Below are 144,179 nucleotides of genomic sequence, written 5' to 3'. Positions count from 1 at the left end.
AACAGTATATAAAATGCTGTGTTGTGACAGGTGTCAACTATCCATTAGATACTGAACCTACCTTTATATTTAAAATAAAATTTCTGTAGAAAGTATATGGAAGAATCTTGCTTTTATTATCAACCTTCCAATCATTGTCTTTTTATTAGGCCTACTTACATCATTTACAATTAATAAAGTTATTGATATGTTTGGATATAAATATATCATCTTCTAGTTGCTTTTCATTTTTTCTGCCTGATTTTGCACTAAATGTATACTTTTTATCCTTACTTTTTTAGTATAGTTGACAAAATGTTCACATTAGTTTTAGGTATATAACATAACAATTCAACAACTCTATCATTGGTTGGTCTCAGTTTTATAATATATATCTTCAATTTATCACAGAGGATCATTAAATGTCAGACATTTTTGTCTACATTATATGAACATTTGAGTAGTGTGGTTCCAATTTATTTTTCCATCTTTTGGGTTCTTTGTTATCATATATTTAAATTTACATCATATAAAATCCATAATTAATTCCTACTATTCTTGCTTTAGGCAATCAATACTCTTTATGAGTAGTTTAAAATAAAGATAAATGCCTTTATAGTTACTTTTCTTTTTATCCTTTCCAGAACTATTCATTTCTTTATGTAGATCCAAGCTGACCTCTGGTAAAAGTTTCTGTATTAATTCTTTACCATTCCTTGTAGTGCATGTTGGCAGATAATTCATTCTTCCAATTTTTGTCTGAAAGTCTTTATATTGTTTCTTATTGTGAAAGATATTTAAATTTAATATAAGATTGTAATTTTGTATAACTTTCTTCAGTATTTGAAAATCACTCCATTGTCTTCAGGTCTGTCAGTTTTCTGATGAAAAATCTGTCATTGTTATTTTATTTTTTTTGTACTTTATGTGTCTTTAATTGGCTGATTGCAAGATTTTTCTTTTATCTTGACTATGAGATATCTGAATATTATTTGTCTTGGCATGTTTGTGTTTATGGGTGTGTACAAGTGTGAGTGTGTGTGTGTGTGTGTGTGTGTGTGTGTGTGCTCGCCTTTGATATCGATCTTTGACTTTTCTTCACTTTTTGGATTCATTACTTGATTCTTTTATTAGATTTTTTCATTTCTTGGCAATTATCAATTTAAACACTTTTTCTCTTCTTTTTCTGGATTTCCAGTTTCATGTATGTTAAATTATATGACCACTTCATCATCTCTCCTTCCTGCCCCTCACCCTTTTTTTTCTTTAGGTTTCAGATTGGTAATCCATATTGACCTATCTTCAAATTCTCTAATTTTTTTTTCAGATCTGTTAAGTCTACAGAATGAGTGAGTCTATCAATGAATATCAATGTTATTACTACTTTTTTGTGGGTAGCATTTCATTTAAACACTGTCTTCTAGTTTCCAACTCTTTTCTGACATTCCCTATATGTTTATACATTTATTAGCCATTTCCCCTAGATTCTTCAATATTTTAATCATAGATATCTGAAGTCTTTGTTCAATGCCTGTGTCATTTCAGTCTTGTTCTCTAAATGACTTGTTATATATACATATACATCACATATATCATATCATATATATACCTATATATGTGTGTACATTACATACACATATATGGAAAAATAAATTGGAATCACACTGCTCAAATGCTCACATAATACATACACATACATATATAAAAGCAATATACATATGCATATATAGGTATATAACTTTTATAATACCTCAAGATTTTAACTAATGCTAGATAACTTGTATTAAACAATAGATACATATATTTATAGATGTTTATTGATGTTGAAAGAGATAGAGTGAGTGCCAAGCATGGAATGGGCAGGAGAGGAGGAGAGAGAATCCCAAGCAGGCTCCAGACTCAGCGTGGATCTGGAGGCAAGGTTCAATCTCATCAATGGTGAGATCATGACCTGAGCTAAAATCAAGAGTTGGATGTTTAATCAAATGAGCCATCCAGGTGCCTAATAACAATAAATATTGAGGTAAGTCTTATGCCTGGAAAAAGGTGATCTCTTTTCAGGCAGTTAACACAGGGGTTTTAGGTTACTTTCAATACTCCAAAGGTGGATTTTCCTCGGAATTAGTGTTCTCACATCAGGTTTCAGGTGCTTCTTCAAGACAGTACCTCATGCTCTTAACCCCTAGTGGTGAACCATTTCTTCTTGTTACTTGTTGCTTCCTAGGCCACTGGTTGGGGTATCTTCCTATACATAAGTGAGCTCTGCATGATTGCATCTCAGAGCTGGGGCTTTCTCAGCATTCCTATCCCTCTATCTAATGGTGAGTTATGTGATAGAGAAAGTTTTCCACCTTTCCTCAGTGATATGAGATCTGTAATAATAATAACTCATGAACCATGAGATCATGATCTGAGCCAAAATAAAAAGTTGGTTGCCTAACTGGCTGTGCCTTTCTTTGTTTCCAGGAAAGATAAATTCTTCTGTGCCTTCCCCAGATGGTTGAGGCTTTGAGAAACGTCTCTGAGAAGGACTGTAGAGTTTGTGCCTTTTCCACAGAAGACCTCCTGTCCTCTCGACACCTGTGCCAGGAAGAGAGGATCTCTGGTCTTCTGCAACTCCCACAAGCTTTTGTAGAAGTATCTGGTAGAAAGCCATGGTAGTCTATTATAAATAGCCAAACCCTCTACTATCTGTGTCTCTAAGGGCTGTATATATTATCACTCTAGCCCAAACTCTGCCTTTAGCAATTTGCTGAAATTTTAGTTAGTTTCTTCTCATCTGCTTGCATTGTGGTCCCAATTCCTTCCCATGCTCTGCAACAAGTAAGACAGTCTAACTAACCCATTAGAGAGGGTGCCATCCTTGGATTTTCCTACCTGTTACCTTCCAACTGCAGCTTTCTGTAGGGTTTAAGAAAATCGTGTTTCTTTAGTTACTTATCTATCTTTTTAAATTTTTAAATGGTTTTTATTTATTTTTGAGAGACAGAGAGAGACAGCATGAGCAGGGATGGTCAGAGAGAGAGGGAGATACAGAATCTGAAGCAGGCTCCAGGCTCTGAGCTAGCTGTCAGCACAGAGCCCGTCACGGGGCTTGAACCTACAAACCATGAGATCACGACCTGAGTTGAAGCCAGACGCTTAACCGACTGAGCCACCCAGGGGCCCCTTATCTGTCTTTTTCACCCTATCGTTGGAGAGAGTGAACTCTATTTTCATCTTTCTGCATTCCAGGAGGAAGTGGAATAGGATACATTTTTAGAAGTTAATTGTATATATTATATATACCCATATATGCACAACATGCATAAAATGCTTTGAGAAAGCTTACATTTCTCAATAGATACAAATAAAAGTACGTATTTTTCAAAAGAAAACTAAGTTTACTTATTTATTTTGAGAGGCAGAGAGAAGAAGTAGGGAGGAACAGAGAGAGATGGAGGGGAGAGAGGGTGGGCAGAGAGGGGACAGGAGAGAGAGACAGAGAGAGAGAATCCCAAATAGGCTCCATCCACACTATTAGCACAGAGACTGATGTGGGTCCCCAACTCATGAACCATGAGATCATGATCTGAGCCCAAAGAGTTCTCATTTCCTAACTGACTGAGCCATTCAGGTGCCCAAACATTATTCAAAGGTAACTTCTTTTTCTTTTTCTTTTTTTTCTTAATGTTTCATTATTTTTGAGAGAGCAAGAGCACGAGCTGGGGAGGGGCGGGGGGTGGGCAGATGATATGAAGCAGAAGCAGGCTCTGTGCTGACAGCAGGCAGTCCCATGCAGGGCTTGAACTCATGAAAACTTGAACTGTCAGATCATGACCTGAGGAAAGACAGACACCTAACTGATTAAGTTGCCCAAGCGCCCCTTGCAAAAATTATTTCAATATTTTTTTCCTACCATCACTAAAACCCATTTTTACATATTGTGCCTTTATTTTACTGATTTTACATTTCCAAACTTACCCCTCATTATTTGAACATGCAATGCTCTGGTAAATGACATTCTCTCTGCAGCTTTTTATAGAAATTCCTAATTTTAGAGTCCTTTCATTTGGATTCTCAAATATTTTTTTTAAAAAACCTGAGTCTTATGTTTGTGTAGCTTATATTTTGTGGTATTTGTTTTATCACAGAGTAATTTCTCATAAAGAACAAATTTCATCCACTAATAAAAATTTTAAAACATATTTACAAAAATATTCCCAAATAAATAACATTAAGTTACAATATCTAATAGAGACTATTCTTAAGAGACCCAACAGTTACAATGTGTTACATATTAGGCTGGTTTGCTAATAGTTTTGAAGATAAAATCCCAGTTTTGTAAGTGAAACACAGGCCCTTATTTTCTCAGAATCTCTTCTTGTCAGCTCCTCAGAAGACCTGACAGGATTCAGAGGTCAGTTATTCTTCAAAACCATTTTTTCAACCTACATTTCTATTAGTAACCTTTGGCCTCAAATACTCTTTTCAATTCAGGTCTGTCTCCAATTTGAGTTTCCACAATTCACTGTGATACTGTGAATCACATACTCTTCACTATCCCTCTGTCAACAGCTCAAGTTGGAGGCCCTCACATATTGACCAACTGTGTCCTATAAATTTCATAATCTGAAGTGAATCTGCATCTCTTCATACTATCGAGTTTACATGTAAATTATTACATTTTAATAAAAAATAAAATTGCAACACTTACAAATTATTATGACAACAATTGGTGTTTATCCGAATGATATATTGGTAAGAAATAGTTGCTTAACAAAAGGGAAAAATTCTCTTAGAACTTCTAGCATCTGTTTGATTTAGGAAAAAAACAAGTTGGAAAGTGTGGATAGTGAGGTGGGTACATTCAGGAGAGACTTAGTATAGTCTATCTTGGGACCTTGCTTTAGATGACCTAAACATTCACTATCACCATTCTCTCTTAACTCCTCATAGTTTGGAAATTCATTGTTTCTAAATGGTGAATTATTGATAAATGCCATAAATTTATTGACTTCTAAATTAAGTTTTAACATTATTTGTCACTACTCAGAAAAATAATGTCCAACATTGAAGTTCTATTAAGTTATGGTACAATTGTATGCGACATCTGTTTTGATTGACAATCTCTTTTCCCAAATATATCACTGAAGCACTAAAGTCTGCCAGGTATGACCATGGAAGACTGACTAGCAAAATTGTTACGGGCCTTTTAATTTGTTACCTCTTCTATTATTCTCTACATAGTGTTTGATAATATTAATAGTTGTATATCAGTTCTATAAAATCATTTTGAAAAAGGAAAATTGCTATCCTTTTTAAATATGCATTATTCAGCAGCTGGGTTTCTATTTTACTTGCATTCCTCTGTATTAAATGTATAAACTTCTGCAGCAAGGCAGATAAATGACTATTTCCAATTCTTTTGAAAAGTTTCAAAAACAGTATTACTTTATATTTGTGCTCTTTTATTCTGCACCTTTCTCACAACTGTTGCCTGTAAGTAATACTGACTTTCTTTCTTCTGTGTCTCTATTTTGCTTGCTTCCATTCTTTCTTTTTTATCCTTCCTTTCATACTTAGTCATTAATTAAAAAACAGATATATGTCAGGTTGTTGTTACTGTGCTTACTAAATTAAGGAATAAAACTCTGTTTCTGCCTTCAAAGATGTTAGAAGTTAGGTATGAATTACCTAATTTCATATCCTAGTTGATTACTTTTTTGGATATTCATATTTCCAATTCAGTTCATTACTATGGCCTGGAGACAGGGGCAAGAACTAAAAAAAATGGGCCTATTAACAGAAACTAATCTGAGAAAAAATAACATAGAAGTATGTCATTGTTGATATTGAAGATGAAGTACTCTTCAAATACCTGGATTCAAACCCTTGATATTACATGACTAGCTATGTGACCCTGGAGAATTCATTTGATTTCTCGGTTTCTTTTTACATCTGTAAAACAGGAACTATCTTTTTATTGTATTTATTTGTTTTGGTAGTTTCAAATTTTTATTAAATTCCAGTTAGTTAATATGTACCTTAATACTGGTTTCAGGAGCAGAATTTAGTAATTCGTCACTTACATACAACACCCAGAGCTCATCACGAGGGCGTGCCTTAATACCCATCACCTTTTTAACCCAACCCCAACCTACCTCCCTTTTAGCAAGGAATAATTCTTAATCCTTAACGTTAGTCTGCGGTTTGAATGTGCCAATCAATGGAATACATTTATAAAATATATTAGGCATTAAAACATGTGAACAGTTACCATAATCATGCTACACAATGAAAAACAAATATGGATATGGAAAGTTTGCTGGAGCCTAACAGGTGGCACTTACAGGTGTAGTTAGTAAACCTCTACTCTGAGTTTACATTTGTTTGGCCATTCACACAGACCGAAGTCAAATATCTATCAAGAATGTTGAAGGGTTTTAGATTTTATCTTATTTACAAGCTAGTAAGTTGTTGGACCACCTTTTCTTTGAAGATGGCCTAAGTCATGAGACTCTTGAGTCAGAGACATGATTACTTAGCACACAGTAAGCAGTTCTCATGCCTAAATATGTATGCATACATAATTTAATATTTATACTTATTTTCATGAGTTAATCATATGCATTTATATATTAATTCTATATATTTCAACAATACTATGTTTTATAAACCTCCTTATTTTATTAAATGTTTGCCTCCAAAACTTCACTCTTTACATAAAAAATGAAGGCACTTTTTAAAAGTCTTACTGTCAGTAGTTGAAAATTTTCATTCCTTTAGTCATAAAAATATTAAATAGAAAACTATTTTTTCCCTGTAATATATATGGAAAGTTTTATGCACACAGTTTACACTTGATATGGGTCTAGTCAAAGAATCAATTGCTAAAGGTCTGAACTGATATCATGAATTGACAAATTAAATAATGAAGCCAAAAATCATTTGTTGACAAAGAATATTTTAAGGAAAAATATGAATTCTAGCAACATTAATTTTATTCAATTTATGCATAAAAATAGGAAATACAAAATGTATCACAACTAGCTTCTATATCTGTGAGGAAGATAGAGAATCCTATGTGGAAACTTCCTTTGTTAATATCAGAAATTTCAAGAACAACTGTTTCTGTGGCATATATGGACAGGTTGCTGGTTAACAGCTATATTAGTTGTATGGTAGATACTAGGGAATCTGTACTAAAGTAAACTTATTTGGAATACTGTATGATTTTCACTGCCTACTCTCACTATCCCCAATTACCTTGGACTAATATCCTAGACAAGATCATGAACATTTAAATGAGAAGGTACAAGGGACACCTGGTGGTGCAGTTGGTTAAGCACAGCATTTCAGCTCAGATCATGATCTCACGGTTCATGAGTTTGAGCCCCATGTCCAGTTCTGTGCAGACAGTTGAGTCTGGAGCCTTCTTCAGATTGTGTCTCCCTCTTTCTCCCGCCTTCCCCCACTCTCTCCCAGACTCTCTCTCAAGAATAATAAACACTGAAAAACTTTAAAAAATAAGTGAAAAGGTACAAAAATTAGTTCAAATATGGGGAATTACCTGAGCATTATAAAATATATTAAGAAATATTATTTTTCACAGAACAGGATTGAGAGATGAAAATACCATCTTAACTTCTCCAAATCCATTTCCTCTGACGTATTATAGACATACAGTCATTGTATAAAAAATGAGGTGCTTGTTGGAAAAAGAAGAAATGTTGAACAAATGGTAAATTAACTGAGACAAGGTTGGGAATGTCCCTGAAGCTTTATAGGTAGTGAATCCTATCCCAGTCTCAAGGTGATAAATAAGTGAGGGAGAGCGCCATGTAGATATTTGAGAAACATCATACATATACAATTTGTAACATTATATATATAATATGTATTTATATTTTTATAGAATTTAACATGTAAAATATACACTGTAACTTAGGATTTTACTAAATCACAGGTATAAATGCTAATGTAAGAACGTTTGTTCAAAGATGACTTTGTTTCATTCAAACTTAATGGGGCAGGTGTTAGAATTCCTATAAGAAAAGTCATTATAAAGATAAGTAGCTTTAAATCCAATGTCATTATTTTCATCATTCATCAGTGCTGTTTGCACTTGCTTTAGTACACATTTGCTTTGTTGATTTATTTTGCTATTTTCTCCCAAGTGAGGGAATAAAACTGCTACAAATGATTCCCTTCAGCCATTTCAACATTATTATGTAACAGAATTTCAAACATAAAACAAGGGTATTGTTGTGCTAGAGTGCAATGCACCAGGGAAAATTAATAGCTGCCTGTGTGAATGGGTAGCCGAACTGGCAAAAACTGTTTCCTAGTTGTTAGGGGCATCTTGGTTTCTGAAGTTATAATGAGTAATTATCAAAAAAACAGTATTTCCTTACAAATGCAGGTATAATGAAGAATACATGAACATTTCTAATATACCGGAAAACTGCTAATGACACATGCTATGTGTGAGGTGATGTGGTTGGGAGAGGGACATTGTTCTTCTCTACTACCATCACGCCACTGGAGTTGTATAAACTGGTGTTTGTATACAAATATCAGGTAATACAGATTTTCAAGGGAACAAACCCCAAGACTTCAGAACTGAATGCAGGGTTAAAGAAGGTCATACATACTGTTAAAATATTTAATGTATGAGAAAGATAAAGTTACTAGAGCTAATTTCCTATTAAAAGATGGTTTCATGTTATATAGGAAAAAATGAACATTACAAAGAAAAAATTGAAAGTTCCACATTATTATGTTTTCCTTCTATCCATGCCCCAATGCCATGCTGCCATTTTGAACAAGATTTGGCATATTTATTAATGTAATCTTTATGTCTGTGGGTCAGTTGTCAGCTAATAGTCTTCCTCTTTAGTCTTCCTAGCTCTTCTGGTTCCTGTAGCAATTGTTTTCAGACTTCCTGCATATTGTAATTAACTGAAGCCTTTCCTTCCCACCGTCTTGGAGCCTGCGAAGGCTTACTGGGAACAGAATTCCCAAAAGGACAAAAATGTCCGGAAGATGTGGTCTGAGGCCATCTTTGCTGGCTGTCAGTGAGGTGTCTGGAACCAGAGGGTGCACACACCTCTTCTTAAAATTGAAGGTGCTTATGCTTTAGATGAAACTGAATTCTAAATAGGCAAGAGATGTGCTTAAGTGTATAAAGCAAAGAACAACACAGTGACTCCTGATGGCAAACTAAACAAAAGCAGAGTAATATGAGGAAAGATAACTCATGCTCCCAGAAACAGTGGTATGATTTATGCCAATTTTTGAAGCAATGTTCCTTCTAAAGCTAATGGCCATAAACTCCCTGCACCAGTACCTCAGGGATTTAAACTTACTGAAAAGTAAATAAAGTATAGATGTGTTCTCTCATAAAAAAATTGTCTGGGAGTATAAGAGAATAGAAATTCCTGAATCCAAATCAATAAGTATAGAAATTTGTTCATCTTTGTGTTATACAAGTTTTGGCTACTCATGATCTTTGCACATCCATGATCTACAGACCCCAATATGTATATAGAGGAGAAGGAAATAAAAGACAGCCAAATATAACATGAGTACAAAGACCAATAAGAGGAAATATTACTTACCGAATAGCTATTGTTGTACAGGCACTGTTAGGTTTTTCTATATGTTAACTTAAATTGTTAACAAATATAATAAAATACATTACTATTTTGATCATTTGCCAAATAATGAAAGCTTCCATGATCATATAAAATGTTCAGTGATAGAGCAGGATTTCCAAGTATAATATCTCTAATCGCTTCAGGAATAAACAAATATGTTCACAATAAAACATCGCAGAAAGTACAGAGAGAGAATTACATATGACAGGTTCATTTATGACACAGTAGAATGGCAAGCCAGTGAGGAAGAGGTATAAAGGTACATACAAAAAAGTAAAGGTACTCAAACAATGGCTTATATTAATTGGGAGAGGGATTATTTGCTAACTCACACCAGATAAAATTCCAAGTGGGTTGTATTCCTCAAACTTCAACATATCATTCTAGCAAAAATATTCTTAACAATACAAAAGCAAAAACCATGGAGACAGCATAAACAACATGATAAAAAAGCAAAAGGCGCATATTTACAACATTCATATATATATGATTGACAAACATACAGAATATATATGACAAAAGAGAAGTATGTAATGCATATGAAAAAAATTCATCTCACTGATAATAAAGGATCATGATTTGAAATCAAAGTGAGATATCACGTCACATGCATTAAAATGGCATTTTAAAAAGATGACAATTATTTCAATTTATTGTAATTTTAAATATTTGTTCTTATCGAAAGATACAAGAATACTCATAGTCTTCTAGTAGGAGTGTACACAAAAAATGCAATTAATGGAGCGCCTGGGTGGCTCAGTTGGTTAAGTGGCCAACGCTCAGTTTCATCTCACATCACGATCCTGTGGTTCCATGAGTTCAAGCCCCACCTCAGGCTGTGCACTGATGGTGCAGAGCCTGCTTGGGATTCTGTCCCTCCCTCTCCCTCTCCCTCTGCCCCTCCCCTTCTCATGCTATCTCTGCCTCTCTCAAAATAAATAAATAACCTTGAAAAAAAATTTAAAAAAGCAATTGAGTCACACCTATTTTGGTTGCAGATGTGTATTCTCCACTACCCAGTAACTGCATTTGCAGTTATACACTTTAGAGACAATCTCCTATGTTCAGTAAGCAAGCATACTGTCCATAGTACCACCATTAGCTATGGCCAAAACATTAAAAGTAATCCAAGGACCCATCAAAAGAAGAACAGAAAAATAAACTAAAATGTGATCATTACAATTATATCCCTTTAAAATGAATTAAAGAGAGCTGCATATATCCATGTGGAATCAAAACCATTCTTTTTTGCCAAAATTATTTGTCAAAAAATGAAGAATTAGAATATGTGCTGATTAATGTAATTTATATTATGCTCTAACGTATTCAAATCTATATATTCTACATTGGTTCTCTCTCTTTCTCAGTGTGTGTGGGTGTGTGTGTGTGTGTGTGTGTGTACACTGACATACAGATGGTTTTTAATATGTGATGTATTTTAGGAAATTTTTAGATATACATATAAATTATAAAGATAGAACAGAGAATTTACACAAATACCACACATGGTTTCATTTATTATTTAAATCTTAAAATAGTTTGGCACACTCAGTGAGAGAATATGATATATTATTAACTAAAATTCATACTTAATTCATATTGCCTTAATTTTACTTAAAGTTATTTTTCTTTTGCACAATCACATCCATATTACATTGAGTCATCATGTGTCCTTAGATTCCTTTTGACTGTTGAAGTTTCTCCCTGTTTTTGGTGACCTTGAATGTTTTGAGAAGTGTAGAATAGGTATTCTGTATGCCCTAGTTAATATTTTATGTTTTGTTTTTCTTATGATTAGAGTGATTATTGGTTTTGCAGAAGTGAAGTGCGGTTTCATCCTGTCAGATCAAGGGCACTTATCAGCATGACTTATCACTGTTGATCCTGACCTGATCACCCAACTGAGGGAGTTAGGTGAGTTGCTCCAGTGCAAAGTCACTCCATATCTCACTCATGCTGTACTCTTTGGAAGGAAGTTACAATGCACAGCTCATACTTCAGTGGAGAGTTCTGCTCCACCTTCTTGAGGGCAAGACATCTATAAAACTCATTTGGAATTCTCTTGCACTGGGGATCTGTCTCTTCTTCTCCTTTATTTATTTCTTCAATAACATATTTGGATATTTATACCCTGGGTTATTATAATAATCAAACTTTCCTTCTTTACCTGCCTCCCTCCTTCCCTTCTTCACCCTCTCTCATCTCTCTGTCCTTCCTTCCTATTTTCCTTCCTTCCTGCCTTCCTCCCTCCCTCCCTCCCTTCCTTGATTTTCTTTCAAATTACTCTAGCTTTGGCCACTGAGAGCTCTTTCAACAGAAATCTTTTGAGGGTCTTTTGACAGACCCTGTCACAGTTTCTTTTTTTCCTTTTTTCCTTCTTTTCTCTGGATTATCTGGTACCATAAGATACTCCGATTCATTCTTTATTTCTGTACTGTTTCTAGAATCAACCATTTCTTCAAGGAAGTGATATTTAGAACTGTGGGAGCTAGGTATGTTTGTTGCTACTGAGATTTTGTTGCTTCCTGCTTCTTTCAGCTGAAGCACAAGGTAACATATGCATGTATATGAACTTGCTTCTATACTCATCTTTAAATATTTCTATATTTAACCATCTATTTCTGTCTTTAAGTCATCATCATATGATGAATCCATATGTATATATCTAACTCTAATCTATTAATAAATGGGTACTTTTAGCCGCCTCCTCCTGTTTCTATTTAACCCACTATTCCAATCATAAAAGCATAGATCCTCCCAACTGTCATCTTTTATTTATTTGTTTATTTCATTATTTACATAAAATGGCTTCAAAATTATTAACCAGTTCCCCATGAGAAACAGTTTACCAACAAGAGTAATGTGCTATGTATGTACAGTTCCTTTTTCCTTTATTTTTGTAAAAAATGTTTGTTTATTTATTTAATTTTAGAGAGACAGAGCTAGCATGAGTTGGGAAGGCGCAGAGAGAGAGGACGACACAGAATGAGAAGCAGGCTCCAGACTCCCAGCTGTGAGCACAGAGCCTGATGTGGAGCCCAAACTCACAGACCATGAGATCATGACCTGAGCCGAAGTCAGAGGCTTAACCAACTGAGCCCCTCAGGGGCCCCCCTTTTTCCTTTATCATTAGTGTCCACTGATTTCCAAAGTCATCTACCCAAGCACATCTTCCCCCACCACATTCACTGAAATTATTCTATAAATTTGAAATACTGTTAGATTCTTTGTCACAGGCATGATTCCATTTTGGGGTCCCAACAGCCTATCAAATAATTTTATTATTTAATAAAGTAAGTTTTGCATACATTTATTCTTTATATCATAAAGTTCTACTGGTTTTGTCAAATGCATAGTGTTATATATCTACCATTATAGTGTCGTGTTAAAAAGTTTCACTGGCCTAAAAAAACCAAAAACCAAAAAACTCTGGGCTTCATTTAACTACCTCCTCAAATCTATGGCAAACATTGAGCTCTTTACTATCTTTATACTTGCACTGCTTCCAGAATGTCATATTAATGTAATCATATAGTGTGCAGCCTTTCAGATCAGCTTCTTTAATTTAGCAATATGAATTTATGATTTATTTATATCTTTTCATGGCTCATTACTATTTATCACTGAAGAACACAGGCATACCTTGCAGATACCCCAGGTTCAGCCACACCACCACAATAAAGCAAATATAATACACTGAGTCAAATGATTTTTTTTATTTCACAATGCATTTAAAAGTTATGTTTATGTCATCCTGTAGTCTAGTAAGTGTGCAGTAAAATTATGTCTAAAAATCAATGTACGTACCTTAATTTAAAAAATAGTTTGTTTTAAAATGCTATCCATCATATGAGGTTTCAGTGAATTGCAATAATAGATCACAGATCACCCTAACAAATATAATGAAAAAGTTTGAAATATTTGAGAATTACCAAAATATGACCTAGAGATATAAAGTGATTTCCATGAGAGAATTTCCAAATGCTGTTGGAAAATGGTGCTAGCATACTTGCTGGACATAGGGTTGCCTTCAACATGAAAATAAAAAATCTGTGATGCACAATAAAGGAAAAATCAATAAAATGAGGTATGTCTGTATTTTATTTTACAGATACACCACAGAAAATATCTGTGAAAGAAATAACCTATAAAAGATGAAAGATTCATCTTTCATTTTCTTAAGAATATATTGATACTTCCAGCTTTTGGAGATCATGAATGGAACTGCTACAAACATTCATATACAGGTATTTGTATGGACATAACTTTTTTTTCAATTAAAAATAATTTTTATTTATTTTTGAAGGGGGGGAGACAGAGAGAGAGAGGGAGAGGGAAGGGAGGGAGGGAGGCAGGCAGGCAGAGAATCAGAGAGAGTCAGAGAGAGACAGGGAGACACAGAATCTGAAGCAAGCTCCAGGCTCCTAGCTGTCAGCACAGAGCCCGATGCGGGGCTCGAACCCATGAATCATGAGATCATGACCTGGGCCAAAGTCAGACACTTAACCAACTGAGACACTCAGGTGCCCGTGGAAATGTTTTCAAATCAATTAAGTATATACTAGGAGCTTGGTTTTTGGATCATATGGTAAGACCATGATTAGCTTTGTAAAAAAACTGTCCAAGATCTTCCAAAGTGGCTATACCATGCACATTCCCACCAGACATTAAGGTGGGTTCTTGCTGCTCCATATTCTTGATATCAACTTGTATTTGAAGAGTTTTGAATTTTAGCCATCCTAATAGGTAACTGCTATTTTACTTTGTTTTGCCTAAAAATGATATTGAGTAATTTTTCATATGTTTATTTCCCACTTATACATTATCTTTAGTGAGATGTTTGTTCAGATCTTTAGTGTTTTAAGATTTGTTTAGATATTTTGGATACAAACACTGACCTGGTATAATGAGGGTACATTAACTTGCAATTTGTAAACTGAAGTTTCCATATGTGAAAAATGTATGGATAATGTGTCCTTATTTTTAGGGTTACTTTAAAACTAAATCAACTACAATAAATAGAAACATACCTATCATGATGCCTGGAATAGAAGATACATTGCATATTAGCTAATGTTTACTGAGTATTACATATACTCCTCTCTATACTTGCTATATAGTATTTTGATTAGTTTTGTAATAATGCAATAAAATAAATGTTATCATTAGAATTAGTATTTATTATCCTTATTCTTATTCTCATTGCACAAAGGCACTTATTGAGGAAAAGAGAGATAAAGCAACCAGCTAAAGTTCAAACAGGTAGGAAGGGGTAGATGCCTTCTGGCTTCAATACTTTTAACCATCATTTGGGTTATTTGGGTTTATTTTTCAAGATTTTAAAATATATTATTAGCCTTAAATATATTATAGCCCATTTTAAAATATATTATATAGCCTAAAATATATTGTAGCCCATGGGCTCTGGCTTGAAAACTCTTAAGATGCTTTTTTCTCTTATAACAAACGATATGGATTAGACAAAGTGAGACCCCCCAAAACCCCTGTGCCTGGGTATAGTTTTATAAAAGTTTCATAAAGAAAGCTCTTGCAGCTTTCCTATAGATCTTTCTTGCTTAAAGACAATAAATCTTTGTATTATCATAAGAATCTATATTCTATTAAAAAGAACTAGAAATGCTTCCAAGGAGATGTGAACAAAGAATTTGCCTTCATGGTCTCATTCTATGATTTGTATCTTCTTTCTTAGTGTTCTGGTACTGGGAGCCAGAAAGAGTCATGTGCCCTCTATGATCTGAAGAAAATCACTCTCCAAAGTAAGATTTAAGATACCTTCTCTCACAATGAGCTCTCATCTATCCATGGTCTAAAGAGAAAGGATTTTCTCCTAAGCTGCCATTTAATGTTTTCCTACCAATTACTCTGATTTTAAAAAGAAACACAGAATCTTCTAATTTAACACCTCCTAAAAATATACAGGGAAAAGCAAGCAGTCAAAACTTCTCTCCTACACCCCAGAACTCTGACAATTACCAGGACTGTTTTCTGTATTAATAAAAATATTACCCTTTGGAAATTGGCCTTGGGACCTCTTTTTGTTCTTGGTATTAAAATGTAGTAAAAAGGCAGGCACTAGCAATTAAATAAAAAATAACTTAACCAGAAAATCGCACATTACTAGGTATAGCCACTGTCATCTCCATCGCCATTTAAGATTGAAGGGGACGAAGCCTTCTATCCCAAACTCATGAGCTTCTGGACATAGTATACAGGTTTCATAAGCCTGGATATTCATATACTAACCATAAATTCCCAGGAAATAAAATTTCAGCCTCAATGGTATAACTCTGTTATTAGCAGAGTAATGGCTACTATTAGAGACTGGTAAAGTAAAAAAAATCTCAGGCAATAAATATAAATTTATATCCCAATTCTCCTCTTCTAGCAAACCCTTCTGAAAAAGAAATTATAAACTATGCTTCCTGAATGTGGACATGAACTCAGAATGTGCTACTAAGATCCAGGTTACAGTTCAGATATTTGTTTTTAGTAATCACTTTTTTTTCTCTAGCTTTACTGAGATATAATTTACATACAACACTGTATAAGTTGGAGATGTACATGATAATTTGATACACATATATATTGTGAAACGATTACCACAAAAAGTTAACACATCTTTTACCTAATATAATTACTTTCTCCTTTTGCAGTAAGAACATTTAAGATGCAGTCTTAGCAATTTCAGAGTAAATAACACAGCATTGTTAACTACAGTCATGATTCTGTGTATTTAGATGGCGCACAGAACGTCTTTGACTTGTAAGTAGAAGCTGACCAACAATTCCCTATTTTCCCCACCTTCCAGCTTCTGGCAACCACCATTCTACTATTTTATTTTATTTTATTTATTTTATTTATTGTATTTTATTATTTTATTGTATTTTATAATTTTTTAAATGGAGAGCATGAGTTGTAAGGGGAGAGGGAGAGGGAGAGAGAGAATCTTAAGCTGGATCCATTCTCAGTGTGAGCCTGACAGAGGGCTCTGTCTCACAATCACTGAGATCATGGCCTGAGCCAAAATCAAGAGCTGGACACTTAACCAACTGAGCCACCCAGGTGCCCCTACTCGCATTTCTATGAGCTTGGCTTTTTGGAATTTCCACATATAAATGAGATGACATAGTATTTGTCTTTATGTGACATCTCACTTAGTATAATATCCTAATGTTAATACATGTTGTCACAAATGACAGGATTTCCTTCTTTTTTATGGATGCATACTATCTCAGTGTGTGTGTGTGTGTGTGACATTTTCTTTATCCATTCATCCATTGTAGGACACAATTATTCTTGCTAATGAGTTATTTGACATGGCATAATACATTTCTTAGACAAATATAGAAGGCTTAACTCTCCCAGAACTTAAAAGTTCATAATAAAATTTAGATTCATGACATGAGTGCTATTGTAGAACTCAAACTACAATTCAAACTGGAATTATTTAACAAACAAAAGCCAGTTTAGGGGGCCTGGGTGGTTAGTTGGTTAAGAGCCTGACTTTGGCTCAGGTCCTGATCTCACGGTTCATGAATTTGAGCTCTGCTTTGGGCTCTTTGCTGTCAGTGCCTAGCCCACTTCAGATTCTCTGTCCCCTTCTCTCTTTGCCATTACCCCAACTTGCACTGTTTCAAACTAAATAAAAGTTTAAATAATAATAATAATAATAATAATAATAATAATAAATTTAAAAATATCTGCTTGTCTTTCAGATGTATAAACTTCAAAAATTATGGCAGGTTATCCTTCAGTGAATGCTACAGACTAGAAATTACAATTTGTGGCAGGCTACATATACGGTAATGCTCCACCTAAATCAAGGGATTAGTTATCCCATATCATTATTAAAAATTAATAGTTTAAGGAAATTGGGTTTCAGATCTAGACTTACGCAAAACAGATACCTGGGACTGCTTGATTCCCAACCTCTCCCCGCACTCTTCTCTCTAAAGTTGTCTCTTCTTACAGATTCAGGCCTAGTGCAACGCACAAGGCCAGCTTATCACCCGGTGCTGTTGTTACATTAAGATCACTGGATTTTGGGGTGTCTGGGTGGCTCAGTTGGTTGAGCGTCCGACTTTGGCTCGGGTCATGATCTCACCATTTGTGGGTTTGAGCCCCGCATCGGGCTCTGTGCTGACAGCTCAGAGCCTGGAGCCTGCTTCAGATTCTGTGTCTCCCTCTCTCTCTGCCCCTCCCCTACTCATGCTTTTCTGTCTCAAAAATAAATAAGCATAAAAATAATCACTAGATTTTTCACACAGCACAAAAAAGATAGTTAATTTTTATTCAGACAAACAGTAAAATTTAAGTAAAAATATGTCCCCAATATTGCAATTATTTAATATTAACAGATATTCAAGTTTTACATAGTGTCCTATTTTTTATCTTAAAACTCTAGATAAAATGGCTTTTTTTCCATTCTCTAAAGATTAGCACTAAATAGCTCTTCTTGTTGATTCCAACTGGTTCTTCTTTCCTAGAGTTTGTGTTTAAATTAGCTAATGTGCTTTACCTACACCTAGAGAACCTCCCAGGTATTTTTGGTTGTTTTACAACTAAATTTTGCCAATTTTCTTACTATCCTTCCAAGTAATCAAATTTTTTTTCTTTAAACCCACTGAGTTGACTTGAGGCCTGATATATACTGATATAATTCCTTGAAAGGACTGACTTTTTGCCAACCAGCTCTGCACAGTATCATCTGTTCCTGCGTTCTGTTTCACCACATTCCAAGGCCTTTTGATATATACAATTATTTCATTGAATCCACTGATGTTTACTGCCTGCCTAAACTTCACTTGTTACCTGAGGCCATCCTCTATGGTAAGGTGTTCTGGTTAATGATTTATAGTAGATGTTCCTATCCACGCAGCAACTGGCCCACAAAATGGGTGTGCTTTCTTCCTTCTCTCATACCCAGAATGGCTGAGTTTAGTCAATTTTGTGTCCATTTTTTTCTTTCACTCCTAAATTTGTCCTATGTATTGTATCACTTTTAAGTCCCTCTAAATGTGCACATGATGTACAGGATGACTTCTAGGCTCAGGGCTCTTCCTATTATGTTCCAATCCCTCCATGGGCAATACCAAAATCAGAAAGAATTATTTGACTGAAGAACAGAATGTCCATGTAATATTTCAGAAGTGTACAGAAAGAAAGGGTTATATGGAAAAGAGAGAGTCAAAGGAACATGAAGAAATAAAAGTAGAAGATGAAGATTCATCACTGTATTTCATAGTGTTCTTTGGAGTCAATTTTGTCTTACCCTCACATGCTTCTGAAAGCCTTCCAATTTTATTATTAGGCACATATTTCTCGACCTAATGTTGTTCACAGATCCCATAAGCTTCTCACTAGTATACACCAAATACATGGCATCAAAGGGCAGAAGGAAAACCTGGACAAAATATTTTTTTCTATTTCTCAAAGGTGCTTACTAGAAATATTTCTGATCACAATGAAAAGTAACTTTTGTAAAAATATAGGAAATTATTTTCACCTCTGTAAATGTTGTGTCTTCCAAACATTACTTAGAAATAAGCAGTGATCCACTGGAGCTAGCTCATACCAACTCACTGGAACCAATTACGCACCACTCTTCCCAACTCCATTTTCAGGCAATCTGCTAAGGTAGGAACATTCACTTAACATTAACATTAACATTGGAAGGAACATTAACACTTGTTAAAGTCTCCTCTCCTTTCCCCTCCCTTCCCCTCCTTACCTCTCCCCACCTCTCCCCTCCCCTCTCCTCTCCTTTCCCTTCCTTCCCCTTCTTTCCTTTCTTCCTTACCTTCCTACCTTTTTTCAATTTTTGACATCCAGTTAGCATTTATTGTTATGTCACTGAATATAATAGTCAACAGTTTAATGTCTATACTATCCTAGATGACACATACTCTTTAAATGCTTTTCACATAAAATATTGCTCTTTTATTTCTTTTATGTAAAAGTTATTTTTCTTTACAGTTTAGCTCTTAAAACAATGCTAATGGTAGCCTTCTTCAGCTGTTCCTAAGGTTCTTGGTCCTTCCGAGGAATCTAAGGCTGCATTGGGGTGAGGCCCTCACTTCATCCCACTGTGGATAGCACTGTGCCTGACAGTGCCCACTCAGCACTTGCTGGCACCATGACCTCCAACGTGGAGCTCACCTGCATCCACTCAGCCTTCATCCTCCAATATCAGATGAGGTGACAGTCATGGAGGGGAAGATAAACGTCCTCATTAGAGCAGTGTGGGTAAATGTTGAACCTTTCTGGCTGGGCTTGTTTGCAAAGGCCCTGGCCAATGTCAACATCGGGATCCTCATCTGCAATGTAGGGGCTGGGGGACCTGCCTCAGCAGCTGCTGCTGCCCCAGCAGGAGGTTCAGCTCCCCCCACCACTGCTGCCCCCCGCTGGGAAGAAGGAAGTGGAAGCAAAGAAAGAAGAATCAGAGGAGTCTGATGATGACAAGGACTTTGGTCTTTTAGACTAAATTCTTCCATAATCTGTTCAATAAAAAGCTGAACTAAAATAAATAATGCTAATACTAATGCAATATTAATAACCATTTAACATCTTTCCAAGATAATTATGTAAAATGATGATGCATTTTTCAAGATTTTTATTTGTACCACAGAAGAAAGTATGTTCTTATGAAAGCAAATGAGCAAAAGTTTTGATAATTAAAGTCACACAATAACTCAAAAGTAAAGATTTCGCTCAACTGTGAATTCTAAAATATAAAAACCAATGAATGAATATATAAAAAGTAGAATCACACTATAAATCCAGGGAACCAACTGATGGTTGCCAGACGGAAGCGAGGTGGAGGGATGGGCAAAACGGGTAAAAGGGAGAAGCAGACATAGGCTTCCAGGTACGGAGTGAATAAGTCATAAGAATACACGGCACAGCGTGGGAAGCACAGCCAATGATACTATAACATCATTGTATGGTGACAGATGGTCACTCCATTTGTTGTGAGCATAGCATAGTGTATACAGATGTGTTGAATCAGTATGTTGTACACCTGAAACTAATATAACAACATTGTAAACTACTCAAACAAAAAAAAGAGTAAACGAGTATAATTGCACATTTCTGGTGCTGTGGATTGCCACTGATAAATCAGGTATAGAATGCAGGTCTATGATTCAATGGGATGTTGGGGAACTTTAAATCAGGTGAACTATTTTTGAAAACACTGAAAGTGAAGCCATTTGAAAATTGAATCATTCACATTTATAAAATATTTAAGTAAATAACTTATTTATCAGGTACAAGTAGCCAAAAAGTTTGTTAACTTTTATCAGTTCATATGCTTCATAGAAACACAAAATATTTTGGAAAGAAAATGTGTACATTCTGCAGTTAATTTTTCAATCACAAAAATATAACCCAAATATTCAGCTACTAGTGGAATCTCTAATCATAAAATAGCGAAAATGCTTTTCTTCCTTCTATCTGACACACAGTATTATCTAATGTGGATTTTTTATTTTTATTTTTAAAATATCTAGGCTCTATGTTGGCATCCATGTGGGATGTCTAAGTCCTACCTCAAGAGATATCTTACTAGATGACCATTAGATCATTCTAGAAGCAATTACAAACAGTCAGCAAGGAGAACAAATACAACATAACACATCCTTCTTTATTTTGTTCTCAAAGAGTTCAAATTGTATGGGAACCATAAATGTTTTCCACAACTGAAAAATCTATACTTCTTCTTTATTAATGACGTAAGACATATATTTTCCTCCTTTGTGTGATTCCACCTGAGAGTTTTCAAAGACCTCAAATTCCCTAATGTCCTTTATAAGTTCCTATACGAAAGAAGTTCCGTATTTTTATATGCCCAATTTTTCAAAGACACTATTTTTGTTAATCCTAAACAATTTTTATTTCTATTGAGAAAAATCTGCTAGCCTCTCAGTAAAATTTTAATAAGAGTATTATTTTAATTCCTCCTTTAACATTTATTAGAGATTTTGCAAAATAGGTGTTGCTATGAGCTTATAACCCTGACAAGCTATGCAGAAGTATTTTTGGCTATTAGCTATTAGGTTGCTGCCATCCTAAATAAAGTTAAGGACTATGTTACATTATAGCAGAAAACTGGCCACGCCATATACTAATGTCTTTCTTAATTTTTTAACTTTATTCATACAATGAGGTTATTATATTTTGAAGATACTTTGTAAGGGTTCTTTAAACTAAAAATACATAATATTTTGAATACTACTTGAATATAAACAGAAAATATTTGTAAATCATCATGACTATTTTCCATCTTCAGACTTTTATTTCTTTTCTATGTATTTCTCCTTTTCTTTTTCTTCTTTTCTCCCTTTTCCTACCATTTTCTTTCTTTTTATTTGGTATTCTCCCAATAGGACCTCCTTTGCTTCCCAATAAAATGATGATCTTCTTTTATCACCTTTCTTCCTTGTTCATTCTATATTCCCCTGTCCATTTTTTTACTTCCTCTCATGTATTCTGTGTATCATCCCCCTCAGTCTTTCCTTTTTTTTTTTCTCCCATTGTTCCCTTGTCTTCCTACTTCTATACACTCTGATCCATCACTAGTCCTCTTTGTTTTCCACTTCTTTGGAATTGTCATGGAATAGAAAATGTAAAGACAGAAATAAATTCCTACTGCTTCTAGAACACCTTGACACACTGTACTCCAATTTCAGGTGCCATGAGTCCAACTAGGGGCTCTATGCCTTATGCACAGGTTCATACTAAGCTATATAAAATTTTCTATACTTCCCTAACAGTCAAAATCCAACACTACTCTACAACCATAAAGTAAAACTTATAATAATTTTGAACACAAATTTTCCATATTTATTTTCAGTTGCCTTGCCTTCTGCTCTTGTATTTATGGAGTTATTTTCATTTTTATAAACTTACAATATTTGGCCCAATAAAATATTTAAAGATATAGCTGTCTAAATTATAACTAAATTAGTTATAAAATCCATTCATAAATATATATGTATATTTACATAAAATGATTTGCCTATTAGTGTCATATAAGCAGGTCACACACACACAAAAGGAAATAAAAAACACATTTTTTCATATGCCTAATGAAGGGATGCGTGACCAAACTCTAGGAAAGAGGGAATTGAAAGAATAATCAGAGGACAGGTTTTATTCCCTCAGAGTTCTTCAGGAAGGGCTGACTTTATTATAAAGACACTTATTTTAGTTCTAAATTCATAAAACACACATTGCCTCTCAACATATGTCTTTTGGCAAGTTCAACATATTATTTGTTTGAATTCGATCTCTATTTTTCCAGCTTACAGATAATATAGGACAGTGAGTTTCACATATCAAACTCTGTTTCTGGTTGGAGAGGACTATGAAAAATCCACGACCCATTGTCAAGAATCTTTATTTTAAGGATACAAAAAACTTTTTCAGCCTTTAATTGTGTAGATAAGAGAAAAACATGAGGTGTTTGGGTTTAATATAACCAAATTTGTGTCACCTTTCACATTTACGTGTATTTTTGGTATTAATTAGTTGGAAGTTTTTCTCTCCAAAATTATAGCTTAGATTGTTTTCTAGGTATTCATGTTCAAAAAACACTTTATTATTGTATTATGCTACTATTATGAAGATAATGAGTTTCCATAGTCAATTTATTTTATTTTTTAACTAAATTGTCCTATACTCTGGTTATTTATTTTTAATTTAAAGTTTCTAAGAATGCCTAAAACAATGTACATTTCTGAAAGTATTAGTGCAGTTTTAGGCTTTATACAGCTTATTAATTTCTCCATTTATATCTTATGAATATTCATAAGCATCCAAAGAGAGTTTTTTTCCACTTCCAAATTGAACTAAGTAACTTTCTGCAACAAGCCTACTCTATCTCATTTATCTTATTTCTGTCATTTGCCACTCTTTTCCCATATTAACAATGTAAATTATAAACCAATTCCTGGACTCTTACAGTCTGAATTATGCATATGTTCCACAATGCATATATTGAAACTCTAACATTTGGTAACTTCAGAATATGGCTATTTTTATGGAACATCTTTAAAAAGGTAATTCAGTTAAAATAAGGTAATGGGGTTGAGGGAAAAAGAGGCCATCTGCAAACAAGAAGAGAAGTATCCCCAGGAACCAATCTGTTCAAACCTGATCTTAGACTTCCAATTTCCATAACTTTGAGAAAGCCAATTTCTATTGTCTGAGCCTCCCAGTCTATGGTACTTTGTTATAGTAGCTCTAGCAAACTAATACACTGACCAATCCTGACTCTGAAGTAGAATTTATATATATATATTTAATATATATATATAGTTTGTTTCAATGTTCTCTCCCTTCTTTAGGAATCACTCTTTACTCATGATGTGGTTTTCTTATGAATATTATATATCAAAATTATCAATTACTATCCAAGATGCTCTATGAGCTACAGTTATTAAGTTGCCTTAAATCTCAGTACAAATAATTAGCAGCAAGGGCTCTTCATTGACTCCATTTCCTAGTCATATTCACATGCATAATTCCCTTGTAATTCATGCTGGTTAAGTTCCACAATAGTCCATGTGCCAAACTTCATGCTAGATATCAAGCTCACAAGCAAAAATTACAAAGGCTTAAAAATTAGAAGATATCTTTGGCAAACAATATAATATAGACTAATCTACATTTCTAGCTCTAATCAACCTCATGCATTTTGTTTTTTTCTGGATGCAGGTAAACTAATAAACTTAAAAATTTAATATCAATCATATCCCCTCTACAACCTCTTGAATCTCATTTCTTATTCAGGGTATTATGCTCTCCTCCATCAATGAAATTAAGAGTCTTAATTCAGGGGTGCCTAGGTGGCTCAGTCAGTTGAACATGGGACTCTTGGTTTTGGTTCAGTTATGATCTTGTGGTTTGTGAGTTCAAGCCCTGCATCCAGCTCTGCACTGACAGTGTAGAGCCTATTTGGGGTTCTCTCTTCTCTCTCTCTCTCTCTGTCCCTTCCCTGCTCGTGTGCTCTTTTTCTTAAAAATAAAAAAGCTTGAAAAAAATCTTAACTTAAAAAGATATATGCACTCCTATGTTTATTGCAATGTTATTTACAATAGCTAAGATGTGGAATCAATCTTAGTGCCCATCAATAGATGAGTGGATAAGGAAAATGTGCTAATTATACACAATGGAATATGACATGGATATAAAAACGGATGAGAACATGTCATCTGAGACAAAATGGACAGACCTAGAGAGTATTACACTAAATGAAACAAGTCAAACTGAGAAAGACAAATGCCATATGGTTCCACTCACAAATGGAATCTAAAAAATGAATAAACAAGCAAAAAGCAGAATCTGAACTATAAATGCAGAGAACAAACTCATGGCTGCCAGAAGGGATGAGAGGGATTGAGCAAAATGGGTGAAGGGGAGAGGGAGGTACAGGCTGCCATTTGTGTAATGAGTAAGTCATGAAACTAAAAAGCACAGAATTGGGGCACCTGGGTGGCTCAGCAGTTGAGCGTCCAACTCTTGATTTTGGCTCTGGTCATTATCCCAGGGTCATGGGATCTAGCCCTGTGTCAGGTCTGCTTAGGAGCATAGGATTCTCTCTCTCTCTCTCTCTCTCTCTCTCTCTCTCTCTCTCCTCCTCTCTCTCTTCCTTTGCCCTCTCCCCTGATCCTGCTCTCTCTCTCTAAAATAAATGAAAATAACAATAATAATTTTAAAAAGCACAGGATAAGGAATATAGTCAGTGATATTATAATAGAAATGTAATGGGACAGCTGGTAGCCATACTTGTGGTGAACAGAATATAATGTATAAACTTTTCAAATCACTAAGTTGTATACCTGAAGCCAATATAGTGTCATCTATACTCAAGTTAAAAAAAAAAAAAGAATCTTTGAATAATCTCTGACTTGTCCAAGTTCCTTATATTCTCTCTCTTTTCAACATAAGACAGGGAACACAAATGAATCAATCCCCAGCCTTCACAAACATATACAATGCAATAGTAGGTAACATCTTTCATGTTAAGAGTTAATTTGAATTAACCTAAATCCCTTGCTTTTATCCCCTTACTCTTTTTTTTTAATTTTTTAATGTTTTATTTATTTTTGATACAGAGAGAGCCAGAGCATGAGAGGGGGAGGGGCAGAGAGAGAAGGAGACACAGAACCGGAAGCAGGCTCCAGGCTCTGACCTAGCTGTCAGCACAGAGCCTGACGCGGGGCTCGAACCCACAACCGTGAGATCTGACCTGAGCCAAAGCCGGAGGCTTAACCGGACTGAGCCACCCAGGCGTCCCTATCCCCTTACTCTTATAGTTGATCTTCCTACAACTTTTTCTCATCATTGGCAATTCATCATATATACGATGTCTAATACTTTGTCTGAAGCACAGATCTAATCATGTCAACTTCCTAAACTGAGTTTGGTTAATCTCCAGCTAAAGTACAGGGTGCACCACATTGGATTTTGGAAAGTTGTATGTGTACAAAGATGTGAATAGGCTTAGAATGGACACTAAGAAATGCAACACCGATTAACATTCATTTGTGTTTCGAAAAGATAACGGTGTCATACATTTTTTTTAAGGAGAGCTGCTTGCTTTTGAACCTATGGCATATCCTGTTCTAATAATTTTTCTCTGAAGTTGTCACATACTGTCATACGGATTGTCTGCCTTGGCTGGCCATATAGTAGAATAACTCAGGGAGAAATATTAATGCTTGTGGCCCTTTCTGAGAGATAGTGATTTAATCAGTCTGAATTGCAGCCTGGGCACTGAAATTTTTAAAAGGTCCCAAATGTGATTCCGCTGTGAATCTAAGGCTGAAAACCACTATATTCTCTTTTCTATCATTCTTGCATAACCATCTGAGTACAATGTGGAGCTGTGCTATCCAACACAAGATATCCAATATCAACTAACCTCATGTGCTATTGAGCACTTGAAATATGGCTAGCGTAATGCCATGATTTACTGTTTTATGTATGTAGTACATACAACCATATATTGACTATGTACTAAAAATTATTGCATATTTATTATATACTCCATCACATACTCAAATACTTTGCTTTATTTTTGTCATATATTATATATCATTATATAACTATCTTGTTCATGATTTTATAACCTGTCCCTTCCCATTAAAAAGTAACTCATGAGGGGCACCTGGGTGGCTCAGTTGGTTAAGCATTCAACTTTGGCTCAGGTCATGATCTCAACGTTATTGAGTTCCAGTCCCACATAGGGCTCTGTGCTGACAAGCTTGGACCCTGGAGCCTGCTTCAGATTCTGTGTCTCCCTCTTTCTGTGCCCTCCCTGACTCATACTCTATCTTCATCTTTCTCAAAAATAAACATTACATTTTTTTTTCAAAAAATTTGGAACCCGGAGCCTGCTACAGATGCTGTGTCTCCCTCTTTATGTGCCCTCCCCGACTCACACTCTGTCTCTGTCTCTGTCAAAAATAAACATTAAATTTTTTTCAAAAATAAAAGTAACTTCATGAGACTATTGCTTCATAGATGCTTAGTATATATTTGTTGAATGAGTAACAGCTAACAGTTATCTAAAGTTATCCTATTTTGATTACTTACTATGTCAGTATTCAGTATTTTCAAACTACTATTTTTGTCAGGTATTATGGAAGAGTTAAACTCTCTTTCAATTGATTTTGAGGGTTGTCATTATCATACAATTCAGGCCTAACCCAAAGGGGTGTTTTTACTTTCCTTCGTGGGGCTTCTGACATATTACATATTTCTATGTAATGTTGAACATCTAGACTACTGGAGGAAAATAAAACACCAACATCAATGTTAATGTAAATGCGTGCATATCAAAGCATTTGTTGGATTTAAGATGTATTCTGAAGTTCAAAACAGAGAGAATTTCAGTAGACTGAGGAGAAAAATGATGCATGAATTGACTAAGATAGCTTCCAAGTTTATGGAATGAAAAAATGGGTAAATAATGGGAGAAGTTTGGAGTGTTTTGTGATGCTAACGAGATAGAGACTGCTGCATATGTGTTAGGCCCTCAGTTCATAGTGAAAACAACATAGAATGGCACTCTTATTGGGAAGGGTCATCCTCACTAGGCCAGGAGAGGTCACCCAGATAGCATTCTGATTTACTGTCTTACTTGGCCTTTGTGCCTTATGCCTCTCTACCTAGGCTTAATGATCTCTTAACTCTAGAATCACTTACCTCAGAATAATGTTTGGTCTGAGCTTAATTCCTGGATAGAATATCATTCCCTGCTAACTAGCAAAAGGCATAGAAACTGTGTAAAACATATAACTCTTCAGGAAATTTGGCAGGGTCTATCAAAATTTAAATACACAGACATAGGAAACAATTCTATGTCTCAGAATATACTATTTCAGTAATCCTTCAAATGGAAACAGAAGTAGATTTTCAACGATATTCTTTGAATCATTTGTTCACTCACATATTCTATTATTGAGCACCTATATCAGGAACTATACTACATTTTGGTAATAAAATGATCAGCAAAATAGAGCCAATGCATGCCTTCATTGAGATTACAGATTAGTAAGAAAAGAATCAACTATTTATTCAGATGGTTAGACATAATCTGTGAAAGCATTATGAATATGAATACAGGATGTTATAAGAACATGGTGGCAGAGTATTTACACTAAGGTATAACAAGGTTGATTTAGTATTAATCACTAATTAGTATTAAGAGTATTAGTATTAAGTATTATATTAAGAATTGGTTATATTTAGCCTAACATTTCAAAGATAGTAGGAGTATGGCAAGAGTTAAGATTGAGAGGGGAAAACCCCGAAAAAAATGAGATCAAAGAAATATTCCCTAAGGATATGACATTTCATCTGAGACATGAAAAGCAAAAAGGAAAGCAGGGAAGAGAATTTTCCAGACCGAGGAAACTATATGTGTAAAGGCATGATTTCAAAAAGTAATATAAAGTAACTGTGTTGCTAAACATCTTAAACTATGAATGAAAACCCTTAAATATGACTAGCTAAGAAAGAGCTAATTTTGCTATACCTATAATATGCAACCCTATGAAAAAGTACAGATAGATGATAGATGATCAATTGTTAATTAAAAAAACAAGAATGTATCTTAAAACAATGCTTTTATTTAGGGATAGCAAATACATTTACATGTGTAGGTATGCATGTATGTGTGTAAGGTCAATGATCTTATACTCTTTCATATATAAAAACAATATTTTGGCTGTATTATTTATGGTAATGTTTTTATCATTATTATTTTTAATACATCCAATGTTCTATACCCTTATCTGATTCACAGGAAAGTTTTTTTCTGCCTGGCAGTTGTCTGGTAAGATGGAAATAAATTTCCGACCTCAAATATGATTCAAAGGTATATGATTTTGACATTTATTTCAGAATATGGGTGACTGAAACTGCATTGTTGATATTCACAAGATGTTGACCTATTTCCAGTGTCCTATCCTCATTCTGTGTTTTTATTCAAAATGATAAAATAAAAATTGTACCATGCATTATACAGCTCTGCAGCATTACAGTGGAAACATTTAACAAAGCAGATGACAGAGAAGCAGGTTTGAGGGAAAAATAATAAGGTCTATTACAGAGAAACTGATTTTCATTGTAGGCCTCTCTATATATAATACATATATGCATATAACATATATATAGTATATAAATATTATATATGTATCAATGAAATGAGGGAAGTTGGCTAGGAATAAATTAATCAATTAGTTTTGTTTTGGTTTTTATTTCTTTTTAAATCTGGAGTTGGATAGGTCATTGGGCCAAGGAAAATGAAAGGCTAGATTGCCAATAGAAAATGTTCCATGGAACATAATTTGAGATTCTTATCCAAGTTAATATGTGATACTGAAACCCAAAGAATAAGAGAAACTCTTGAAGAGATACTTAGTACCTCAGGGCCTGAATTGAAGTCTGAATTTTTGCTAAAAATGAGGAAAAGGAACAAAAATTTGTAACAAATTTGGGATGCATAATGAGGAATCCATATTCCAAAAATTAAATAAGAGCAAACACTTTGGGAATATACAGGTTATGGTAAAGATACCCATAGTATGAAACCAAGGTTATTTTTCAGTGTTTGTAAGATATGTTGCAATAGTTAAAATATGTAAGAAAAAGTGGAAAAGAGTCAATATCATGCAGAAGGTACCTCACATTACTAGATACAATAGGCAGGGAGAGCTCCACAGAAGAAAAAGTCTAGAATCTACCTTGATCATTAATTAATTATTTAACAATTAAACTATTACAACATAGAATTATTTCCCTATCAGTGATGCAGCAGTGAAAAATAGTGTCAAATTATTAACTTTAATGGAATTTAAATTCAAGTGGATTCTAGAATATCATATTAAGGACATATCTAATATAAGAGGCAACATAAGGCTGTGATGAGAGGAGAGAGAAAATGGAGAAAAAATGTGTTATCCTGGGGTGGGAAAGAAATAAAAATAGAAATATGGAGAAGAGAGAGAGACTGACTTCTGCCCTACTGATAACTGTATTTTCCATAAATATATGGACAGTCATACCCACACAACACAGAAGGTGGTATGTTGCCATATGAAAATAAATAGAGCACCAGGGTGGTTCAGCTGATTAAACCTTTGTTTGGCTCTTGATCTCAATGCAGGTATTAATCTCAGGGCCACGAGTTCAAGCCCTGTGTTGAGCTTTTCATTGGGGGTGAAGTCTACTGATGATAGACAGACAGAAAGATAGATAGATAGACTGAATAGGTTCAGAAGGAGGATAAGCATAAGTGTGAGAAAAGATGTTTACACTCCAGCTGCAGAAGAGACGTGGTTTATGAAGGTATATATGGCACAAGGCTAAAAGAGTCTAGATCCTTCCTAAGTGGTCTTTGTCATTTCTCAGACTCAGGTACATGCAGAGTTTTGCTGTCCCAAAATGATACAAAAACAGCTCTATGACCTGTAGGAGTTTCCAAAATCAGGTGAAGAGGTGTACTGTATATTTTATTGTATCCCTAACCATCGCTCAAAAGGTGTTTCGGGGCACCTGGGTGGCTCAGTCGGTTAAGCGTCTGACTTTGGCTCAGGTCATCATCTCATGGTCATGGGTTTGAGCCTTGTGTTGGGCTCTGTGCTGACAGCTCAGAGCTCAGAGTCTGGAGCCTGCTTTGGATTCTGTGTCTCCCTCACTCTTTGCCCCTCCCCCTCTATTGCTCTCTCTCTCTATCAAAAACAAATAAAACATTAAAAAATAAAAAAAAATACACTTGAAAAAGAAGTGTTTCTATTCTAAGGCAGTTATCAACAAACAAACCCCCAGCAAATGTGAATTTTTAGCATGACTCTTAAAGTACTGTGACATGTAGAATGTATAACATTCAAGCCAAACAGAATACACTAGATAGACCATTGATGCTGAACTGTCAATCTCAATGCATTTGCCCTTTCAAAACAATAAGATGCTTCTGAAGAACTATGTAGGAATTTCAGCACCACAGTGAATCTGAAAAGCTTTCTGATTAGTTTGTTCTTCATTTTTTTAAAAAAAAGTATCAGTTTGTATTGAAAAGTGTTAGCATTATCCCATAGCTAGTTTGACCCTGGAAGCAAAACACGATAGAGGGGCTGTTACCTCAGCAAACATGCATCTCAATGAGCCATTACTTTAGCAGTGATATCGTCTTTCATGTATTTATATCTGTTTCTGCATATGACACTTTGAATGTGTATTGCTAAGATTTATTTGATAGGGTATTGTCCCATTTTCATTGCCCCATTTAATTTTTTTCTTTTCTTTCCTACAGATAATATAAATCAAAATCTTAGTGCCATAAAACCTAATTGGACATCTTGCAATTCTGCATCATTATAAAAGAATGCTATATATGAACAATGCTTTATGTATTTTAGTGTTTTATTTGCCTCTTCTGTAAGATAATACAAATGACAATCAGCTTAAGAACCCACACATGGCAGATTTTCATGGTACTATTATATCAGTTTAGGTGCTGTATATGAAACCTGATGAGCCTAGTAATAACTTCAGAAAGTGAGGTTATCAAAGGAGTGCCGATTTCAGCAGGAACTAGAATCATCCACAACTGGCAATCTCTACAGACTGCCAAATTACCCAAAATTCTATTCTGCAAAGCAGTAATCTTTAATGTTCCAATAAAAAGTAACTCTTTTTGGGATAGCTATTGTGCTTGTAATTGCACACTCAGAAACTAATTTGCATAATATTGCAAAGGACCACAGGAAATGTACTGATAAAAAAGATAATTTAAGATGACTGGAAAGCCATTTGTGCTCATGTTATTCTGTCTACATTTATTCTTCCTTCAATTATCAAGTACCTACCCTGTGCCTGGCACAGACAAGTCACTGGGAAAAAAAATATCTAAAAAGAAACATTTCATGCCCAAAGGAGTCCATGTTTTCATGCTAAAAACAGTAACAGCAGTAAGAGCAGTGTTTGATATTTCTCACTACAGATGTATCTATCATCTATTTGGGGGGTTGGGTTTGGGGGCTTAGGAGTGATGAGTCAAGGAAGTTACATAGATGAGATGGCATTTGATAAGTTGGAAACAAAGATGGAGAACTGGAGAGAGAGACCATTCTACGTAGAGGGAGTGTCCTGTGAAAGTGCATAGAAAATGAAGATGCTGTCTGCATTTTGTACAGAATATACAATCTGTACTGAATATAGTTCAGGTTAAGTATGAGAAGAATGAGAAATAAAAAAGAACACAGATTGGAGAGTTAAATAGAGGACCAGCTAATAATTTGTGTGCCATGCTAAAGACTTTTGACTTAATGTTGAAGGCAGAATCACTGAAAAAGAGATGTTGGAACATGTTCTAGTCAGGTTTACACTTTAAAGAAATAACTACGGAATGCATTTTACCGAGAAGAAAGTACTAGGATCTACTAGGAGGCCCTTGCAGTAATCAAAATCAGTGATGATATAGGTTCAAGGAGTGGGATGGAGGGGAGGGAATGAATTGTGAAGTATCAAGAAAGTAGAATCAACACAAGCTGGTAGAAGATGAAAAGAAAGGGTACAGAGCCAAATGTTAATTTCTTCAGATAAACTGATGCGTCTTTAGTCAGAATTCAGATTCTATTTGATGTGTTACAATACTCATGTTTAACTTTATAAAGTATTAATGCAATGTACTTTTTTGACATATTTAAATAGTCTCAATATATTTTTTCACCATTCATTTTTAGTAGAGCATATTATATAATACTATATATTTCATAAGAGACTACTTTTTATAAATTTTGGGTCTGATTTTACACATTAATTCTGTTATAAGGATACCATAACTTAATATCTATAACTCACTAGTTCAGTGCCAGGAGCAGACTAGTTTTTAAAGGAACAAATGTAAATCAGAAAATAGCACATGGTCCACATGCATTTTATATGAGTGCATGTATGAATAAGCTAAATCAAATTTTATGAATTTTAATTCAATCCTTCCATTTAACTTACCAAAAAGTTAACTACCTTGAAAGTTAACTGGTATTTTTCTTGTTGGGGCTGCTTCAACATCTAACATCTATTAAATAACATTTAACATCTGTTAAATAAAAGCAATGAATTGTTGATTCATTATTTCCTGTACTTTTTAAGTTTCTGAATATTTTGGAACATGCGTTTTTTTGTGTGTGTTTCCAAACAAGACATTTCCTTTCATTTTTTCACCAATTTATTCTCTTAGTAAATACTAATAAAGATTTACTTTGCACCTGGCACAGAATAGCTGAGGAATCAGAAGTAAATAAAATAGAGAATATCTTTTCCTCAATGAAATGGAATTTGTATTTGTAAATTCATTTGTGTATCTGTGACATATATATCACAAAATTTCTGCAATATTCACACTTTCATATAGATTGAGATGCATGTGCAGAAAAATTTAACTCAGGAGACACTAATTAAGAACTTAACCTTTTCAACATTCATTTTTAAAGAAAAAATTAAAAAGGTTTATTTCGAGAGATCAAGAGTGAGAGAGCAAGAGTGGGGGGCAGATTCAGAGAAAGGGAGAGAAAGAATCCCCAGGGGGTTCTGCACTATCAGTGCAGAGTTCCAGGCAGGGCTCAATATCTCACAGAACAATGAGATTATGGCCTGAGCCAAAATCAAGAGTCAGAAACTCAACCAACTGAGCCCAGGTGCCCCAAGCTGCTTTTTGTGCAATCCATGTGGCATGAAGAAAGCTAGGTGTGCATATAAAATAAAACCACGAGATATATGTCATGTAAAAGCTCAGGAAAATTTATCACAAAAATCATAAGAAGGGAAACTCAGAAATATCCTTCTGATAAGACCTCAAACTGTTGTAATGTTAGGCTATTCTAGAATGTCTGCTGAGAGTGAAAATCAATGTCTGCAAAATTAGATTTGCAAGGCAGAGGAGTTATATTGAATTTAGGCTAAATAATGATCAAAATCAGAAAATGCATTTAGTGCTTCCATTTATGATAAAATTACTAAACTTACTTTTTTGTTTTATACTTTCATCTCTACCTTTTTGTTTTTTGGTTTGTTTTTAAACTACTCCTAAAATTTTCTATTACCCCTCACTTTCATTGTGATTTGTGAGTACTTCCTTCATGAAAAATATCTTACAAATCATCCATTCTGTATGTGAAATATGACCCAATTCTCTCTCGTTTCAATGCATAACTTGACTCTGAAGGTACTGTTTCCTTAGTAGTTTTCTGATTCTGTTTTTTTTTTTTAAGTTTATTTATTCTGAAAGAGAGGGAGAGGGAGGGAGAATCCCAAGCAGGCCCCACACTGTCAGCACAGCGCTCAATGTGGGGCACAAACTCGTGAACTGTGAGCCAAAACTAAGAGTCGGACGCTTAGCCAACTGAGCCACACAGGCACTCCATTGCATCTGTCTTACTTTGTTTTTTTAAATCATATATTCTGCTCCTTTGCCATTTCACCTTTATTTACTTATATTACCTACTATGAATTTAATGTTCATATGGAAAATACACTCAGAAAAATAATTCATTCTGACCTTTACCTCTGCAATACTTCAATAGTCCACTGTTTGTGGCAATATTATAAATCTTACTATAAATTGGAATCCATGCTTATCCTTACCTAAGCCAGATCCTGAATGTTATAAAAGCATTTCACATCTAATACAAACGAATTGGAAGTAATCATCTCTCCCTTCATCTGCAACAATAGTTTGGTCTCTATTTCACTCAAATTACTGTAGGTAGTTTTAAGAAATTTTCTAATCTCTCACTTTTACCTTTTGAGAAACCTCTTTATTGAAGTATAATTAATAAACCAATAGACTTTTTTTTGAATGAAGAAACTGAGGCTTATAACAAAGCTAGAAAATTGATGTATCAACTAACAATATCGAGAATAGATAACTATGAATTTTTATCTAATCCAGTTGGTATGATGCAGCCAAATCCATCTTCCAAGTCACTCCACTTCATTCTCTTCCAGTTGGCTTCTTCTCGATAGCTTTTTATCTTTATGGTTTTAATTTTAAATTGTACAAACATTGAGCTAGTTCTCTTTGCTTGCAAAGTTAATGACTGGAGAAGCAAAATCCTTTATATATGAAAAGTAAACCCTTTCTATAAACTTCAGGTATCAGATAGATAGATATTGGCTTTCTCATTGTACCTGCACCCTAATTTGGCAGCACCCCTGGATGATGCATATAGCAGTGCACTTGATGGGCCTCAGGTGGGTTTCTTAGTCTACTCTTCTTGAATAAACCTCAAATGTGTATTTTTCAAAACCTGCCAGCACCCTGATGGCCTCAGCATTCTCCAATGTATATGACGTATAAAATGTGATGCATTTGAAGATATGATAATATCTGTGAAACCATTACCACAATCAAGGCAGTAAATATATCACCTCCAAAATGTCTTTCTATTCCCCTTTTCTGAAGTAAGAACACTTAACATGAGCTCTTCTCCCAACAAAGTTTTACATACAATGCTGAACTGCTAACAGTAGATCTCTAGAACTTGTCCATCTTGCAAACTGAAAGTCTGTAGCTCCTGAGCAACAACTTCCCACTCTCCATCCCTCCCAACCCCTGGAAACCATCACTTTGCTCTCCGTTTTAGTAAGTTTGACTATTTTAGGTTTCTCATGTAAGTGGGATCATGAGGTATTTGCCCTTCTGTGATGGCTGTATTACATTTTCTTGGCTCTACCTTTGAGTTTATCCTCAATAGAATTATGGGATGACTTTCTGAAGTAAAAATTGATATTACTGATCTACCATTCAGTTGACTTCTGGTTAAAAGTGCTAGAGGAAAGATAATTTTACCTTATTACCTTATTTGAAACTCATCAAACATAACAAACATGCTGTAAGTAATAACAGATAATTTCTTTTAATTCAAATAATTCAATTTAACAACATATTCATTAAGGTTAAAACCACAATACCCAATTTTTTCTTTCCCATTTTATCTAATAACAGATGGCTTATGTAACTCAGACTGAAACACTTGTTCAAGTTACACTGCTCCTGGTTAAGTGAGGTTCAGTGAGTTACCTTCCACCTCCATCTTATTCTTTATCTGTAAAATGTTATTACTTTGAGCAAGATCTTTGAGGACTACTCATTGCTAATGCTTTGGCTCTATTTTTTCTGCATTGAGTATTATTAGAAGGGGTAATCATAAAGGGAGAAGAGTAGACAGGGGGAAAACATAAGACTTTTTCTGGAACTAGACAGAAATGGGCATGTAGACAAAATTGTACAGAATAATAAAATAACAAAACATAAATAACTTAGTAACAAAAATAATAGACAGCAGGGGCAAAGGATAGAAACAAATTATGTGACCTTTATCTATGTTTATATTATCTTTAAACATTTTTCATTTATTTAAACAGAATCTTTTCTTTAAATAGAAATAGGAAGGCCATGGTTGTTTTTCTGGGAATATGCAGTGGGAGCTGGAAGATGGACAAAAAGGGTAATTTTACCTATTAACTACATAAGGACTAACCGCACACAAGAAAAATTTTTCAGCATTTGTGAAATTTCATATTTAAAGCTCAACAAAACTCATCATTTTTCAAACCCTTTCAATAAAACTGTGATTGTCTCTCTACTTCCCTACCAACCGGCTCCTCTTTCTTTTTTCTGGCTGCCCCCCAAGAGCTCTCATTTGTTCTTCGGACATCTTTTCTATCCTTGCAAGCATTTCTCCCCACAGGAGAGACAAGGACACACATAATCTTTGAAGCATCCAGTTTGGGGTTATTTATTTTATTTTTCTATAAGTCCTATCTTCCTGCTGCTTGTCTCTGCTTTGCCAACACCAATCTTTCACATGTGTGAACACATAGAAATGAATAAGCAACATATTGACTTTTAAAGAATCTCGGAGAACAGAAAGACTTGGAAAGGCTTTTATACATCCTCTAGTTCAAATTCTTTCCTCTGACAGATGAATTGAGTCCGGATTGGAGGAAGAACTTGCTGAGGGTCAAACATATTGTATACATTGAGTCAGATATAGTATTTCAAATGGAATGACCCTACTGAATTTGTCATACCACAATGAAAGTCCCTGTTGGAGTTACTATGTAGTGTTAACATAATGTCCTATATGGGTTAGATTCTACACAATCTCACATTCCCAAATATATTCTGTTATTATGAAATGTTTAAGGACTCCCTAATTTGAAAAAAAAAAAAGAACAACTGAGCATATAAAATTTCTTTTGGTCTTCTGGATATTGTTCATGGTGTTTATTTTCTTATTTTGCAATGACTATGGAGTATAAACTCATATTCTTTGTGTCCCTTGTAACATTTTTGTATTTAATTTCTTATGCCTCATAGTGCATTCAGGTAAAAATCACACTAAATTAAATTTTCAGGGTTTTTTTTTTCTCAGTCTATGCACATAGTTTGAATTTTGGCAAATGACAGAAAAGCCATGCAAGATTTGACTTGTGGTTATCAATTATCACTTGTGATTTTATTTCCACTGAAGAAATGATCAAAATTCAGCAGGAACTTTCTTCCTTTTCTTTTTAGCATATTGAATTTCTCCTCCATTCACTCTTAAACAGTTTTAGGGGTTTATGTAGAGGTATATTCTTAAATGATCACTTTTGGTGAGTTCTAGTGCTCAAATCCTATTTTTCATATCTCTTAAAACTGTATAAACAGAACCTTAAGGTCTCCAGAATTTGGTAGGAAGTCTGAGATTGTAATCAAGCTTTGAAGTTCTCTTATTTCCCAAAGATTACACTTTCACCATACTTTTAGGTTTTGAGGATTCCTCAGCTTTGTGTCAGACATTTTTAAATATGTCTATTCAGAATATTCTTTGTTTATAGTTCTATTTGTATTTTGGTTTTAATTATTTAGTCCTTCCTACTAGTGAAAATAGGATCATCACTGTAATTTTCACTGGAGATAACATAAACTGCCAAAATAAATTAAACAGAAATAAATTAGTCAAGCAATCTATAACAGGATTGAATACTATGGCAAATTTAAGTAGACTGAATGTAAAATAAATTTGGATCAAGACATATATATGTATATATTTATTGTAAATATAAATATTTACAATAGTCATTTCACTGGAGGAGTGGGAAAAGAAATCAAAGATTGCACTGTTTGAATTCAGTGGTGATTCTGAGTTCTGACAATTATGGTGAGAGAGAGGAAAACAAAGTAGTTCATTTGAGGATCTTTTAGATTCATGGGAAATTAATCCATGATAACATGATTCGGGGCTATGTAGGACCTGTATGGTACCAAAGAAGTAGAAGAAAGGAATACATACAGTGTAAACACAAGTTAATTGGAAACAACTGTCTGAAGGGAAAGAAACAGGATTTGGAGGTCTACTATTCTTACATTCATTTCACTTGTTTTCTTTTTCATGGTAGTGCTAAATTTAAGCTTACAACTCAGTGCATTTTAGGGAAAACAACGATTTTGTTTTAAAATATCTAGGTCACATTTTCCTCTAAAATTTACAGAGAAGCAATGGTTCTACACTACTTTACTATTTTTCTATTATTAAATACAGTGTTCCTCTCTCACAAGGTTGATACTTTCAAAACTCACCAAGTACAATTTTCTGTAAATTCTTCTATCATGTAACTGCAGATTTGACTTTTTTTGATAAACACACATATATCTATACACTTTTTTAGATTCCTAACTTGAAATATCCCTCATATATTTCTATTTCCATTGTGAAACTGAAATTTACATTAGAAAGGATATCTCTTATTTTACTTACAGACAAAGCTTCTCTACAAATATATACCTTCCTGGACTCATCTTCAGATATTATAGGTCAGTGGATTCTTTGCACTGGATACCATTTAGTAATTAAATTATTTTACCAAATATTTTTTGAGCTTACACTATTAGTTTCATTCTTAGGATACTTAGTTACACCAGCAAGGTAACATCTGCAGTTTAACAGAATTTATGCTCTATTGCTGGAAGCAGATAAGTAAGTAATTGCAATAAAAGGGTGTATATGTTATGCTCTGGTAAATATAAGGTGAGCATAATATGACTGGAAAGATGTGCTATACAGAGAAACAATTTCCAAATCTATGAGAATGTTTCAAGCAGAATAAAGAGCATGTTATAAGTGCTAGTGATAGAAAAAGCATGATAAAGAATACATTTAGTAGAGTTTACTGAGTTATGAAAGACCAAAAAAAATGCTGTGGATAATATAAGCAGTGAATGACCCTAATCTTGCCCATAACTTACCAAGCATTTTCAATGGAAACAGAATTCTTAAATTGTTTCTGTTTTCTGTACATATTAGAAATAGTTGATTAAAGAAAAAAATTATTTCCTATGATTTGTACCTGAATCATGTACTTAGAAGAAAATCTTTTTGCTAACAGATGTGCTATATAAAGAATATCAGGGTGCACTGAAATCACTCATATCTTTCTTTTATGACATGATTGCTCAGTTAATTATATACATCTTAAACATGTAAAGAAAAGAGAACAGATGGTAAAGGCTTAAAGAGATAAGTCCATGAAAATAATCTTATTCAACATAACTTGAATTTCCTTTCTCAAATTATTTTGTTCAGTGGATCAGAACATGATGCTACCATTGAAGACAAAGAAAAATTCAAGAGCATAACTCTAATATCAAAGTCATCGATGGATCCCAGCATGTGTCACATTACTACTATGGCTAGTCTAGAACAAACAAAAAACAGTTATTTCTTAAAAGCCCATGGTGAACAAACTTTTGCTGGAAAGAAGATAGTGAACTTCTGATTTGAGAAGACCACTACTTGGAACCACAGAATTCTTCCTAATCCATATATTTTTGCAAGCAAAATTATAAATACAGTAAACCCTCTTTAATTCCTATTATACATAGGTCATGTGCCTCAAAGAGGGTTCCGCTCCTCTTGAAAAATAAACACACACACACATACACACACACACACAGTTTTCTTTGCCAGGCTTTTGTAATCCACTAAAGTATATCCATTCCTTTGCTCATTTAGAGACCTGGTGTCATTTTTATTACCTCTTTCTTACCACTAAGCCAATGAATTCAATTTTCAAATTACAACTTTTCCAAAAAGTGCCCTCAACCTGTCTCCATGGATCTATTCTTACAATTTATAATCCATTCTCTTCAAAGATTCTCAAAATATTCCAAAGGCTCCTCTTGAAATGTTAATACAAATCTGCATCTTCTATTAATGGCCTGGTATTCTCCATTAGAAAATAAAGAAACAAAAATATCAGGAATTCCTACATTTTTCAGCATCTGTCTAAGTCTATAGCTATGTCTGGTATTTTAGGGACAGCACATTAGTGGTATATAATGAAGATAACAGCAAAGGTTCTTAGAATCAAAGTTAAACACACTTAGCTCAGTTATTTCAGGTTTTCAATAGGACTATTAATAGTAATTATATATATACACATATATCTGTGTGTGTGTATGCACACACACACACAGTAGTTATAGGCATTCAACAAAAAACAAGTGTGCCTTTTTTCTGGTAAACATTCTTTTTTTTAAAAAGTTTGTTTATTTCTGAGAGAGAAAGTACATGAGCAGGGATGGGGCAGAGAGAGAGGAAACACAGAAATCCAAGCAGGCTCCTTTTTATCAGTGCAGTAATAGGGGCTCAAACTCATGACTCTGAGATCATGACCTGAGCTGAAATCAAGAGTCAACACTTAACCAACTGAGCCACCCAGGGGCCCTAACTAAGCATTCTCTTTTTAAAGATTTGTTTTATTAAGGCATGACTAATAAATTGCATAAAGTACACAGTTATTTAAAATGTACATGATGGTGATTTGATATATGTATACATTGTGAAAGGGTCCTCCCATCTAGTCAGTTAAAACAACTCTAGAACGTTCTTTTAAGTTTTTTTTAGTGTTTGTTTTTGAGAGAGAGAGAGAGAGAGAGAGAGAGAGAGAACAAGCAGGGGAGGGGAAGAGAGAGAGGGAGACACAGAATCTGAAGCAGGCTTAGACCCTGAGCTGTCAGTACAGACCCTGACACTGGGCTTGAATACACAAACCCAAACATGAGATCATGACCTGAGCCAAAGGTGGATGCTTAACTGACTGAGCCACCCAGGTGCCTCTGATAGAACATTCTTAGTATGCAATCTATACATTTGCTTTCTGTAATAATAATAGAGTGATATCTTTGTAAACAGGAGTTATATCAATTACATATATTTACCAGACTTTGAATCCAGGTCAGAAAACGAGTAGATTTCAGTTACCATTATTTTCAAATGCTTCACTCCCTGTCTGGCCCAACCTAATCAAAGTACTTGACTGAGTGACTGAATGTCAAGAAAAGAGAGATCATATAAATAAGTATTGGATATGGCCTAAATCTGTCCTTAAGTCAAAGTGTTCTCTTTTAGGAGAGGATATTAGTGTAATCAAGTGATGATGAAGGGGAAAAAATGATCACATTCCTCACATTCCACATGCCCAGTCAGATTCTCCAGTAGATTTAGTTTCCTGCTCTCCAGGAAATCCAACCTTTCATATTATCTTCTCTTAACAGTACCGCCTCCTTTAGCAGCTTGCTTCACCTGTGTGCTTGCCTTAGATAACACAAGGATGTTGCCAAGTTTATGCTGAGAAGAATAGTGGCAGAAAGCTATTTTCGTAAGTGGGTCTTAACTTTCTAGTAGCCCCAACTCTTGTGCTTCACATTTATGAGAGGTCCTAGCCCTGCTGTAAAATAGGAATATGATATGAAGGCTTCTGTCTTGTGTAATGTCCCTTTAAACATGAAACAGGAACTAAAATATATGAAAGGAACACACTAACCATGGAATCTGTTGTTCTGATACCATCTGTATCACATCTTTCAGATGACCTTCAAATTTTTCACTTGTTCATTGCATTATTTTACATTTGACACGCTTCTGTTAACCCAGGTGGGTGGAAAGGAGACACCATAGTCTCCCTGCCTATTCTACGACTACACACAATGAACTGGATTTGTTTTGTTCTCCACATCTGGATGTAGAGGAAGGGGACTCTACAGGACTCCAACAGAATTTTATTTAGGCTATGCTGAGAGGTGGGAAACAGTTCAGATCTCCGTAGCCTCCAGCAGGGTGACAAAGAGATCACAGTCACCATTGGCAGCTTTTTCTTCACTATGAAAGCAGGATCTAATCACCCCCAAAAGTCATTTTCAAATTTCATAAAATACAAAGCATTTGAATTTAATCCATTATACAAGGGGAAAGAGTATTTCTAGGATCAGGTTCCCCTGAGCTTCTGGAGCCCATTATGTCAGCTCTGCTTTCTTCAGTGTTTGGGATTAGGACAGTGCCTGTTACTGACTATGTGTAACGGGCCTTCCTTTCCTTGCTTTTTTTCAGGTGCTGAAGCCGCTGAAAGCAGCTGTGTGTGTGTGTGTGTGTGTGTGTGTGTGTGTGTTTCATTCTCCTTTTTGAAAAAGCCTGTGAGTTCCATGGCAAGACTGGCAGAGTCCTGTCTCACAGGGTCTTAGGTATTCATGGGTCTGGGAAGGCATCTTTTCCTCTGATTCCTGCAGCCCAACATTTCTTTCGCCCACTGACCTACTTTAGGGCACATAAGTATCTTCCCTCTCAGACATTTGGACTACCATCTTTTTCTGGCTCTTTCTTGCAGCCGAGTCTTGGCCTGGTCAGAGTCTCTATCCTATTGGCATCTGTGCCGACTCTGGGTATGCTCTTCCTACAATATATAAATGTCACTTTAATAAATATAATTAAATAACAGGATTGTATAATTTTATGCACTAAGATGGTGCATCTCTACTTCCTGCTAAATAGATATCACCATATTCTGTACTATTCTTGATAATATGTTTTTACCAAGTGGAAATATTTAGACATTCTTCATAAAGCAGAAATTGTGTGATTGTGTAATCAATTCAAGAAAATGTAAGCAGGAGTCAGCAGTCAGATATTTGTCAATCCTGCCTCAGTTTCCTATGTTTTTCTTTAACAGCATGCTTAAACCTCAGTTGGCTTAGCTCCTCATCCCCTAGTCCTGCCATTTCTAAAATTCAAACTAAGTAGGAAATGAGCCAAACATGAACAGATCCAGCCATCTCAATTCCCTTCCAAAAATGGATGGCTGTCAGGGCGCCTGGGGTGGCTCAGTTGGTTAGGCATCCTGCTTCAGCGCAGGTCATGATCTTATGGTTTGTGGGTTTGATCCCCATGTCGGGCTCTGTCTGAGCTGACAGCTCAGAGCCTGGAGCCTGCTTCAGATTCTGTGTCTCCCTCTCTCTCTGCCCCTCCCCTGCTCATGCTCTGTCTCTCTCAGTCTCTCAAAAATAAATAAACGTTAAAAAAATTTAAAAGTGGATAGCTGTTTAATCCTCACAGTCAAACTGAATCAATTCAACGCCAGGTACTGCGCTCCTATTATGTAACCCTCATTCCTTTGTTTGAGCCTTCATTCTAAATTTTTGGTAATAATGACTTATGAAGCAAATCCACCAACTAGACTCAGTTTAGCATTATAATCTTAATTTCTCTGAAAAATATGGGAGTTCTGCTCTTGAACTCAAGTCCACATCCTGCTCCATTAAAGTAAGTCTCCAGGTGTCACATGTTTTCTGGTTACAATATGATAAAATTAGACATTCAACTATGATTTCTTTTTAATTTAAATAGTTTATTACCAAGTTGGTTTCCATATAACACACAGTGCTCTTCCCCACAAGTGCCCCCCTCCATGACCATCACCCCCTTCCCATTTCCCCCCTCCCTCTTCAGCCCTCAGTTTGTTCTCAGCATTCAAAAGTCTCTCATGATTTGCCCCACTCCCTCTCCCCAACTCTTTGAATTTTAGAGACAGATAAGTGCCCCAAATATTCACTTTTTAAAATCTCTTCTATCCCATATAAATCTTCCAACACAGAAGCTATAATAGAAGCAAATATCATATGATTCAGTGATGACTGGGATATCAGCAAGATGTGCAACGTCAGGATGGGAATGAAAACAGTTTTTATTTTTAAATTACATATTTGCAAGAGTGGCACTTTCCTGGAAGACTGCTATTATTTCCAGTGTGTTACTGACATGAAATAGACCACATAATAAATACACTAGACTCCAATAAACATATAAAACCTCAGAATTCCTTTTCCTGTTAATTTTAGAACTTCCAATGGGCAAGATGACTCAAGTAAATGTCTGGTACCATAATATCAGTGCAAGTAAAGCTCACTAACTCCCATGTCTACACTGATTTAGAAAGCATCTTACAAATAGACCTTTATAAAGAGTTTTTCAGTTTCCATGCCATTTCTCTCATTGTGCTAAGTTCTTTTTATCTTGCACTGTGAGACAGATACTTCGCTGTACAACATACAACGGTCCCAACACTCACTGACCCATTGAAGGATCCATATATACATTTCTGTGTGTGTGTGTATAATATATCAGTATAGATATAATTATGTTATGCTGTATATTATATATAGTAATCATTATAACATATAGAAGTGAAATACCTTATTATTATTATTATAAAATTTACACACTATAATTTCTTCATCCAATTCATCCCTCAGTGGTGATGGACACCTAGGTTTACTTCCATTTGGGGCTATTATGATAATGCTGCTATGATCATGGGTGTACAAATATCTCTTCAATACCCTGCTTTCAATTCTTTAGGGTTTATACCCAGACATGAAATTACTAGACTATAAGTTAATTCTGTTTTTAATTTTTAATTTTTTGAGGTACCACCATAGTGTTTTCCATAGTGATTACACCATTTTTAATTCCCAGTAATAGTGTACAAGGGGTCCAAGTTCTTCATATGTAAGAAGATTTTTAAGATAAACTTTATTAATATAAATATTTTTCCATTAACTTCTGCTTTGTCACATTTTCAAGTTGGTTTGAAAACACCTAACTTGTTCAAAATTACTACTCTAGTGAAAAAGTATGGACTTGGAGATTATACTTAGTGTGATGTCTTCCCTGACCTGCTATTTACTATCTGTGTGGACTTGGGGGAGTTAATCTGTCTAACGCTCTTTCTCAATGGACTATGATGACTAGGTGGCAGAGCCCATGTAAAGCCCACACAGCATGTGTAAGCAGCTCAGTAAATTTTAGCTACCACCTCACGCTTCTATTGTCTTGCATTAAGTAGAGAAAGTATAACTCTTGTGAGAGTCTACCGATTTCCCCATTTCAATTCCTCCTTTCTTCTAGAGTAATAGAAACTGCGATTTTATCTGAGCATGTGGTTGCCTACAGTAAGACTATTCCCAAGCTTTCCTGAATGTGGTCTTGAAAAAAAACTATAAGTGTTCTATATAACAGGCAGTTTCATTCAAGCAAATGGCAATGCACTCCTGTATTACTCTCTACATTTACCCGCTGTTTTAAGTGTGGATATGTTAGCTGAAGCTAGAGCAGGGATGTCGAATCATAAGTTGTACTGTTCTTGATGAAAATCACAGAATAACGAGATAAAAGAAATGGGATTTCTGGACATTATTGGCTTTCATATCAACTCTGGTTCACTGGTCTGACTTTAAATTAAAGATCAACTTTTATCTTGATTAAGCTGTTAATATTTTTTTCCTCAATCAGAGCTGAAATTAGTCTTAATATACAAACATTAACCAAAAGAATACATACAAGAATAAATGTGATGGTAAACAGGTCAAAAATATGTTTTAAATTGTAGCTTAACTTTTGAATTAAATGACAGTAGGCTTAAGCATTATGTTCCTCAATATACTCATTTTATAGGAGAAATAATAGTAAAATTCATAAATGTTGTAAGAATTAAATGAAATAATTCCCATATGATACCTAGAGGAGGAGTCAATACATTAAAGCCTAGGCTTTTAAGCTTGGGTGGTACACTAGGGTTGGTGTCCGACTCTTGATCTCAGCTCCAGTCATGATCTCATGGTTTGTAAGTTTGAGCCCTACAACTGGGCTCTGCACTGCTGGTGCAGAGCCTGCTTGGGATTCTGTATTTTCTTCTCTCTGCCCCTCCCCAGCTTGTGCACGCACACATGCTCTCTCTCTCTCAAAATAAGTAAACTTTGGGGAGCCTGAGTGGCTCAGTCAGTTAAGCGTCCAGCTCTGGCTCAGGTCATGATCTCATGGTTCATGGGTTCGAGCCCTGCGTCAGGCTCTGTGCTGACAGCTAGCTCAGACCCTGGAGCCTGCTTCAGATTCTGTGTCTCCCTCTCTCTATGACCCTCCCCTGCTCATGCTGTCTCTCAAAAATAAATACAAAAACATAAAAATGTAAATAAACTTTTTTTCAATTTAATAAGCTCATATATGGCCTGTAGGTCATATCTTGCCCTCTATTTCTATAAATAAAGTCTGTAAGTAAATTTTTATTGGAACACATTCATGCCATTTGTGTATATATTGTCTTTAGCTACTTTCACGCTAGAATGATAGAGTTGCATAGTTGCAATAGACACCTTATGGTCTACAAAGCCTAAGATATTTATTATTTAGTGCTTTGCGGAAAGTTTGCAGATCCCTAATTGAGAACATAGAAACTGATCATTTGTGTATTTTCTATGCAATCATTGTAGGAAGGTGTTGTCTTGCTTGTAAAGTGATCACAGCACCAATCAATCCTTAATTATGCATATGTGTAGGAACAGTTTTTGAGTGATGAGTATGAGATTTTACCAATGCAACAGTGTTTATTGACCTAATTCCTTTGAGGCCTGTGGCATACATCTACTGAGGGCTAAAGTAGATTATAGCTTTAGTCTGTAGCCTCAGAGCAGAGAATGATAGGTCAATAACAGATGAAACCCATGATCCATTAATTACTATTATGGGTTAAAGACCCAGCCCATATGTACGCTCTCTCCTAAACAAAGTAAGAGTCTTCTCCTTACGGGATGCAATCCACTAACTTTCACTTATCAGAAAACTGCCAAGCATAATCAATCAATTTAAACACAACTGAACCAATCTACCTTAGGCACTAAAAATCAATGATTCAAAAAGAAAAGTAACCTGCAAAAATAACATGTGAAACTGTTAACAGATTCAGCTCCTTCATATGCGGCTAACACATCACTGAATTTGAAGGGTCCTGTTCACCCTATTAGAAACCATTCTAGTGTTTTCCATGTATCTTGCCCTAGATCACCAAACTTTCCAGGTGGATTAACTAAAATGAGTCTACCAGCCATTACAGAGTACTTATAAACCGAAGTCATCCTTTGTTCCCCAAGAGATATTGACAGGAAGTACAGCATTTCTCAGCAAACTATTTAAGCACTTAAGTTGAGAATTAGCTTTTTAATATTTATTTATTTTTGAGACAGAGACAGAGCCTGTGTTGGGGAGGGCAGAGAGAAAGGGAGACACAGAATTGAAAGCAGGCTCCAGGCTCTGGGCTGTCAGTACAGAGCCCAACGAGGGGCTTGAACCCATGAACCATGAGATTATGAGCTGAGCCAAAGTGGGATGCTTAACTGATTGAGCCATCCAAGCATCCCCAGGATTACCTTTTTAATGAATCTCTTGCCCCTCCTCAGTTGAAGGTACCTATTATATGTTTAAATCAATCACATTCACCTCTCTAAAGGATTCAAAATTATTAATGCCTAATCATAATAGGATTTTCAGTGTATCTTTTTTAAATAATTCACTTTTTATTCCTAATATTGAGCAGCTATTTAATTGATTCAATAAACACTTATTTCCCCACATATGGCAAAATATTCTAACACTTGGAGATAAATGTTTAAATTATTATTCCTCCTCTCAGATAAAAATGCAACGTTATTGATATGTATATACATAAAGATAGTAAAATATAGTGAAGAGCTTCAGGGTGGGAAAGACCTTAATCTGAGGTCAGTTTATCATACATAAAGTAACAGCTTTTACAATTGCTTGTACCATGATATTAAATAAGCCTTTTCTGAGACTCTGCTTTCTTATCTGTAAAAATAAAGGTTATCAAACTTACTTTTTTCAGTTAGGATTAAATAAGATGGCAAATGTTTGGCATTTGGTTGGCCCTTGGCTAATATTGCTTCACTTCTCTACTTTGAATCTACCTAGAAGCATGGAACAACGATTCTTAGAAATGAGATGTTAATACAAATACAAAAACAAAATTTTAAAATAATATGGTTTTATAGAAACAGGCCATTACTAGAAGCCAGACAATGCAGAAGCAAGGGTTTTGAAAATACAGGCCAATCTACTCATTCTGATCACAGTGTTTGTGGAATGCTGAATAAATAAAGGTGGCTAGTTTTGTGAAAAGGGACGTGGGAAGGGTTAATGGAAAAGAAAAAGTATGATAACATATCACATTATTGTTATATACTAATGGAACATAGTAGCATCTAAACAAATGCTTGTTAAAATTGATGTCAAATGACTTTTGACATAGTTATTTTCACCCCAGTTCTGTGTCTATTATTATTAATGAGACTACAGCAGGTTGCTATTACGTGCAAAATATCTATGAGTTAGTGTAATAAGATAGGCTACTTATTGAAAATGAGTCTAAATACCTTTTGAAAAAGTCTATAAAATGCTACATAGGTCACTCTGTTTCCCCTGAGTGGTGGATTTAATTTCAAATGTAAAACAGAAACTGGGTAATAAAAACACATACTAATACACACATACATGTGCACACAGGCACATACCATGTAGCATAGTTCTTTAAAGAGCAAACAATACAACAAAAAAACGTATCACACTGATACTATTATCTTCTTGTCCTTTTCCGCCACTATTTAAAATTTAAATCTTTAGCCCAAAATAAGTATATGCCTTCAAGTGTGGCAGTCATGCTAGAAGCAGAGAACACTTATTATTTTCTCCAACTGATTCCTGGAGTAACTAAGAGCATGGTGGAAGAAAGTAGGGGAGTGTATAAGAGTCCCAAAGTCAGAGCGAAAATAAAAGAGAGTACAAGTCAATGAAATCTCCAGTTTGGAAATCTCCAGCTACCATTCAAGAAATGACTTATCTCTAAATAAGCTGCTCTTTTTCTCGATTCTTATTTCCTTGTAGTGATGATCTAAAAAGCATTAAAATCTAACATAAAAAGTGAGCATATATGTTTGTTTTGATGGAACCAAAGCAGCTTAGAAGTTGCTTACCACGCTGTAGCCAGGTTTAAAAGGCAAAGAACCTTTAGGGCATGAAGTCTGATGGGAGGCAGCCTAAGCTGGTGTTATAAACTAAAAATACACGGAGCAGCTCTAGTGAGAAGGGGAACGGGCCTGAGCAGTCCACAGACACACCTACGGAATTCCCCATGCACCTACCTTTTAAAGCTAATTTTCAATTTCATCATAATATAGTAAAGACAGGTAGTGACCTCAGTGGAAGAAATGGCACATTAATATCAAGGAGATCTGCAGTTGGATCCAATTCTTTTCCTTTCTTCTAACTATGGGACTTAGGACAAGTCATTGAACATTTCTGGTAGCATTGAAGTAAATGATTTTTCAAGAGTTGTTCCTGCTCTAAAATACTCTTTGATGCTAGCAAATGGATTACTGAAATCCAGAGAGTAAACAACAACAACAACAACCACCCAAATTTCTTGATTAAGATGCAAACAAGATACAGCATTTTAAGATGCTGGAGTTTCAAAATAATTTCCATCCCTCTGGTAAGGAGACTAATGAGCAGTGAAATGACCAATTGTGAGCAACAGATGGAAAACAGGAAAAAAAATTCTGAGAGTCTATCACCTAGATAATCAGCCCCTAAATAATTCAGTGATGACTAAATTTCCTTTTCTCGTTGCCTAAACATTTAGTAAAACTCATTATTGTTACTCCTATGACTCTCCTGAGGTGACTTTTCTCAAAACAAATGCTCTACCATAATGGTCCAATTCTAAGTAAGAATAGAATAACAAAGGAGGCTTTTTCAACTTTATTATTCATTGCTGATTTTGCACCCAGTTAGGGTCTTCCAGGCCTCTTTCCTTTTGAAAGGTTCTATCTGGCCCATCCCCACTATCACAGTGCGTCTCTCCTATACTTTTTGCTGCAATGTCCCAATTCTTCACTCTGAGTCCAGTCTCCCTTGCCACTGAACATGCTAGCTATAAGATATGTCTTGTAAAATGCAAACCTCTTTTTTTAAATGCCCACTCTCTCTCTTTAGAGAAAGCAATATACTCCAAAATTTGTATTTTTGTTTTAGCAGTAACTCTAAACTCAACTACTTAGCATTTAAGCACATTTCTTCTCAATCCCACTGTTTGTATTCCAACAATAAGGAACTACTCTAGTCTGCTTATATTCAAAGTTTGTTTTATGTCTTTTATAGATAATGGGGATAAAAGAAACAGTGAGAGGACACTGTAGGGAAATATACTGATTTGTTGATTTTGTGCTCAGAGCACAGTGAATAAAAATAAATCTAAACCTGAATTCCAAATATTGAAATATCCAAATAGATTGCATTATATAAATTTGGATTTTAGCCTGAAAGAATGAAAGCTAAGAAATTGTGCACTGATTCTTTACGCAAGTATTTTTTAATCTTGAAAAAGTTGAGCCATATATATAAATAAGAAAATGAGGTTGAAGAATTTCAGATCTGATTCCACTATCCCCAGAACTTAAGATCTTGTTTGATTTTTCATATTCCTTGAGCTTACAAGGCAGTAAAGCACTGTTGAACCTTTGAGTTCCAGCAACTTAGGTGTTTACATATAATATTTCCTCTACTTAGCTGATACAGAATTGAGGGAAAAATATAGTTTCCTGCCAACTCAGGTTACTTTATTCTATTTGCTTTATTTTAGTTATAAATTTGAGTATCATCTTCTCTAATGAAAGAGAGAATATCAGTTTATTTCATTTACAGCTACAGATCTACACCCATGAGATATTACCTTAATTCTTCAATAGAGAAGGGTGTTAATGCTATGTAGAGGAAGCTGATCATATTTTAAAGTTCTGAAGTGTCATCAAAAGGTCAATAAATGTAAATATAACATAACAAAATGTAGTGAAATGTAAAAAGAAAAAAAACCTTTTTTTGCTACTCCATTGCTTAAACTCAGTTAATTAACAAATTGTATCTATCTATATTACTGTCATTCTCCAAGTTTACTGTACTTAGAAATTGATGGCTTAGGCCTGGGTTTTATAGAACGTCACATGCCCAGTGTACACATCAGTCCCTGGCAGGTAATAATTACTTTGTAATTGTTTATGTAATAAATTCTTTATTAGTTTCTAGGGTTTCCAAAACAAATTACCACAAATTTGGTGGCTTGCAATGACAAAAATGTATTCTTTGCCAATTCTGACAACCAGAAGTCTGAAATCAAGATGTCACAGGGTTGGTTCCTTTTGGAGGCTCTGAGGGAGAATCAGCTCTATGCTTTTCACCTGGCTCTACTGACGTCCCGGCATTTACTGGCTTTTCTTGTAGACACATCACTGCAAAGGCTGATACATCACTCCAGTCTCTGCCCTCATCTTCACATCATTTCCCTCCTTGTGTCTCTGTACGTCCTGTTCTCTCTCATAGAAGAACACCATCACTGGATTCAGGGCTCGTTCTAATTATGATCTCATGTTGAGTTTTACTTAGTCACATCTCCAAAGACACTATTTTCAAGTAAGTTCATGTTTTGAATTTCTGGGTGGGCATGAGTTTTTATTTTTTTAATTTAATTTAATTTTTTATTAATAACATTTTTAATGTTTACTTTTGAGAGAGAGAGAGAGAGAGAGAGAGAGAGAGAGGCAGAGCATGAGCAGGGGAGGGGCAGAGAGAGGGAGACACAGAATCTGAGGCAGGCTCCAGGCTCTGAGCTGTCAGCAAAGAGCCTGACCCAGGGGAGGCTGAAACCCATGAAGGGTGAGATCACAACTTGAGTCACCCAGGCACCCCAGGCATGAGGTTTTAAAGACTACTTACTGTTCTATCTACTACAAATTTCACAATGAGTTATTTTGCATAAGGCATTTCTAACCTGTAAGAATTTTTTCACAACTTATTTTTATGTTTTTTTTTTAATTTATTATTGAGACAGAGAGAAACAGAGCATGAGCAGGGGAGGGTCAGAGAGAGAGAGGGAGACACAGAATCTGAAACAAGCTCCAGGCTCTGAGCTAGCTGTCAGCACAGAGCCCGATGTGGGGCTCGAACCCACGAACCATGAGATCATGACCTGAGCCGAAGTCGGCTGCTTAACCAACTGAGACACCCAGGCGCCCAACACAACTTATTTCTAGGAAAGGAGACCAATTTAAAGTATCAAAATCTAAAATAAAAAACCAAACAAAGCAAAACCTCAAAACAAAGTATAAATTACACTGAATAATAAGGTAACAAAGAACTTTCTGATGCCTCAAGCAAGAGCAATTGCAGACAGTGTGAAACATATCAACTGACATACACTGAGGATATAAAATGGAACAAGAAATGATGTCTAGTAGTAAGAGAATTCTTTAAAGATGTTTGTCTTACCTAAAGGATGAAGGTAAGTATGATAATGTTCTAATAGAAGACTCCATGGGAAAAGGGAATCCATAAATAGATGTCAATCTATTAAATGATAATTATGTTATGTTTTAGAGACATATAAAACAGATATAGAGGTTATATAACACATATATTTATAAATTACTATATATATATACACACACACATATATATATAATACACACATATATTACTCTTAAATATACACATCCTATTAGTCTCTTTATCTGGAGAACTTTGAATGATATAAGTATTGAATGAGAAATAGAAAAGTGTATATAATGCTTTTAGAATTGAGAGATATTTTGTATAAACTGTTTAAAATCATTTTTTGTAGTGAATAGTTGGAAAGAAAATGCAAATTTCCATTAATACATCCCTATGAAATCTAATGTGCAATCATAATAACCACTAAGAGCTTTTTATAGGTTTACCACTGTACTAAGTGTTCTACATGAATTAAAACATTTAAGTCTCACATCAACCCTAAAATGTAGGTACCATTATCACATATTCCTATATTACAGATGAAGAAACGGAGACAGAATAGTTGCGTAACTTAGCCAAGGTTTTATAACTAGTAATTAATAGAGCCGGGCTCTGAATCCAGATCTTCTTGCACCAAACCCAAATCTTTAAACACTGGTATAGAGTCTCTCAACAGAAAGGCTGCACTCACCCTGACAGGAGGCACACAAGTGAGAGTCTTCTATTCCTGATTTGCAAAAATACTGCTTTATTTAATAGATGATAGGCATAATGTCTCTAGAGAAACAGAACCAGTTGGGTATACAGGGAGATTTAGAAAGGATTTCTTATGAGGCATTGTCCCAAGGATTATGGAGGTACAGCAGTCCCACGATCTGTGAGCCGGAGGTCCAGGAAAACCAGTGGTGAGTTCCAGTCCAAATCCAAAGGCCTGAGAACCAGGGGAGCTGTTGGTGTAAGTCCCAGTCCCCGTGTGGAGGCCTGAGCACCACAAGTGCTAATGTTTGAAGGCAGGCATAGACAGATGTTCCAGGTGAGGCAGAGAGAAAATTTGCCCTTACTCTAACTTTCTGCTCTATTCAGGGCCTTCATGGACTGAATGATCCCCATCCCACTGGTGAGGCAATTGTTACTCAGTCTGCGAATGCAAATACTAGTCTTCCAGAAACACCCTAACAGAAACCATAAATAATGTTTTACCAGCTATGTGGGTATCCCTTAGTCTAGTCAAGTTGACACATAAAACTAGAGAATGTAAAGAGTCTTCATAAGAGTACTATAGACAGCGGGGTCTTTATACATGGTTCTGGTGTTAACTGAAGTTTTAGAAGGAAGGCCTGAAGGCAGACACTCAGAGCAAAAGAGAATTATAAAATGGATCTCAAGCAGTTGTTACTAATTTAATCTCCTAGAAGGTGATTCTGCTATTATGACAATTTTTACGATAGATTAAACTTTGCTAGTTTCAATGTTTTTCTCACAAGAGACATTATGGGTTTTGAATACTCAGAACACTTTTCAAGAGAAATGATATTAGATATTACATAAATGCAACATTATGATGCAGTTAGATTGACTGTAGGTACTCTCAAATTTGAGAAAATTTGGTTCCTATTGCAAAGGACGAGATCATTGAAATATAGTACTGAACACGTAGAAGCTCATGAGACATCCATCAATCATTCTCTTTCTCATCTAGAGTAGTCGTAAAGGAAATTTTCTGGTGGCCATAAAAATACCTATGTGTAGCAGATTCATCAGTATCTAGTAGCCACTAACATTTAAGTTTCATTGTCAACTTTTAATGATTGCTTTCTTAGAGACTGATGAAAAACTAGTTACTTGGTATCAATTTATTGAATGCATAAATAAACTGCAATCTACAACTGATATCCCAGTGTCTTATGGTAAAAGAAAATCATACATGCTAAACTCACATCAAGGCAGTAAGATCGTTATTCTTACAAGTGTAGTAAAACACGAGGGCCTTAGTGCACTCTTCCAGGTGACTTCAGAATGAGATCAGATAGCAGTGACAACACTACGCCTGCCCTGTCTTTCAAGCTTTATTACCTTAATTTGGGCTTAATGAGGAATGAAGGCTTCTGGAGGGGAGACCTTGTTGACAGAAAGTCACATGGAAAGCAATATAGTATTGCATTTAGTTGTGCAGGATTTAGAATTAAATTTGATTTGATTTCTACCTCTGACTCTTACTGGAAGGTAGTTCAGACGACCTCTTGTGTAATATATGGATAAGAATGCCTCTCTCTAGAGGTATTCTACCTAGATTCTACCCACTGAGGATTCTATGGAAGAACTTCCTTTGAAGGTCTATGGCATAAAACCCAAGGGGTGTGCATTTCTCTTTCTGCAGAGCTCATAGTTGAAGCTAGGTCTGAACAATTTAATACTTCATGTAAAAATAAATTCCAAATGATGCTGCCGTGATATGGACATGATTCAATTCCTATCACTGCTCCCATCAAAGAGATATCTAAAATATAAAGTGCATGAACATTTTTATTTATATTATTTTGGAAACAGTAATCAGCACTAAAGTAAAAAAAAACTATAACAGAGAAAAACAGGCTTACCTTTGATATTGTGCATGATTTAATTTACATTTTGCAGCACATACTTTCCATACTTCAGACTGCATCAACATTGGAACAAATGGGCTTTTAAAAAAGTTATAGCACATGAAAGACAAAAGGAAGAGGCCAACCTGGACAGAAAAGGAAAAAAATGAAAGTGGGAAATATTTGCTTGGAATTCAACAAAACCTCATGAGGAGACCTGCCAGTGGACAGGAAAAGGAAAGAATAAAAGCTGATTTTCTTATAGTTGCAATGAAAATTGAAGCAAGATTGCTGAGCTAAGAAAGTAAATGCAACTTGAGGAAAGACGCACAGGTTAATGATAGAGAACTTCTAAGACTGTAACACCAGACAGAGCATTTTTCTAACCCAGAGATTATGTATCATGATTAGAAATCAGAGAAATATAAACTAGTCTTAAAGATACTTGGACAAAGATGACTTTTAGTAGGAAGGGCTGGGTGAGAGGTCCCAGTAACAACGGAAAAATCAAAGAAAATCTCAATGTTCCATGTGTAAGTTAAAATTAGTTATTAATTCCACATATTGAAGAGCAGACTTCACTCAACTTGAATAATTTCCTTGGAATTCTTAACACAGAGGTTTCCCTTAAAATATAGAGCAGATTTAATATTGAGATATTATATGTTGGAGTCATCATAGGCAAACAGCAGGGATAATTAAAGGATATATTGAAGTATGATAAAAATAAAGTTCTCTCATATGGTACGTCCTGAAAAACTCTGACCCTAATTTAATAAATCAATAAAATGGTATACTAAAATCAGATAAAGTTAATAAATATTATAAACAGATTTTGTTAACTGTACTCAGTGTTCTAGGATGCAATTTTATCTATTATCCTAAATCTGTTCTATGTAAACTGAAGGTAAGATGTAACTTACAAATTTGTAAAAATAAATATGTATAATTGTATCAGGAATAGGGAAAATATTAAATTTCAACATATTGTTTAATAATAATAGTAAACAAAGTTATAATTCATTGAAATAAATTTAAAAGTTACATTGACATAAATCTAATTCCTTTTTTTCTCCAAAACAACTGGAAATTCAGAAGTGAAGAGAGCATAAATTAAGGAGACAGGCAGATCTAGGATCAAATGTGTTAAATATCAAATAAAGTAACATATTAAACAGTAAAAATATCAGAGTATAAATACAGAATTTACTGTAGCATTTTCCATCTTTGTTGTGCAAAATATTTATGGTATTTCCTTATTTTTTTAAATGAAAGAATTAGTAGTATTATTCAATTATTAAGCATGAGAGAAAAAGAGATATAAGCCATAATCCTATTCACACTTAAAAAAATTTTTTATGGCTTTTATTTTAAGAGAGAGAAAGAGACAGAGACCGAACAAGGGAGGGGCAGACAGAGAGGGAGACACAGGATCTGAAGCAGGATCCAAGCTCTGAGCTGTCAAAACAGAGTCCTACGCGGGGCTCAAACCCACCAACCATGAGATCATGACCTGAGCCGAAGTCAGAAGCTTAACCGACTGAGCCACCCAGGCACCACCTGTTCACACTTTCTAAAAGGGAAAATGTAAATAAAAGAACACTACTAGGTATTTATCCAAAAGATATAGGAGTGCTGATTACAAGGGGCACATGCCTGCCAATGTTTATAGCAGCACTATTGACAATCCAAATTATGAAAAGAGCCCAAATGTCCTTTGACTGATGAACGGATAATGAAGATGTGGTACACATATACAATATAATATTACATGGTGGTCATAAAGAATGAAATCTTGCCGTTTGCAACAACATGGCAACATGGATGGAACTAGAATGTATTACACTAAGTGAAATAAGGCAGCAGTTAGAGAAAGACAAACATTATATGATTTCATTCATACGTGGAATTTAAGAAGCAAAACAGATGAACACGGGGGAAGGGAAGCAAAAATAAGATAAAAACAGGGAAGTAAACCATAAGAGACTCTTATATACAGAGAACAAACTGAGGGTTGCTGATGGGGTATTGGGGGGATGGGTTAAATGGGTGAGGGGTATCAAGTAGAACACTGTTTGGGATGAGCACTGGGTGTTATATGTAAGTGATGAATAACTAATGCCTATTGCTGAAATCATTATTACACAATATGTTAACTAACTGGGACTTTAAAAATCCATATAAAAAGAGTACATCAAAAAAGTATAAAAAAAGAATACTTTATAAGTAAAAATATGCAGCTATAGTTTATTTACTCCCCCTTGCCCTCCCCTCTCCCAGACAAATCTTACTAATACAAATAGTGTTGTCTCTAGCTTCATGAACATACATGCAAATGTTTCCAAAAGTGTATGCCTAGGAGGTAAATTGCTACCCCAAAGAACGTGTGCATCTTCCTTTATACTGAATATTGCCAAATTCTTATAAGAAATATTTTTACCAATTTACCTCATATAACATCTTCCTCAATGTATATTAGCAAATTATTAAAATTATTCTTCTTACAGCCTTTCTCAGTTGGAGTTTCTTATCTGAATCACAGAACACAATATGAAGTGAGTGACAATCTTCTCAATTCTCCCAAGGATGGAATATAACTAGTATCGTTCTAAATGAACTGGAGAGAAGTTAATTCATTACAAATGTTCAAGACCTTAAGGGATTATATCTTAACACTCTCCTGAACCCTGAGTGAAAAAGTTGTATCATGAGTGGTAAATGATATCCTATTGAAGAGCTAATTTGCATTTTGCTCATTAGAAATGAGTTCCACTCTTTCAATTCCTATATGCCAAGTTTTCAATTAGGCTTAAACACCACCTACCTTGTCTTAAGTACAAAATAATACTTGTTTCAGCTTCAATCCTACTCCACCCTAGCTTGTTCTACTTTTCTTATTTTTTTCATGACTCTCCTCCATATTTCAACTGTATTTTCTCCTCCTATTTCAAATGTATTTCAAAATGCATTTCCTTAATTCTACTAATCATTTTTTCATATTTCCATATTCTTGAATTAATGATGTCTCTGAAAATTAATTAATGATATAGAAATTTTGTTTTCAAAGGATAGATATAAATAAACAGACATTATGTCTCACAAATTAGAAAACTGAGGAAACATGGGACTATAAAACACATGAATACTTATTTTATATAAAGCAGTCATTTCAGTTAATTTAAATAACTACACTCATATGGTTGATAATTAATTTAAATAATATATGGTTGCTTGTGTATATATACTATCCATCTATATCTCTCTATATCTATCTATCTAGATCTATCTATCTAAAGACGGATCTCTAGTTTAAAAAATAAGAGTAAAAAGTTATTGAATTTTTGGAATAAGTCTGACTTTGTAATTTGCAGACTTTACATTTAAAGGAATAGACATGAACTTAAGAACTCCTAATGACAAAAAATCATTAAAATTAATAAAGATACAAGAAATAATTTCATACTACAGGATAAATGAAATGTTAATTCCTTTAACAGTTCTTATATTTAAAAAAAAAACAAGTAGAAAAAGGTGCATATGAAAATAAAGGTAGAAGGCATTCATCTACAAAGATAGTTCCTGCCAGAATTCAAATGTACTGGCACCTTCATCAGGAACCTCTTGCCTCCCAGAACCATGAAAAAAATCCTTGTCTGTCACTTAAGCCCCCTGTCTGTGGTATTTTGTTATGGCAGCCGAGCAGACTAACACATTTATAAACACTTTAAATGTATGGGACAAATCATCTTTAATCCTGATTTTTAAAAAAGATCAATGAATTTTTTTAAAAAATGGGATGTGTACTAGTCCTAATTAATAATAACAGTATAAAGATCAACATGAGGATGGTTGCCAGTAAAAATCATATGGTCATTGTTCTAAAAGTTATGTTCAAACAGTGAAAAAAAATCAATAAAAATAAAATGTATTCTACAGATGAACACCAATAATGTTTGCCATATGATCTTTACATTAAAAAGGTAAATATCTATAGTAAAACTAATAGAACAGTTTAGTAATGTGGTTACTTAAAAATTACATACTGAGAAACTTATACTGTTCTCTAAGTAAATCATAGAAGTATAAGGAAAAACATATGTAAGACATACAGATGGTTAACGAACTCATGAAAAGATGCTCAACATCACTAATCATCAGGTAAATACAAACCAAAATCATGACAAGATACCACCTCACACCTATCAGAATGGCTAAAATTAATACAAGAAAAAAACAAATGTTGGTGAGGATGTAGAGAAAGGGGAATCCTCTTACACTGCTGATGGAAATGAAAACTGGCGCAGCCACTGTGGAAAAACGGATGGAGGATCCTCAAAACATTAAAAATGGAACTACCCTCCAATCCAGCAAATGCACTATTAGGTATTTACATAAAGGATACAAAAATGCTGATTTCAAGGGGCACATCACACTGATGTTTATAAAAGGATTATCAACAATAGCCAAATTATTGAAAGAGCCCAAATGCCCATTGACTGATGACTAAATAAAGAAGATGCAGTACGTACACACACACACACACACACACACACACACACACACACACACATACATATACATACAGTGGAATATTAGTCATCAAAAAGAATGAAATCTTGCCATTTACAACGATGTAGATGGAGCTAGAGTTATTATGCAAAGTGAGATAAGTCAACCAGAGAAAGACAGATACTATATGATTTCACTCTTATGTGGAATTTAGGAAACAGAACAGGTAAATTTAGGAAGTGGGAGGTGAGAGGGAGGCAAACCATAAGAAACTGTTAACTATGGAGAACAAACTGAGGGTTACTGGAGAGACGGTGGGTCAGGGAATGGGCTAATGATGGGCTGAAGGACATTAAGGAGGGCACTTTTGTGATGAGCACTGGGTGTTATATGTAAGTGATCAGTCACCAAACTGTACTCCTGAAACCACTACTACATTATATGTTAACTAACTTGAATAGAAAGAAAATCTTAGGGGGAAAAAGTGGGGGAACCGTTGTGATGAGCACTGGGTGTTACCTGTAAGTGATGTATTCTAATCCTGAAACCAATGTTACACTATGTTAACTAACTAGAATTTAAATAAAAACTTAAAAAAAAGAAATGTAAAGGAAAACAGTTCATAGACAAAACCAAAAAAAATAAACAATTCAAAATAAATTTAACAAACCTACTGTGCATTTAGAAGGAGACCTCAAATTTTTAACAAAGTATCTAAAAGTACTTTGAATAAATGGAGAAAGCACAAAGGTTTCCTCCAGTTTTAATTTTTTTATTTCTCTACTTAAATTGTGTGTATGTGTGTGTGTGTGTGTGCACATGTGTGTGCATATGCAAATAACTCAAACTATTAAACCATTAACAGTGATTTAGATTCCTTGAAGATATTTTGGAAAATTTAAAAATAGTGTTCTACACTTTTTCCCAACTTTTAACATTCAAAATATATGAATGCTTAAAGGTACAATGTTGAATTAAATTCATCACTAACCCGTAACAATGTACAAAACACATGGCTACTCTACAAAGTACCAAGCTTGGATCGCATATTTTCCAATGATTCTGAACAACTTACTCCAGAAAATATCCATTTTTCCTGCTGTGAGTGTATACTTTCTCAAGGTAAAGAACAAATTTTAAAATGATTACATGTATGGTATGCTACATAACACATTGTATATATATTTATATATAAATAAACATACAGTTGGTTACACATTGAGTTAGGTTGACAACTGACAATTCTATGGGTCAGTTTGCAGAGAGCCCAAACATCACTTAGCAACCCAGTGCGTCCAGAGACTGTGAGAAACCATTTTTGTTTTTTCATTCCTTTTTCTAATGCAACTTCTGCCTCACTTTTTGACTCAGTCCACATAGTTTTATGCCAGTTCCTGATAGGAGTGACCATGTGACATCTTATGAATTGAAACGCTTTATGAAGTTATAACACTAATACTTTAAAAGGTCATCTTTTAAAATTGTGACTTAATGCCACCATTTCCTGCAATTGTAGATATTATTACTTGCAGTGTACTGAAAAAGATAATTTGAGAGGTAGCAATTACAGTACCATGATGGACATATTTTAATAAAGTGAAATGATATAAATCTGATATAAATAAATGTCTAATAGCAATTTGACCTTATTTTTAATTTATGTAAGTAAGCAACCTCACAACATGAGTCTGATATTGTCCTTATGCAAAAAACCACATAATTCTCTGGTATAATATTTATGTAACATTTCATATATCATGTTGTTCTGGGTAAGGTAATAACTTTTTGTTTGAATCTTTCCTCAGTGATAATACATTTTTTCTCTCTCTCTTCTTCCTCTTCTTCTTCTGTATACATAGATGAATGATCTCCCATTTACACCAATTTCCTTGACCCCAAATTTACTCCATGGTTTTAACTCCACTGTACAGCACAATATGCCAGGTTAGTATAAAGTAGCCAGTGAATATTTGTTGAATTTTACTGTACTTCATTTGTTTAGAATTGATGTTGTCAAGTGAGTTTCTGGAGCTTGAGATTAAGCTAAATTTATCATATCTGAAAGACTGATAAGACATAAATGATTAGTATTATTTTCTTCTGGCTCAATTCTTACAACTCACATATGAGCCTTAGAAATGGGAGAGGAGCCATGAGTAAAAACTGTAAGACTCTGAATGATATGAGTTCATTTTGCCATCCTCTCTAAATACGATTCAACAAAAATAGAACACATTATTCTATTCTACCTTGCAATGATTTTGACAACATTATAGGCCGTTGGTAAATGCTGTTGAAGGGATAATAAATTAAAAAAAACCCCTTCTTGATAATGTAAGTTTAGATTATTGAATAATTCGATTGCACATGTTAAGGAGTGATGCCACTGACATATGAAGCATTTTAGGAGGCAAGGCTTATAAGAAAAAAAGTATATTAGATTTGAAGTGGAGAAATCAACAAATACTAGCGAGCTGTATATCAAAAGGACAACCCCCATTTTACAATTATAGCATAGTACGTTAATTTTTTTACATTTATTTATTTTTGAGAGACAGAGACAGAGCACAAGTTGGAGTGGGGGTGGGGGAGCGGAGACAGAATGAGACACAGAATCCAAAGCAGGCTCCAGGCTCTGAGCTGTCAGCACAGATCCCGATGCAGGGCTTGAACTCACAAACTGTGAGATCATGACCTGAGCCGAAGTTGGACCCTTAACCGACTGAGCCACCCAGGCGCCCCTAAGACATAGTTCTTATACTCTCACCAGTGTAGCTGTTTCTATTAAGTCATTACATTTTATTATGGTATATTCTAAAGACATATGCTACATATTTTAAAACCTCTTTTTGGATTTTCATATTTTGATTTATAATTCTCATAGATATTATATCAAAGGGAAGGACTCTATGTATGCTTTATTATTGTGGTAAAAAACATAACAAAATTTACCACTTTAATCCTTTTTAAATGTGCAGTTCAGCCGTATTAGCCATATGCAAAATATTGTGCAGCCTGTGACATGTGTCCAGCTCACAAGATGGAAACTCTCTACCCACTGAGCAGCAACTTCTCCCTCACCCCTCTTCCCAGCCCTTGGCGACCATCATTCTACTTCTTGTTTCTAAGAGTTGGATGACTTGTGATATCTCAGATAAATGAAATCATGCAGTATTTTTTTTTTATTTTTTACTGTCCTATTTCACTTAGCATAATGACCTCCAGAGTCATTCATCTTGTAGCCTATGATAGGATGACCTCTTTTTTAAAGCTGAATAATCTCTCAAAAAATAATGAAAGTTTGAAAGAACTTGAGGGAGGAGTTAGGATGGCAGATCAGGAGGGGACCCTGAGCTTGTCCCGTCCTGAAACACAGCTAGACCAGCACCAAACCATTTTGAACACCTAGGAAACTGATCTGAGGATTGACACAACAATCTGCGTAAATTGAGCCACAGAACTTTCCAGGTATGTGTTGTGGAGAGATGAATTGCGGTAGAGATAAGCTGTAGAACTGCAGAGGGTAGGGAACAACTTTTGTAGAGAGACAACAGAGAGAGAAAGAGAAAGGAGGAGAGCACAGTGCATCAGGATTGCATTAAAAAAGGACTCCCCCTCCCAAAGTAGCTGGAGAGAAAGAGAGAACGTGAAAATGCTCACAGGGGACTATACAGGAAATCTGTTGCCCACAACCATTGACGGGGGAAAGGAGAGGATTCCAACACTGCCAGCTTCTATAAACGGTGGAGCACAGAGTCTGAAGGTTTGGAGCTCAGTGCCTGGCGGCGCTCTGATGAGGAGGAAGTAGGGTGAATCCCCAGGAGGAGGCAGTGCAGTCTGAGAGGTCCAAGTACCACAGCGAGAAGCTGTTCCCTTGCTTGGAGTGCCTTTGGCAGAGGCCACACGGCCTGCCTGCAGGGCCCCAGAGAGAAGACAGGATTGCTGGTATTGAGACAAAGATGCCAGGGTGTGGTGAAACTTGGCGCCAGCTGTGTGTTCTGATTTGCTATGATCTCTGAACCTCTGCTCTTGCATGATGGTGCAAATGTTTCCTGGGTCAAGGAAACCATTACTCAGCAAGATATTCCCCTAGAGTCAGGTGGGTCCAAGCTGTGGGGGTCTGTCTTTGAAGTGTGGGGTTTTATTTTTTAAATTATTTTTTGTATGTTTTTATTTATTTTGAGGGAGAGAGAGAGACAGACAGACAGAATACAAGCAGGGGAGGGGCCGAGAGAGAGGGAGACACAGAATCTGAAGCAGGCTCCAGGCTCTGAGCTGTCAACAGAGCCTGATGCGAGGCTTGAACTCTTGAACATTGAGATCATGACCTGAGACAAAGTTGGATGCTCAACTGACTGAGCCAACCGGGTGTCCCTCAAGTGTGGGGTTCTGAAATAACCCTATGTGAGGTAAAACTGTGGAAGGAGGTGCCACCTGGAAGGCAGACAACTTGGACAAGGACAGGAAGTGTAAGAGCCATGACACAAAAGAAGGTTGCTTGATCGCACGTTGGTGATCATGGAAGTTCCTGTAGCAAAGACGAGGGAGTTGGGCGAAGGCATTTTCACCTCCATCAATCACTTGCCCAGGCTCACCGATCCACCACAGTGAGCCAGCAGCGCCACCTAGTGGAAAACAGAGTCTTCTCACCAAGCCCTGCCCAGTTGTGTCCTCCAGGCACATTCCCTAAAAGAACAGCACAAATCTCTCCACTTGTTTATTAAATGGACTGTAGACTGCTTCAAAGTTTCAGCTCTATGGGAAGCTGGATAGAACTTCATGTTTCATTGTGTCTGCTGGTTCTTTATTTGTTCATATTCCTTGCCTCTAATTTTGCTTAAATTGTTTTCTTTTTTCTTTCTTTTCTTTTTCTTTCTTGGATACATAGAGAGCAAACACCTTTTTAAATTTCATTCTATTTTTTTATTTTATTCTACTTGATTATTTTGAATTTTTAAACTTTTTTTTAAACTTTAAAAAAATTTCCTTTCCTTTTTTCTCTATTCTATCAAGCTTCTTTCAACAAGGAGACCAAAACACACCTAGGATCAAGCTTCTTTTATTTGATTTTTAGGTTTGTTTTAAATTTAAAAAATTATTTTATTAATTTTTTTCTCCCAAATGAAATTCACCCCTAAAAGAGAAAAACAAGCATGAAGAAATGACAGCCAGGGATTTAATTAACACAGATATGAGTAAGATGTCTGAACTAAAATTTAATGTCATGATAATGAGATTATTTATTGGGATTGAATAATCCATAGAAGACACCAGTTAATCCCTTTCTTTGGATATAAAAGAACTAAAATCTAGTCAGGCAGAAATTTAAAATGCTATAACCGAGATGCATCTTGAATGGATGTTATGACAGCAAGGATGGAGAGGTAAAATAGCAAATAAGCAATATAGAAGATAAAATTATGGAGAATAATGAAGCAGAAGAAAAAAGAGGGGCAGAAAGGCAAAAGATCAGAATACGGGACTTAAAGAACTCAGTAACTTATTAAAGAAGAACAACATTTGTACAATAGGAGTCCCAGAGGATGAAAAGAAAGAAGAAGGGGCAGAAGGTTTATGTGAGCAAATTATAGCAAAACACTCTCCCTTCCTATCTGGGGAAGGCCACAGACATCAAAATCCAATAAGCACAGAGAACTCCTATTAGATTCAACAAAAACTGACCATCACCAAGGCATATCATAATCAGATTCACAAAATGCACAGACAAGGAAAGGATTATGAAAGCAGCAAGGGAAAAAGTCCTTAACCAATAAAGGAAGACAAATCAGGTTCACAGCAGATCTGTCCACAGAAACTTGGGAGGCAAGAAAGCAGTGATAGGATATATTCAGTGTGCAAAATTGGAAAAATGTGCAACCAAGAATTTTATCCAGCAAGACCATCATTCAGAATAAAAAGAGACATAAAAAATTTCCAGGTGGCCTACAGGCACATGAAACGATGCTCAACATCACTCATCGTCAGGGAAACACAAATCAAAACCACACTGAGATACCACCTCACACCAGTCAGAGTGGCTAAAATGCACAAATCAAGAGACTATAGACGCTGGCGAGGGTGTGGAGGGAGGGGCACCCTCCTACACTGTTGGTGGCAATGTAAACTGGTGCAGCCGCTCTGGAAAACAGTGTGGAGGTTCCTCAAAAAACTATCAATAGAACTCCCTTATGACCCAGCAATAGTATGGTTAGGGATTTACCCAAGGGATACAGAAGTGCTAATGCAGAGGGGCACATGTACCCCAATGTTCATAGCAGCAATGTCAACAATAGCCAAATAATGGAAAAAGCCTAAATGTCCATCACCTGATGAATGGATCAAGAATATGTGGTATATATATTCAATGGAGTATTACAAGGCATTGAGAAAGAATGAAATCTGGCCATTTGTAGGAAAGTGGATGGACCTCAAGGGTGTCATGCTAAGTGAAATAAGTCAGGCGGAGAAGGACAGATACCATATGTTTGCACTCATAGGTCTAACAGGAGAACAGGAGAAACCTAATGGAGGACCATGGGGAGGGGAAGAGGGAAAGAGAGTTGGGGAGACAGAGGGATGCAAAACCTAAGAGACTATTGAATACTGAAAATGAACTGAGGGTTGAAGGGGGAGGGGGAGGGGGGAAAAGAGGTGGTGGTGATGGAGGAGGGCACTTGCGGGGAAGAGCACTGGGTGTTGTATGGAAACCAATTTGACAATAAACTATTAGAAAGAAAAACAGCCCCCCCCCAAAAAAAGGAATTCCTAGACAAATGAAAACTTAAAGGAGCTCACTAAACCAGCCCTGCAAGAAATTTTAAGGGGTAATCTTTGAATCGAGAAAAGACAAAACAAAAACAAACAAACAAAAAAACAGACTGAAGCAACAAAGACTAGAAAGAACCAGTGAACATCACCAGACATATCTATATTATGCCTGTAGAGACACATTTGAGACCTAAAGGAACCTACAGATTGAAAGCAAGGGGATATAGAGCCATCTATCATGCTAATGGACATCAGAAGAAAGCTAGAATAGTCATACTTATATCAGACAAACTAGATTTTAAACCAAAAGCTGTAACAAGCAATGAAGAAGGGCATTATATGATAATAATGGGTGCTAAACATCAAGAACTACAATTGTAAATATTAATGCCCTCAACTTGAAAACCTCCATATGTATGAATCAATTAATCACAAACAAAAGAAACTCATTAATGATAATACCATAATACCAGGGGACTTCAACACAATCCCTATAAAAATGCAAAATAACTCCAGATTCTTTACAGAGCTAGAACAAATAATTCGAAACTATGTATGGAATCATAAAAGTATCTGAATAGCCAAAGTAATGCTGAAGAAGAAAACTAAAGCTTGAGACATCACAATTCTGGACTTTAAGATGTATTACAAAGTTGTAATCATCAAGACAGTATGGTACTAGCACAAAAACAGACATGCAGATCAATGGAACATAACAGAGAATCCAGAACTAGACCCACAGATATAGGCCAACCAATAATTGTCAAAGCAGGAAAGAATATCCACTGGAAAGAAAAAAGAGTCTCTTCGGCAAATGGTTTTGGGAAAACTGAACAGCAACATCCAGAAGAGTGAATATCAACCACTTTCTTCCACCATACACAAAAATAAACTCAAAACGAATGAAAGACCTCAATGTAAGATAGGAAATGATAAAAATTCTAGAGGAGAAAACAGGCAATAACATCTTTGACCTCAGCTGCAGCAATTGCTTACTTGACATGTCTCTGGAGGCAAGGGAGAAAAAAGCAAACATGAACCATTGGAACTCATCAAGATAAAGCCCTTCTGCACAGAGAAGGAAACAATCAGCAAAATTAAAAGGTAACTGATAGAATGGCAGAGGATATTTTCAAATGACATTTCAGATAAAGGTTAGTATATAAAATCTATAAAGAACTTGTCAAACTCTACACACAAAATTGGCAAAAGGCATTAAGAGATGCTTTTCCAAAGAATATATACAGATGCCTAATAGACACATGAAAAGATGCTCAACATCAGTCCTCATCAGGGAGATACAAATCAACACCACAATGAGACACCACTTCATACCTGTTAGAATGGCTAAAATTAACAACTCAGGAAACAACAGATGTTGGTGAGGATGTGGAGAAAGGGGAACACTTTTGTACTGCTGGTGGGAATGCGAACTGGCACAGTCACTCTGGAAAAAGAGTATAAAGATTTCTCAAAAAATTAAAAACAGAACTACCCCTATGGCCCAGTAATTATACTACTAATATTAATCCAAAGGATAATATTAATGCTGATTCAGAGGGGTACATGCACCCTATGTTTATAGCAGCACCAAAGACAATAGCCAAATTATAGAAAGAGCCCAAATGTCCATCAACTGACAAACGTATAAAGGAGATGGTTATACACACACACACACACACACACACACACACACACACACACACACAACGGAATACTACTCAGCAATGAAAAATAATGAAATCTTTCCATTTGCAACTAGATGGATGGAACTAGAGTATATTATGCTAAACAAACTAATTCAGTCAGAGAAAGACAATTATTTGATTTCACTCATAGGTGAAACTTAAGAAACAAAATATATGAACATAAGGGAAGGGAAGCAAAAATAAGATAAAAACAGAGAGGAAGACCTCAATAAGAGATTCTCAAATATGGAGAACAAACAGAGGGTTGCTGGCAGAGTGTTGGGTAGGGGATGGGGTAAATGGGTGATGGGCATTAAGGAGAACACTTGTGATGAACACTGGGTGTTGTATGGAAGTGATGCATCATTAAATTCTACTCCTGAAATTATCGTTACACTATATGTTAACCAACTTGGATTTTTTTTTGTTTTAAATGGGCACATGAAACAGGTAAGGTCAAATTAGAAAAAAATATGGGATGTCAAAAAGTTATTCTTGTGTGTGTGCTTCAGAATTGGTTAATAAATAAACTTTTAGATATTTTTTAAACAAAACTTGTTTAATTAAAAAAAGTTTTAAAAAAGTTGAATAATATTCCATTATAAATATATATCACATTTCCTTTATCAATTCATCCATTCTTCCACTTAAAGTTACTTTTACCTCGTGGCTATTGTGAATAATGCTGCAATGAACACAAGAGAACAGATATCTCTTAGAAAGAGTGATTTTGTTTCCTTCAAATATGGGGTTGGTGGATTATATGGTAATCGTATTATTAATTGTTTCAAGAATTTCTTCTTACACAATTTTTCACAAAGGCTGCAACACTTTATATTCCCATCAACATTCCCACCAACAATTTCTCAGCATTCTCTCCAACACTTGTTATTTTATGTTTTTGTTTGTTTGTGTGTTTTGATGGTGACCATGGTAAAAGAGGTGGTGGTGAGGGTGGAGGGCACGTATGGGGAAGAGCACTGGGTGTTGTATGGAAAACAATTGGACAATAAAATATTATGGGAAAAAAAAGGTGTAGGGAGAAATCTCACTGTGGTTTTGATTTGTATTTCCCTGATTAATGATGCAGAATATCTTTTCATACATATTTTTGTCATTTTTATATCTTCTTTGAAAAAATGCCTACTCAAATTCTGGGGCCAACTTTCTTTTAAATCAGACATTCACTTTGTTGTTGTTTTTGGATTGTAGGAAGTTTTGTTAATTTTAAATATTTACCCCTTACTTATGGTTTTCAAATATCTTCTACCGTTCTACAGGTTGCATTTTTACTCTTTTTATCATTTCCTTTGCTATGAAGAACTTTTATTTTTATATAGTCTCATGTGTTTATTTTTGCTTTTATTGCCTGTGATTTTGGAGTCATGCTCAAGAAATCATTGCTAAATCCAATGTCACAAAACACTTCCCGTATATTTTCTCTCTGGAATTTTATACTTTCAGATCTTACGATTAGGTCTTCAATTAATTTTGAGTTAATTTTTTATTTTGTATCCTTGTTAGGCACATTATTTGATAGATCTGTATTTTCCTTCTTCTTTTAAAATTTAGATATGCTTCATTCTAAAGCACTGTTAGATTTGCCATTATGTTTTATTCTTCTTCTTCTATTTTAGGAATTGGTAACCAAAGTTCTCAAGAGATAACCATTTCCTTGCACACCTATGATTATAGCTTTTTCAGGCTTTATGTAAGTATAAAGTTTAGATCCTTAAGAGACTGTCATCCACTGAAAGGGGTAATTTTAAGTTTTTAAATTTTATTTGTATAAGTAATAGAAATTCTCATCACTTTGGCTTAATCATTAGCCATTGAAGTTTTTATCTTTCCTTTCACTTCAAAGTCTCAAGAGTAAAGACTCTGCCTCTGATATAAGAATGGATACTCTAAAGACATACTTGTTCTTTAGTTCTAAGGTGATTCAATCCTCTTCTTACAGTAGAAGTGGCCAACATTGAAAATTACAGCTTTTCTTCTTAGAATTAAGTAAATTGTTGAGACTCTCTCTTTTCTCTGTCTCCCACTCTCATAGATGGACAGAGAGAATGTGTATTACAATGTGTGCATACAAACTGTATATACACATGTGTGCATTTATATGTATGTACTTGCAAAGTAATACAAAATGCAATACTTCTCAGGACAAAAATTAATATATTAAAAGAATACCACGCAGACACCTCATGCTTTCCATCCTTCTCTCTTGTAACTTATATATGCCACTGCATGGCATAGGACTTGTATACTGTGACTCTCAAAATCATCTCCTTTTGCAGGTGACTGAGGTCTTGCAGCAAAGATTTGTTCAGGTTTTCTAGCAATTTCTGCTTCATGTTTATCTAGTAATAGGAAGTCATCTGTTTTGATGATACTGATTCCATTTATGACAAGTCTAAACTCAGAAATAAATGTTTCTTACACAAAGCTAACTTTGTTTATACACAAACTGAAGGACTGCTAATCAACAAATGCACTGAATCACAAAAAATTCAAGTCTGACAAAAAGCAAGCAGAGATGAACATGTTATTGTGTGGCTGACTCATTACTGAAGTATTAAAGCCTTTTGTGAGTATGGTTACCAAGCCTCTGAGAAAAGTTTTATTTCTCAAAATATGCATACATCCTTAGTTGGTAGTTCATCATTCACCAGTCATCCTGGACTATCATTTATAAACCGAAAACTAAGTCATAAATACTACCCTATAATACACCAGTGACATTGTCCCTCTTTAAATCAATGTCAATGAGAAACAAATATTTCCTATGTATCTAAGGCCTAACTTATGCCTATGGTTTCCTAGTCTCTTCAGGTACAAAATCTATATTTTACACTACCTATGTGGAGTACAAAGTAGTAACTCATTCCCTTTTAGCATTCTTCCTAAACTCGAGTGTCTCATTTCAGTTAGTCAAACAATGACTTTCTGTCCTCCAGGGGAAAACACTTCCCTCTGATGAACTCATAGTGTCTGGCTAAACCCAAAATAGTAAACATTTGTCTCTTTCCACCTGGTGCTGGAGCAACTTAGACAATGAGGTACAGGTACGTTATAGTGACCTGTCAAGACTCATTCTTTGAAAATGCCAAACTGTATGGGTTGTTCTGAGGGTGACATGCAAAGTCTCTGACAAGAGCTTACCTTTATTTTGCCAACACTTTGTTAACTACTGATATCTAAATTGTGCCTAACATTACTCCATCTTTACAAGAGATAATATCTCCAAAAGAACTAGATATCTGGAATGCCTTCAAGAAAGGGAGAATGGCATCTCCTTCCTCAATTGGAAAATTCTAAATTACTGGCTATACGAGAAATATTCTAAAATCTGGAAGCAGGAGATGTGAAATAGTTTGTTTGAAGACAATGATGAGAACAAAACAAGGCTGTACTTACCTTTTCAGATCATTCAATAAACTTTTTTAAAACAAGTAGTAAATATATTGTCATTGTCTATTCTCTTATATATCACTCCCAACACTGCTAGACTGTAAGCTATGGAGGACAGGGATAGCATTTCATCCTGTCTTGAATCTGCAGACACTGGCAAGACAATAATACCTAAACTTTGATCATTAAATAATAGTGTAATATAACCATATTGATGTGATAAATTTATTTTCCTGTTCTCCTTTTCATACCACACTTAAATTTCTGTCAAGCACTTGTCCAGTCATCCTAGGAATGGTTCACTCTGTGTTTAAGTCTAAGAAGTTAAAATATAGATGATCATTTTTAGTTATTTTCTAAGGTGATCTTCTTTAGACAAAGTGATTTTCTTTGGACTTTTTCCCCGTTGTGTTCTTTTGGATGAGTATGATTATCTTTTTCTTAGAGTGTTGTAGTTCTTTGTTTGTTGACACTCAACACCAGACCTACACTCTTAATATATTTTTAAGTTCACAATAGGGTACTTCCAATTACAAGTACTGTATTGTATAGCTGATCGCTAGAACTTATTCCTTTAGCATAATAGAACCTTTATACCCATTGGGGAAAAAAAACAATTCTTATTTACCATGTTTAACACTTTACTTCCAACATCCTAACAAAATCATCCTAGAACATGTGTTATTTACCAAACACTAGCAAGGGACACTCTTTATATAAAATTGCATTTAATTCTCACAACATCCATAAGCAGTACTTATAATTAACAACTATTTAAAGTTATGATCACAGGTGTAAAAAAGTTATAAATTCTATAGCTATGCATAAATAACTCATATAAATACATTCTCATTATGAAACTAGTTATAAACATATTTCTGGCTTCATATACTTTCACACAAGGTAGAAAAAAGTAGATCTGTTGTAAACATCAGCACTTGGGTATATCATAAGTATGAATTTTATTCTCCCAAGAATTAAGAAACACTCAGAATAGCAGCTGTAGAAATCTTTATCCATATGTACTCTATAAAAGCCTGCATTTAATTGAAATTACTCATTTTGTATTGCTGAAGTTCTAAAAGAGGAGCATATCCATCCATTTTGCAGTCAATTATGTGACAAATTAATGACTAAGGCCTAATGATCATCCTTTTGGAAGAAATAAATAAGTGCATGCAAATACTTGTTCACATATATTTTTGGAAGTTGAACAGCTTATTTCTATCATTCAAAAATCTTGCAAGAAGGTTTGAATGATATTTGACACATGGGAATTATTAGATATAATACTTTTACATAAAGCCATTACTGAATAAATCTATATCCAGGTGCCCGTGTTACAATAACTATTCTGTAAAGCTGAGTATCATTCTCTTAAAAAGAAATTTAAGATCAGTTTTAACTAAGATTAGGAATTTGAGTGCCATCATTATTAATTAATCTAATTCAGTTGTCTGCCCTTCCTTATTTTTAGATGGGGACATTATGGTGGATCAGTGTTTTCTTAAATAAATATTTATTTGTTGATTTTGAGAGAAAGAGCAAGTGAGCATCAGTGAGGGAGGAGGAGAGGAGAGGGGAAGAGAGAGGGAGTGAGAGACAGAGAGAGACAGAGAGAGAGAGGGAGAGAGGGAGAGATGGGGAGAGAGAGGCAGAGAGGGGGAGGGAGAGAGGGAGGGGGGGGAGAGAGAGAGAGAGAGAGAGAGAGAGAGAGAGAGAGAAGGAATGAATCCCAAGCAGGCTTCATAGTCAGTGTGGAACCTGACATGGGGCTCAATTCTTGACTGTGAGATTGTGACCTGAGCTGAAATAAAGCGTCAGACTTGACTGAGCCACCCAGGGACCCCAGAGGGTCAGTGTCTTTAAGACTGCAATATATGATGTGCCTCTGTTTTACAGACTTTGTTTAATAATCTCTGACCAGTATTTTAAGTGATAAGCCAGAATGTACTAAAAACAATAGCAAAGAAAACAAAGACTAGAAAGTGAAAGATGGTTCATGCATAATGAGGATAATTTTTTATAATAAACTTGTTTGTATTCATATTCATATGAGTACACTGGTCAAGATAAACAAAAAGTATATTGTTGTGAGTCATGGTCAAAATTTTCCAAATCACTGGTTTTATGAAGACAAAGATTCTTTTGACAATCAGATGAAATTTATGCATATATATTTCCATACCAATTAATTATGATTTGCCAGAGGTCTTCCATGGATTAATCTCTTGTTGAACACAGAAATGTAGGTCAAATCACAATAGAATATATTCTAGCTTTAAATATTCTAATAATGGTATTTTTGAAGTCATTAAATAGCCTAAGTAGGAGGCAGGTATCAGATAATATATGTTAATTATAATGAAAATAAGAAAGGAAAAATCCTGGAATTTCAGCTGAAATGGGCGTTAGTTGACTTAATTAGAGTGGTGATAAAAAGGTAGATGAGTTGAAGAAATAATATAACCAGGAGATGTATACTGAAGAGGATATAAATTTGGGGTCAGTGTAGGTTAGTGAAAGACTAGTAACCATTATTTCAATACCCATATATTAGGCATACACTATATGGTAATAACATAAGAACTAGTAACTAGTGACACAACAATGAAGAAAAGATAAAAATTCTCCTTTGTGGAGCTTGTGTTCTAGTGGAACCTATGGAGAAAAGTTGCGTGTAAGATGATTTTGTAGTTGAGTGCTGACAAAGTAAGCATATAGATTGTAGAAAAATGGAAACAGTACTATGGATTTATGGAATTATGGAAACAGTACTATGAATCAGAGAATTTTAAATTAATTTGGTAATTTTAACAAGAAATACAAAAAGATAGTGTAGTCTGTTTGCAAACACCTAACACGAAGGTAAGAAAACAATGAAAAACGTTTGATACACTCAAACTACCATTTTTCTTTCACACATAACATTAAAATCTTCTCTCAGGGTGTAAGAGTATTTTGATGGTATTCCTGAAAAATTAAAATAATCCTAATTGTAATGAGCAATTTTTTTGTCTGCAGGTCTGTATATTAACAGAATGTTTGAGAAGCCTAGGAAAAGAATTAAAAATTAGTTCTCAACTTCTAGAAAATATTCTCATGCTACACAAATATATCATGTGTATTCTCTTCACCTACCATTTTAATATTTTATGTTAGAATGAAAAATCTAGTATTTTCAGTAAAAATAAATTCATTTTACAAATATGAACTAGAAAAACACAACTAAGGAACAATAAGACATCTGTTATACTATCTGTTTTCTCATTATATTACTTTTAAAAAGTTAACTGCAAAATTTTACATATTTGATACAACATAATACATCATGTGTAATTATTTAGCATTTTACTGAATTCTATTACAGTTTTAGTATACGGATGCTAACTTTTGCACTTGAGAACAATGTAAGTGAATCATTGGTATTTTATAAAAATAAACAACAAGTATTTACCTATATGCAATCTACTTTTTCATCTTTTTTTAAAATTTATTTTAATTTTTTTTTTTTTACTGTTTTTATTTATTCTTGATACAGACAGAGACAGAGCATGAGAGGGGTAGGGGCAGAGAGAGAAGGAGACACAGAACTGGAAGCAGGCTCCAGGCTCTGAGCTAGCTGGCAGTACAGAGCCCGATGCAGGGCTCGAACCGGCAACGTGAGATCTGACCTGAGCTGAAGTCGGAGGCTTAACTGACTGAGCCACCCAGGCGCCCCTACTTTTTCATCTTTGAATAAAGATATGCTAAACAAGTATGCATACCAACCCTTATATCCATATCAACCATTCTCTGCTGTGTAATATTATTTCTTATGCCTTATTTTTTTTAAGTTTATTTATTTATTGAGAGAGAGTAAGCATGATTGGGGAAGACAGAGAGAGAATCTCAGGCAGGTTCTGCACGTGGAGACCAATGTGGGGCTCAATCCCATGAGATTATGACCTGAGCCACGATCAGGAGTCTAATGCTTAACCGACTGAGTCAACTAGGCAGCCCAAACTATGTCTTACACTTTTAAACTACAAATATGTTGATATATTTATTTTTATTTATAGACTATCATCTTCCAGAAGGCATAAAACATATCTTTTAAGTCACTTTTACTGGTTGAACTTTTATCTTTCTTCTTTCAAAATTGCTATAAATTTGTTTTGGCATCTTTTGAAAATGAGCAAAATATTTGAGAAAACCTCAGCTACTGTCCTTTGAGTGCAAGGAAACAACTGTTAGATTTAGTTGTTGTTACAAAGGATCAAATTTTTATTTTTTATTTTTTTGCAGAGTATAATACATATTTTTATTTAAAAAATTTTAATTTAAATTTAACTTAGTTAACATACAGTTTAGCCTTGGCTTCAGGAGCAGAACCCAGTGATTCATCTCTTACATATGACACCCCGTGCTCATTCTGAAAAGTGTCTTCCTTAAAGCCCATCACCTTTTAACTCATCCCCACACCTACTTCCCCTCCAGCAATCCGCAACTTATTCTCTGTATTTAAGAGTCTTATGGTTTGTCTCTCTCTCTGTTTTTATCTTATATTTCCTTCTCTTCCCTTATGTTCATCTGTTGAATTTCTCAAATTCCACATACAAGTGAAACCATATAGTTGACTTTCTCTGACTGACGTATTTCACTTAGCATAATCCCATTTACTTCCATCCACATTCTTGCAAATGACAAGATTTCATTCACTAACTAGTATTCCATTGTATAGGTACACCACATCTTCTTTATCCATTCATCAGCTGATGTACATTTAGGCTCTTTCCATAATAGGCTATTGTTGATAGCTCTGCTATAAACATTGGGGTGCATGTGCCCCTTTGAATTAGCATTTTTGTATCCTTTGGATAAATACCAGTAGTACAATTGCTGTTCCGTGGGGTAGTTCTACTTCTAATTTTTTGAGGCACCTCCACACCGTGTTCCCCACTGGCTGCACCAGTTTGCACTCCCACCAACACAGCAAAGGATTCTGCTTTCTCTGTATCCTAGGCAACATTTTCCTGACTTGATAAAGGGTAGGATCCAAAATCAATAAAAATAACTTAACCAAACAACACTCCAAAAGACCAATAACCCAGTGAATTAATGGGCAGAAGACAACTCTTAAAACTTAATTAACTTTTAAAAAATATAGTTTTCTTATTTTGACAATTCCAGTTTGTAAAATGAGCATCTTTAACTTGTATGAGAATAACACCATTCATTTTTAATTTTTTAAACTTTAATATGCTAATTTTAATATATTCTTATAGATAACTTTTTAAAATGACTACAGGAAAATTCCTATTCAGCATGAATGTTCATTTATTTGACCAGAATTCTGTAGTCAGCTTCTTACTCAAGGTAAATCCCTAAGCAGTAGTTCTCAGTGTTTCTTGGATAAAGATTTAAGAAGATACTTCCATTGTTTGTATGGTAATAATTTGCTAAAATTTATGCTCAAACTAATGGGCTTCTTTTCTTTTACTTTACTCAGCATTTACTCTCATGAAACTACTACTTCCTATTATTGTGCCTTGGGCATTTTGAAGAACATCAGACAAGAAATGGGAAGAGAGAAGCTATTATCTTTATGCATTATCATGCTATCGTTTGTAGTTTATGTCTTGTCCTACATAATCACATTTTAATCCATACCACAACCCTATGAACCACATTTCCAAATTAAGAAAATATTATCTTTACAGTGTCCAATATTAACTTAAAGAAGTCTAATACTGAACCTAAATACACTCAGATGGGTAGAAAGCTTTCAAATGGTACTCCCTATATTCTCCTCACAGAATATCCTCAGGGCAGAGTAGTTTTGAAGGACCTACACTGGACTCTAACAAGAATGAGCTTTTCTAAATCAAATGAATACACCTTTGCTTAAAAGCTCTCCATGGCTCTCACTTAGCTATTGGAGGATTGCATAAGAAATGTTTCCTGCTATCGTTATGTTACACTGGTTTGCATAATTTGTTCATCACTAACAACATCAATTGAAGCAGAAAACACCATTTAAAGTTATTAATGATATTGATAGATTAAAAAGAATTTAACTCATTTACTGCTCAAGTTGCAGTTATTTACTTATTTACACACCCAACTATCTAAAAAGAAAGGCATTTCTATACACGAATTTTTGCTTTAATAAAAGTGTGAATTCAGTAGAGATGGACCTGAAAGAACACCAAGCTCATTAGTTTTCTTTTATACATGGAAACACTGAAACCAAGATTAGTGCCTTGTCTGTTTCTCAGGTAGGGTGATGGAGACACTAAATAAGTGGTATATAACTCCTTGAATCGCATGCCAACATACTGTTCACATTTTTCATAAAGGCCACTATTTTGTCTTATTCTGTTTCTAAACTGTGCACTTGCCCCCTCCTCTGCCATCACCTAAATTTCTTTTTTTGCATACAGACATTATCTCAAATTTACTCCTATCTCAATCACAACTTCATCTTTCAACACCTTTTCTTTTCTTTCAGTTGTTCCACATAGAACTACAATTTTGGTCCTTAATTTTTTTATACGTCTATGGCCTTATAGATGATCATATACTTCTTATCCCTTGACAAACAGATTAAATATTAACTTTCTATAACATATTACTTGTTGAATTCTCTGGGCAGGATTGGTTCTCTGTGATCACATAATCTCTGACTTGCTTGCACAAATAGAAAAATTATGATTTATATGCACAGTGGTTAAAAGAATGAATTCAAGAGCCATATTACTTAGGTAAAACCCCTCAATCTACAATTTAATCAAATGTTGCCCTTAGGAATCAGGATAATAAGAAGAAAACAATGGAAACTCTTTTGTTAAGTGAATTGTAAAAAAATTTAAAGTAAATCTTTGATGATTTTTTAATTTTTACTTTGATCATGATATTTCTCTTAAAGTTGTTTGAAATTACTTGCTTCCATATTTTGCTGTATTAATATATTGAAGGAAACATATCATAAATAATATAATTCCTGATATGCAACAGCAATTTAATAAGTATGTGTTGCATGAGCAACTGGACATCCATAATCCTATGACAACTGATCTAGCCAAAGTGGTTTCCCCAGAATCCCGTGTTCAGAAATACTGTGTTTTGACATTCACAGTATAAAATATGCTTGGGCTTGACAGATATTTGCATTTGGAGAATAATCCCCAAACAAATGAAACAGATGTATTTTAACATCAAAGTGAAACGGAGTAGTTGAAAAAGATTTTGTGATCAAAATCATTTCTCTTCAAGGCAATATAGTTTGTTCTATCGTTGTCATTTATATCAGTTTTTCTGTGCTTGTCATAGCAGAAAAACCCAAAATGGGCACATGTTATATCTTGCATGTTTAAACATCCCTTTCACTAACCGCTTAATTACTGTAACTTAGCTAAACCCCCCAAAAATGCATTTGTAAGGGGAAAAAGATACTGAAGCTAATAAATTTGCAGCCAAGCACAAAGGAAGGAAAGCAATCTTCTAACCTCACAGTCTAGTTAATTTTCCAAGCCAATAAAGGATTTATGGATAAATGACATTAATGACAAACTGTTTATCCAATAGTATTTTCATTCTGTTGGTTTTAACAGAAACATGAAATCTAGTATAAAATGTATTAAAAGATGACCTAAGAATTCTTATCTACATTTTTATTTTCCTAGATTACTCCTTAGGAAAAGTATCTGCAAATGAGAAATAAATTTTATATGTAGATTTTTAATACAGAAGAAAGATATTTTCATTTTTCTACAAAAAAGACAATGTGGGGGTGCCTGGGTGGCTAAGTTGGTTAAGCATCCAGCTTCAGCTCAGGTTATGATCACATGGTTCATGGGTTCGAGCCCCGCATCGGGCTCTGTGCTGACAGCAAAGCTCAGAGCCTGGAGCCTGCTTCAGATTCTGTATCTCCCTCTTTCTGACCATCCCTTGCTCAAGCTGTCTCTCTCTGTCTCTCAAAAATAAATTTAAAAAAACATTAAAAAATGAGAAAAAACAAAAAAGACGATGTGATTTGCCATTACTAATAGATGTTTACATATGGTAATAATGACTCATTCTACACTAACAACATCTTATAACAAAATTAAATAATCATTTATGAATTTATCAAGTGTTAGCATAAAACAAGAGTTTTTTAAACATGGTCTCCCGACCAGAAGGAAGCATTATATCCACCTGAGAACTTGCAAATCCACAAGCCTACTAGAAAATCATTAAATGAGAAACTATGAAGTTGAGCCCCAATATTTAGTATTTAGTAGGTTCTCAAGGTGATTTCATATATGCTAAAGAATTATTTCCAAATAGAAAGATGCATATTGATAACCAGCATTAAATGGAGGAGAGGAGAGCTATATTAATTCTTGAGTTTAATGGAACATACTAAATCACTGGTTTAGACATCTAAGGTTCTTAGAGAAATATAAACTTGTTGAATCACTATGCATCATTGTGTGTCAACTATACTTTAATTAAAACGTTCTTATATATTATCAATAATTTTGTCTGTATTTACTGATAAAACTTTCAGAACAAGAAAGGTTAGATCTTTTATATACTGATACAAGTTAATCAGTATTTTGGAAATAGTTTTTTCTATGGCAATAACTTGATTTCTTCAATGTGTCAAAATTCATCATGCCTAAAAACACTCAATCTAACTTTATTAATACACATATGTTTTATGGGACTACTTTGACACTCAACTTTGCAGATATTTGGACAAGGGGGTGATAAGCCCAAACTAACTGCCTCTTTCAAATAGTAAGTTGTGTTTCCAGGAGGACAATGGTAAAGATTCTGGCACTTATTTACTTGATACCTTATTCAATAGTTTATTTGATTTCTAAGTATTAACTTATGCAAAAAATAGTTGTTAATCATGTATTTTCTTCCAGGCAGCAGATAAGAAGCCGATCTCTCTTGACACTTCCTAAATAAGAGACATCAGCTTAAAGAAAGGAAATTTTGAGGGTCACAGAGAGGCCACTTGTTAAATTTCCTTAATCCCTGTAGACTATAATCAGGCAGTTACCTAAATGGAGCTGAGGTATCTTTAGATTTTAAACCTAGAGCTACTGATGATTCACAAATGTATAAGAATCTGTGAAGTTTGTTTGCATCCGTCATTATATAAAGCAGAAAAATACTTCAGTTTCAACTCACTGATAATCCCTCCACATTTAAATGTTCATATTTAATGTGGAAATTAAGAGGTTACTTCAAGAGTTAAGTCAAAATCTACCCTCAAATCCACAGATGCCTTTAGAAACACACAAACTGTGGCAGACAGTGAACTGAGCACATGATAAAAATCTCTAATAACTTATCAATGCATAGAAATATTAAACAAATATATTTTAATGAACACATAGTCATGCTTGAAACCAAAGAAACTTTTTATAATCCAGGTATGTCTTAAATGAAGACATAAAGATGGCTATCAAACACATGAAAACATGTTCAACCTCACTTCTCATCAGAGGAACACAAATCAAAACCACATAAGCTATTGCCTCACACCAGTCATAATGGCTAAAATTAAAAAAAAAAAAAACACAAGAAACAAGTGTTGGCAAGGATGTAGAGAAAAAGGAACAGTCATGCATAGTTGATAGCAATGCAAACTGGTGCACCCACTGTGGATAACAGTATAAAAATAGAATTACCATATGACCCAGTAATCCCAATGCTGGGTATTTACCCAATGAACATGAAAACCACTAATTCCAAAAGATACATGCATCCATTTTTATCAACGAATTATTTACAAAAGGCGAAGTATGAAAGCAATCCAAGTGTCCAACGATGATGAATAGATAAAAAAGATTTAAAATACACACACATGCTTGCGCTTGTGCGCGCGCGCGCGCGCGCGCGCGCGCACACACACACACACACACACACACACACACACAAACACACACACGGTGGAATATTAGCTATAAAAAAGGCACTTAACCAACTGCCTGTATGTAATGTTCTTAATCCTTGGTTATATCTTGGTCTGATACCTACATTGTACAATGTTAATATAGTCATTCCAACTTCTAGTTATTATTTCTTTTTTAATTTTTTTAATGTTTATTTTTTTTTGAGACAGTGGGTTAGCACGAGCAGGGGAGGGGCAGAAAGAGATGCTGAAAGAGAGACCCCCCCAAGCAGGCTCTGCACTGATGCAGAGCTTGATCTTGCAAACAGGGAGATCATGACCTAAACCAAAATCAAGAGGTAGGGTAGACGCTTACCTGACTGAACCATCCAGGAGCCCTTTCTAATTATTATTTCAATGTGTTATATATATTTCTCTTTTTCTTTTAATACATCTATGGCTTACATAATTTTTTATGAAAAGTTTTCTACAATTCTTATTTTTCTCCTTTGGTAGATTATGTGTTGTTGTTGTTTCCCCTAGATATGCTTTTTCACCAGTGTTCCTAATCATTAATAATCAGGAAACACAATTTAAAACAGTGATATACAAGCATATACCTTCAAAGCAGCTAAAATTAAAATAATTCATACAAACCACTGTTGAGAGGATGTGGAACAGGAGGTCTCATATACTGCCAGGGATACAGACACTTTGGAAAATTATTTGGCATCGTCTAAAGTTGAGCATCAATAAACCCCACCATCAAATACTTTTATAAATGTTATATGTCAACATAAATATATGATCATGTATGCCAAAATTCGTATGAAAAAATTATCCATAACAAAATAATTAAAGATAGTTAAAAGTTAGATGTAAAATAATCAAATTTAGAATATATAAATAATGTTATATACATATAATGCTGTAATACACAAATAATTACACTTACAGGAAAATTATGAACAAGCCACAAATATATGCAACTTATATAAATGAAGATAAAAGTATATATTGAAAGAAGCCACAATAAAGAAAATACATATTACATACTATCATACAGATTTCAAAAACAGACACATTAATAGCATAATAGTTGTTATAATAGTTATAATAGTTATAATAGTTATAATAGTTATAACAGTTATAACAGTGGTGGTCACCTTTGGGGACAGCATAAGTTTAACAAACTGAATAGATCATAGGTTACCAGTAATAATCTACTTGTAACTGAGATCATTGTTAAAAACTTTGTTCATTTTACAATATCTTATCATGCTGATCACTTAAGATTTTAGTTACATCTAAACATAAAAAAACCTTTAGATATTTACACAATTTTGTGGTTTTCACAATGATACAAGTGACTATGCTATACAAAATAAATTGTATTTAATAATTTAATTTTTACATTTATATACCCTTGTTAGGTGTCCTAAATCTTTTAGGCAACACAGAGAGAAATAAATAAGTTGAGGATACATGGATGGATACATAAATAAGTTAATAAACAACTCATATACACCTCTATATATGCATACATACATAATTATGTGAACCTTTGAACATATCACAAGCTTGAAGAATCTGTCTATATCTTATGAGCAAAATTATATAACCATACTATTAAGTTGGTAATCCATGATAGAATAGCATCTTAGGAAATAATTTTAAATATCAAGGAGCAACTGTTCCTACTTCATACTGTATTATTATGAGAAAAAAGGAGTTAATATACACAAATTATTTCATAATCTATAAAGCAATTAAAATATATATTAATCCTTTTATATTTTTATTTTACACATATATAGTTGTTAAGTACAATATTTATATTTGAGGACATACTAGGCTGAATGGCCTTTTAAAAAACAACAACAAAATGCTTGTATATAAACAGTGCTGCTGGACAGACATTGGCAAAATCTTAGGACATAAAAATAACATATAGGAGGCTGGTAAGTTTCTCATAAGACTCAAATAAAGTAAGTCTTTAGTCTAATTTTAGTTTTATGGTAGGCAGAATTCGAAGAATGACTCCCAAATGACCTTTCATTTTGAGCATGGCATTCACTCTTGTGCATATGAAGAGAGATTATCCCTAGGGTTATGCTACGTGATGAGGGACGGATGACCTTCAGAGATATCTACAGGGGCCTAATGTACCCAATAAGCTGTTTAGAAGACAAAATTTTCCTCATCTGGTAGCAGTGGACGAAGGGAGAAAAAGAACACAGATATGAACGAGGAGGACTTGAAACACTGCTGGTTTGAAGAGAGAGGGGCCATCTGAGAAGGAATGTAGGCAGCTTCTAGGAGCAAATAGTGGCTGACAGCGATAACTCACAAGAAAACACAGACATCAGAACCAGCCCCTGGAACTGAATTCTGCCAGCTGGAATGTTGCTTGCAAATAGATTCTTTCTCAGAGCCTCCAGATAAGAGACTAGTCAACATATTGGGTTTAGCCTATAAGACACTGAGCAGAGGAACCAATTGAATTTTCCTGAGGCTTCTGAACTACAGAATTATGAGATTATAAGTTTTTTAATGTTCATTCTTTAAGATGGGAGTTGGGGGACAGTGAGAGAGAGGGAGACACAGAATCTGAAGCAGGCTCCAGGCTCTAAACTGTCAGATCAGAGCCCCACACAGGGCTCAACTCATGAACTGTGAGATCATGAACTAAGGCCAAGTCGGAAGCTTAGTCAATCAAATGGGCCACTCGAGTGGCCCCAGAATTATGAGATTATAAATGTGTTTTGTACTGTAACACTAAGTTTGTGATAACTTTTATACAGCAATAGAAAAATTAATGCAAGCTTATAATGGAAAGATCATTAGCTCTCTGAGATCTTAAAAGATCACGCACAGCTAAAATGACAGTGATTAATTCAAAAGCTTATGGTACAGCAGGCAAGCATCGTTGGCTGCCCAGTCATGATCTGAACCTTACTATATCCTGACAGAAGAAATGCACTGGGTGTATATACTTTCATAAACCACGTACTTATTATAAAATCTTAATAAAATATTGTGGATTTAGAAATCATGCTTTGCTAATCATCACTTTGCAAGAAAACGACAGCATTAATAGTGTTAACTTAGTGGATGATGAAGAAATTAAATCAGAGAAACCTGAATTACTAAATATTGTTATGGAGAAGCACCTGCATGACTCAGTCAGTTAAATGTCCGACTTCGGCTCAGGTCATGATCTCATGGTTCTTGGGTTTGAGCCTGTGTATGACTGTGCTGATAGCTTGGAGCCTGGAGCCTGCTTTGGATTCTGTGTCTCCTTCTATCTTTGCCCCTCCCTTGCTTGATTACTCTCTCTCAAAAATAAACATTAAAAAAATTAATCTTGTTCTGGAAACCTACTACCTCAACCACTCTAGAACTTACCATGGTTTGAGGCATAAGAAAAACTTTCATTGAGTTAAAACCACTGAGAGTTTTGTAGTTGATCTCCTACAGTAGATGAAGTTTAATGAAACTACTCCTTAAGGGAAAAAAAAAACCCATCAGCTGAAATTCCCTAAAAGGAGCTAGATAAAGGTAGCATGTTCAAACACTACTCCTATTTGTATTCATCTGTTAGTGGGGGTGGGGTGGTGGTATAGTAAAAATGGCTTACTCAGATCTATCAGTAACTTGATAATAAAAAAAAATTTTTTTTTGGTCTATTTATTTTGAGAGAAGGAGAGGAAGAGGTAGGAAGAGGTAGAGAGAAAGAATCCCAAGCAGGCTCCACACTGCCAGTGCAGAGACCAAGGCTCATGAACTGTGAAATCATGACAGGAGACAAAATCAAAAGTTAGATGCTTAACAGACTGGGCTCCTGAGGTGCCCCTAAGTTGATAATTTTAATAAACATCTAGCCTTCTTTAAAATCTTGTTATCTATGAGCAATTCATGTGTTTAAGATGGGAAAAGGTAAAAGGCACAAAGTTATGCAAAGAATTTAACAAAAGACATATGAATATCAGGAAGTTGGGATTACAATTATTTTAACAGATACTAGATTCATCTTTTCTGTCATATTAGTCAATAAAATGTACATGAAAAATTGAAATAAAAATTTTAGTAAGACATAAAACCAACTGTTTTTTTTCAAACCACCATGTGTAGTCTCACAATAATAATGAAATAAAGAAAACAAAAATCTTAGACTGAATATTAGAGATCATAATATACATGTCAATGTGATTGCTCTTGTTTTCCCCCTTAACTCCCAGTGCTCTTGGCCCCTTTATGATGTCATATCTCAACATCACTATTTTGAACTCACAGTGCTTACTTAAGTCCTGGCAAATCATAGGTGGGGGAAATGTCTGTACCAAGATTGTAAGTCCTCTTGTCAAATTTTATGTTTTAAAATAACTGAAATGCTCTAGTTAGCTTTATATTTATCTCTAGTGTAAAGAGATGCCCATATTATTCATTATAAACAAGAGAGTATGTGTTTAGCAGACACATACATTCTTAAGCAACATCATAGGCTGTTTTGATCCAAGACTTAACTAGTTCATTAATTTCAGTGAAATATATGCATAGTTTTGGATAAGTATTTTTGAATGTAATCGTTAACTTCATTTTTTATCATACTGCATTTTGTAACATACAGAATAAAATAATTCTTGGTTCTCATTCAGGGAATTATCACCTTGTTGGAGCCCATTTGGAAATCTATGGGAATGGTTTTGTTTGTTTTGTTTTAAACTTTATTTTTGAGAGAGAGATTGCATGAGCAAGGGAGGGGCACTGTAGAGGGGAGAGAGAGAATCCCAAGCAGGCTCCTCACTGCCAGCACAGAGCTTGACGTGGGGTTCAAACTCATGAACTGTGTGACCTGAGCTGAAATCAAGGGTCAGTTGCCCAACGACTAAGCCACCCAGGCTCTCCTTGTTTTTGTTTTCTTTAATGTCACAGTGACTGAGGAGTCTACTGACTTTTAGGGGGCATGGATCAAGGATGCTAATCCTTTGGTAATAAGTGGGGCATCCCAACAGAAAGAAGACCAAATACTAACTGTATCCCCCTTGATAAATACTGAGTATGCAAAAATACTTTGCAATGAAAGGCAGATTATCCAGACATGGGAAGTTTGGGGATAGTAGTTTCCTTATGCTTAATTTATGTTGTGTTACAACAAGGTAATAGAAGAAGACCCTTCAGTTATGTAAGCCTTTTAACTACCATAGGCTTGGAATAATGGTCAAGGTATGGAACTATGAAATAGAAAGGAGAGTGTAACTGGTTTTTCTTTTGGTCAGTACTTTTGAAGGAAAGATAAAATAGAACTCTTGAAAATAAACAAGATAGGTTTCAAAGTCACTAGTGCTTACTACATATAATGCAATCATGACTTCAAATGACTACCATCAGTAAAAGAGTTCAATGTATTTGTAATAATTAAAGGCTGGGGGACTTGCTGAGGGTTACATAGCAATCTGTACTTTGACACATAACATGACAATTACACTGTATAATAATTACTTTAAAATGTTGAAGCACAATAAAATATTGATGTCATTACTATTATCATGAGCACTGTAGAGCTTCCAGAGAACTTCACACAAAGATTGCTAAAAACTTATTTTTGGTTTTATGACTATTTTTTATGTTGTTTGCAGGTATAATCCTAAAACTCTCATGTATCATATTAGGAAAGTATGGTTACATTCATCATCTAATGACCTCATTTTTAGCTAATCCTTAATAAAAAATTCACCCCCCCCACTCCCGGCCCCCCCGCAAAAAAAAAAAAAAAGATACACACAACTGTGATAAAAATATCTCAGATACTGAGAATGTCCTCTAGGGCAAGGTATTAATAAGTTGAGAAACACTCTAGAAAATGTTAGAAAAAGACAGCAAATTTCACCATACTACACCTAGAGCCATCCTTCACCAAGACAATAACCATGTGGCAGTTGAGCCTTGCCTTAAAAAAGAGACCTCTAGAGCAAATACAGTCCCTGAAAAACTTCCTGCCAAGTACTTTATGGCCTTATTTGTCATATAATTATGCAGATTACAAAAGTTAAAAGTCAGCTGCAGGATATCTTGTGATCCATAGAATGATTTCAAATTAAAATTCAAATTAAACTAAAGGAGATATCACATACTGAAAGTCTTTATTCTTTGAATTAGTTACATATTTTAAAGATATACCAGAGATACAGTTAAAGGCAAGAATACAAGCAGGTTTATTGTAAACTAAGGTTAAAATTTTTCAGACTAAAAAGAAAAACAATCTCACAAATGAAGTTAAATGTTTACTTCTTTAAAAGAAAAAAAAAGTAGTACACAACCTATTTCCAGTGGTAATATAAAAATAGATTTTTGTCGTAAAAAATAAAGTTCCACATGTCTCCTACTTTGGGATTTCAGTTTTTTACTTAGGAAAACCCAAACCCAGCTTCCCTTTCTAAGTCGTGAATACACATTCCACAATACTAACGATGGGTAACTTCTTTACTTAAAGTGCACACGTATGTGGAATCTAAAGCAAAATGCAGAATCAGACCTATAAATACAGAGAACAAACTGATGGTTGTCAGAGGATTGTGGGGATGGGCAAAATGGATGAAGGAGATAGCTTCAGCTCATGGCTATTTTGGGGTCCTATAAACTCTTCCCGGTGAAAATGAGAGAGAACTAGATTTATTACTAGGGTTATTACTAACCCTAACCTAACCAACCTTAAGAAACATAGGAATTTTCAACATCACCATTAGGTTACATTTTGTCACTTTTCATTCAATCCACTCTGACTCTCCCCCACAAAGGGCTGTTAAATTACCATAGAGAGGCTTGCCTATGCTTGAAATTCATACCAATTATATCACACAATATATACTTTTGTGTTTCTGGATTTTTTCTTTCAGTATAATTTCTTTTTGACTCATTCATGCTGCATATATCAGCATTAGTTCCTTTACATGCAAGCAGTATTACATTACATGAATATACCATTCCACACTTAGTTTTCCCATTCTCCTGTTGATGGATATTTGAGTTACTTTAGTTTTGGGTTACTATGAATAAAGCTGCTATAGACATTTTGTCCAAGTCTTTCTGGAACTTATCCTGGGGAAGCTATGGTGGAAATGCTGAATCATACTTATGACATGTGTATGTTTAGCTTTATTTTACAAATATCAAGTGGTATTCCAAAGTAGTTGTACCATTTTATACCTCCACCAATGCTGAACATGTCAGATGCTCTACACTGTTGCTGTTTATGTCATTAACTTTTAATTTTAGTTGTTCTGGTAAGTATAAAGGACATCTCTGAATCAGAATACTACATATTATATACATACAAACAAATAAAAATATAGGTTTATACATCATATTCACACACACATACACATATATATATATATATACACAAAATTTTCCTCAAAAATTCCTGAGAAAAATTTTTCTTGTTTATTTTTTTTAAAGTTTTTAATGTTTATTTTTGAGAGAGAGAGAGAGACAGAATGCAGGTGGGAGAGATGCAGAGAGAGAAGGAGACACCGAATCCAAAGCAGGCTCCAGGTTCTGAGCTGTCAGCACAGAGCCCGATAATCTCACAGACTGTGAGATCATGACCTGAGCCAAATTGGATGCTTAACTGACTGAGCCACCCAGGCACCCCTTTTAATGTTTATTTTTGAGAGAGAGAGAGAGAGAGAGAGAGAGAGAGCCAGTGAGCCAGAGGGAGCATGAGCAGGGGAGAGGCAGAGAGAATGGGGACAGAGGATCTCAAGTGGGCTATATGCTGAGTAGAGAGCCTGAGGCAAGGCTTGAACTTGTGAACTATGAGATCATGACCTGAGCCAAAGGCAGACACTTAGCCCACCCAGCTACCCAAACGCCCCTTAGTTTTCTTGTAGATATTTCAATAAATTTACCTCTAAATAGTTTTCTTATGTTATTGCAAATTATACTGTTTTCTTAAATTTATATTTTCTAATTTTTCTAGTTATAAAAATATAATTTTTTATTTTTTAAATTTTATTTAAACCTAAGTTTGTTAACACATAGTGCAATAATGGTTTCAGGAGAATAATTTAGTGATTCATCACTTACATATAACACCTGGTGCTAATCCCAACAAGTGCCCTCTTAATTCCCATCACTCATTTTGGCCATCCCCCTACCCATCAGCCCTCCAGTAATCTTCTTTGTTTTTTGTATTTAAGGGTCTCTTATGGTTTGCTTCTGTTTTTTCCTTATTTTTCCTTCTCTTCCGCTATGTTCATCTGTTCTGTTTCTTAAATTCCACATATGAGTGAAATCATATGGCATTTTTCTTTCTCTGACATTTTTTGCTTAGCCGAATACATTCTAGTTCCATCCACATTGTTACAAATGACAAGATTTCATAATTTACATAATGAGAGCCTGTATCATATAATCTTATTACATTTACTTAACAGCTCTAATTATTTTTATTAAGTTTATTTATTTTTATTTACTTTCATTATTTAAAAATATTTTTAAACATTTATTTATTTTTGAGAGACACAGACAGAGTACCAGCAGGGAAGGGGCAGAATGAGAGGGAGACACAGAATCTGAAGCAGGCTCCAGGCTCTGAGCCTTCAGTGCAAAGTCTGATGCAGGGCTTGAACTCAGGAACTGTTAAATCCGACCTGAACTGAAACCAAGAATCAACCAAAAGTGAGATGTTTAGCTGACTAAGCCACCCAGGTGCCCCTCCCTAAATAGTTCTTCTTATAAATGTTACTCTGTGAACAAAGACAATTCTACTTCTTCCTTTTCAATCTTAATGTTTTCTTGTCTTATGGGACAAAATAGACTGGATTTCAAGGTTGATTAGAAAAAGTGAGCATCTTTGCCTTATTTCTGGCTTCTAGAGGAAAGGTAGTCAATATTCCACAATTAAGTGTGATTTTAGATATGAGTATTGTCTGGAGACATTTTATTCATTTGAAGAAAGTGTCTTCTATCTCTCTAAGTTTTAAATTATAAATATAATTTTTTTCAAAAATTCTTCTGCAGGGTGCCTGGAAGCTCAGTTGGTTAAGCATCTGAATCACAAGAACTCTATGTGCCCTACCCACTGTGCTCTCTCTTTCTCTCTGCCCTATACCACTCATGCTCTCTTTCTCTTTCTCTCAAAAATAATAAACATTAAAAAATTCTTCTATATATCTTGAAATTATTAGATAAATTTTCTTATGTGTTATTTCAAGTGACTGGCTGGGTTGATTTATACATGTCAAACCAATCTTATATTCAGAAAATAAATTTCAAAGACCATGATGTATTTGTCATTTTATATATTGGGCAGTACGACTGGCTAACAAATTGTTAAGGAATTTTTGTGTTTGTGTTAAGGCAAGATATTGGTCTATATACTCATTTCTCATAATGTCTTAAAGAACTTTTAGTGTCAAGGTCATTTATATTGGTGTCAAAAATGAGTTGAAACATCTTTCCCATTCCTCTTGTGTCTCAAAACCTTGTGTAGAGTTAGTATTTTTCCTAAATATTTTAAAATCAGAGTTTAGGTCTGTGCTTTCCTTTCTTGAAAGGCTTTTGATAATGGATTCAATTTACTTATTATGATGCCATTCACATATATTATTTAATCATGTGTCTGTTTTGGTAAATTAGTTTTACAAGAAGCTCATCTATATCACTTAAGGTGCTGAACTTTTTGCCATAAAATTGTAAATAATATTCCCCTTTATCCTTTAAAATCTATATAGTTAAAAACTTGCATTAATCCTGATTTTGGAATTTTTTTTCTCCTTGTTTTATCAGTGTTTCTAGGAGTTAATCAATTTTAGTTATTTTTCAAAAAATTTTTGGATTTTTTAATTTGCTCTAATTTTGTGTTCACTTTGTTTCTGGCTTACAGCTTTATTATTTATTCCCTCTAACTTTGAATTTAGCTTCATATTTTTCTAATTTTATTTATTTATTTTTCATATTTTCCTAATTTTAAGGCAGAGATTTAAAGCATTGTTTTAAACTTTTTTCTAATACCAAGCATTAAAACCATAAATTCTCCTTTGTGAACTGTTGTCCACAATTGTTGATACTATGTTATTGTTAGTTGCTTCTTTTTGTAAGTATCCATTGTGGCTTCTGTTTGACCATAGGTTATTTAGAAGAATGATTTTTTTTTTTAAATTGTGTATTTTCTATATAATGATTTTGAAATCCAATTCAATTGCTGGGTGATTAAAGAATATACCCTAGAAATTGTACAAGGAATTAGTGGATCATTCCTTCGTACAATTTTTTTAATTGCAAATTTAATAATACCGTTCCATGAACCTGAAATATTTCCTCTTTCAGAGTATTTAAAACACAGATGTTTATAACAGTGGCTGAACATCAAAGTTTCTTCAGCAATGTATACATGTTCATTGGCGAGGTTCACAACTAGTGATTCAGATGGGCTAGATCCAAACCTAGAGGTTCAGAGATGGTGGAGCAAGTGATTTTAATGCATGTCCTCAGTTAGAAAGAAAAACCACCACCACCACCAAAACCCAGTATGTGAATGGAGCTACAGAGTATTAGGCTAAGTGAAATGAGTCAGTCAGAGAGAACAAATACCATATGATTTCACTCATATTTCACAATTTAAGAAACAAATGAACAAATTTTAAAGAGAAAGAGGTAAACCAAGAAACCGAATCTTAACGGCAGAGGACAAACTGAAGGTTACCAGCAGAGAGATAGGTGGCGGGGGAGGTTAAATACATGATGCAAGTAACAGAGTGCCTTGTGATGAGCACTGAGTGATACATGGAAGTGTGGAAGCACTATATTGTATCCACTGAATTAATAGTACACTGTGTGTTAACTGGAATTTAAATAAAAGCTTAAAAACACTAGATCAGGTAACTTATTGGTTAATATGTCCTAAGTTGTATTCAATTAAAATCATTTAAATTTTTAAAGAGTGACAAAAATGTGCCAAGTTTCATACTGGGAAATAGCGCCTAAATAAAGATATCAAGATACTTATTTTAATGTACTTTATTCTTCAATTTGAGTATAGGTGACATGCAATGTTATATAAATTTCAGGTGTACACAGTTTTTAGACTTCTCTACATATAATGTTATGCTCGTCCCAAGTGTAGCTACCATCTGTCACCATTCAACATTATTACAGTACCACTGCCTATATTCTGTATACTGTGCCTTTTATTCTCTTTTATTTTAGTGACTTAGTCATCCCATAACTGGAAGCCTGTATTTCCCACTCCCCTTCACCCATTTTGCTCTCCTCTGCAAACCATCAGTTTGTTCTATTATTGGATCTGGTTCTGCTTTCTGTTTATTCACTTTTTTTGTTTGTTTCGTTTTTTAGATTCTACGATGTACTTTACTCTTAATATTTATATAATGTCAAAATAAGTAAGATCCTGTGTATATGTGCCTGTGTGTGTGTGTGTGTGTGCGCGCGTGCCCAAAACTCACACATGATCAACGATGGCTTTTTTTTTTTTTTTGGTAATGCAATAGATGTTGTAAAATAACATTTTTATATTAGATATTAATGTAAACCTGCAATACAAAGAAATAAAAGTTAGATAATAAAATTCCCCTTTGTGGGAACAAACATGCTTATATGGTACTAAAACAAATGGAAAGCTTTAAGTGAAATACATTTGCAACATAGTTTTATTTCACAGATAATCCTAAAGAACAAAAATTAAAAAAATAACAATCCATTTCTATACTTATGGTGCAGAGGCACATATTCACAGACATACAACTATATCATTGAATGATCAGATTTGCTTCTTAGAATATTTTGAGCTGATTTTGCTTTTAAAATGATATATTTGCTAAAATTCAATTGCAAGAGAGTTTGGAGCATGAGATAGAGAAAAATAACTCAACTTTGATGTCACAATTTTTAAAAGTTTATATCTCAGATATGACAATTTGGTAATTTTAAACTGTTTTTATCTACTTTGTTTTAGTTATGTTAGAGTTTCTGCAAAAGACATCCATTTACTCATCTCTATTTGTACTAGGATGAAGTAATCTTACATAATAGTAGAGATCTGAGAATGCAAAATATTTCTCTAGTTGTTAAGTTCTTACACATAATAATGATCATTAAATAGACTGATTATATGTAAATTAATTAAAAACTTTCCTTCTTATTTTAATAGCCAAAAAGTAAATTTTGGAACATATGATAATTACATTCCAGGTAAGAAAGATTATTTATTTTTGAAAAATTAACTTAGACAAACAACTCACCAATGCCCAGAATGACATTTACTACATTCCTTCTAGACTATATCTCCCTCACAGTCCAAAAACTCAACAATCTGATGTTGTAGGACTTTGTATATCAAATGATTTTCCCTCATATATTGAGCTTAAATATGCCTTTAATTCTGTATATTTTCTCACTGATCCTGTTTTCACTCCTGAAAAGTATATTTTTTCTTACAGAAAGTACTACTGCACATGTTTAAATGTAGTGAAAAATCTCTCACTAGTTTCATTTGTACCCTAAATGTCTCTAAACATTCTCCTAGAGTTTCCAGGTGACTTTACCTTTACAGTCACAATTCTGTAAAAACTCTTAAGTATTTTTCATTAATATGTCGCTTATATTTTTTCAAATATTTATTTAAATTTGAGTTGGTTAACTTATAGTGTAATATTGGTTTCAGGAGTAGAATGTAGTAATTTATCACTTATTTATAATACCCAGTGCTAGTCAAAACAAATGTCCTCATTAATACCCATCACCCAATAACAACAATGCTGTTATTATGTGTATAACATTTACTTATGTAGCTTGGAAAATGATTACTAACTAAAGGAGTCTTAAACATTAGCATTTGATTTGATCATATATTTATTAAATATTTTATAACAAGAACTGTGTTAAGTACTTCGGAGACTACAGAAGTAGTTATCATATTTTCTGATCTCGGTAAAATTTATTCTAACCAGAAGAATCTAATGCAAGAATCTAGACTTGGAGAGACAGATAGATTATAAGAAAGCAGTGAAGATGTTTCTTTGCATTTATATCACAGACTATATTAGTTTTACACTGACTACCTGTAAAACTGATCAAAATAGAGAAGTAAATTTTTATTTTCATATATAGATAGCAGGGAATTCCAAATATTAATAAACGAAGGCATTTTTTATTCATGAAATCTATTATCTTATTGCCGTTTTAGTTCTGATGAAATTCTACTTACTCTAAAACGTTTGTTTAATGTTTTCTTATTTTAGTCAGTGAATTAAGCAAAAAGTCATGGAATCAGCAACACTTTGCCCTGGTATTTCCCAAACCACCACGGCCAGGGAAAAAAAGAAGATCAAAACCATCCCAACTACGAGACAATACAGTTCCTGTGAGCATTGGAAAGATCATATTATCTTACTAGTGATAAACTTATGAAATCATGTATAGTTATATGTGTTACAGATCAGCACTGTCCAATGGGATTTCTGTGATGATGGAAATATTTTGTGTCTTTGCATTCCAATTTAGCTATAGAACATTCATTTTAAGAGGCTAGTGCAACTGAGGAATTGAATTTTACATCTGAATTCAATTCAATTCATTTCACTTGTGGCTTAAATACCATATTGGACAGCACACTTAAAGGTAATTCAAATTCTACCTACTATTTGAAGAAAGTAGATATATTTTATTTGTATTTCACTGTATAAATATTGCCTCCTTATTTCGTATTAACTATTTCTTTCATAAAACCACACTATAGAAAATATGTGTTCAAGAAGCACAAAAATCTGGGGATCCTAATGCTGCAGTTAATATGAGCATTCAGAAAATATTCCCTAACTAGAGAAACTCCCTCATTAGAATCATGAGGGTATATTATACCTTGATGAACTTTTAATACTTCTTCACTGTAGAATTCGGGATTCTAAATATTGGAAGATAAATATTTCTTAATGTGTCTGGAGTCATCAGGGGATGAGAAATGCTAAAAAAAATTCACAAGATAAATGTATCATCAACTCTTGTTTGTTTTAAGGAGTGTTTTCAATCAGTACCGATCCTAGCTTATTTTGTCATCTCACTCACTCTTTGCTTTTCCTTTCTTTCTTTATTCAATTTATTTTTCCATTATTTGTTAACATTACTTGCAAAGCTTGCTTTTATTTTTTTTTTTTGCAGTTAAGAATTTGTAAATAGTTGGTTAGGATTTGAAAACAAAACATACCATTCTACACAAATTTACTTGCACTTAATGTCACAGCTTTCATTATTGTAGTTTCCTAACTGAAAGATATCAATTTACATTTTGCCAAGTAGTAGGAGTTTTAGGCTTTTGCTTTTAACCACACATAGCATTCCAAATTCCAGAGACCCTGAATGTGATAATAGAGACCAGGATATGGCTGAACATGAAACTATTAGATACTAGAGAATACTTTCTGAGATAGCCTAGGAATGGAAAGTGGGCAGAATATTCTAAGAATTCTCCAGAACACTGAAAGGGGGAAAAAGCCTCCCTCATTGTGAAGTGAAATTCTGATATGGCATTAGTCAGTGGAGGTCTCTACCAATTTTAACATAATATCTTGAGGGAATTATTAAGATCCTCTAAAGTGAAATAAGGCCCACAATGAGACATGACTATCAATTAGTCCAAAGAAGAATGAAATTGGAAAAGTAAAATAAACTATTACATCTACAATTTATCCACTTATCAAAATATAAAATATTTTAATAGTTGAAGTTAAAATGCATTTGATATCAGGTAATAAAGGCTGTGTAATTCACACACAAATTGTTCATCATTATTCTAACCAATGTTTCAGAAATACGATGAAGAGAAATTAAAAGCAAGTCCTAAACGACCATTATGGATGCACAGTTCTTTAATGAGAATTTCTGAGAGACCATCTGTTTATTTAGCTGCCAGGATGCGGCCTCCACCTAAATCAACCCATCCCCCCAAGAAGGATGCTAAAGTAGCACATGTACACAAACCTGTATCTCCAGCAATAAGTAAGAAAGACGAAGAACACAAGAAGGCACACATGAAAGACAAGTCAGAATCAGAAACAGAATCCACAGTTTCAAAGGAGCCAAAAATAACTATAAAGGAGCCAAAGAAAGATAAGGATACAGAAACAGGAACTAAGGGTGAAAAAGATGTTGCAAAAACAGATGCCAAAAAAGAGAAGAAAGGTACAAAGAAGGCTGAGGAGTCAGGTACATCTATAGATTCTGAAGAGGGAAAGAAAGCTGCAAAAAAAGATACCAAAAAAGAGATGAAAGATTCAAAGAAGGGTAAAGAGTCAGGTATAGAATCTGAAGATGAAAAGAAAGATGCCAAGAAAGAGGTCAAGAAAGAAAGGAAAGATTCAAAGAAGATCAAGGAGTCCTCAGCTACAGAATCTGAAGGTGAAAAGAAAGATGCCAAGAAAGGGGTCAAGAACGATAAGAAAGATTCAAAGGATAAGAGGTCAGGTACAGAATCTGAAGGTGAAAAAAAGAATTCAAAGCAAGATGACAAAAAAGATAAGAAAGAATCAAAGAAGATCAAAGGATCAAGTGTAGAATCTGAAGATGAAAAGAAGGGCACCAAGAAGGATGAGAAAAAGGATTCAAAGAAACCAGGAGAGAAAGGTGATGAATCAAAAACCGAGAAAGAATCCAAGAAAGATGCAAAGACAAAGGAAAGTAAAAAAGATAAGAAAGATGAAAAGAAGCCCAGTGGGACAGATATTGAATCAAAGGATGACACCAAGAAAGACACCAAGAAGAATGCCAAGAAAGATGCAAAGAAAGATACTGACACAGAATCTCCTGATTCAAAGAAGGAAGCAAAGGATGCAAAGAAGGAAGCAAAGGATGCAAAGAAGGAAGCAAAGGATGCAAAGAAGGAAGCGAAGGATGCAAAGAAGGAAGCGAAGGATGCAAAGAAGGATGCAAAGAAGGATGCAAAGCAAGGCAAGTAGGCCTTGGAAAATAATTCAAAAGAATGTTTGATAAAACAATTTTAGTAATCCTATGAGTGGCCTGAGGCCTCAATGAATACAATAATTTTTAAAATGGGGTGAAGAAGAAGACAAAGAAAGACTCATGAAATCATCATAAAAATATAAGGAACATAAGAAAAAATAAAAGATGATTCATTGAAGGACTTGGAGGATACTTATGCTAAGTTTGGGGATATAAAGGATTCAATGAAAGATCCCTAGAAAGGGTTCAAAGAAGAATATTCACATCAGGATGTAGAAGTTAATGACATCGAATCTGTGGATTCAAAACAAAACCAAGACTTCAAAAAAATAAATCCAAGGAGGTAGACATTCAATCTCTTGAATCAAACAGTCTGAAGCTGCATCCACAGATTTAAATAAAGAACTAAAGGAGTATCAGAGGAAGTAAGAAAAATTTTCAGAAAGTATACTTTCACAAATTACAAGTAACATTCTTCAAAAAAAAAAAATAAGAAACAAAGGATGGAGGAAAGGAAGAGAGAAAGAAGGAGTGCTTCCTTGTGAACCTATACCACCATCCCTGAAGTGTAAACAGCCACAGCCAGGTTGATGGATGTTAAATTCCACTTCTAAGTCAGCACAAACACACTTGGTAAGTTAGTTTTGTTTTTTAAAGCCAAATTTGATTAAATAATAATTGAGTCAATTTAAAGTTTGAACTGAAATATACCATTCTTATAAAAACATCTGTGTCATCTGCTGAGTATTTTACTGGAATTTGGTAGAATTTAGTAGAATTTACTTTGGGCTTTTTCATTTTAAAAATTACTGATGAATATGGTGAGAATTACAATGAACACTTTAAAAGCATCAACAAAAAGGTTAAGTAGAATTATTTATCATGAGAGAGGAGACTGGTTTGTGATATATGGAAACTTTAAAATTACTTATCAGGAGCTTTTTTTTTTCTTTAAACAGAATGCAGTAGCCCACTACTCTTCATTTAAGACACAAAAATCAAAATTTTCCAAATTACCAACGTAAGTAAATTTATTTTTTTATTTTATTTATCTTATTTTCTGGGGTGTGTGGGGAAGAAGCAAAGGGAGAGGGAGAGAGGGCTCCATGCTCAGCACAGAGCCCAACATGGGGCTCAACCCCACAATCATGAGATAAGGACCCACGTTGAAATCAAGAGTCAGACACTCAACCAACTAGGCCACCCAGGTGCACCACCAACATAAGTAAATTTAAACAAGGCATATTAAAGAGATGCATGATAAATTGCTAATACTTACCAAAACCAAATAATCCAGAATTCAACAGAGTCTAACAGACTAAAAGCACTTACATATTATTTAGATGGGAAAACAATTACCTTTGTATTTTTATAACTATGTTAAACTCTCTTGTGATCCATAAGTCCTATTAATATGATGAAAAATAAAAAAGCAATATAAAGCACAATGCAAAAGTCTTTGAATGCCCAATTAGTAGAAATTAAATTTCTTCAACATTCTCTCTCAGATAAACTCAACATTGTTGCACAACTTGCTAAATGATTTTTTTCTCACTTTTATCCATCCCAATATAAATTCTGAATGCAAAATAAAGCTTCCCCTTGATACTCCTATTCCACATACTTTCAAGAGCTAGCTTTCTCTGAACAGAAGTATAATTATGTTGCCTGCTCTATAAACACTGGCTCCTGTTTCCCCACATCAACCACTCAAGTATTCATGGCTATTGTAATTTATGGTCTTCCAGGCTGCTCTACCTATCTTGCAGGTCTGACCTAGCTGTAATGACAAGGAGTCAAATCCTGCCCTACTATTCTCCTCTCTTCCAGGAAAATCATTTTTCCTCTCTCTGCTCATAGTAAAATACTATATTCAGATTTTCAAAATTTTCTGAAAATGTTAGCATCTCTCTGAGAATTTAAGGAATCATTTAAAATTTCCTAGGGGAGACTGGGTGGCTCAGGTGGTTAAGCCTCCAACTTTGGCTCACGTCATGATCTCCTGGTTCATGAGCTTGAGCCCCACCATTGGGCCCTGTGTGACAGTTGAGAGCTCAGAGGCTGGAGCGTGCTTTGAATTCTCTCTCTCTCTCTGTCTCTCTCTCTGCCACTCCTCCCCCACTTGTGCTTTGCCTCTCTCTCTCTCAAAAATAAACTAACGTTAAAATGTTTTATTGAATCCCCTAGTCTTTAAAAAGTAAAGCCCTTAGATTATTAACACTGTATTCAAAAGTTAAGTTTTAGGTTAAAATTTAATGATTAGTATAAGAATAATTGAGCTCTTATCTTTACCATTCTAGTGAAATGCATGAAGGTCCCCCAAGTACCTCCTGGATTTCCAGCTGCAATGTCTTTTTATCTTAGCCATTATTTTCTGTCTACATATTTGTCTACATTTATTCCACCCATTTCCATGGTTTTATAAGTCATTCTTACTCTGTTGAATCCTTCATTTTATTTTTTTAAGTTTATTTATTCGAGAGAGAGAGAGAGAGAGAGAGAGAGAGAGAGAGAGTGAGTGACTGGGGTTGGGGCAGAGAGAGGGGGAGAAAGATAATCCCAAGCAGGCTCTTCACTGTCAGCAGAGAACCTGATGAACAGCTCCAACTCATGTGAGATCATGACCTGAGACGGAAATTAAGACTCAAATGCTTAAATCGACTGAACCACCCAGGTGCCCCAAATCCTTAGTTTTAAATCTAGTACTGACCTTTCCATTTATTACCAAAATAATGTGTTTAAATATTAAGTTAAAGCATATACTTGACTGTCTTCTAGACATCTCAAAATTAACATGTCCCAAAGAGAACTCAATACCCCTCCACCCAAACCTGTTTCCCCAGGTTTTCACCAACCCGGTGAATGATGAGTTTTGACTCAATCAAAAATTGGTGAGTCATTCATAATTATTTTTGTTCACCATGCTTATCTATTATTAAGTCCTGCCTGGCTACCACCAATAATTAAATTGGTCTACTTCACTCCATTTCTATCACTTCTACATTAGAAGTCCAATAAGCCATTATATTTCACTTGGAAATCCTAAAGCTCTCTAAATACAGGTAAAAACACCTCCTTCAACTCTCATAACCACTAAAAATCCCATTCTCAACATAGAAATCATCATGTTCCTCCATTATTCTAAATCTTCCAGTATATTGTTGTCACATTTAGCATAAGCTTTTCTTTTGCTCTAGCTTATAAAGCCTTTAATGATCTGGCTTCTGACTACTCATCTGCCTTCATGTGGTTGCAAAACTGTATACCATGCTCTTGTCACACTGGATTTCTTTCTATATTTAACTATACAGATCATTACACTTTCAAGGCTTCACACTGTTTCTCTGCCTATAATATAATTATAGAACTTCACATTGCTGACTCCAAATTATTTATACTTAGCTTAAACTTTACCTTTTCAAATACTTATAGTACGTTTTACTTTTAAAGCATTTTTAAGTTCACAGATATATTGATGATAAGGGGCAGAGATTTCCCAGATATGCACCTATACATGCATATCTTTCTCCATTTATCAACATTCGCCACCAGGATAGTATATTTGTTACAAATGATAAGCCTGCATTGTGCGCACACACATGCGCGCGCGCACACACACACACACACACACACACACACACGAAAGGTATTATATTATATATGGTATATATTATATATGGTATATATTTTATTGTAATATATATTATACATAATGTAGATATATACATATAATTATAATTCTGCAATTTATTTAGCTCAAAAGGATATGGATATGGCCTAATCTAATTTGACAAGGCTCCTCTCAATGTAACTTTACTCCATTTCAAAGGGTATTGTTTTTTAAGTTTATTATTTTGAGAGAGAAGAGAAAGAGCACACAAGTAGGAGAGGAGCAGAGAGAGATGGAGAGAGAGAGAATATCAAGCAGGCTCTGCATAGTCAGCGTGGAGCCTGAGGTGGAACTCTAACTCACCAACTGTGAGATTACCATCGGAGGAGAAGTCAGACACTTAACTGACTGCACCACCCAGGTACCCCACTTTACTCCATTTCTAATGGTTAGCGCAAGGTGGAAGTTGTGTTACCCAGTTTAGGACTCTCCTTCCTATTTATAGACTGGCATTAGTAGACTTTTTAAAAAATGTCCCTCTACATAAGAGAAATTAATATTTTATCCACTCTAAAATCCAGGAGGAAAGTACACATAGTCTTTTTGAGTCTTTATATGTAGCTCTTATTTCTGACCTGAGTTACCTAATTCTTCCATCAGGACTAACTAGGATCACCTTTAAATGACTTCATTCATCAGCTTATACCTTGACCTATGGCAGAGGATATTGATCTTTCCCCAAAGCTGCGTTCTGTAACTCAAATGTGGGTTATGAGTTGTTAGAAATATATGGAAATAATTAAAGAAAATAATATATTGCTACTCTTATGAAATATAGAGTTTGGGCCATTAAAATAAAAATATAATAAAACAATATAAATATCCTATCAATGAGAATTATACATGTCTCTAAGAAGTGTCCAGTTTTCTTACTTTTAGTTATTTGCTAACTCTGTCACACATAACAAGGAACAGGAGAGACATCTGGTTGTCAACTATAGGGTGCTTCTCTAACCCTCCCCAGGCTCCTTAGTCCCAAAGCCAAAAGTGGAGGTGAAACAAAATAGGAAACCAACTTGAAGGCAAAGATCCGTGTACAGGACAACCTTCTACTCGATAATCCTGCCATATGTTTACCTTCTCAATTTAGCCTTTTAATCACATATTTTGTATAAAGAAGATAGTTTTCCTCTTTTACTGATTAATTTTCCTTTGAGCAAAACTCAGAGCCATAAAAGTGAAATACAAATGTTAAAGAATTGCTAGCTGTGTAGACTCGTTGTTCAGTGACTATATGATTAATTCACTGCAAAGGCTTGGACTGATGACTAAAGATTTTCAAATGTGACTAGAACCACAGAAGAAATATCATTTAAAAGAAAAGAAATATCATAAAACAAAAACAAATCTTTATTTAGAAATGTATATGACCTGAAAGAAATAAGTCAAACTTCTGGCCTCCTTATGTGAAAAAATTAAGTAGTTTAATAGGTCATTAATTAGTTATGTCTGATTTTATGAAATTCTATAAATATTCCACATCATGACTTATTACTTGCAATGGTATGGTTATTTGCAAGGTGCTTTTGGTTTGAATTATTGTTCTCCTCTGTGTGTGTATGTCTGTGTGTGTCTATGTAATATTGTCAGTAACAAGTAAGAAAAACTGTTAAAAGTGAGTGCCATGAAAGATGAAATGACTGATGAATCTGAATACTTTTTAAGAACTCTGTTTGAGGTAGGGGGAACAAACATCATATTATATCCAATTTTCTAAAATTGTAGGCAAATTTAGATATTTTCAATCTAATTCTAATAAAACCACTATCAACAATAACTTTAAACACATAAATAGGAAATAAATACAAACGTTAGTCACCATTTGTTTTGCACTCAAAACAGTATTTTCTGCCTGTGTTTCATAGAACTAAAAGTACCACTTCTCTGTTTTATAGATGGGAGTAGTTCAAGCCATGTCCTAGACTTTTAAGATATTACTCCAATTGAAAAAAATCGACTTGGGGTGCCTGGGTGGCTCAGTCGGTTAAACCTCTGACTTCAGCTCAGGTCATGATCTTATGTTTGTGGGTTCGAGCCCTGCATCAGGCTCTGTGCTGACAGCTCAGAGCCTGGAGCCTGCTTTAGATTCTGTGTCTCCCTCTCTCTCTGACCCTCCCCCTCTCATGCTCTGTCTCTCTCTGTATCAAAACTAAATAAAACATTAAAAATTTTAAAAAATCGACTTATTACCTGTATGACAATCCACATTACAGCATGAGTAGACATCTGGAGATTAATATGACTTCATGCCATTTGTTATCTCCTTTCAATCACTAGTATTCATAAGCTTCAAAGAGTCACACTTTATCCTTCCATGTCCTCAGTGATATCCACATTGTAGTATACATATTAGCTCTTTAAGAAATGTAGCTGTAAAACTAATTAAAAACATTTTCTCCCATTCCACAAATTGCCTTTCGCTTTGTTGATTGTTTTCTTTGCTGTGAAGATATCTTTTGAAGTAGTAGCACTTTATGACACCAAAGTCATAAAGATTTTCCCCTAAATTTTATTCTAGGTATAAGTTTTAGGTTTTGCATTTTTAGACTTTCATTTTAAACTATTTACATAAGAGTGTAAGATAAGGTAATTGCTTATTTTCATTCTTTTGTATGTAAATGGTTTTTTTCTAACACCATTTGTTGAAAAGACCATCTTTTCCGCAGTGTGTACTCTTGGCACCCTTATCAAAGCTCAGCTGGCCATTATGTTAGGATTTATTTCTAGGCTCTCTATTCCATTCCGCTTATCTATATGTCTGGTCTTATGTAAGTACCATACTATTTTAATTACTGTAGCTTTGTAATATATTTTGAAATCAGAATGTGGATTCTTTCAGCTTTGTTCTTTTTTTTATCAAAATGGTTCTGGCTACTTGGGGTCTTTTATGGTTACATATATAATTGTTATTTTTTTTGTTGTAGTAAACAATGCTATTGAGATTTTGATAGGGATTGCACTGAATCTGGAAACTATACTGTGCAGTACAGACATTTTAACAACATTAAGCCTCCCAATCCACGAACATAGAATGATTTCCATTTGTTTCTAATTTCTTTCATCAATGTTTTATAGTTTCAGTACACATAATCTTTTACCTCCTTGGTTAAGTTTATTTTTAAATATTTTATTTTTCAATGCTATTGTAAATAGATTTTCTTTATTTACTTTTTCAGATAGTTTGTTATTAGAGAAACACAACTATTTTTTATTGAAATATAATGTACAATGTTACACACTTTACAGCATATTTCAGTTGCACAACATATTGATTCTACAATTCTACACACAACTCAGTGCTCACTGTGATAAGTGTAGTTACTATCACCAAACATTATAATATTATTGACCAAATCCCCTATGCTGTACTTTTCATCTTCACGACTACTTATTTTATAAGTCGTATCATTCTCTTTATGTATTTCTCACTCATCTTCCTACAAACTGTCCGTTGGGCGACCATAGTTCTGTATTCAACAATGTCTCTGTGATATAAATATTTCATATAAATTTCACTTATATGTGAAATCTAAAAAAAAAAAACGAACTAAGAAGCAAAGAAACAAAGTAACACAACTCTCGTATGTTGATTTCATATCTCACAAATAACTGAATTTGTCCATTAGATGCTTTTTCCTTTTTGACTTTACAATAAGAGTATAATGTATTTGTTATTATTTGTTAATTGTGTGGCATATATCCTATATATAAGATGTATAATAACCATATGTATAAAACATACATTTTCCCCCAGAGAGACACTTGGGAAAGATAGCAACAAATCACTCTGTGGGCCTCACTCTCACATAGGGGAGGGGGTATTCGTTTTGTTTTTACTCTTAGAGAAGACAATTATCTCTTTTTATTGAGAAATATCCGATCTCTGCCTATTGGCCCTTTGTTGTTTTCTACAGTGTCAAAACAGCTTGGCTTAAGGGCTACTACAAGGAAAAGAAGGTAGTAATTACCTATTTTCTTTGCAATCAAAAGTGGCTTTTAATGGTGAATATAGTTGACCCTTGAAACACAGTTTGAACTGTGGGTCCATTACATGCCTATTTTTAAAAGCACAGTTCTGTAAATATATTTTCTCTTCCTTATGTTTTTCATAATATTTTTTCTCTAGCTTACTTTATTATAACAACATAGTATGTAACACAAATAACATACAAAAAATACGTGAAATTGACTACTTATATTATTGGGAAAGTTTCCAGTCAACAGTAGCCTATTACTAGTTATTTGTGGGGGGAGTCAAAAGTTATACACAGATTTTTGACTATGCAGGGGAGGGGTCAGCATTCCTAATCCCTGCATTGTTCAGGGGTCAATTATATGTACACACTACATTATCCTTGCTAATAATAGACTGACCCAAACAGTAGTAGTTGTGTCTTTGAAATTATTTTTGTAAGTTTGAAAAAGATTTATGTTTGTGACATTTGATAGAAAATGACAACTTAATTTTTTTTTACTTTGTAAGAAACCAGTCTGCATTCTGAGAACCAGAGAACCTACATTCTAAACCTCCAAACTACCAACTCTGTTATCTGCCTAGATACCTACCTGTCCTTAAATTTTCCCATCTGTGAAATTGACATGATAATAGAATCTATGGCACAGAGTTGTTGTAATAATTAGTCAATGTGCATAAAGCATAAACAAGTGCCCGGCACACAACAGAAGGCTTGCCATTATCATTATCACTGCGATTACTACTACAATTGCTGCTGGTCACAAAGAAGTCAACTCCCTGACATCCGTTTTGGGTTCTAATACTACAGGTTGTGTGATCTTTGATAAGTCACTATTTCTGCACCAGAATGGATCTAAGGTCAGGACTCTTTCTACAGTTTACTTTTAATGTCTTTAAATCAGTAAGTTGACTACTTTGTTCATTAGTTCCAATAATTTTTGTGGAGTCTTTTAAGTTTTCTACTTACATGTTTTCTACAAACAAAGATAATTTTGTTTCTTTCTTTCTGATTTAAATGCCTTTTGCTTATTTTTCTTGCCTGATTTCTCTAAGACTTGTATTAAAATGTGGAATAGAAGTTGCTAGTGTGGGCATCCTGGCTTCGTTATAGATCTTAGAGGAAAAGCTTTGGGTGTCAAGTTGATTAAGATATTAGCCATCGGTTTTTATAAATGGCTTTTATTATGCTCGTAAATTCCTTCTATATTTAGTTTTTTAAGATTTTTTATCATGAACACATGTTGAGTGCTGTCAGATGATTTTCATGCAGCTATTGAGGTGATCATGTGATTTTTGTCATTCACTCTCTTAATGTTGTGTATTACATTACTTGTTTGTGTATTTTGAACTATCCTTGCATTTCCAGAGATAAACCCACCTTGATCATGGGATATGATCCTTCTAATAATGTATTGTTGAATTCAGTTTACTGGCATTTTGTTGAGGAATTTTTCACCTACATTCAACAGGAATATCGGCCTGTAACTTTTTTTTATAATGTTTTTATCCAATGTTGGTATCAGAGTAATGCTGGCCTCATAAAATGTGTTTGCAAGTATTCTCTGCTTTTATATTTTTTTGGAAGCGTTTCAGAAGAATTGTTACACATCTCTTCCTTAAATGTTTGTTATAATTCACCAGACAAACCATCTGCTCCTGGACTTTTCTTTCCTGGAGGGTTTATTATTACTGATTCAGTCTCCCTATTCATTACTGATCTGTTCAAATTTTCTGTTTTTTCATGATTCAGTCTTGGTAAGCTGTATGTTTCCAGGCATTTATCCATTCTTTCAGGTTATCTAATACGATGGTGTATAACTGTTCGTAGTAGTCCTTTACGATCCTCTTTATTTTTGAAGCATCCCTTGTGAATGTCTCTTCTTCTATGATTTTAACTGTTTTACCCTGTTTTCTTTCTTAGTCAAGTAAAAGGTTTCTCAAGTCTGTTTAACTTTCCAAAATCCAACTCCGTTTTAAATTTTTTCTACTGTATTTTTGTACTATATTTCATTTATTTCTGCTCTATCTTTATTATTTCTTTCTTCTGCTAGCTTTGGGTTTAGGTTGCTCTTTTTCTAGTTCCTTAAGTTGTAAAGTCAGGTTATTTATTTAAAATCTCTGTTCATTTTTAATGTATGTGTTTACTGTTAAAAGTTTTCTTTTTTGTACTGTTTTTGCTCCATCCCACATGTTTTGGAATTTTGTATTTTTGTATTTGTTTTAATGTTTATTTATTTTTGAGAGAGATAACAAGTGGGGTAGGGGCAGAGAGAGGGGGACAGAGGATCTGAAGCAGGTTCTGCACTGATAGCAATGAGCCTAATGTGGGACTTAAACTCATAAACCATGAGATCATGATCTGAGTTGAAGTCAGACGCTCAAATGACTGACCCATTCAAGTGCCCTTGGTGCTCTGTGTTTTTGTTTATCTTGAGATATTTTCTTATTTCCCTTTTGATTCCTTCTTTGACTTATTGATTGTTCAAGAGTGTTTTGTTAAATTTCCACACATTTATGAATAAACCCATACATATACAGTTAATTGATCTTATAAAAGGTACCAAGAACACACAAGGGGAAATGATAGATTACCAAAAATGATGTTTCAAGAAATTGAATATCCATATTCAAAAGAATGTTATATCTTATATCATATATAAAACATATATGATACATATATCATATACAAAAGTGAACTCAAAATGTATATAAGATCTGAAAGTGTGAAACTCCTAAAAGAAAACATAGGGAAAACTTCATGGCATTGGTCTTGACAGTAATTTTTTAGATTTATCATCAAAATACAGTAACAAAAGCAAAAATAGGCTACTTCAAAAACTCCTACAACTCAGCAACAAAAAATCTTAACTAACTTAAGATATGGTGCTAGGACTTGAAGAGGCATTTCTCCAAAGAAAATATACAATGGCTAACAGACCCGGGAAACCAAGCTTGGCCTCCCTAATCTCTTCCCAGAAAAACAAAGATATCAAGTAGGTGTGAGAACATGGAGAAATTAGAATCGATGTACACTGTTTATATAAAAAATAAGATAATGATGCCACTATGGAAATCAGTATGGAGGTTCCTCAAAAACTTAAAAATAGAACTACCAAATGATCTAGCAATCCCATTACTGGGTATATATCCAAAATAATTGATAACAGGATCTCAAAGAGATAGCTGTATTCTCATCTTCACTGTAGAATTATTCAAAAAGTCAAAATATGAAAACAATGTAAATGTCTATCAATGAATGAGTGGATGAAGAAAATGTGTCATATGCATATAATATTTGACTTAAAACAGAAGGAAAATGCTATTATATGCAACTACATGATTGAACTTGGAAGACATCATGCTAAGTGAAATAAATATGTTACAGGACAAATACTGCATGATTCCACTTACATGAGACATCTAAAGTAGTCAAGCTCACAGAAAGAATAGAATAATGGTTTCCAGGGGATGTAGGGAGGGAGATATGAGGAGTTGGTTTTTTTTAAACAGGTATTAAGTTTCACTTATACAGGATGTATACATTACATAGATCTACTCTATATCATATATTAACTAACAATATTGTACTATGCACTGAAAAAATTAAGACAGTAGATTTCATGCTAAGTGTTTTTATAATAATGAAAAAAAATTGAGTGTCTAGGATTAGATAGCTAACCTTAAAAGTGCTACCTACTCTACTAAAGAATCTCTCATTGTACCTTTATCATGGAAAATTATTTTCTTGGTTTTTCTTTCTCAAAATATCCCTTTTAGATACATCACATTTTCTAAACTATGTGGATATTTTAACAGGTGAAATCTGAGAGATTTTCTTTACTACCCCCTTATTGAAGAGACTGAGGTCAAATGAGATTCAGTAATATACCAGTTTTATAATCTATCTTTAAAGTGACATAATTTGGATAAGAATGCTGGTCTTCAAACTCCCATTCCACTGTTTCTGCTTATGCCTATTAAGAAAAAAGTATGATAACTAAATGTGTGGCTTTATTCTGCCTTCTCACAAAATCATTACTAATCTAGGTTTTTTTTGGTAGCTCTATTTAAAAGAAAAATGGAATCAATATTTTTAGGCTTTATTGAAGAACAGAAAGTACGTTAACGTTCTAATCAAAAACGTAGAAATATACGTATTGTAAATTCTCAGGAAAAATATATTTCACAGGTAAATATAGCATTTCATAGTAACAATAAATGGTTTTTATTTCATCATTAATATGGATTAAATGTCCAAAAAAACGAACCATATTTTTTTGCTTCATATATAACTAGTTTTTCAAACTAAAAATATAAATTCTCATAAATTTACTTGGAGACAGGGTGGAAAAATTTTCAAGTCAGATGTAAACAAAATGTATATATTCAAATAATTTAAACAATTTTAATTACAATAAATTAATCTTCAAATTTCAAGAGAAATAGATTCTCTTGAAACACATTTAATGAATGATACATTATCTTATTACTTGCAATAAAAATTCCTAATTTTAAGATAAAATTGTTGTAAGGTTTGATAATAATTATTTGCTACCAAAGAAAAAAATTAAGCTCTATTATTGCACCTTTTCTGAAGACTGAAATTATGACAAAATAATATATATACAAATATATACATACATATATGCAAATGTACAAATACATCTATACACATGTGTACATATATACATACATATATGTACACATATATAACAGACATATCTATGTGTTCATGTATATGTTTGTGTGTAATCTAATTAATCATTTTCCAGCATTTTTGTGAATTTTTGCAGACAGCTATAAAATATTCATCATTCATAGATATCATATACAAGGTCCTTAATTTAAAAAATGTATAGTTATTTGTCCATGTAGATATAGGCTATTATATATATTATATACATGTTGTGATAGTACATATTAATATAATATATAACATACAATTATATATTTAATATATATGACATAATATATATTAATAATATATGTAATATGTAATTGTATACATAATATCACTATATAGAATAACTGGAATAAAACTGGCTTGAATTCCTAAGTTCCATAGTCCATCATTTATTTTCTTTTCATTAAATTAGTATGATTTAGTACTGCATAGACACTGCTTTGAAAGAATACATTTGCAGTAGAGAGACATTGTTTAGGAAGAGTGAAGTAATAGCACCCAAGGTACCTCTAGTTCTAAATTTAGAAATATAGGTATAGTTTTTTATTGGGGTGTAAATTTTTATTTCATTAAACTCATCCCCAGAAACAATCATTAATTCTGTCTTTGCAATGTTCTATCATTTAGAGAATGGTACAAAAAAGAGCTTAGAGATAACTCAGAACATGAGCATGGAAAAATTAAAAAAAGAAACACAGAAAAATAACATTTATAAAAGTCTTTCTGGAAGTACAAGAGAATCTCGGTAATAAGGACTTTTCAAGATTTTATCATTTAAGGTCAATGATATACACTAAATTTTAATTCTGCTGAATTTAAATAATGTTTAATGGCAGGAGTGTATATAAGAAACCATCATTTGGGTCATATGTGTTCCTTGTCAGCTGGTCATTCGAATTTCACCCAAATATTTTCCTTCCAATCTTTGTGTACAATGCATTAGTTTTTTCAATCAGTTTAAATGTCAAAGTTATCATCAACTCAGTTTTCTAGCTTTAGAAACATTTCTTATTATTGGCACTATAAAAATAACTTAAAATAGTAAACTTATTGCATGGAAAAATTTAATAGATTTTTCATTTTGTTTGCAATTAATTCACATAACTATGTAGAGCAGGAAATGGTCACATCATTTTCTCTATAAATCTTGCTGCATTTTCTAGAGAAACTAGATGTAGCAAAGATATTAATAAATCTGGATTTTATTCCTAGGCTACTATAAGAATTTTGCTCCACTAATGAAAGGGGATTGACTTGTACTTTAGGCCATTCTTGAATTGTATATATAACCATATTTTCTTTAAAAAAATGCATTACTTCTATCAATCCAAGTACTTTAATTAACTTTATTTGTGCTTTTTGGTTAGACATATATCATATAGAGAAAAAGAGAAATTATTATTCTCTAATATTTCTATTTCTCACATTATAATATATAATTAGTATTAAATTTTCAAAAAACTACATTTGATAATAAAATGACAAGCTTTCTTCTGTATATATTCAATACTGAAATTAATGTGAATCACTAAAAATAACATTACATATGAAAATAAGATTTCACATTCTGGTGGTATGAATAAACAGTAGAGAATAGTTGGCTGAAAAGCCTATTTATATGCTTTATTAATTAAGTAGTGGGAAAAATTTAAGAAATCTGTTTCTATATCTGTGGCACTAAGTATATATCTTAAACATCAATAATAGTGATAAAATAAAGAAAAAAATTAGATATATTTAAAATATATGTCACTACTTGTGTGTGTATTCAATCTTATTTCTAGGAGGTATCAAGTAATGTTAATAAAAAGAGCAAATAGTATATCACTGAAAAGAGACAGAAAAGTTAGAAGCTATCTATTGAGAAGTCATGTACCACATTATTGTACAACCAGGAAAATCTTTTAGAAGCAATGGCAAAATAAAAAAATTTTAATATAATAATTATATTTAAAATCACCACTCAAATACATAATCAACAAAATCTTTCTAAATTGAAATAACAGCAATAGCAAAATCACCTAATATTTATTTGCTACTAAAAATTTTCTAAACAATTTTCTTTTACTGTAACTCAATCCTCATAACAGTCCTATGTCATCTCTGTTTAACTGAACATAGAGAAGTTAGTCTAACAGAAAGAAATTTTCCAAAAAAATGGTAAAAATAGGCTTTCAATCTGAATTTAAATCTCACAGGACGCTGGGATTTAAAACAAGATTTTGTGGCTTAATTGTTCTGGGACTTGGGAAATTGTTCTTTAACACTTCAGCCTTAATTTTTTCATAGCATCATTGCTTTATCTGCAAAAATGTATAGTTCTGTTCTGTTAAATTGACACAAAATTACATCACATATGTGACGTTCCTACTCTATAATTTTTTAAGAAAAGCAACTGTTCAATGCAGAACTGCTTGGCTCGATCAGTCTCAAAAACACCTGTCCTGCTAGTACTCTTCCCACTGCCAAAGCCCTTAGTGTGTCTCTTCATAAATATTGCACCCTGATTAGTAAGTCACATGAGTTGTTGCTATAGAGAACAAAAATATGGAAACTGAAAACAGGCATTTGAATCCTAGCTCAACTATTATGTCATCACGATGGACGGACAAGAAAAACACTGAAGTCAAAGCAGAATGGAAAAATATCATTTCACATCCAAATACCACTAATTCTAAAAGCATTAGAATATATGAATTATGTCTGGAGAAAAGGTAAAGATTTATTTATCTATGATATTATTAAGGAATCAGCTCTAGCTAACAGGATATTTTACAAACTATTTCATGCTTTTCCGTTATATTTATGTATGTTATCAAGAAATAATTCTATAGCTCCTATTTTTTTACATTTCAATTAGTCATTTTATAGTGTCTTTAATTCTGCTAAAAATGGAATAGAATAAGAAAACTGACATACTAGTGTCAAATAAATCATATAATGGCAAGTACAGAGATAAAGACCACTAGAAAATTGTTTCATGTATGGTTTCTGAAAGTAATGAATATTGATAGCAGGCAAATTGTTTTTCAATGTTTTACTTTAATACTGATACTTTTTTAAAAAAATATTTATTTTGAGAGAGAGAGACAGAGAGAGGGAGAAAGAGAGAGAGAGAGAGAGAGAGAGAGAGAGAGAGAGAGAGAGAGAGAGAGAGCGAGCGTGCAAGTCGGGGAGAGGGGCAGAAGGAGAGGGAGAGCGAAAATCACAAGCAGCTCTATCCTCATCACAGAGCCAGACACAGGGCTTGATCTCATGACCATGAGATAGTGCCTGACATGGCTGTGAGATCATGACCTGAGCAAAGAGTACACTGGTTAATTGAATGATCCACCCAGGTGCCAGACATTGATACTTTTTAAGACAGTCATCCTCATTACTATAAACGGAGATTTCAGTGAATGAGAGTTGGAGGTCAAATGTAACCATTTGTAATCACTTACAAATCCAAAAAAATCATGCTTATACATTACTGAAATACTCTAGTCTAAATTAGGGTGACTTAGTTTGGTTAACTAGTAATCAGGAGAGGGGGTTTAAGTCTAAGGTTAGTTTAAACAAGTAAACATTATTGAGCTTCAGTGTTTCTTCAGTAGCATAAAGGCACTGAAACAAATTCTAATATCCCAACAAGTTACACTGTATGGCTTTAATTTTTTTTTATTTTGTTATTGTTTTATTTTTGTTTTTGAAAGACAGAGGAAGAGAGAGAGAGAGAGACAGAGAGAATGAGAACAGGGGAGACACAGAATCTAAAGACAGGCCCCAGACTCTGAGCTAGCTGTCAGCACAGAGCCCAATGCAGGGGTCGTACATACAAACTGTGAAATCACGACCTGAGACGAAATTGGACACTTAATTGACTGACCCACTCACGTGTCCCAATACTGTATGATTTTAAAACTCATTAATAAACTGAAAAGAATATTTTTAATAATGGCAAGTCATACAGACCAAAGTCAATACTGCATTTATGTGCTATTTTAATTCATGGTAATATAAAATATTACAAATGCCAGAGATATAAAATGAAGAAAGATAAGTGATTTCTTGTAATCCTTCATAATGCCCATGTCAACCTCTGGGAATTATAAAATAAGAAGTAGTAAACACATTATTTATGACAAAGAAACATTTCAAATACCAGATATTTTGCAGCTCTGACATTTCAGAAAACTGATACTCAAGATTATATTTTTAAATGCCAGCATGTTATTACTTGATGTGCTATGTGAATCCAGTTGCATGCATTAAAAAAAGATGGACTTTAGCTTATCTTAAAACAGAGCCTAATAAAATAATTATAAGTTAAAATTAAATTAAAAGGACTCTATGTCACATGTTAGTACAAATATGGGGAAATACACTTTTCATTCATAATTTTATTTTTTTAAATATTTTTAATCATATGATTTTACTCTTATTCAAATACATTTTTATGCATCTTAATTGTCTTATTGTGATGCTGTACATCTAAAAGTGATAGAAAGAATTCAAAATTCAGGTGTTACATTATAGAAAAATAACTAAAACTAAATTTTCTGAAATAAATTCAAATGAATAATTCTAAGATATTTTAATGATAGTCACTAAAATCTCAATCTAGAAAACTGCATATTGATTTGAAAAATAAACTATAGATTTTAAATGTTATTCTACAATTTTATGAAAGTAAAAGAAAATCTATAATGGATTTAGCATACAACACAGTCATGATACACAGAAATACTTAATATTATATTCAACTTTTATTATAAAAGGATATAAAACTAGTATTTTGTTTTACTTTTATGAAATGTAAGTTTAATGAAAAATGATGGCATATGAATAAACATGTGTATAATTTAGATAAGTCTGCGTAAATACAGAGTGTGTGTGAATGTGTGTGTGTGTGTATGTTTGTCTAATGTATACATAATGAATATGTATGGGCATATATGTGTTCTATTTCAGAAACACTACTTTAGAAGTTTAGGTTCATTTCTTGGAACTCTTTATTCTAGACCTGTATAAATATATTTTAAAATATTAAAGCCTTTTGAAATTGGCTTCTGACTCAGGAGGCAAACCCTGGCAGAGGTAAAGATTTTCTACAGAAATTTCTAGTAAGCCAGTAAATACTTACAGAGTAGATGAATCCGTCACCCCTTAATAAGATACAACTGCTCAGAGTAAATTGTGTTTAAGTACTATCCATAACTTCTTTAGAAGACCATGATGTGGCACCCTTAACAGCATTTGTTTTTGCAACCTAGTTACTTTTCTCAGAACACGTATGTTAAAATAATTCAAGACACGCTGACAAACGGGAAGTCTGACAAACTGCAAGAGTGCTTTATGTAAAAGTCCTTCTCTCTCTCTCTCTCCTCTTTGTATGCAGGCACATGCATCTATTTCATTCTGTCTCTTTATCTCCAACCCCCAGTTTTTTCTATGATAGTTTTAATAGATTGGTAAAGGCAGGGCAATTTCTAGGGGGGGTTTGCTCTGTCTAGGAAATTAGAACCTTGAACTCCAAAACAATGAAGGTGATACATCTGAATACCAGGAGTAATTCTATTTTTCCCTATAACTAGCAAGGACAGATTTAAACAAATATTCCAACACTCATGAAAAGCAGATATATATTATTTCATACAAATGTTATATTTCACACTAAACTGTAAGCCTCCTATTATAAATATTTTCCATATCAATAAAATATTTTAAAATTGTCAATAAAATATAAATATAAAAAATAAAAATAATAATTATACACAAATAACAAATTTTAAAAAACTGTAGTTTAATACCAAAAGATCACTAGTTTGGAAATTTAGATATCAATAAAAGAATCACTAATTAGTGAAATAAAAGTTTGAAATGAGAGTCACTACCAATAGCATATGATTCAATTCACCAGGAAAATATGATGATTCTACTCTTTTATGCATCTAATTAAAAGTATCTCAAAAATATAAAGCAAAAATTGACTGAAGTAAAAGGAGATATAGATCCACAATTCTATTGGGAAAACTTAACTCATCTCTCTCTGTAAATGATAGACATTAAATATCAGTAAAAATTTTTAAAGTTCAACATCTAAATACACTAGAAAAATCATATAATTTTTACATTTAATATCTAAGAAAATATATACTCTTTTCTCTACCATGCAAGGTCCATTCACGAAAACTGATCTCATTCAAATCGTTAAATCAAGACTCATAAAAAAAATCATTTGTTAAATTAAGTTACACAGAAAGAATACATATAATTTAGGAAGATTCCAAATGTTTGGAAATTAATAACTATCCCTATAAAATTATAGAATAAAATGTTTTTAATAAATGTAAAAAGATAAAATTACAAAATTATATAATAAAACTTGTGGATCTAATTAAAATTATATAACTTTCTATAATGCAACTTATCAAGTTAAAAAATGAAAACAGAATGTAATAAAATATCAAAGGACAAAGAGGAAATTATAAAAATAAAATTAAAAATATATGATCAACATTTCAACAAAAGTGAGATTCACAAAATAAGATTTATAAGCCTTTAAGATTTACAAACCAAGATTGATGAAGAGAGAGAAGGCAAAAAACCGACCATGTTAGGAAAGTAAAATATGTGTGAAAAAGGTGGACACCAATATTTAAAAAATAACGGATGGAAATTGTGAAATCTTTATCCCAATAAATTTGAAAACTTATACTTCCAAAACAACATATTTGCCAAAACTGACTCAAAACAAAAACCTTTAGTACTCTAACCTTCAAAAAACCCAATAAGAATTTAAAAAATTTCCTACAAAAAAAGGCAGGTCCACACAGTCTCACTACTAATATTCAGGGAACAAATAAAGTTTACCACAATTATTACAAAGTCCAGAGAGAGAACACATCTATATTACTTTAACCAAATCTCTTAACCTTGGTACCAGTGGTAATAAAGATAATATTACAGGTAGAATTATAAACAAATATCACGTATAAACATAGATGCAAATATCTTAAAATATCTTCACACCAAATTAAGAACAAATTAAGGTGATAATACACCTTGAATAATTTAAATTTACCACAGGAATTTATTGTTTTATAGTATTAGAAAAAAATATAAAGTGACTAATTTATATATGAGAAAATTAAGTAATCATCTCAATGATTACCAAAATGGGGACTAAAGACTCACAGCCTGTTATGTTAAAAAACATCTTACCAAAATAAACAGAAAATAGAATGGTCTCAATGTGACAATTCTTAACTATTTATAAAACTGGAAAATACATATTTGTAAGTGAAATATTTAAAGTATTTATTTTATGACCAGAAACAAGTAAAAGGCATCCATTCTTACTGAAATCATTTCATATCCTGCCGGAGACACTGTCCAGTGCAATAAGTCAAATAAAATTGTTACGGGGATAGAAAAAGACAAGTCAGATCCTTTTTACAGACGACATAGTAAAAAGAATCTACAAGTAGATTTGTAAAAATTTTCGATTGTACAAAATTGAAAATAACAATTTTTTGTTTCTATAGAAAATTAATATGTTATTGTACTTTCATGTTAAAACTTCAAGTATTTCTAATATTTAATTAAAATATATCACTTAACATAGAATCAACAATTCTAATGTACCTAAGTGGTAAATCTAAGAAAATGTGAGTAAAAATTTTACGGAGTAAAATGCATTTATAATATTTATATATAACATATATCTTATGTATAATTTATTGTGTACATAAAATGTACTTAGAGGAGATATTAAATCAAGAGATATAACGTACTCATAAATTAGAAAACTCAATATCACAAGATCCCACATATATCAAAAAGGAAATATAAATTCAATTTAATTCTAATCAAAATTCCAATAAGATTTGGTGGAAATTAATAAACATAAATTTTAAGTCATAAAATGTCAAGAATAGTGAAGGAATTCCCAAAGAGTAAGACTTATCCACCAGATAACTACCAAGTATTATTTTTCAACATGCCATAGATGTCAGTGTCCTATGATAGCATTTTAATCAATGATATTTTCAAACCATATGACTGCAGAATTTAGAGCTGAGATTATATATAGGATTCCTATAAACTTACCAAAAAACCCCATAAAGTATCCAGATGATAAATGGACATATGCAGACACAATTTACAGAGAAGGAAACATGAAAGCCCAATAATTATTTTATGGTATCATGTATTTAAATGTCAAATACATGTAACCAAAACCACAATTTTCAGGAATTCACACATATATGATGACATTCTAAAGAAAGGCAAAAGATAAAACAAAGTTGAGGCAGTAGTCCTGTAGACAGAAGAAGAGGATGTTGATTTTTGTCAGTGAAAGGCCACTGGGAAATCTATGAAGACCAGAAAGTTCTGGATTAAAGGTGCTTTGTGGGCTCACGTATTTTTTTTCTTTTTCTTACATGTCAATGTTTCATATATGTTTTTATGATGTAGTGTACATAAAATGCACAATTTAAGGAACACCATGGTAAATTATAAAAAAATTAAAAAGACAAAAATGTAGTATAAAAAATTTCCAGAGAGACTTTGCTTCAGCAGCACATTAATATTTAAAGTGGAGTGGCGCAGAGAAGAATAGCATGGTCCCTGGACAAGGACGACGCAAAAGGTTTCCAGAGAGTAAACATTTTAACTCATCACAAACGCAATAGTATCACAAGATTATCTACAAGGAATAAAAATCTGATTCACATCAGACTTACCCAGTGGAATCCTAAAGGTCAAAATATCAATATTAACCAAAATAGTCAGAACCTAGATTCATTCTCAACCACAGTAGTATATACTATGGAGAGCTAAATAAAACCATTTTCAGAAGTGCAAGCACTAAAAACCTACCATGCAATGACATTCTATGAGTGATTTACTCTTTAGTGTAATCTTGCACACTAATAAATCCATCAGTGAAGAATCATGACGTAAAGGAAATAATGGTCAGAAAGAAAACTGGTAAAATGTATAGTTAGTTCTAATAATTATTAACTAAAAACAAAACCCAATAAAACAAGATTGGACCTTTCTCTGATTTTTTGTTCTGAATTGAAATAAATATGATTAAAGAAAAAGTGAGGTGGTCCCATGTTAGTGGCCCATTTTATGGCACAAGATGTATTTTTCACTGCAGGTTTTGACAGAGTCTTTCATTGGTAATAGAGAAAGACTGTTCAAATTAAACACACACACGTATATACACAGAGCAATTGTGTATCTGCACACACTATAGATTCAACAAATCCTAAAGAGAAGAAAGCTTACGTAGAACACTCCTTACCCTTTATACAAAGGTGATTTCACTAAGCTTCAAAAAGTACATGCAATGTTTTTAATATTTGAAGTTACCTAAATGCTACATGGGAGGATGAAGGGTTCTGTTGATCAAATTATAATCATTGTAATCATCCTCCCTCTTTGCTTGGCTTTAGTGTAAATCATTGTAATCCCCCCTCTTTGCTTGGCTTTAGTGCACCCAGGTTGATTTATTAATGTAGTTTTGACTGTTGTGCTCGCTCACAAGATCATAATTGGGGTTAAAAAGAATAAGACTTTTCATTTTTTATTTCATAAATTTCTAGGTATTGTTTTGAGAATTTAGGCCTTCTTTAGGGCCAAGTAAGATGTATCTCACATCAAACGTATTGCACATTTGGCCTCTGGAATTAAGGGGAAGAAAAGGTCCAGCAATTCCACTGTTTGAGATTTTCTTTGATGTATTACATATCAGGTATTGGCAAAAAGGAAATCTGAATCATTTTTCTAGATGCTTTTCCTTTAATTCTTTCCCTTATGAAATGCTAGGACTCTGTTACTTAAGACCGCAGCATGAAAATAAGAGCCAAAAATATATTCTGGTTGTTTTGGGGCAATGAAGTTTAACTAAGGCCCAGTTTATGAAAAATGTGAAGACAGATAAAAATTGTGAGAAAGAAAATAAAGCCCACTTTATACTGAAATTCTGAAGGAATGTGCCAAATGGAACTGAGCTCAGACCATAGAATAAATGTTGCATTATTGAATATCTGCTTATGTATTTGTATCTTGTGAATATAATTTTGCTGCCATGTAACGCTGGGGGTGCTTAATAAAAATCATTTCACTTGGAAGATGAGCGAGTACGGGGCTGTTGCACATAGAGGCTAGCTTATAGGTTGGACACAAAGGGATTGTGAAGTTTAAATCTGAGGTAAAAGAGGAAGCTTCTCTTCTGCCCTCAGCCCTCCCCATGTTTTCTACCCACCTATTTTTTCAAATTATTACCAAAATTAACTTAATCGATTCTTGATTTCCTTATCTAGTATTCTATGCATGTAATGCTTACCGGTCATAATCTTGTAGAAGAAGAGGGGTCAGTGGAAGAATATATTAATTCTGATAAATGTGCTCTAGAAAAATTTTCCAATTCTTCTCTGATCACGACATTGCCATGACTGTTAATTACCCCATAAAGAAATCCACTCTGCAAGCCCAGCAACTCTGTGACTGCTACTATACCCACCCTGTTCTATTCCTATCTTGAAGAAAGGGCACGGTTCTCTGATTAGCGAAGGATGAGACTTAGCTCCTCGTGGTTCTCCCCAGGGAGACAGCATCTTCAACTCCGCTGGGCTACTCCTTTGACACTGATTTCAATTTAGAATTTTCCAAAAATAGGACGCTTATGCTTTTTGATTTGGTGTTGCTGCCAGATTGTTTCTGCCACTATTACTGCAAGAATAAAAGGACAGTGGTAACACTAATTTGTAATTTATATACTGAGATGTATGCCCTGGGGCATTATCACTCTACCCACACTGGAACTGCTGATGATTTCATACTTCCATAAAACCTGGACTTGATACAGGAGATGTCTACTCTTGTAATCCAGATGTTCACCTCATATCCTGCTCTATTTTCCAGGATGATCAAGAGCAGGAACATCATTCTGTTATGAAAATCCTTTACCTCAATGTTTGAGCCATTTATAAGATTCCAATGGGAAAAAGTATAATTTTTAATGTGACATATATATGTGTGTGTGTGTATACAGTCTATATTTTTCAGGAAATACATAAATATTTAAATTAGCTATAACAATAAAAATAGCAATAATTGGAAGGATTACAGATATTGCTCAGAATCCAAGAAAAGAAATGTAGCAAGAATACATGAGGCCTAGAATCAGAAAACAGAATTTTTAAAACTGAGGCCATAACATAATGACAAATGTTTAGGATTATAGCTTTGGATAGTAGAACCTCATTAATATTGAATCACAAATAGATCAGTTCTTAATGAATTAGAAAACAATATACAAATGAGGTGACTTTGTCATATAAGGTATCATATTAGATGAAAAGACAGAAATGAGAGTATATTTTAATTATCCCAGAATGTTCTCTAACCCCTCCTGCATAAGGATTTCTTTGGTATTCGTACATGTATTGAAGGATTGACATTTAATGCCAAAACTATCCATATTTGCACACATATAACCGTATATATAACTAATATGCACCTATATATAAATAATTGAATTTTTCATTTTCCTGCTCACTGTTTTTATATATAAACAAAACCTGCATTTCTTCAACATTTTTTGCTTCTATGAAGTTGAAAGTTGCATGGATTTTCTTCTTTTAAGTTCCTATATAACTTCGATAACGTAGGCTTTCTAAGTACTACAAGACATGAACTAGTCATATTATTTTTCTTAAAAAACTGCATTATGTTTGATATTGTCACATAAGTTTGATGGCTAAGTCACTTACTATTGAACTTTGGTACTTCAAGTTAAGGGAATTTAAGATTTTTCTATAGAAGAGGTGACAGTCATTCTTAGTGGTTCTTGAAAGCTAATGAAACCACCGAAGTGACAAAAATGGGGTCCAGTTGAAGCTAGCCAATTTTGAGAACTGGGGGAAGGGAGGATGGCTAAGTGGATAAACCATTATTAATACAGTTCTAAGTAGGGCTCAATTTCACAAGAAATGTCAGAAATCCAAAACCACTACTCTGTAGGTTTACAGTGTAAGGTTTTCTAAAGTTTCTTCTTGAAGTTTACAAAAAGTTTGCCTCCCAATAAGATAGTATTAACCTAAGGCCCATAAATATCCAAAATTTTATGCAAGTTTGTGGATATTTGCATTATTTTTTACACAAGGTTTGGTCTCTTTGAGAAAGTGTTAAATCCAGAGAATATATGAAAGTAATTCTTAAGAAACATTATTCAAATTTCCTTGGCAATATATGTCTTTGTTAAGTCACAAAGAAATAATTTGCTAAATCTTGGATTATTCTTTTTAAAATGAGAGGGAAGTAATCATTTTAAGATAAAGAATTGCTCAAAAGCTTATTAATAATGTGGAATATCCATCTATTTCTCCTGGTCTTTTTCAGTAATTTTAGGGTTTTTGCATCATGATCTGTCAGATCTATTTTTAATCTACTGGACAATAATTCATTAGAAATTTGGGATAATTCTGGTGTTTTGATCTTGAATACAATACGGTATCTGGAGAGATCTAATAATTTCTAAGAAAACACTGTTTCCATTTCAAGATTCTCCTTGTCAAATAATTCATATTTTATTTACTTTTAGATTTTTAATGTTTTTTTTTAATTTGATAGAGACAGCGAGCGAGAGAGCGAGCATTAACAAGCAAGGAGGGCCAAAGAGAGAAGGAGAGAGAGGATTCCAAGTAGCCTCTGTGCTGACAGCTGGGCTCAATGTCACGAATCATGAGATGTCATAAAATGAGTCATAAAATGTGGAGCGGGACATGTAACCAACTGAGCCACCCAGGCACCTCTCCTTGTTAAATGATTTAAATAAAACCTGTCCCTTCCACAGCCTTATCTGGACCCTAATATGTGGCAGCAAGAAAATTTCCTATGGAAATAATGTATAATATATTACAAATGAACAATATTTTTAGGAGAAAATTTTGAGGGGAGTAATCAGAGAGTAACTCCTAATTTTCTTATTAGACAAAAGTATTAGAAAAATAATAAGAAATTACTCAAGGTGCTGAATCCGTTCAAGAATTAATTTTATGGTTCTTAAAATGTTATAAGCTAAATTTGTACATTTCCTAAGTTATTACATGCAAAAGGAAACTGTTGCCACAGTATTTACATTTGTAATTCCTATAGTTGGCAATAACAAGATAAAGAAGCTTCATGGTTTATAGAGAGGATAAAAGAAAATGGAATGGTTAAGTTCAGCCTCAGGATAAAGGAAGTTAAATTAAAAAAAATAAATGCCTGGGCATTGGAAACATACTTTTGTGGAGAAAACAGGTAAGGTGTGTTTTCTACTGATACCAAGATTAAGCACCACACAATATGTTTGAAAATCTAAAGACATATCTAAATAAAATAATCCTTAAGACAATTTCAACATAAAACATGTCCAAAATACTTCTCTTGAATGTTCCTTGGAATGCCTATGTGAGCATGTCAAGTGATATGGATCACTACTTTTCAAAGTAGGGCTTTTTAATTGTATGTAGCATAGCTGACATACAATTTTATTTTGGGTTTAGGTGTACAACATAATATTTTAACATAGAATAAGGCATTTTTGTCTTTGACTAGCTATGACTTTTAGAAAATGTTGTCCTTACAATCATGATTGCACAACTATCAATATCTCTTCAACTTTAAATATATGCAAAACCAGGAAAAATGGAAAGATGGAAATTAATGTATACTGTTGATTCTCAGTTCAAGCTCAGATCTGGAGCTATGAAAGAATGAATGTTAAAAGCTGATAAAGAACTGAAAAGCTGGGTAGAGAGAGTGTCCTATGATTGAGGAAAAGCAGCAATTGTTGACCACCCTGGTCAGAGAGTAGGCTATGGGACAGCTTTTATCTCTAACACACTGCCATGGGAAGACCATTACCAGTTCCTGTTCTTTCTGAGCAGAAAAAAGATACAAAAATAGCATCAGGCACCATAATTGTTGTGAGGGTGCAGGTAGCAATTAATGCAGGATGATTATTATTCTCCTGACCTTTATTCAAGGATTACATCCAAACCAGGAGAACAGGAAAACAGCTTTAATGGGAACGATTCCCTAAATCACCCAACGAGAATGAAATAAAGATGATGATCAAGATTATGACCATGTGAAGTCTATCCATCCGAAGCCTTACTGTGAATTGCATGAAGGTAAAGTGTATTAAGAATTTTAAAACACTGGATTTTTCATTTATCATTTTTTCTTTTATTCATCATTGCTTTACTGTTTTCTTCAGAATTTTAATAGACTCTATGTGTGTAGGCATAGCAGTAATCCTATCATTATCTCTTCTCCTATACTACTTTTAAGGACACTAGAGAAGTATTTTATTTTTTTGGTTTGAATTATGTTATCTCTGATAGTTCCCTATTAATTTCATATTGTTGTCTTAATTTCTCATTACTCATTGCCAGCAAAAAAGTAATAAAAAAGGAAAAGCTGCATGCCAATTGATTTAGATGATTTACCAGGGAAAGTAATTTCCTGTTAGGAAGAGCAATGTGCTTTGTCTTAGGTAAAATACCTTATCAGAATTATGGGACAGTAGAGCATGAAAGAGGAGGCCTTCCCTAAGCATAACCCAGAGAAGGTGAGCATAACCCAGATAGAAGATGTTTACTTTAAAAAAGTCAATTTCTCTACATAAGACACAGACAGGGATTTTTTTGTGCAGGGGAGGAGAGGGAACATGACAGCTAATGCTAGAGAAAGTTACCCTAAGAGGCAAGAGTTACCCTACCAATAAAGGGCATAATAAAGCCAGAGAGAAATTATCTTTTATGTGAAATAGACATCTAATTTTAGGATAGTAATATTTAGTATGTAAAGTTTTTCTTGCCATGTGTATTGTTATAATCTGCTGTCTCATACCTACAAAGACATTTGCACCACTATTTTGTTTATTTGTATTTATGGAGAATAAATGATGTTTTATTGGGAAAATGATCATTATAAAGAAGAGAAGAAATTTCAAGAGGAGACTTCAGGTGAGCAGCACTTGTGAGATAAACTTATAAATGAACTAATCATTAATATATATCTCCTATTAATACTGAATCCTCCTGAAGTTCAAAATAATATTAGAGAGTTAAAAAATTTCAAAGATGATTTCATTATAGTTAAAGCGTTCTTATTTAGGCATAAAGGGCATCCAATAATGCTGAAAGCCTAGAATCATCTGAAATACATTTATTTTATAAAGGGCTCTTTAATTTTCAAAGAAATAGAGCTTTTATTTGTTGCCTCTAATTTACTTTAATAAATGAGCTGATCTGAAATAAATAGAAGTATGGCTATCCACTATATTCAGTATGTTCTGTTTGTCTCTTCAGAAACTTCTCTTTCATGACGTCCCCCTGCAGTGAAACATACAGGAAGTAGTCCTGCCCACCCCACCCATTCAAGGTTTGGCTTTCCATAGTTTCAGTTACCCATGGTCAACCATAGTCCAGAAGCAGATGTCCTCCTCCGACTTACTGTTAGAAGATCAGTAATGGCCAAATGGTATGTCACAACGCCTACACATCATTCACCTCGCTTCCTCTCATCATTTAGGCATTTTTTCGTCTCACATCATCATAAGAAGGAGGAGAACAGGACAATAAGATATTTTGGGAGAGAGGAGAGAGAGAGAGACAAAGACACCACATCCACATTACTTTTATTACAGTATACTGTTATAATTATTCTATTTTATTATTAGTATTTCTGTTAATATATTACTATGCCTAACTTATAAACTAATTATCATATGAGTATATGTATATATAAGAAAAACCACAGTATATATAGGATTCAGTACTATCTGTAGTTTCAGTCATCCACTGAGGTCTTGGAATCTATCCCCACAGATAAGGGGGTATACTGTAGTTGAATGTAAGTATATTCAAAATATGTATTTTCCTAAACCTAGCATAACTGGATATCAACTGGACACCCTTTAACCTTTTGAGTTACAGTTCATAAATCTTAGAATTTATGTAGGAGGGGCATGTTTGTTTTTTCAGCATTTCCATAATAAATTGTCACAGATTGGATGGCCTAAATAACAAATTTATTTTTTCATACTTCTGGAAGATAGAAGAATAGGATCAACATGTCTGCAGAGTTCTTCTGAGATATCTGTTCTTGGATTGTAGACGAACTTTATCCCTATGTCGTCCTCACCTGCTTCTCCTCTGTATGTCTGTGTTTTAATATCTTCTTTTAGGGTACATCAGTCATATTGGTTTGGGACCTACCTTATGACTTACATCACCTATGTAATGTACTTATCTCCAAATACAGACACATTCTGAGATACTGGGGGTTAGCATTTCAACATTTGAATTTGGAGGGACACATTCTGCCTATTAAAAGGGACATATGAAACTAGTTTATTTGACAGATTTAATCACTCAGGATTCTAAAGTGCTGGGTTTGGAACTCACAGCTTCAGCAGAGGAACAGAGGGATTTTAGCAGCTGATGTGACTCTGCTCTGATTATATTCTAGGACTACCATGAAGATACACTGAAAATTCTAACACCCTGGAGGAGTATAAGATCTCATTCAGTTGTAAATCTTCCTGTCATGGGAGTTGCTTGCCAGCTCTAATTTTGAATGAACACATTAAACACAATGGTGAAAATATCAATTAAAAAATCTACTCTCCATACGATGTGTTTCTTTCCATGTGTGTTCTGCCCTAATTCACATTCTACCTAAACACAGTTGTTTGTGGCGTTGGTTTTGTCAAACTCTTAAAATACTGTTAGTTAAAATCATCTATTTTTTTCCTACTATCCTTCCTTGACTATGTTTTCAGCTCTTGCTCCTTAAAGATTGGGATATGGAGGGACACCTCTCCCTTACCACATAATTCTTTGGCCAGGAATTTCAGAATTTCCTCAAAGTTTGCAGTTATAGTTTTGACATTCTTTAACTTCAACACTGTTGTTTTTTCATTTTATATTCTCATATTTTTCTAATTTGGGTTGGTTCTTGTATGGATTTGAAAATGTATACTTACTCTAGCCTATTATTCCCAAGAATTCCCCCTTTACAATGCTTGTATCTACCTGAATGTTCCGAAGATCCCCACAATGCTAGTACTCAGGTTCCCAATTCCAATTTTTCCCCATTTATAATACAGTTCTCCTTGACAGTTTGAAATTTAGCAAAGGAACTTTGTGAACATGTAAGTAGTTTTGCGTTAATTCAAAATCATCATCCAGGAAGAAAATTCTTGTCAACAAATTTAAAATCTGTATCGCTCAATACCAGTATACATCATTTCCCTTTAATAGACTGCTTTTGAAATTCACACTCTTTTAAAAATTTAGACATTAGGCATTTACAATCAAGTGCTAACTTATTATCAGTCTTACTTCCACTATTTCCCCACCTTCTTCTTTAATCCAATAATTCATGTCAACATTCCTTTTCTTGAAAATATATTTTAACATTCCCTCCCCTGGTATTTTTATAATACTATTTACTTGATCTGTATTTTCATTTTCTTCCATTGTATCTGTCAAACATTTTTATATCCCCCCATGTCCTTATTTAGGCAACTAGCCTCATGGCAAGTTTCCAGTCCACCTTCAACGATCTGAGGTAAAGGTCCCAGTGGGAATCTACTAGAGAACTTTTGAGCTCTCCTTATCTTCATGAGCAGGAATCAGCATTAAGTATGGGCAGCAGTGTAAGTGTAATTCTTCCAAAGGAATTGCATTTGAACTCTCTATCAATTCCTCTAATCAGTGTTGGCTCCACTGGTTAGTGAAGTCGCAGAGTGTCCAGCACTTAAAAAGGCCCTGCACTTGAGGTTTCATGTTCTATAGTCAGCATTTAAAAGCTATCTTTGAATTTGTGTTTTATAAATGAGTCCTATTAGACAATGCAGGATTGGAGTGTGTAGGATTAGACTTAAGTGAGAGCCTGGCAGTGTCTGGGGCTAGGCAAGGTGGCAGCCTCCCTGACTCTGGCAAGTAGCTGAATGGTACCTTCCAAGAGGATTTGATGGAGAATTCTTTACACACTCCCTATCCAGATACTGAGTGCATCCCAGCATGGAAGCTGCAGTCTCTTGGAGGTCTGCATGAGTTGGGTGGTGGGCTCTGGAGAAAAAGAAATAGGTTTCCTGCCCCAAACCAGGGCCCTGCATTTTCATTTTGTACTGGGCCCTGTAAATTGTATAGCAAATCTACCTCCAAAGAATACCAGTTATTCTAAAGTAATAGGGGGGAAAGGAGGGGAAAAATAGTATTAGGAACTCCTTTTCTCCCACTTACATAGTTCAACATTTAAAATTAAGACTAACAGGATAAAAAGGCACTTCACAGCCACTGCCTGTATTTTTGTTTGTTTGAATGGCTTCAATAAATATTGTTATTCTGATAAATTGAATTAATACAATTCTGAAGGTAAGATATGCACATATCTGAATAATTAGAAAGCAAATATAACTGTACTCTGAGAAAAAGAAAAAGGTTCTTTATATGAAAGTTATTTTAAAAAGCAGATGATACAACTGGCACATCGTGTTAATGGCTAGTGAGAATGCATAAAAGACTTTTTCCAAAGATGGGAGATGTCTTTGTTATACAGCAATGATATTCAGAAAATATCCCCCAATGCTCAATGTAAGTCACAACTACATGCAGCCTTGAGCAGTAATTTTGTGAAGAGCAACAAAGAGGGATCTACTGCATTAGGGTGCAGATCAGTGATAACCTATGACCCTGGCATAGTCCAACAACTGTGTTATTTCACCAGGACTAAGAACTCAACCCAAACATGCGAGCTTCCTGTACCACCTTTGCTGCAGAGAATAAGATAATGAACTATCACTAAAAATAAGGGCAAATACTTAGATATGATTAAGCATGTTATGGACACTATTACATACACCATAAAAACTATTCTGAGATAGCTACTATTAAGACACAGATAAGGATTATAAGGCACAGAGAGGTGATTTGCATACTACCACAGGGATTACAAGTCGAACAGCCAGGATTTGAACTATGACTTTTCATCTCAGGACCTGTGCCCTTCACCTCTACATTTCTATCTCTCTGTTGATTCTTAGTTTCCTAACATAGGTGAATGTAATTTCAATTTTTTTCCTCAGACAATATCTGACTTATATTAACTCGGATATTTTTTCTCTCCTTCTTAGTCAACATGAGAAATAGATAGCTAGAAATGCAAAACCACTGTAGTAGGTTAGGAGTCAGTCCTTTCTTCCTCTTTCTCTCCCTCCCTGTCTCCTCTCTCTCTGTCTCTCTCTCTCTTTCTCTCCCTCAATTGCTTGAAACAGTGTAGTCATACTTCTAACAGACTAGCAGACATAAGACTAGATTGTTGAAACAGTTTATACTATAGTTATTTTGCGTTTATTTGAGCCTGTGATTTGTAGCTTTTTGAGTGATATGTTAAATGATGGTATTTGTTCAGAATCAGTCAATATAACATTTTCCAATTAGATAATTATTTTAACTTCCACACTATTTTTCATAGAATGTTGTCCAAAAAAGGGTGAAGGTATTCCAGATTAGACTTTGCAATTACTACTGTACTGAGACTGTACAGTATACCATTTGCCAGGTGGTGTTTATTAGATAGATGACATTAGAGAAGGCAGGGGAAAAAAAGGCAGAGACATGGCAAACATGTCTATGTTTTACCTATGAATTTTAGTTTTCAGTGACGTTGACAGTTAAAATAACGCAAGCCTAGTGTCACTGCTGAATTTTTTTTTAAAGTTTGTTCAGAAATTTATTTTGCTTACCTTGGAGTTAAAGAGTCAGTGTTTCTAGCCAAGACAGAATTAACAGGGTCACACAAGGTATAGGAAACTACAGAATGCAAATTATTTTTGTAACTCTGACTAAAAATAAAGACACACTTTCATACTGGTGTATATTTTAAAATACTAGAATGTATTAAGCACTTATTATGTGTCAGGAAATATGATCTTAAGACAGCACTTTATTTGTCTGCTTAGATTACCTTAATTTATTTTCTTGATCTACCCGAAAAATACACTCCATCATTCTGTTCTTTATTTTTCCCTGCTCTGACTTCATTAACATAATCATATGTTCCTTTTCTTTGACTTTGTTTTCATAAAGAACAATGATGGTTAATCAATCACCCTTTTCTCCCTACCTCTCAGGAGTCACCCTGGCTTAGCACTCAACCACCCTTCCTCCTGTAGACTAAGTTCATTAAGGGCAGCTCTGCTTCTCTTCGGAGAGGTGTGTGAGAAGTCTGAAATTTCAACTGCGGTGTGACTACTGAACCTTGTTCAAGTGGCCTGGGGGTCTCCCTGGTGGACGCAGATAAATATCCATGGCCTTTTCAGGATGAGACCTTGGTATTCCATGGGATATATTTAGCTTTACCTCTTATTGCAGGAGATGTTGAAGATGAACGCAATCCTCCTTACGCATGTTGAACAAAATAACATGCCCTACTTTTTTTTTTTAAGCTGCTGACTTCAATAAGTCCAGCAGAGCAAGTGGGCATGAGCTTCTAGCTTTAACTTAGTGCTAAGTAGACAACAGTGGATAAACTACCCCTGCTTCCATGGGATTAGAAGTGAGGACAGAAACAGTAAATATTCAACCTTAATGCATGTGGTTGTCCCAAGACCTATGGATCAGGGTCATATATGGTCTCACATGAATTCTAGGTTTATAAACTAGGTATGAGATCCAAACATGTTTTCCCATGAAAAGGTGTCAGATTTTATTAAAACACAAAAAGAACTGATGGTTCACTCTTATTATTGTGAAAATATGCCAATTTCTTAAGTCAAGTTAGTTAAAATACTCTTGAAACTACTGCAAACCCAAAGGATAAGAAAGCAATTTAAAAGGCCTGAAATTAAAGCAATGCCTCTGAAAACCAATAAATCAACAGGAAACTAGAGTGGATTCTTACCATCAGAATGAAAATGAAAGGGAACACAGTAGACAGACAAAATAAGCTGAAAGTGTAAAGAGTTTTCCTTAAGACAAATAAAAAAATCTTGAGACATTAGATACATATGAAATGAAAAATGAGATACTAATAGCCAAACAGGTCAATATAAAAATATATAGCCTTACTCACATTTACTGTTTTCAGGGAAGGCATTGGACAATGCGTCTTACTTAGTAATGTGGTCTGGGATGAAGAAAGCAGCACATTCTCAAGACAGCTCTCATTTGGCACAATTGTGGTATTCAAAAAAAAGAACCTTGAAATTAAGTGGTTTGATTACTTTCATTTTCCAAGAGATAATTTGCACATGTGGAATTTTTCCCTCAGTTATATTATATGAGTGTGTGTGTATATATATATATATATATTTTTTTTTTTCTTTTCTCTATCCATAGTCCATCACTGGGATACCATTCAGCCTCTGATAAGTTCCTAAATCTACCAACTTTATATTCTGGGACATAAGTTTTGCTGGGAAGCTTGTTGAGAGCTACACTTTATTTTTATTTCTTTTTATTTTTTTTAAATATTTGGTAGAATAAGGCTGGCACAATAATAATTGTATTTCATATTAAGCTCAATAAAATGATATTCATGACTGACTCCACACTGGATCTAAACAATTTCTGATGTCCTAAATGACTTATAACCACTCCATTAAAGAACATCTAAGACTGAAACTTCCATTTGAACCACAATTTTACCTATGCTCTGATCCAAAATTTATCATATTAGCAAATAAAAGCCACAACTTGGCCTACTAGGCTAATGTCATCAATTCAGTCCACCAGCCCTTTGCTGAAGTTCCAGTATTGTTTATTTTTTATTGAAGCTTTCAGCACATGATGCCAATGCCAAAACTGTTCAGTTAAGCTGATGCCAAATTCTTCTACAGAAATTGTGAAACGATAAATGTTCATTGTAGTGTGAACCCATTAAGATTTGGTATACTTTGTTATTAAGCAAAAGTAAGTGAAGCACAGAGCAAAGAATTTCTTAAAAAGCTTTGGCTTGCAATCCTAATATTCTGGTTTATTAAGCTAGCATGAACCATGTTGCGAATTATTTTAACCACTATTCAGGTCCTTAATTCTATAATAATGCAGTAAAAAGGCCTGCTATGATTCTAAACCCTTATATCAAGTCCTGGATCTTAAAATCTGCATAAATTTAGAAAGGGAGAGACAACACACAGGACCAAACCATTCTATTCAGAATCTATACTTATTCAACCCCAGTAAAAAGTGGGGTCTTTTTGTTTGTTTACATTTTTTCATTTCTGTTAACAAGATATCTTATTCTACATCATTATCTTTACTAGCACTCTGTTACAGAAAAATTCCACAAAATTTGTGCATTTATTGTACAACAAAACTCCACTGAAACACTTATTATTTCTGATGCCTGTTTAGCTGATGATTATGTGGTTTTTTAATGTAGATGATACTATCACCGGTAGCATGGGAAAAACTTCTCTACCATTTTTATGTAATTTTCCTCTAATTACTAGTCCTTTTATTGACTAGTAATAAAAGAACATGCAAATGAGAATAAAAATAAAAATTACACCTGGAAATAGTTCTGTTATAAACTTTAATGTGGGTACCTTTAAGGTCTCTAGTTCAAGGCATTATATACTTGCTTGTTTTGTTTATGCCATGTGTTACTCATTTTTATAATTTGCAAAAAATAATCCCGCTCCTGTCATTTTATCAGTGGACTTTTCAAAGTGTTTGTTTTGCCAGTCAACCCTTTTCCTGTTAAGATGCTGGGGCTGGAAGAGTAAAAGACGTGGGGCATCATGCAGGATCTCCGTTCTCCAGGAAGTCCGGCTGTGCATCTGACTCCTCCACTCCTGTTCTGGCGCAACCCTAATTTCACCCTGTCAAAGCAGAGTCAGCAACTGTGACTTGATACCTACTTTGGTTTTTATTTTATTCCAAATATTTTAGAAGGAAGACAAGTCATGAAGAGCATAGAAAATGGTAAATTTTATACTGCTAGCCTCTTTTCTTTCTCACTGACATTTTAATAAGGGATTGCTAAAATATTTCTTAGATATCTATAATACTAATTCTGTTTGTTTTTTTAATGAAAATGCCAAGGACCTAGAGCAACCAATGTAACACTGAAGAGGAACAAAGTTGGAGAACTAAAACTACCCTACTATAAAAGCTGTACTTATTGTAAAACTATCTTAAACAAGGCAGTGTGGTCCTGGTAAAAGATGAGACACATAGATTATAGTCTTTCCAACAAATGGTGCTGGAACACTTAAGTGTCCATATGCAAAACAAACAATCATAGAAACTAACCTTACACCATATGCAATACTTTGGCTCATAGACTTAAATGTAAAACTGAAAACTAAAATAATTCTCAAGAAATGATAGAATAAAACTTACATGAACTTGGATTTGGTGATAAATTTGAAAATATAACAGCACCATTCATGAAAGAATAAATAAAATAATTGGAATTTACTAAAATTTACATTTTCTGCTCTGTGAAAGATACTATTAAGAGAATGAAAAGACAAGCTATAGAATGCCATAAAAAGAGAGTCCAGTCACTTACCTAGTAAAGGGCTAGTATCCAAAGTATTCAAAGAATTCTTAAGATTTAAAAGATCTAAATAGGGATTGCTAGGATGGCTCAGTTAGGTAAGCATCTGCCTCTGGATTTCCACTCAGGTCACCATCTCACAGTTCCCGAGATCAAGCCCCACCTCCAGTTCTCACTGACAGCAAGAAGTCTGCTTGAGATTCTGTCTCTCCCTCTCTCTCTGCCCCTCCCTCACTCTCTCTCAAAATAAATAAACGTTTTTTAAGATCTAAATAAAATAACATAGCTAAATATATCAAAAATGAAGTTATAAAAATGGCAAACATCTTGGGAATAAATACTTGTCATTTGTCATTCGGGAACTTAAAATTAAAACACCAAAAACATATCACCACATAACCATCAGGGACATGTATAATGCAAAGGAAGAGGAAGAGGAGGAGAAGACAGAAAATTGCGAGGAGGAGGAGGAGGAAGAAAAGAAGAAGGCAACAATGTCAACTCTCAACCACTGGCAAGGCTAGGAGCAACAGGAATTCACAATCATTATATAGGAATGGAAAATGATAGGCAGTTTGATAGTTTCTTATCAAATTCTAAATAGTCTTACTTTGCTACCTAACACTCACATACCAAACTGATTTCAAAAGTTACGCCTATACAAAAATCTGTATACAAATCTTTATAGAAGCTTTATTTATAATATCAAAAACTAGAAACAACCACAAAGTCTTTCAAAATGTGAATGGATATTTAACACACCCATGTAATATTGTTCAGTGATAAAAAGAAACAAGTTATCAAGCCATAAAAGAATATGAAAGAACCTTAAATCATATGATAATGGTAGGAGAATCTGCATTATGTGAATGGATTCTTTAGATTTACAGTGGGGATTCATGCTCCAAAAAGGGCCAGAAGAAAAGTAGCAAGCACAAGTTCATTAAAGCAAGAGTACACAGTTAAGGTAGATAGGCAGGTTCCACAAGGTGGAACGGCCTCTAGGTTGTTTTGGGATTGGATATTATTGGGTCTTTCTGGGCCAGGAGGAGCTGTGACCTACATGGGGTGGTCTCTAGTGGAGGCCCTTAATGGGATGTGAGAGTCTGATTTACCCTTGTGGTTTTCCTCTCCAAAAACATATTACCCATGTCTCACCATGAGAGAAAACATCAAATTTCCGTACAATGCTCTGTCTACAAAATATCTGACCAGACATCCTAAAAAAACATCAAAACAAGGAAAATTTAAGCAACTGTCACAGCCAAGGAGATCCTAAGAAGACATGACTCCTAAGTGTAGTGTGATAATCTGGACAGAATCCTCAAATTACTAAAAACCACCTTATGTCTGAAAGAGTACAAACTTTAATAATAATGTATCAATATCAGTTCATTAATTGTGACAAATACTAAGGTAAGGTATAAATCATAGGAAAAACTAGGGGAGGGGCATATGAAAACTCTGCTATATTTACAATCATTCTGTAAATATAAAATTACTCTAAAACAAAACATTTACTAACAAACTATATATAACCATACAAGAAACAGAAGGCAAAAGAAAACTATTTTAAAAGTGTGGCTTTATTTATTAGATGAAAAAATGCAACGGGATTTGATAGTTATTTACTTAGTAAAACTATAGTCAAGGCAGGTATAACTTAAGACCTTCTATCTCTCATTTGTCCCATAAGCAAGGAGCCATGCACAGTTCTCTGAATTCTGAATTAGAATTCCTTTTTAGAAACCTCTCATTATTCTAAGAGTTTGAGCTGCAGGATAAATGTAGGGCACAGTTGGATTGACCCATGAGCCAGAAGGCATTTTGCCTAGGAAACTCTCTATGGAGCAAGCTTCATGAAGAAGATACGGAAAGAGAAGCAGCACTCTAATCCCATTTCTTCAAGGGCTACATTTTCCATTTAGTTCATCTCTAATGCAGATTTGAACTCTTAATGAAATTCATTAGAAAATGTTTGCTCAGCTGTACAGGTTGATCCAAAGGTACAAACGTGCCTCAAAGCACAGTATTTGATTTATGAAAACTAGAATGTGTTGAAAGCATTTTTTTTGATGGAATTGAGCCACATGCTGTGGCATTTTAACACTGCCATGTGAATTTCAGTTTCTAGAGTTTAAGAGCAATAGAGCCAATCATATTATCTGGGGAAAAAAGATTTGATATTATCTTATTTACTGGATGTCATATTTTGAAATTTTAAGTGAAATGGAGTATTACTTTGTTTGAATTATTTAAAGTCAAATGGACAACACCATTTGCATGTTATATTCATGTAAACTGCTTCATGCAAATTATAAAATAATCTAAGTTACCAAGAAAGAAACATGGACTCATTCAGTGAAAGGAGTCTATTTTTTAATTTAAATTGTCAACCACATTAGTAGGGTATACACATTTTAACTGTTGAGTTTACCTGCATTTATCACAAACTGTCAAAATTTAAACGACCCCTAGTTCACATAAGATGTCAAATTCCTTCAAAGTAAATTTTGGATAATCACCATCAATTTAGAAAATATGTTAAAACATTCTTCAAAACACTGCAAGGTATCATTTCCCCCCATATTTTATCTCCTCCATTCCCTCACTGTTCACATTAGCTATTCATATGTCTACTTAGAAATTTAAGCAGTTGTGCGGCTTTCTTGCCCAGGCTGATCTTTGGTTTTCTCTTCTACATGTTTGGTATGAGGATGGGCATTAACAATGTAATAGGTAGATATGAGGATTAAATGAGATAGTTTGCGGGGGACCAACCCACGCACCACAGTCGAAAGGTCCCGAGTAGGGGGTTGGTGTTGGCGCAATATCTTTAGGAAAGAAGACAAGATGAGACAAGACAAGACGAGACAAGACAAGACAGACAACATGGATGGTGGTAAAGCCACACTTTATTGGATAGTCAGGGTCTTATATACCATGGGTGATTACATTGTTTTTAATGGTTACATAGTTCAAGGTCCTTGAAGTAATAACATGCTCCGGAAAAGGTCATTCTTATCAGGACAGTAGTAAGTAACAGGATTAAGTCATTATAAAAGAGGAATCTCCTAATAATAGTCTGGTTTTAAGCATAAGATAAGCCTGTAGAATTCTTTGAGGAGATATACATTCCTTAAGGCCCTTCATCAATTATTCAAGGGTAGGATGCTCATCCTTTTATGAGCAAATCTTTTGGCAGAGAATTATGTTCACTCCCAACAGCAGACAAAGAGCCAGAAAATAAAGTAAGGGAAGGTCACTGACTGACCCAAGTTGATTCAAAGCCTAAAAGTATATGCCTCTTTGCAAAGCAATGAGAAAATCATAGGATGAACAGAAGCCATATGTGCGGCCCAGGAGGCCAAATATTGTTTGAGGGTATTTTTTGCCTACTGGGCCCCAACAATATTTTATGTTAAACATTTATTACATATTTATTCCTGAGTAATATTAGTTAGTAGAGGGAAGAAGAAGAAGGAAAGGAACTTTTGGAACACATACTGACTGGGTATGTTTTGAACCAAGCGCTGGCCTAAGTGATAGAACCAGAAGACAGAGGTAGATTCTGTTTTTACAGAAGGCTCAAGTCCAGTGGAGGAAAAAACTGCAAACCAATAATGACAAGAAAACATAATAGGCCCTACAGGAGACTGGAGGAAAAGAACAGGTCCATGCATGGAAATACAAGAAGATAAATTAAAGAATTTCACTACTTTATCAATTTCTATTGATATCAAGTTGAAGTCTCAGACTTGCTCCAATTTTTTTTTCCATTACAGACAGGAATTCTAGAACCTACCTTACCACCCTATTTTTAACAAATACTTGTATCTCTTTCTCCTTCCAGGCCTCTCTAATCTCCTTGATTCATGGTCTAATAGGGGCCCTGACCCATAAATACTTATAGATGTTAGTTGACTACACTGCTTAGAATTCCAAGAACATCCTCCTCTTAATTCCTTTCTACTTTTCTCAAATCAATTTTTAAGTTTTCAACTCTTCACCTTGAAAGATGAGAAAATGGAATGCTTCGTGAAAATCAAATGTACCACCAAAGGCTTTTGTGTACCTCAGAAATAGCAATCAACATAAGACAAAATAGAAAATGGGACATATTGTTAGAATTGAAATATTATATATAATGAGAATACAAAACTCTACTTAGAATTTTCAGTATATAATACATATTCTAATTCTGAATGCTATAGTTACACTTAATGATGTTCAAAATACTTATTTTAGAATAAAAATATATAGTTTTAGAAAATATAAGACATCTCAGAGAAAAAATTAACCATAATCTGACCATCCATTAAAAGCATCACTAAGTATATTATAATAATTTTATTTTTTTCTATATTCTTGTATTGTTTTTTAATATATGCAGTCTTATAACATGTTTTTTCTTAAATGTTATTCAAAACCATTCTTTTAGCCTGTATAAAATTTCATTTCACTGGCATATAAATTATCCACTCCACTTTTTTAAGTTATTGGTAATTTTTGCAACTATAAATTATGATACATTAAATTTCATTAGGTATAAATATATTACCACCATTCTGATTTTTTCCTTGCACAGATTCTGCATAGTATAAAAATACACCATCAATAATACAGTAATTTTGAGGCTCTCACTACAACTTAAAATACTTCCAACAATGTAAAAGAACAGCAATTTCAACATATACTATTTTCTCTCTAACTATCTGTACATTTGGTAAGCAAAAAAAGTCACTGCTACTTCCATTTGCTTACCTTTTAATTTTTGTATTTCAGTTGAATTCTTCAAAATTTATTACTGACAGCTTCTATTCTGTGAATAACCTATGTTCTTTATTTTCCTCATTGAAGAATACTCTCATTAAGTTTTTATTATCCTAGGTATATTAAGAATATGGAAGTTTTATTATATTATCTGTATCTTTCCTAATATTATCTTTGTCCTTTACTTATTTTTTTCTTAATTTAGAGAAGGACATATATTGTAGGCTTTCTGATCTATTAAATGTTTGATATTTCATTTCTCTTCTTTTTTAGAAATGTGCTAAATACTCAAAAACAACCAGAAATATTTGTTCCAGGTTTGATATTAAAATGTTTAGTCCAACTATAGTTTGTTTTAGTGTGTAATGTAAGGTAGAAATGTCCTTGATTTTTTCCTCTCAAAATGCTACCTTTTGTGTTACATACTGGTTGTCTGTAATCTCAGAATGGCTGTAGAAAGAAGGAAACTAATAAAAAAGCTAGCTAGAGCCAAGAGACTAGCTCAGAAAATTGTTACCATACTTCAGAGGGATGGATTTCTGCTTTTCTTGTCATTTCAGACTTTTCTAACCAACAGTTTAGTATTTCTATACTTATTTGAGGCTACCTCTCAAATATTGTTTCAGACAATGTAGCATATATTTTTAGTTCCAGGATATTCTTCTTTATTACTGCCAAAAATATGATAAGTAGAATGAGCCTATATTTTTTACAGTTGTGGTAAAATACACCTAATATTTATCATCTTAACCAGTTTTAAGTATACTATTCAATAACATTAAATATATTCACATTGTTCTGCAACCAATTGCCACGACTTTTTCAACTTGCAAACCTGAAAGTCTATGCACATTAAAGATCTCACCATTTCTTCCCTTTCCCCCCAAGCCCTGGCAACTTTCTTCTATGAATCCGACCACTATAGAGACTTCATATAAATGGAATCAGACAGTATTTGTCTTTTTGTGACTGGCTAATTTCAGTTAGTATACTGTCTGCAGGGTTTATCCATATTGTCATCGATATTCATTCATTGTCACAGTATGCGACAGTTTCCTTTCAAGTCTTAATGAGACCGCATGTACGTACCTGCCATATTCTGTTCATCTATTCATCTGCAAAGGGACAGCTGGTTTGCTGCCACCTCTTGGCTGTTGTGAAAAGCGGTGCTATGAACATGGATGTACAAAAACCTCTTTGCGACACTGCTTTCAATTCTTCTGGACATACAACCAGCAGTGTACTTCTAGATCAAACGGCAATTCTATTTGTAATATCTTGAGGAACCTCCATACCGCTTTTCCATAGAGGCTGCATAATTTTACATTAAACCACACTTGAACCTATCCACAAAATATAATTTTCTCTCCTCTATTGTTGAAAGAACTAGTACTAGCTTCTGTTTTATCTGTTACGCACCTTGATGAACAAAATAAAATTCTAAAATAAAATTCCTTAGCAATGAAACAAATTTAGCTTTTCATCAGTGACGATCCCAGATCTGCTCTTCAGAGAGATGGCTTTGGCAGGGGATGAGGAATTATGAAATAACTGTCTCATAATCTCTCAGATGAGTGTTTGCTGAGTTATGCTTTAAAGGTCATACTTTTGAACTTCATGTGACAATAAAAACCAACCACAAATATCGTTTTCTAACAGCCATGCAATAACCCAACGACACATTATACACAACGTAACACTGGACTCTACCGGTAGCGTCAAAGAAAGCTCTGGTATTTTGGTTACGGGCATGGGTATGTATTGCAAGGCAACTGTCATATTTAACCAAAAGCCCAAATCCTGCTTAAGTTCTCATTGCTTGCCAATTGCAAACCTGAAGTGTCTTTGCGTTTCTGAAACTCATTTGGAACTGGTTCCTATTGTCTCCTCTGAAACAAGGTTTCTGGCAAATGATTAACTGGTTCTATAAATGGCCCTTATCCTGAATTAGTAATATTTTCCCTAAATGCTAAGTGGGTTAAAACTTTCTCTGTGTAGAAAGTTAAAAACCTTAAATAAGCATAACCCAGTTGTTCAAAACTGTACCTCTTTCAAACAGATACAGAGCTAGAAAAATTTTCTTAACAGTAATGCAACTACCCAGGCAGTGTACATTTCCACATGGAAATTCCATAATTGAGAATCTCTTCAAGATAATAATTGAGGATAAACATATAAAAGTAATGAGAGTAAGATGAAGCACAGAATATCAGATGAGGGAATATCAAAAACACTGAATCAGGGAGGGGGGCACTTGTGGGGAAGAGCACTGGGTGTTATATGGAAACCAATTTGACAATAAACTATTGTAAATTTAAAAAAGAAATAAAAACAATTGAATATTAAAAAACACTGAATCTAACGTACAAAACTAAAAACTTTGAGAAAAAAAGTTTAACCATCTTTTAGGTATTTAAAATTAAACTGTGTTTTTTATTATGAATAAATTAACTGCAAACAGTAAAAATTGTCAGTATACTGACTTTACTATTACTATGTTATATACTTGGTACATTTATAAAGGTCTCCACTAACAGATAGGGATCTAAAGGCTAAATAATAAATAGGCTATTATATAAGTAACCACTAGCCAGGTCTTTAGGTATATCGATGTGAAAGCATTTTATCAACTTATCCAAAAGCAGCGTGTTAAACTATACATATATATATATATACATATACACACACACACGCACACACACACACACATATATATATATATATATATATATATATATCAAAGAATAATTATTTATTTATATTATTATACACTCTGGCTAACAGACAAAATAACAAAATGTTTCCATCCATAATATACTAGAAAACCCAATAAATAAACAAGCACTTAATAAACTTTTAACATTACTGGAAGTCAACCCAAGATTTCTAAGTCCAAAATATATCCAAAAAATATAATGGAGTGGGAGAATTTCATCTGGCATACAGAAAGAGGAAAAATCCTAGGGGAGACGTGAGTATACCGGACCTAAATAGAAAGGATTTCACAATACTATAAGAGCTCTAAATTTCAAATGATCTATCAATTCAAACCTTAATATCATTATTTTTTTTTTATTTTTGAGAGACAGAGAGAGCACGAGCAGGGGAGGGTCAGAGAGAGAGGGAGACACAGAATCCGAAATAGGCTCCAGGCTCTGAGCTGGCTGTCAGCACAGAGCCCGACATGGGGCTCGAACCCATGAACTGTGAGATCATGACCTGAGCTGAAGCCGGACGCTAAACCGACTGAGCCACCCAGGCGCCCCCCCCCCAATATCATTTTAACTTCCTGTATCTATTATGGTAAAGAAGTGGAGGCATCCTAGGATTGAGACATGCTGCTTCAACATGTATAATTTTATATATTTCTTACCTTGTCCTTATCTAACCAACATAACATAACCAAAAAACTTCTTGCCCTTAATAAAAAATAAAAAGACTAAATTCTAAATATATATATATGTATGAAATCTAGGCATCAAGATTTATTTTATTTGGTATTGAATGAAATTATCCAAACCGTATATTCACATTTTTCTTCAATCTAACAAATTATCAGAAATTTATTAACGTTTATTTACTCCAAGTTCCACTTTCTTTTATTAGTAAAGCAGGTAAGCACATTAAATGTTAAAAATAACAGATGTAACGTGTTACCATATTTGCTACCTCATTACCATACCATATCACCATCTTTTCAAATAAATGATACAGATACTAGTACAAAGCATTCTGCAATCTTTTCCCACTTTTAGTATAGGTAACAACTATAGGTATGTACTTTTCTCATGAATACTTTCCTTTCTAAGTTTATATCCGTAAACACTACATCCTAAGCCTTCATGTAGAAGGTATTTTACTGCACTGGAGAATTTCAACAGTTCTTTATATTTGGCAGGAGTAAGGAGAGGTTAAGTGCTATGACAATCCCAAAATTTGTTTTACACAGTAAAACTGTCCTTCTAACTTACCTCTCAGTATGGAGCAGGCTGACAGGAAGGCTCTGAGTCCTGCTGGCATTCAGGAATTTATCTATATACCTTCCATCTTAAGGCTCCACATTCCTGTATGTATTTAATCAATGGGGAAAGAAAGTACAGGATTCAAGTGGGGAGGTTTTATAAACCAGGAATGGAATTACCATATATATCACATCTTCCCACAATCTACTGGCCAGAACTCAGTAAACTGGACAACATTTCCTGCAAGGGAAGACTGAGAAATGTATTCTAAATGTCATTTTTCTAGTATTTAGCGGCAATTTATTTCCCCCTTTGTAAATGGCATTTAATGTACTTTACCATTTTCTTCTGGGTTGCTCTCTTCTTATTGATAGATTTTGTCCCTTCAGTATTTTTCAACTAATTTCACTTATTTTGTACTCTCTACCACTGTGCCTTGTCCTTTTTTCTCCATTTTGTCATATAAAGACAAAATATTTATATAATAACTATATACTTTCCTCATATCTTTTTTCTCCTAATCCCATATATCCCAAATAGAATATTCTATTTTCTTTTAAAAAGTACTAGATGCATGCTTTTCACATAAAATGTATGTTTCTGTGTAAGTGCACTCTGTGCTTTAGAAGATGATACCTATTTTTCTTAGATTGTCTTCTCTATTCTAGTCTTTATTTTTGAAAATCCAAATACAGAGAAGTTTGTAATACCTCTTCCCCCTTCCAACTTTTTATTTATGTGCTACATTCTAGTTAAATCCCTTACATTAGACTGTAACAACACAACTTAGTCTTTCAACTTCGTCCTTTCTGCTATTCAGCCTATCTTTTAATTAAAAAAAAAAAAGCAATTATCTCAATCTTTCCTATAGCCTCTTTTATTTAATGAAGATGATGGTTTATTTAATTTTTTACAATTTAAAATAGGTTACTCTGGGAGAGCCTGGGTGACTCAATTAAGTGTCTGACTCGATTTCAGTTCAGGTCATGATTTCAGTTTGTGGGATAGAGCCCTATGCCAGGCTCTGTATGGGGTGTGGAACCTGTTCAATCCCTCCCTCCCTCCCTCCCTCTTTCTCTTTCTCTCCCCTTCCTTCCTTCCTTCCTTCCTTCCTTCCTTCCTTCCTTCCTTCCTTCCTTCCTTCCTTCCTTCCTTCCTCTCTTTCTCATTCTCTTTCTTTCTCTCTTTCTCTCCTGCACTCAGGCTTACATAGGTGTGCTCTGCTCTCCGCCAAATATAGAGTTAACTCTGGAACCCTCTTTGATTGCCTTTTAAATCTACAATTGGTTTAGCTTGTTTTATCTTGTTCATGTACAGTGTGGATTTCCTAAAACCTTGCTGTTAACTGAATTTACACTTAGCATCTGGGTAGGATAACCAACTCATTCTAGGTTTCCCAGGATGTTCTTATTTTAAAACCGAAGTACACATCTTAGATAGTAAGGCCTAGGAAGACTGGAATAGTTAATTGGAGTGGTTGGTCTCCCCTATTCTAGGTCAAAATTCTCTGCTGTCAGTCTTGGGAAGTGGCTTTTTATGTAAGACCTTAAAGGCTTCTGGATATAACTTTGGAGGATTTTTATTATGTTCTTAAAAAACCGTCAATCAATTATTTTATGATCACTTGTAACTCTTTATTTAAAAGCTTATCCTTAACTGATGTATATAGCAGTTTATTATTTTACACTTTAATAGACAGGCACTAAAATATTGCCAGAGTATGATAGCTTACTTATTTTTTCTTAAAGAAACATGCCAGAATTACTTCTTTTAAAGTATGTGTGGAGTAGTAAGTACAGTTTTCTAAGAAAAAAGACATTAGGTTTTGTATCAGTCATGACAATGTCTTAAAAACAGTAAGCTCAACAAACTTCCAAACCAGAACATAACACAATAGATAAATTCTAAATAAAATAAGTTATTACCAAAAAAGTATGGCTGGTTTGATTATATAAAATGTATCAAGTTTCGGATACTGTAACACACTATTTCACAAGCATAAGGTCTAAAAGTACGTCAGATATGTTACGGAAC

The 144,179-nt window shown here is 34.1% G+C and overlaps 1 protein-coding gene, 1 non-coding gene and 1 pseudogene across 10 annotated transcripts; all 3 read left to right on the top strand.

Moving 5' to 3' along the window:
- The first annotated feature begins 19,776 nt into the window (after positions 1 to 19,776).
- On the top strand, positions 19,777 to 20,124 carry LOC115277068 (annotated as a pseudogene).
- A 65,717-nt stretch (positions 20,125 to 85,841) lies between these two features.
- CYLC2 (cylicin 2) lies at positions 85,842 to 126,526 on the top strand. Of its 9 annotated transcripts, XM_029920766.1 has the most exons (11): positions 85,842 to 85,884; positions 93,707 to 93,747; positions 94,797 to 94,918; positions 96,360 to 98,142; positions 98,469 to 98,530; positions 112,419 to 112,553; positions 122,998 to 123,144; positions 123,873 to 124,019; positions 125,202 to 125,373; positions 125,947 to 126,049; positions 126,364 to 126,524. In XM_029920766.1, exons 1-4 carry the CDS (start codon positions 85,868 to 85,870, stop codon positions 97,503 to 97,505), a joined length of 1,326 nt encoding a protein of 441 aa, XP_029776626.1. In that variant the 5' UTR covers positions 85,842 to 85,867; the 3' UTR covers positions 97,506 to 98,142; positions 98,469 to 98,530; positions 112,419 to 112,553; positions 122,998 to 123,144; positions 123,873 to 124,019; positions 125,202 to 125,373; positions 125,947 to 126,049; positions 126,364 to 126,524. The 9 variants fall into 9 exon arrangements, 7 of the variants coding, with proteins under 7 accessions (XP_029776626.1, XP_029776631.1, XP_029776625.1 ...); XM_029920771.1 differs by lacking the exon at positions 122,998 to 123,144 and having other exon boundaries at positions 125,951 to 126,049; XM_029920765.1 differs by lacking the exon at positions 122,998 to 123,144.
- LOC115277160 lies at positions 118,396 to 118,500 on the top strand. Its single transcript, XR_003902266.1, has one exon. It is a non-coding gene; the product is annotated as a U6 spliceosomal RNA (small nuclear RNA).
- Positions 126,527 to 144,179: the final 17,653 nt, after the last annotated feature.

The sequence above is a fragment of the Suricata suricatta genome, chromosome 13 (genome assembly GCF_006229205.1).
Source record: "Suricata suricatta isolate VVHF042 chromosome 13, meerkat_22Aug2017_6uvM2_HiC, whole genome shotgun sequence".
Lineage (NCBI taxonomy): Eukaryota > Metazoa > Chordata > Mammalia > Carnivora > Herpestidae > Suricata > Suricata suricatta.
This window is presented reverse-complemented; position numbering and strand designations above follow the sequence as displayed.

Bases quoted from the DNA above. Each gene is read 5' to 3' on its own strand.
- CYLC2 (XM_029920770.1), top strand. The intron at 93,748-94,796 runs GTAAGAAAGATT...TTCTTATTTTAG, and splicing joins ATATGATAATTACATTCCAG to TCAGTGAATTAAGCAAAAAG. The intron at 94,919-96,359 runs GTGAGCATTGGA...CCAATGTTTCAG, and splicing joins TACGAGACAATACAGTTCCT to AAATACGATGAAGAGAAATT.